General features: G+C 37.3%; 8 protein-coding genes across 12 annotated transcripts in view; 5 read left to right on the forward strand and 3 right to left on the reverse strand.

Moving 5' to 3' along the window:
* Window positions 1-3,400, forward strand: part of LOC133533299 (uncharacterized) — a 17,746-nt gene extending 14,346 nt beyond the window's left edge. Inside the window, exons 14-15 of the mRNA XM_061872265.1 lie at window positions 2,326-2,438; window positions 2,828-3,400. Coding sequence (XP_061728249.1) covers window positions 2,326-2,438; window positions 2,828-2,939 — 225 coding nt within the window. The 3' untranslated portion in view covers window positions 2,940-3,400. The remainder of the gene's footprint in view (window positions 1-2,325; window positions 2,439-2,827) is intronic.
* A 5,707-nt stretch (window positions 3,401-9,107) lies between these two features.
* LOC133533290 (NADH dehydrogenase [ubiquinone] 1 alpha subcomplex subunit 6-like) lies at window positions 9,108-10,390 on the forward strand. Its single transcript, XM_061872256.1, has 3 exons — window positions 9,108-9,302; window positions 9,820-9,935; window positions 10,193-10,390. The coding sequence occupies exons 1-3, from the start codon at window positions 9,173-9,175 to the stop codon at window positions 10,319-10,321; spliced, it is 375 nt and encodes a 124-aa protein (XP_061728240.1). The 5' UTR covers window positions 9,108-9,172; the 3' UTR covers window positions 10,322-10,390.
* A 108-nt stretch (window positions 10,391-10,498) lies between these two features.
* LOC133533289 (NADH dehydrogenase [ubiquinone] 1 alpha subcomplex subunit 6-like) lies at window positions 10,499-17,286 on the forward strand. Its single transcript, XM_061872255.1, has 3 exons — window positions 10,499-11,506; window positions 12,736-12,851; window positions 17,131-17,286. Exons 1-3 carry the CDS (start codon window positions 11,260-11,262, stop codon window positions 17,260-17,262), a joined length of 495 nt encoding a protein of 164 aa, XP_061728239.1. The 5' UTR covers window positions 10,499-11,259; the 3' UTR covers window positions 17,263-17,286.
* A 1,034-nt stretch (window positions 17,287-18,320) lies between these two features.
* LOC133533286 (calcium-binding protein E63-1-like) lies at window positions 18,321-61,305 on the reverse strand. 5 transcript variants are annotated; one of them, XM_061872248.1, is made up of 7 exons: window positions 61,084-61,305; window positions 46,784-46,816; window positions 38,712-38,799; window positions 30,280-30,423; window positions 22,130-22,262; window positions 21,295-21,443; window positions 18,321-20,486 (listed from the first exon to the last, which is right to left on the reverse strand). In XM_061872248.1, the coding sequence occupies exons 1-7, from the start codon at window positions 61,177-61,179 to the stop codon at window positions 20,464-20,466; spliced, it is 666 nt and encodes a 221-aa protein (XP_061728232.1). In that variant the 5' UTR covers window positions 61,180-61,305; the 3' UTR covers window positions 18,321-20,463. The 5 variants fall into 5 exon arrangements, with proteins under 5 accessions (XP_061728232.1, XP_061728234.1, XP_061728235.1 ...); XM_061872250.1 differs by lacking the exon at window positions 61,084-61,305 and adding an exon at window positions 60,519-60,778; XM_061872251.1 differs by lacking the exon at window positions 61,084-61,305 and adding an exon at window positions 60,202-60,479.
* On the forward strand, window positions 59,384-81,395 carry LOC133533294 (glandular kallikrein-3, submandibular-like). Its single transcript, XM_061872259.1, has 7 exons — window positions 59,384-59,417; window positions 61,112-61,363; window positions 75,107-75,183; window positions 75,807-75,931; window positions 77,669-77,769; window positions 79,634-79,821; window positions 80,830-81,395. Exons 1-7 carry the CDS (start codon window positions 59,384-59,386, stop codon window positions 81,019-81,021), a joined length of 969 nt encoding a protein of 322 aa, XP_061728243.1. The 3' UTR covers window positions 81,022-81,395.
* An 88-nt stretch (window positions 81,396-81,483) lies between these two features.
* Window positions 81,484-89,765, reverse strand: LOC133533293 (cytoplasmic phosphatidylinositol transfer protein 1-like). Its single transcript, XM_061872258.1, has 9 exons — window positions 89,598-89,765; window positions 89,102-89,250; window positions 88,701-88,789; window positions 88,341-88,348; window positions 88,142-88,213; window positions 86,996-87,125; window positions 86,652-86,776; window positions 85,728-85,853; window positions 81,484-84,508 (listed from the first exon to the last, which is right to left on the reverse strand). The coding sequence occupies exons 1-9, from the start codon at window positions 89,646-89,648 to the stop codon at window positions 84,371-84,373; spliced, it is 888 nt and encodes a 295-aa protein (XP_061728242.1). The 5' UTR covers window positions 89,649-89,765; the 3' UTR covers window positions 81,484-84,370.
* Window positions 89,766-96,504: 6,739 nt separating this feature from the next.
* Window positions 96,505-98,221, reverse strand: LOC133533296 (trafficking protein particle complex subunit 13-like). Its single transcript, XM_061872262.1, has one exon. The coding sequence runs from the start codon at window positions 98,110-98,112 to the stop codon at window positions 96,904-96,906; it is 1,209 nt and encodes a 402-aa protein (XP_061728246.1). The 5' UTR covers window positions 98,113-98,221; the 3' UTR covers window positions 96,505-96,903.
* Window positions 98,222-100,097: 1,876 nt separating this feature from the next.
* On the forward strand, window positions 100,098-108,022 carry LOC133533297 (derlin-2-like). Its single transcript, XM_061872263.1, has 5 exons — window positions 100,098-100,507; window positions 100,604-100,837; window positions 105,000-105,122; window positions 106,649-106,812; window positions 107,704-108,022. Exons 1-5 carry the CDS (start codon window positions 100,415-100,417, stop codon window positions 107,873-107,875), a joined length of 786 nt encoding a protein of 261 aa, XP_061728247.1. The 5' UTR covers window positions 100,098-100,414; the 3' UTR covers window positions 107,876-108,022.
* Window positions 108,023-109,405: the final 1,383 nt, after the last annotated feature.

A 109,405-nucleotide genomic window follows, 5' to 3' on the forward strand; every position in this document is an offset into this window, starting at 1 on the left:
TTTGTACTTTGCGGACACGAAACTTTCTGATAGAAAGCTTATTTTTATTTCGAGTGTTATAGTTATGGACATGTGAATTTCTAGTGAAGGGTCTAGATTCATAACAACATAAATAATACTATGATAGATGTATTGGTAAGCTACAGTTAAAATTTAATTGATGATTAACGTGCTCTTAAGTTATATATAGAACGAATGGCTCTCTTTTGTAAGACAAATATAGTCTATATATCAGCAGCTTTGCCCCAAACGAGAATACCATATGACATAACACTATGAAAATGACTATAATAGACAAGGCGAGCTGTCTCAACATTGGTCAATTGCCTGATTCTCCTAACAGCGTAAGCGGCCGAACTTAATTTGTTAGCTAGCGTTCTTATATGAGGACTCCATTGTAGATTTTTGTCCAATGTTAACCCTTTTCCAGGCATAGTACAATTTATCGACCACATACGCGCCAATAGAATTTCAACCTTAGTCATCCGATTTAAAGTTCAAATTAGATTGCACTTTCGGAAAATGTGACTTGTCTTCAAATGAATCCTCAGAGCGGGATTTATTTGAATATATTTGATCTTTTTGGGAAAACCTTGTAGATTGGTGCGACCTGGAAAACGGTTAAACCAAGAAACTGTGCTTTATCTACCATCTCTAAGCATTCATTATTCAAAAGTATCTTAGTCTCGACTGGTTTAATATTCGTCAATGAAGATCTAATACATTTGGTTTTCTTAACATTAAGAAGCAAATTGTTAATAGTAAACCAGTTAAGTCATCAACGAGTGCTAATAATCGCATTCCTTATTCTGTCATTTGGATTTGTAACAAAATGATAAAAAATGAATTAACTTATTGAGGCTTGTAGCGCGTTTATGAAAGAGGGGGTATGTATTTATATAGTCATCTAATGCTGGCAAGTCAATGGCGTTGTGTATTTGCTTTATTCTGATAAAAACCACCATGTTTGATGAGGATTTATTCGTCTACATTTGCCATATTTGGTTGAATAATAGCCATGCACAAATAGGCAAACACGGGTAATGCCCGCTTGTCGTTCTTTGGTCACACATCAAAAGTCCCAAATAAGGCAAATATTTGCGTTCACCGTCTACACGTGGCTTGCTCATAGTAAATTCAAACATATACGCGTTTTTTTGTTGACACTCCAAATGTGGATGTCGTGTTTCGTTGAATGAATATTTCAATTTACCCAAGTGACGGTAGCGAAAGGGCCAAGCTATTTATTTGAGCTCTGCAAGAGATCTGATAACTTTTTGACGGTTAATAATAGTTTTGTTAATATTTCACATATTACCAAATTTTTAGGGTTCCGTAGCCAAATGGCAAAAAACGAAACCCTTATAGATTCGTCATGTCCGTCTGTCTGTCCGATTATGACACAGCCACTTTTTTCCGAAACTATAAGAGCTATACTGTTCAAACTTGGTAAGTAGATGTATTCTATGAACCGCATTAAGATGTTTACACAAAAATAGAAAAAAAAACAAAAAAATTTGGGGGTTCCCCATACTTAGAACTGAAACTCAAAAAATATTTTTTCATCAAACCCATACGTGTGGGGTATCTATGGATAGGTCTTTAAAAATGATATTGAGGTTTCTAATATCATTTTTTTCTAAACTGAATAGTTTGCGCGAGAGACACTTCCAAAGTGGAAAAATGTGTGTGTCCCCCTCCCCGTATCTTCTAAAATAACAGAATGAAAAATCTAAAAAAAATATATGATATACATTGCCATGCAAACTTCCACCGAAAATTGGTTTGAACGAGATCTAGTAAGTAGTTGTTTTTTTAATACGTCATAAAATTAAAAAAAAAAAAATTTCATCAGACCCATACATGTGGGGTATCTCTAGGGATAGGTCTTCAAAAATGATATTTAGGTTTCTAATATCATTTTTTTCTAAACTGAGTAGTTTGCGCGAGAGACACTTCCAAAGTGAAAAAAAGTGTGTCCCCCCCTCCCCTCCCTGTAACTTCTAAAATAACGGAATAAAAATCTAAAAAAAATATATGTTATACATTACCATGCAAACTTCCAACGAAAATTGGTTTGAACCAGATCTAGTAAGTAGTTTTTTTTAGTACGTCATAAATGGTACGGAACCCTTCATGGGCGAGTCCGACTCGCACTTGGCCGCTTTTTTTATGGATGTTGTTTTCCATTATTCGTGTTTACTGTTCTTTACTAGACAATACTCTGTATCGTCGCCTAATAGGTAGGTATCTTAGATACGCTTCCTCCTGACTAAATGTTATAATACTAAGATTGTCCCATAATGCTTATTTATTTAATTCCAGTTTGAGACCCTGTTGCGCGATTTCACAGCGAGGAATAGATTGCGCCAACTGGAGCAGACACGCCTCTGGTGGTCCACGATGAAGTTCGATAGATATCCTAGCCAAGCTTTCTTGTGAGTTTAAAACTTACTTTTAATTTTTCTTAGACAAAAATGTCAAGTAAAACCCCAAATATCCAGTATCCATGCAGTCATATCCATCCAGTACCGAGCGATGACTATAGGTACGAACATGTGGTCTATGGCGCTGTTTTGTAGATATATATATATACTGTATGCGCATCATATTCATCTGTCTGTCTAACTCGAAAACTACTGAACGGATTTTCATGCGATTTTCACGTATTAATATTGATTGAAGCGATTCTTGAGGAAGGTTTGGGTGTATCGTTTTTCTGTAACCCGTGCGAATCCGGGGCGGGTCGCTTGTTTATAATATTAGTAGGGATGAATTTAACAAACCTGAATGCTCCAGGTTCTTATAAGTTACTTTGTTTTTTCAGGGATCTCTACTTCACATATATGCCAGGCAGATCAAAGGATACTTATATTTTCAACCCATTTAATGCTGAGCTCACTCCGAATGATATCTACAAAACTTGCCCGCTTTCGTAGTTAGTCATTTATTTTGGGTCAATTTTTACAGTTGTTGTTGTGTTGTGTATTGTGGGAATAATGTGATAATGTCACGTTAGGGGCCTTACCTACATTGTAATTTTGTATAGTTTCATTTTCGTAGAATTATTACAAGCGTTTAAGAATAAATTGTATTTACAAACTGTAAAATGAACTTGTACATTCTCAAATTCATGGTTCTTCATTTGTAATATCTACTTTTCAAACTACTAATTAATTATTTTTCGGTATGTAACTTTTTATGTTCTATATGATGTGTTTTGATTACGTACGTTCGGTATTGTAAGCGCAAGGCAAGCGCTATAAATAATTACCTACTACATAATGCTGTAAATGTTAAAAAAATTAGTGGACCAACATTGTTTTAACTGGTCTGTGTTAATTTAAGTTAAAAATGTAATGTGTAATAAAAAAATGGTAATATATTTTTCACGATAAAATCTTGTTCTTTCCTCTTATTGGGGCAGTAGGTACGCCTCTCATGATTTATGAAGAGGTAAATAGGTATACCGATAAAAGCTAAAAAGGAAAGCTAGTAACAAGTTGTAAAGTCAACTGAAGAGCTGCAATCTTCGAGCAACACCGGCTTCCGACACGTCGGAAGGGAGGAGCCTAAGCGATATCTTACCGTACAAATCTTTCTGCCATTTTTTGCGGGGAGGAAACGTGCACACAGTCGCACTTCTCACTCACTACATACAAAACCCAATTTGTATTGACGACACAAATACATAGAAAACGACACACGTCAAAGACAAATCTTGCACACCTCGATCTCTTTTTGTGTACGGACGAGTCACAACATGCACCGCCATAGGCACAGTTGTGCCAATGCTTTGGCAGAGAGGAAATAGTATGAATGCCGTCTTCCTTCCCTGTGTTGCCCGAAGGCTGCAATTTATAAAGATTCTGGCTCCGAGGCCTTTTTACACGACTCCATCCGCAGTCCAGTAAACAAACGTGGTAGTACAAGATCCCAGAAGGCCTATTATTATTATTGGGGTTTCGGGCCTTTGAGTGCCACGTCGACCAGGTAGTGATCTGTTGTGACAGCCCTTTAAAGTTCATTACTGATGCCCGTTGAATCCAGGAAATTCCAGATTCTTTGGGCCGTAATGTTCTGTACCTCATAGGGTTGCAATACGTGCCGCCCTAAGTGGGTACTTCTTTTTGACATTAGTGGTCCACAGGAGCAGAGAATGTGCATTGCAGTCTCCTCTGACTCATGGCAGAACCTGCATGTCGCGTCTTGTTTCTTCCCAATTTGAAACATGTGTTTGTTCAACTTACAGTGTCCAGTCAATATTCTGGTCACCGCGCAGGTTTTATGTCTTTTGAGCTCTAAGAGCTCCTTAGCAAATTTGTTGTTGAACCCTTTGATTAGAGCTTTCGAGTGTTCTTGTCCTTTGACGAATTTCCACCAATCGATTGCTCTTGTTTTTTCTAAGTTGCTGAGCAGAGAATATGCATCCCGTTTTGTGATTCCACAGAACGGTTCTGGTCCGACCAGGGGTGTGTCTGCGCCCTTTCTAGCAAGTTCGTCCGCTTCTTCGTTTCCGTTAATGTCGGAGTGCCCTGGTACCCATCTAAGTATGACTTTGTTGGAGTTAGCCAGTGCATTTAGGTTTGTTTTACAGTTCTGGACTAGTTTCGAGTTTGACTCCAGGGATTCTAGTGCCAGAAGAGCAGCTTGGCAGTTGATGTAGATATGTTGGTGTCTTAGGTTTCTATCCAGATTAATCTCCGCACATTTGTTGATGGCGTAGACTTCTGCCTGGAAGATTGAGGCCTGTGTGCCCATGCTGACGCTAGCACTGAACTTAGGTCTCTCACCATAGATCCCACATCCTACATCACTGCCTTTCTTGGAACCATCAGTGTACCAAATATGGCTTCCCTCTTCGACGTACATTTGGTCGTTAATCCATTTGTCTCTAGGAGGAATTTCTACTGTGTACAGTTTAGTAAAATGACATTCTGTGTGCGTGTCATCCGTGGGCATGCTAAGGGTTCTATTTGCAAAAACCCAGGCCTTTAGTTTGGTTAATGCCTGAGAGCGCCATTTCGGCCTGTTTAGCGTGCATATTCTATAGACGCACTGTTTGGCCTCCTTTTGCATTTGCTTACGTACGAACTAATAAGTGCGACAGAGTGGCAACATGTCGAACGTGGTTCGCGGTAGGCCTTCAGACCCGCCAGACCTTACTCATTTTCTCATGAATAAAATGTATAGGATAATATAGTGTTAGTATGTACTCTTAATGTCTGCATACTTGCTATATTGGCCCAACGGCCATTTGTACGGTACAAGGTTCTAAAGGTTAGTAAAAATATTACTTACTTTTCTCAATATTCTCGTGGCTGATTTTTATGTTTGTTTTAGAAAACATTGTTAAAAATTGATAATCAACATTGCCAGATCATTTCCGCCGGCGATAACTATTACCAGACGTAACCAGACGCTTTGAAACTGTCAAAAATATATTGTAACTTATATTCTCACTCTTGATTTTTACCCACGACGGAACGGAGACGGTATATGCGTTTGGGATGAGAGGAAGTTTGTGCAAACCAATGTTGCCATTTTTCTTAAAAACTACTAGTCCGATTTCGATGCGGTTTTCAGTGATGGGTTCGGGTTTGATTGGTGCATGTTCTTAGGTGTTACGGTGACAACTCACCAGGGGGCGCTGCAGTAAACATTTATTTGTGCATCCTTATTCAACTACGTTTTAACAGTCGTGGGTGTTTTCAAAAATTTTAATTTTGTTTTTATAATATATGATACTCGGGGAACTATTAACCATTTTGTATGTAGCCAGACCAATTGCAGGGGCCCAACCATCCCCAAGACCCACATAAAGTTTCACACAAATACACATATAAACTTTATGTGGGTCTGGGGGATGGTTGGGCCCCTTCAATTGGTGTGACTACTTACAAAATGTAATAGTAATAGTTCCCTGAGTATCACATATAAAAATCAAGAGTGAGAATGTAAGTAAAGTTACACTAAGTTATATTATTTGACAGCTGTAAAGCGTCTGGTAATAGTTACCGCCGTCGGAAATGGTCTGGCAATGTTGATTATAATTTTTTAACAATATTTTCTAAAACTTAAATAATAATCAGCCATGAGAATTTAAGGAAAGTTAGTAATATTTCTACCTAACTTTAGCACCTTGTACCGGACGAATGGCCGTCGGGCCAGTATAGCAAGTATGCAGACATTAAAAGTACATACTAACACTATATTATCTCATACATTTTATTCATGAGAAAATAAGTAAGGTCTGGTGGCTCTGGGATCTTGCTCTATAGATCTTGCCTCTAAAGCCCCCTCCAGACTATGCGCGTGAATCGCGGAGCGAACATACCGCGACGTTGACGTAGACTCCACACTCGCACAGACGTCGGGACAGACGGACATGGCAAAACTATAACTAAACTATTGAATTGAATTGAATGAGGGTTCCTAGTTGACTACGGAACCCTAAAAATGTGGGCACGAAGAGTTAACTAAGTTAACTTCCCATAGAAAATTGGAATTTCGCGCCTTTTTCTATTGACAGGTTAGGTCTGTTTCAGTAAATTAAAAAAATCGTACGAATATGGAAGAGCGATAGAGAGAGATAACGAAATTTAGATTTTTATTTTTCGCGGTTAGCCCTCTGTTCCATGGAGTGGAAGGTGGTCCGCCGTACATCCGTCAAGGTCAGTCAAGGACTGAAAGTAAGCTATGAGTGAAAGTGAGAAAGAGATAAGCTGACCGGGCTAGCGTTTTGGTCCGGTACGTCCGTCTGCTAGCACTATTAGATTGGCATTCATATCAGCACATCGTTAACAGTATTTAAAAGGAATATCCCCCTCCAGACTATGCGACTTCGCAGAGCGAACATACCGCGACGTTGACGTAGACTCCACACTCGCATAACTTCACGGCGATTTCGCAGTTTCGTTCGCGGCAAGATGGCGCCACAGCGTCAGCTGATCGGATTTAGTTTGCGGCAAGGCACTGATTCAACCTGGGAACTGTCAAATTGATTTTTAGTTGATCAAGTTCGCACCCAATAACCAAGTAGTCGCCATAGAAGGATATGACAGTTTAACAGATTAACCGACTCGTGAGCAAATCGCGGCGCGAAGCGATTGCGAGTGTGGAGTCTTGCACTTGCGCTTCGCGTCTCCTTTGACGCGGGCCAAATACCGACAAAAAACGGGGAATAAGGCGCGAAGGCGTGAACAATCTGCGAAATCGACGCGAGGGCCATCCTCGCGTTCGTGGCTTCGCGCCTCGATTCGCGCACGAGTGTGGAGGGCCCTAAATATTTTGTCTCTAATTGAATATTCAAATATTGTAATGATATACGGTGAAACGGAAAAATATTCTTTTTCGGACCCGAAATCGGGTCTGACCTGATACAGTGTGGATGTACTTGGCTTTTCAATCCACCCTTCCCGATTTGATAATGGTTTTCCGTTTAACGGAATATCATCAGCACGTAGTTAATAGAATTTGAAATGTAATAAATACTTTGTCTCTAATTGCCGAAAATGTTCAATGTTTGATAGTTTTGCATGTAAACCATTTTTTTTACATTTCAAATGTTGTAAACGGAAAAATATTATTTCTCGGGCCCGAAATCTGGTCTGATATCAGGCATGATAAATTGTGGATGTAATTGGCACTTCAGGCCTGATAAAGTGTGGATGTAATTGGCACTTCAAAAGAGAAAGTTGCCCGCAAAACTTCGGTGTTCGCGGTAGGCTGTCTGTCTGTACAAGCAACAAAATATTTCTTCGTCTTTAAAACTAGCTTTTGAAAATGTATTTCGAATAATAAATAATGTTGCTATACGAAGATTTGGACAATTAATGGGGATTTTACATGAATCTATTGAATCTAGTAGAGTCTATTCGGAAAGAGAAGAGTCGTGGAATGTATTGGGCCCCATACATTCCACGACTCTTCTCTTTCCGCACAGACTCTATAACTGGATGAGGCATGAGCGGTGGGGGGAAATGACCGAACGGGATAGTCTTATGTATCTTTCAGTATGATTTATAACTGTAGCCAGACCTCAGCTTAGACCTCATGCCAGATGGGCAGACGACATAATAAAAGTAGCGGGGCCCTGCTGGCCACAAATAGCTCAGGACAGAGAAAAATGGAAATCTTTAGAGGAGGCCTTCACCTTCACCTAAGAGGAGGGGTTCGTGCAACAACCAAAAAAAAGAAAACACATAATATATAATTCATATTACTTTTTTAAATTAATTTTAGTTTTTCTCACCTTAAAAATGTAATTGTTCTTTGCATGAAATAAAAGGCTTTTTATTTTTATTTTATTTATTAATTATAACTGTAGCAGAGTAAATTTGCTGTTGTTAATTTTAGTTTGGTTTATGGTGGGCAACAAATAACCCGACCAAATTACGTAGGCTCTTTTTGTTTTGGTATGTTGTCAGGAATATTAAAAAGTGTTTTTAATCATTTTGTCGCATTGCGTATGTTCGGTCCCTCACGGTCGCACACGTATAGCACATCTATGCGCGGATTTACATTCGAGACTCGTGGTTCGTCTCGTGTCTCGGCCACAGCCCCTAAGCTCGTCGAGCTAATCAATTTTAAACACAACCGGTACGATATAAGGTTTGTAACCGAATGAAACGCCGAACGCGAATGTAAATAGCAAGCGCGCGTCCCCCGCAAGCCCCTTTGACTCGTGCCCAAAAAACCGCTCCGGCTGCGAGCCCGGCAAGCGGCGAGCCAAGCCATGAGACGAGCCACGAGCACACCGTTTATATACGCGTCTCGTGGCTCGGCTCGCGGCTCGGCTCGCCACTCGCACGCGAATGTAAATGCGCCATGGATCCTACCATCTATGTATGGAGGGTAAAGATAAGAACATCAATTTCTTGTCAGTGATGTGATTTTTTTTATCAAAGTCAAAAATTTGTTCGCTATGTATTGCGGCGCCACCTATTTAAGGTTTTTTTATGGACACTTTTCATACACATAAATTCTCCTTACCTCTACCCTCCATACATCTATGGCTCTGTTATAGGGATTTCAATTATTTTGCTGGTCACCCAGAAAAAGCGTCAAACCTGAAAATGTCAATGTCATTGTCAGCTGTCATTTTCGTTCTGTGCTGTGACACTGGCTCAAAACGAAATAAACTCGAAATAGATTAAATAATTTTATAAAAATGTCTTCTCAGCGAGCTATACAAGTCGGACAAAAACTAGTAAAGCCAGTGCTCTCGACTACTCCTGGGGAAGCCAGGAGACGAGTCCTGAATCTTTACAAAGCATGGTACCGTCAAATCCCCTATATCGGTATGTTACCAGTTATGTCATCGTATTCCGCACTAAATGATTACAATGCAATTATAAATTGATAAAGTTAATAATGAATGCACCTGTACCATGCTGTGAATACAGCACAGGTGAACACTAACTACTATACTGGGACATATAATGAATCTGTTTTCCTCCAGAAGTCAGGAGGAGCTAGAATATAGTTGGTAGTATTGTAGGCAATTTATACCACACAATCTATACCACAGTGGACCTTTCAATACATAAGGGGCTGCATTTGCTTCACCACAGGGAACAACAAATGCAATGCTGCAATATTCTAGAATTTTTAGACAATTGATTTTATGATTGGTAACAATGTTTTTCTATTTGTAACAAATTGAAGATTAAATTACTTTAATGCACAATTACTTAAGTACTTCCACTACTCAAATTTATAGAAGTACACATACAGATTTATTATAACTGAAACTATTCTTTTTTAGGTTGTATAAGTTTTTTTCTTCATGTAAAAATAGACCTGTTATTGTTTTAGTCAAGGACTATGACATCCCGAAGTCTGAAGAGCAGTGTCGACAAAAGTTGAGGGAAGTGTTCCTGGCCAATAAAGATGTCACTGACATCAGAGTTATTGACTTGCTGGTCATCAAGGTATTCATTATTTATTTATTTTTTACTTTATTGCTAATATCAAGAGTAAACATAGCATACTTAATGTGTATCCATATTATCTGCCTGTCAACCTTTGGGCTGTACCTAAATGATGTAAGGTGAGAAAGTAAGTTGCCAAGAACTCACCAAATATCACCAAGGGGGAAGGGGGGTCAAAAAGTAGCCGAAAAAACCTCGCGTGATTTGTGCATAAGCCCTAATTACTTCATAGTAACATTTAAATATTTTATTTCCAGGGACAAATGGAGCTGAAAGAAACTGTAGAAATCTGGAAACAAAAAGGTCACATCATGGCATATTTTAAACCCACAGAGGAGCCCAAACCAAAGGACTTCCTTTCCAAGTTCTTTGCTAGCAATGAATAGTTTAAGCGAAAGTGTGTAAATAGCCAATCTAATCATAAAGTTCAAATAAATCCTAGCTGCAAAATATAATATTTCTTTTGCTGCCTTGGCAAAACCAAAGATTTATTTATAGGGAAGAGGTGTAAAGTTTAACCTTTTCAACGCAGTGTCAAAGCTGTCACTCAGATGACACATCACCAAAGTGGCAAAACTGAAATTGAACTATTTGCATATGAATGAAGGTCTATGTTGCTCTGTGATCTGTGACAGATTAATCCTTCTTTGGTGTTGGATATGCGGTTCGGATTATATCCGTCGTTGACGTGGAAAAGGTTAAACTATGGTTATATTTTACATTCAAAGTATCTGTTGCTTTATGGCCCCTTACATTATGCAGTAACTATGTTTATCATAAGTTGATATTTGACAATGAACCAAAGTAATAGAACCTAGGTGTTTTGGTCAGTAGAAGCAGTAAAGCATGCCAAAGGGTTTGGAACCTCTTGTCTATTTGTATTAGATGATAAGCCAAACCACCATAATCGTATGTTACCTGATCTGCATACTGGTGAAATTGACTATGTGTGTAAAAGAACAAGGAAAACCACTCTCCGAGTAAATAGCCCCACCTCATATCCCTGTCATTTAAATATATACATAGCTCTAGTGTGAGCCAGTTCATGCCTGAACTGAACCCCTTCTATTCTATTCGACATAGTCCCACAGTAAGCTCAATATGGCTTATGTTGTGGGACTAGACGACGTTATACTTAATAGATATAGACAGATAAAGATACATAGAAAACATCTATAACTCAGGAACAAATATATCTGATGAACGCAAGTAAATGCCGTCACCAGGATTTGAACCCGGAACCTCCTGCTTCCTAGGCATGGTCACTAACGACTAGGCTAAGAGGCCATTAAAGGATTAACCTTTTTTATAATCCTTAGCACCAATGATATTAATCAGTCCAATACGTCAACCCGAGCGTCAATTTTTTCATGACATTAGTCAAAATGACGTTTTAGTAGCTATTATTTTGAGCATCATAATCTCTGAAATCTTGCTGGAAAAGATGGCACAGAAATCGTACCAGGCCGCGTTTAAGCGCGTAAGACCGTTGATGTCAACGGACTGCTTCGAAGCCCGCCGACGAGTCATCTCTCTGTACAAAGCCGTTTATCGCTACATCCCCTGGATAGGTAAGTCTTCTTCTTCCTCACGTTGTCCGGGCATTTTGCCACGGTTCATGAGAGCCTGGGGTCCGCTTGGCAACTAATCCCTAGAATTGGCGTAGGCATTAGTTTTTGCTAATGCGACTGCCATCTGACCTTCCAACCCAGAGGATAAACTAGGCCTTATTGGGAAACGGGACTTTCCTCCCGAAAAACGACTGGTAAAAATCGAATGATATTTCGTAAATAAGTTCCGAAAAATTCATTGGAACGAGCCGGGGTTTGAACCCGCGACCTCCGGATTACAAGTAGCACGCTCTTACCTCTAGGCCGTCAGCGCTTCCCGTGGATAGGTAAGTATTTTATTAGGTACATAATTACAATATTTACAATTGTATTTTGGTACTAAGTACTAAACTTTTTGATCAAGTACCTCTAAACTATCAATTATCATTATTCATTAGGTGGGTCCACACAGAGCGAGCATACGCGCGAGGCAATTTCCTCACGCACAAACCGGCCAGTGTAGACGTGCCTCGGCCGAGGTGGCGCGCGCCTATTCCTCGCCTGAGCACGCTGCCTCGGCCGAGGCACGTCTACATTGGCCGGTTTATGCGTGAGAAAATTGCCTAGCGCGTATGCTCGCTCTGTGTGGACCCGCCTATTAACTTCTTAATCTATGAAAGGTTGACTCAAGTTCCTAGCATACTTGTTCTTTCGACATGTGGGTACCTAAGCAAATCTCGATAGTGGTAAAAGTAAGTTAAGGTATTCAGGCCATTCACATTCCACCTGTCCAATTTCTTGGTCCAATGTGTATTTGCGTCTCACATTTTGCTTATAGTGAGAGAGTGAAACGCGATGCGCTTTGGACCAAGAAATTTGAGAGGTGGAATACCACTCGTCATCAAAGCTTTACGGACAATTTTCGTCACATGTTACTCGTATGTTACTATAATCAGGATTTCAACACTTTAAGGATATAGGTAGCCCATTTATTTTTAACTATGAAGTTACTGCCCATAGGAAATAATACAGAACGCTCATTTGTTTCTTGAATAGAAAATTTATTACTTTACATTGTTATATGTTATGTATTAAAAAAACTAGGTATTTTATTCTAATATCAGTAATACCTAATACTTATTTATTATATTAAATACTAATGCATTTATATGTATGAGTAAGTCGTTTCTAGAGGGGACCATAATATACCTACGTGATGTAAACATTTGGTTTAAATTAACTTGTTGCAGTGAAATATTACGACATTCCTAAAAATGAAAACGATGTCCGCTTGAAAGTACGAGAATTGTTCTACAAGAACGCTTGCGTCACAGACGTTCGAGTTATTGATCTACTAGTTATCAAGGTAAGTTCTATTTAATAATACCTACCAAAGATAATTTATTGTCAAATAAAACTTTTTAGCCACGTAAATTTACTGTCATCTTTCGCTACACGATTAAAACTTTTACAACGTTATTTGACTTTGATCCTTATTTTTCACTGATATGTGTTAAATTAGTTAAATATCGAAAAGTGGCGCCATCTTACCGGGCACAACCTAAAGGTTTTGGCGCCATCGCTCGAAACGATACTGCTATACCTTTGGCCTTTGATCTATTAGATGCCGCCTTTTTTGATATTTAACACATATCAGTAAAAGAATAAGGATCAAAATCAAATGGCGTTCTAAAAGTTTTAGACATGTGTCGAAAGATCATCACCTCACAATCCACCTCTATTTCAAATTCTCTTTGTACCTACTTAATACTTATCTATACTCGCACGTTGCTGACATTTCTAAGTTTAAGATAGAAGCTTTGCCCCTTTACTATCTTTGCAGGAAGATTCAGAGCTGATTATTGTTCATTATTCATTACATTCTTCTCTAATAATTTCAGCCAAAAATAAATATAGGCTTATGTAATGAAATGCATAGCTGGTCATTAACTCGTTAATCGTTAATTAACGAAGTTTACATTTCGATAAACGGATTAACTTTTAAGTTAACTTTAATAAGTGTTAACGGACTCTGTAACTACCGTTACATTTTCCTAAGTCCGTTAATCATTAATTGCACTACTGCGAAAAACTAGTTCAGACAAGTACGTTCGGGTACGAATTGATGTCACACACATTAAAAATCTGGGAGCGGATAATTAATAACAGACTACAACACCTCATAAGTCTTACACCAAATCAATGTGGCTTCGTGTCGGGAAGAAGCACATCAGATGCAATTCAGACTTTACGTATTCTGCTGGAAAAGGCAAAAGCAAACAAGCGGAACATACATATGATATTCATAGACTTGGAAAAGGCGTTTGACCATGTCCCTCGAGATCTCATATGGGAATCGCTCAGGCAGCAAAACGTACCAGAGTACTACATTTATCTGATTCAAGACATGTACGACGCTATCACCACCCAAGTTGTTAGCCCAGCAGGTAAAGGTGACAGGTTTGAAATAGAGGTAGGAGTTCATCAAGGTTCTACACTGAGCCCAATACTTTTTAACACTACTATGGATTACTTGACCAAACACTGTCAAAAGTCGCTACCGTGGAACTTACTTTATGCAGATGATGTAGTTTTAATCTCGGAGAACGTCGACCACCTACAACAAGACTTAAACACCTGGGCAGAAGTGCTTGAAACCAACGGTTTGAAGATAAGTAGGAAAAAAACCGAACATATGTCCTGTATCTTTGACGGGTTAACAGACCCTGAAACTATCAACATCTCGATAGGAGACATGCCAATACCCAGAGTGTCGGAATTTAAATATCTGGGTTCGATAGTGTCCAGCGATGGCAAAATTGATAGCGATGTTACTCACCGTACCACTACAGGCTGGATGAAATGGAGACAGCTTACAGGAGTCATGTGCGATAACAAAATGCCGCTAAAAACCAAAGGAATACTGTACAAAACAGCAATAAGACCCGCGGTTTTGTATGGATCGGAGTGCTGGGCTACAAACAAATACCACCTTAATAAGTTACACACTACCGAAATGCGTATGCTACAATGGTCAGCTGGTCTCACACTCTTAGATAAGATCCGGAATGAGTACATTAGGGGAAGTTTTAGAGTCGCGCCAATAATCGACAAAGCCAAGGAAAAACGCCTTAGATGGTACGGCCACGTCCAAAGACGCGAAGAAGACCACCCGGTAAAACTGGCCTTGAACCTGCCTGTAACCCAGCCACGCGGCCATGGAAGACCACCCGCCACCTGGCTGACGACGGTCGAAAAAGACCTTAAAGAGGCTCAAATTGACAAAAACGCCGCACGAAATCGTGCTCAATGGAGGATGCGGACGAGGAGGGCCGACCCCAAGTAAATGGGACTACCGGTCTAGGGAAGAAGAAGAAGAAGACAAGTACGTTCGGGCCGGTTGACAAGAACGGCGCGTGGCGTAGTGGTTGTGATTAAAAACAAAAATTATAATATAAATAATAATAATGAAATGTGAGCTACGAAATAGTTACTGTAAAATATGTTACTATTAACTTTTAATTAACTAAAAGCAAAAGGATAAAGAAGCATATGGCAGTAGAAATTAAAGAAGATAATGAATATCCAGGTTAAGTGAACGCAGGTTTACTCCATTGCGTGAATTTACTTTAGTAACTCCTCCGTTTCATCGTACAACAATCCGGTCAGCCAGTTCTTCAAAAGCCGCTTAACCTCATAAACTGAGCTGTCCTTAATTTGATACTTTTTCACGACTCTGTTGTAAATAAAACTTCCGCGTTTGTCAAGCGAAGCTTATGCAAATTATTCATATACAGTATCAAAAGGGTGGGCCCGAGAATACTACCTTGTGGTACGCCAAAGCGTACATCTTGGTAACTGCTCGATTCTTGGCCTATCTGTATTCTCTGTTTCCTACCTGTCAAGTAGCTCTTGAACCACTCTAGTGGTAAGCCTCTGATACGCACGGAATCAGAGGTACAGCTTGTTCAGTAGTAATGGCACGGACACAGTATCGAAGGCCTTTGCCAGGTCAAGAAATACTCCAACACAATCTCTTTTTTTATATCAAGTCATTTCGCCACGGACATTGTAAGCAACCTGACAGCATGTTCAGTCGACTTTCCCTTTCTGAACCCCAACTGACGGGGAGAAAGAAGATTATGAGATTCAAGATAGGTGACTAATATAAGTGCTTGCTGTCGATTTTCTCGAGTATTTTTGAGAATGCAGTTCTCGGGATTGTCTATCTTGCCTCATTTAAATATAGGACACACAGACACTATCTTCCACTCAACAGGAAATTGTCCTGTTGATAAACTTAAACTGCCAATTGATGTGAATATATATAAAATGATCATTTTTTCGAGTACCTCATTGATCATCTTGTGATAATGACACAAGTATCGCAACAATGCAGAAAATGCAATTTTTGTTACGTGTTAACGGATTAATGATTAACTTGCGTGAATTTTTCCGAAATGTAACGCTTTAACGGTTAACGAAGTTAACTTTTTTATTAACGGATTAGCGATTAACGAAGTTAACTATTTGTTTAAGGTTCCCAGTTATGATGAAATGACATAACATATACCTCCTCGTATTATGTAAATTATGTAGGTAAAAGAACCAGAAGGGCGATTACAGTCAGCATCGACAATAGCGGATCTAACAACGCGCTGAAAAATCTAATATTTTTACAAAATATATGACCACAGTTTGTTTTACATGTAACTGTCTGCAAAAGTATCTTAGATACTAATGAAGCGTATTTACATTCGCTACTTGATGCTGACTTTATTAAAAAGGGAAGGAACAATTAAGGGGTGTACCGAAATAAAACTGTAAACTTCAAATGAATAAAACTGATGCGATTGAGTAAAAACGAAGGGTTTTAGAATAACTACAATAAAAAGCGACTTTTTTAATTTTAACAATTGTCAGTTTTTTTATTATTATTTTTTCTGTAAGAGTGATAGGGAGTATAATCCTCGCACATTCAGTGGCAGCGTTTCACGGACCCATTTTTGATATTTACCTGCACCAGCCCATCACCTGTTGGAATTGTTAATATTTTTTGGCTGTTTCAATTTTCTCTTTTAATACACTTTTGATTTGAGCCCAATAATAGTTGAGAGAACAGCACTCCAGGGCGTTTGGTGATAATGCTCTGGTCTTCGATAATTACCGAATGCGATTTTTGTACGAAGGAAATTGTATGATTTTCGACTTAGCCTAGAATTAAATAACGCAAATTTTCGATTACCTACTTTAGTAATCTTTCTGACGGGCCTCACTTGTTCCTAGAGGTCGGCCACTTCAAGGCCTAGGTTCTAAAGACAACAATATTAGGTAAATTAATTATTTACTTTGAAATGCAAAAAGCTTCGAAGTAATTTTAAGTGTTTCGAAATCAAGCATATATATAGGATGTTACACATTTTCTGACTATTTGGAAAATACCAATTTTCAGTGATCTCTTTTATTTACCAGTTCAACGTTGCTTAGCGTAAAATCAGAATTATTTATATTAGAATATATACATTAAACCTATTATCGAGATAAGAAAATCTTAGTCATCTTGGTGAGAAAAATTACAGTCGTTTGAAATTTACAGTTTTTTATCGGTACAGGCCTTATTAGGGTAAACGATGGTATTCTTGTAGGGCTGGATGGAATTTATGGAACTGAGACACAATTGGCAAATGAAGGGCCGCCTCTTCGCCTACTGGAACCCTACCATAGAACCCAAACCTTGCGACTTTCTCAACAAGTTTTTGGCCGGAATAGAAACTTAAGATTTTTTAACTTGCTTTTGTTAACTTGGGGAGTTTCATTTCTGTTCGTCTTCGTACCTTGTCACAGTGACATTAGTCTTTTCCAAACTTGAAGGGTAGGCTGATATATGTCAAAAAGGGTTGTGACAATGCAAATTAGAAACAATTTTTTACGATCCTCGATTAAATTTGCAAAGGCCATATAATTGATTCTATTGGTGATGATTTTTATAAGGAAACATACCTGGCAACGATTTGACACGACCGGAATAGATTCGGTCGATAAGTAGAGTCAAACTCTATTGCAAATTAGTTCCGTTTTACAAAATGAAACTTAACGATATTAAAATTAATCTTTTTATTTTTATAACATAATATTATATATTTTGGTGATTTGTGTCTATTATAATGAGATATTTTAAGCTACGAAGATATGTATTTTTTGTGTACGTCAATGGCATGGAACGAAAAAAGTCACCCTACCCTTCGTGTTTGAAAAAGACTATAATGTCCCCTAGAAGCTTTCATATTAATCGTTACTGCGACAGACTGACTAAAGCACCAATTACATCCACACTTCCCGATATCGGGCCCGAAATCAGTCCCGCTTTCGAACCTGATAATCGCTTTCCGTTTCACGGAATGCCTGATATCAGGCCCGAGCAAGAATATTTTTCCTTTTCACCAAATATCAGCACATCGTTAACAATATTTGAAATGTAAAAAAATACTTTGTCTCTAATTGCCAAAAATGTTCAATGTTAGATATTTTTGCATATGAACCATTTTTTAACATTCGAATATTATAAAAAATGTGATCCTATTTGGTGAAACGGAAAAATATCCTTGCTCGGGCCTGATATCTGATATGGCACTAGAGGCCTTGTGCTACGAAGTAAGACAGTAATCAAAATCCTTTCCTGTACTTTGAAATGAGAAACAGCTTTGACAATAAGAACTGTAGTTTTTCTACTAACTAGTTAGAAACGTTTAACTTTGGCCAGTTGTTTTAAACACCCTTGCGAATTTCATAAAAATCTCGAAATGTTAGAAGAAATGCTGAAATAAAAAAGAGGTAGTAAAAATAAAATAACAAATTCAAAATTTATTGATCACTCATTCCACATCACACGCCTTTCAGAAAGGCTTTAATCTAACATGTGTTCGGCGTACTTACTCGCGGTGTCCCGTTAAGGCTCATTTAGACGGTGCGAGAACTCTCATGCGATTATCATTACATTGCGGTATTAGATTGGTCGGCTGAATTAGAAGTAACCAATAGTCCTCAAGTTCGAGTTCGCGCGCCATCTAAATCAGCCCATGTCCTGTTAATAATATATTCTCTTTGTGAAATGTTAAAGTAGGATTTGCGTAATTATAGTTTTGGTTGAAAACTGAACAAGTGACACTAAGGGCCACTTGCACCATCCCACAAACCCGGGGTTAACCGGTTAAACCGTTAACCCAGTGTCAAATTGTATTGGTAACCATGGTAACTCCAGGTTTAACCGATTAAACCCGGGTTATTGGAATGGTGCAAGTGGCCCTTAGATAATTATTTACATCACAAACAATTGAATCAATTAAACAACGGTCAGCGTCATCTAGCGAAGACTTCGCTTGTCTATTAGTTTCGTTCGGTTATCATTGTTCACATGTATTATAAAGGTAATTAATATTCAATCACAAAATATTTCTACTATTGAAACAGCGATCTGACTAGAGAATATTTAACAAGGTTTTACTAAACGTTATAACTATATTCAAGGTCTTAATAAATGTAGATAGAATGGTACGTAACGTAGTACGTACCTTTTAGAAATTGCAACAGCCTAGATCTAAATAATAGAATTATGAATGTCTTCAATCAAAATATACGTCTATATTGTTGAGTACATAATATATCGCTGAGTATTGTATATTTTGCCTTTGTGACTGTATTTTACATCAAGCAGCAGGTATTGTCTTTAGCTATTCAATTTATATTAAAACTCGCAAACTTCGTTCGTAAACAATATCACTATCTAAAATAATTTAAATGGACGATTATTGTACTTTGTGTAATATTGCGGATTTGACTTACTTCTTAATAAGATTTTTCAAGGGTCCAGAATTAACCATATATAAAGTTTAGGTGAAAGTAGGGCGGTAGTTTTTCTATGAGTTTTTGAGTTATATTGCTCATGTATTTTTAGACCTGGATTACCTGAAGTACCTGGGTAAGCAGATAGAGGTATTAAGTGGTATAGGTAGGTCTAATGCGAATAAGACCAGTATCATATATGTATTGAACACTTGCTTTTATTTTGTTGTTTTTTTGTATCTGTAAAATAAAATATTCGTTGTTTTTTGTATCCTGATTTTTTAGCAAATTACAAACCCATCCAATAGAGCTTACAAATCATTCACAACCATAAAATATTTATTCCGTACCCACGCTTGCAAGTACGGACTCCCAAATCTAAATACGAATGCAAAATATATTACGCCATAAGTACATAATTATATGTATATTATATCAACATTATCTTAATTATTCTAACCTATATTGTTAATAACTTCATTTGTTTAATATTACAAAATCTATTTACAACTTTCTCAATAGATACCGAACCTTTGTAATACTTCTATTTTTCTTTACAAAATGTTCTATCATAAGTAATAATTGTTTAGCGGTACCACATTTCAATATTTTTATTGCAGGTACCTTGATTTTACGATTAACAAAATCCTCGATAAATATAGCTCTATATATAAAGTATATAATAATAATAAGTAGGCATTGTATATTTATGGAAGATTTTTCGAGCAACCTTTTATGTCTTCACATAACTTCTAAAGTCAGGGTAAATCCCATTTGTCGTATATGTCTCCGAGATGTAAGTGATACGAGTACTTAGTTCTAAACTGCCAAGAGTGTGACAAGAGATAAATAATCCAAATCCTATGGCAATAAAAGTTAGCAGCAAAATACGTGAACAAGTTGTGTAAACATCTGTGTAAGACTATTTACTCAATAAAATGAAGGTAAAAACCTTATTTTATTCCGCTTGGCTATATCTTGTTGCTGACTATACCATTGGGACTACAGTTACCTATTGTTACTTGTTTAGAACAAATGGGAACTGCCCCGACACGCACGAAGCGAGTAGCGCCGCTCGCGTAGACGCTGTCTTTATAATATTCTACCATAATCTCTAGTGAGGTCTTCCTTCCATGAAGTTACAACAGCATTTTCACGAATTCTGGAACAAAACAGTTTTTTATTATTATAGTTTCAGACCATTTTAGCTTTAAAATAGCTTCCAAGGAGCTAGGTTTGAACCAACAGGTAAAGAAAAATAAAATGAGTCATAAGGCTACACGTACACATAAAGTAGGCGTGTATACATAAGGAAAGGAATGGAAAGTTTTGCGAGGTTCTGGTATAGGCTTCCGTAGCTCAATAGGGGATATGACGCAAAACTCTGCGTAAGGGGCGCCTCTAGCATATACTGAGGGCGTACCGTGAAATACAAAACTCGAAGTTTATTATTAGTTCAGTGTTAGTTCATTATCTTATTCTCTACCACTCTTGCATATTCGAGCGATAAAGAGGTGGATAACAAAATTTTGAATTTCACGTTTTGCGGTAGGCCTCTGTAACCACCCCGCTTTATGCATCAATGTCATAGTTAAAACTTCTCTCGTTAAGAGCAACGCACGGATTGCGGAGGTTGCGAGTTCTAGTCCTGCCGGAGGCGTAACTTTTTCCATTTTTTCCTTTAATATAAAATTTAAAAATGATTCATCATCTCAAACCATTTTGTTTTTCTATCTCCGGTGCTTTAGGTATTTCGGGAAGAAGGTGTACAGGAAGGTAGTAATAGCTGAGAGTCCGTGACAGCTCGCTGATGATATCCCGCTATACTTGTAGTCGATCTAATAGTTACCCTCGTAGTGGACCCGGCCGCCGTGGTCGATGTCTCCGAGCGTGAACATCGGTTGAGTTGCGCGTCCGTGACCGGCTCGCCGATAATCTACTATAGTCGTTGTAGTCAATCTGATAATTACCCTCGTAGTCGATCCGGCCGTCGTGGTCGATGTCTCCGAGCGCGAGCACCTGGTTGAGTTGCGCGTCCGTGACCGGCTCGCCGATGATCTCGAGCGCGCTCCGTAGCTCGTCTCGCGTTATGTAGCCGTTGTTGTCGCGGTCGAACACTCTGTAACGAACACGTTACACGTGTTTATCACATAACATTTATTTAGCTTAGTTTTTTAGTGATGCTTGCTAAATTTCAATTTTTAAAATGTATATTTGAATACCCAAAATATGCAACAGGTAGGTAGGAAGTTTCAAGTTATTTATTTGCCGAAAAGATTTTTCGCAAAACAAGCAATCTACTGTGCAGTGTTAGTCATCGGATATGAAATCAAGAGTTAGGACGGGCTACTAAATTATAAAGGGTCGGTTACACCAAACCGTCTGTCATCGCAAAATTTTATTATATGGGGAATTTCATAGTTGACTGCTGATTGCCGTTGACCATTGCGTCTATTATGGTTGGTGCAACTGGCCCTGAATGCAACTGGAAGTCAGAGCCCCGATCTTACGTAAGGTGTACAAAGGTATTCCGATAGTTAATTGGGCGAGTTAAGGGTAATGTTAGTTTCGTGATTGATCTTCCAAAGTCAAAATTATGTTTTTTTTTCGTTAAAAATGATCCCGTTATTCTTTTATTTGTTTCATGAAAGCACTATCCGAAAATCTAGTAATAGATTTAGAAAAAAACACTCCGTGACTATAATAGTTAAGACTGCGTTTGTTCCATAAACAGGGTCGTTCTGGGAGAAGTAAAACTGATTCTTATGTTATATTGTTAAGGTACAGATTAAATAGGTTGCTTACTTAAAAGCAGCGAGCAGGTCCTTCGTGATTTCCTCTTCGGTATCACCGCCACTGTTACTAACGTCCATCCCTTGTAACGCCTGAATCTTTGTCACCCACTGCATAAAGTCGTTCTCATCTATTAGGCCGTTACCTGCAATAAATAGTATTTAACTATTTATGTAACAATTATCTGCATAATACGGGGTAAACCAAGTTTCAATAGGTACTCTTATTTTACTCGTATTGAGTAATTTGACAGGTATTATCACACTTTGTAATAATGAAGCATTAATTTAAAAAAAAAACTGAATGTAAATATTTTTAAAATTGCTTTCTTGGGGTTAGATATGAGAGTATTAGGTATTATTTGAGTCATATTTTGCAAAAAAAAAAATACTACCTTAATATATGGGCAATAAAGTACGAGTAAGATATTTTCAGACGTGACCGTACTGCGGGGACTATAATTTTATGTTAACCTGTTTATGTGCAATAAAGTGACATACATACATATACATACATACATAATATAGGTAGATATTGGTACCTCGACTTATTTGAGCGTTTTGATCCATAAAAAAACACGATTAGAAAGAACGCCCATGCCATTGAAGTTAATGCGTAGATATAACAAGAACTTAAACTAGGAAGTATGAATTTCAATTTGCTTTAATATCGCTAGTCTTAGCTCTCACTGTACATTAAATAGGTACCTACTCTAAGGCTTAACCGGATTTAGTACCATCAGTACTTGAAAGTAAAACGAACGATACGTGTAAACTTTCCCAATGGTTGACTCGTACTGAAAGCCGTTTGGCATTAAGTCCGCCATTTGTACATTATTGTATTTTTTGGCAAAAAAAAAAAAGTACAAATAAAACGAACGAAATAACATTTCCTATAAGGTATTATGTATGATCTGATACTATGACCTTTTCAATAAGTAATTAACATTCTAAAGTGGCATCATTTCAACAGCCTTTATGCCGTTTGACAATCATCAACCAAGCCTCTGAGTGTTTTTTTTTATACTGAACAATGCCGTAGAGTCAGCGTCAAATACTTTGTAGCAACCGAAGTGGCCAAATAGTTTGGTACACCATATATTTAGTATGGTGTACTGAACTATTTGGCCACTTTGACTGCTACAAAGTATTTGAGGCTGACTGTACCTAAATATTTGCAAAAATGCAAAGATAGCCAGCTATTTTATGTAACTGCCTAATTTTATCAAATGCCTAATTGTTAGAATACATTTCGCCTGTTTGCCCCGTGTAAAAATGAATGCTAATAATTGAACAAAAGGACGTGTCGTTAAATCTTAATTACCATGGCAGGCCATCATTAAAGTGATGACGTCAACGCTTTACCCTCCGCCCGCCTCTTTCGTGTTTATTATGTGCTCATTATTACCAATATTTAGCCATTATACCCGGCTATATCATTATGTTTACGTTACGAGACGCCCTTTGTTGTAACCCGAGGTTTTTCCGTATATTTCTGATACATTGCCAATGAAAATGAAACCCAAATTTAAATTAGTACGTAATACGAAGTGGCAAAGCTAACTTATAATTATCACACTGGAGAAGTTTGGTTTATAACATTAAAAGGCACTTAGTAACTAGATTCCGATGGTAGCAGATTTCGTAGATATAGTTTCAAATGGGATAAAGTAGGAATTACAAATGGGTAAATTCTACGAGTAAATTCTTTAAAGGATTCTAATATATTGCACGTCCGATAATTTTGCTATTTTTTCTATAATAGGTCCCGTCCCGTGGGCGCAATTGTTGGTGCTCTAGACATGTTGAGTGTTAAAATAAAATAATAAACTTGTACACTAAAATAAACTCTTTTTTTCTCAAATGTATGATAAAGCCACGGCATTTTAACGCTAACCATTATTTCCTGACCATCTGTTACGTCAATGCAACTCCATCAAGCCAATCGCTCGTATCGTCCGTGAACTAATCTCAGATGTGGACGGTAAATAGCATTAGCATAGTGCGATGCGATCGCGGATAGGACTGGCCGTTATTCCCTAAACGATCCACTTCACCAGAGGCGCTCCACTATAGTCAGACCTTTAATCACTTATAATCGCTATAAAGCGCACAGGTCAAGATATATAAGAAGAAGATTAAGATAAGATGATTTGTGAATGATAGGGCTGGACGTTATCGTGGTTGCGTGCAAACGCAGAGGTCACACCATGTCCTGAGCCGAGGGCATGGGTTACACCTGACATCTACCCGATTAAATGAATAGATCATTTATTTTCAGCCAAAGGCCCATTGATATCTAAAGGCTATTTATTAATCTTATAACGGTGCCGAGAATAATATTAACCCTTTACCAGGCAAAGGCTGATACGCCATACGCCACCCACATAGTATATCATTTACATGTGGACATATCACCCTTTGCCTGATCAAGAAAAATATAATTACTCAGAGAGGCAACGGGATTACCGTACCCCACGTTTTTTCTGGTTTACAGGAACATATCCGACTTTTGTAAATACATTGTGTATAAGACATTCAACACGGTTGCAAATCTTCAAAAAGACACACGCTAGTTCTTCAAGGCCTGGTAAAGGGTTAACACTTGCCTCAATGGCGAATCATGCAATTATAAGATCAAAGCCATTACGCTGCTCGCGTACTCAGAAGTTTAAGAATCCACAATCCAGTGGACGACCGCCTCTCCATACAAACATAGGTCCCATTTTCTTCTATGGCTGACATTATGGAAAATTATTTTTAAACAGTTTCGAGTATATTAACCATTCCCCTTCATGTGACTATTTCGTATTTTGATTATTATAAAAGTTAGAAGCGAAGAACAAATTCCATGGTATGAAGAAGCCGTCATCACACGCAGCTGTCGTCCACTTTCGGCTTAGCGCTTGTTTTATCATTTTAAAATTTTCGCCCAGTGCCTGTAAGAGCTATAAATTGGCAAATCATTTGGCAAAAGCACACGTCAATTATAATAAAATAGGGATATAGGAAGAAAATTAAACGGCTTCTCGTTACGAAGAATCTAGGTACCATCCATCCATCCATCCATCGAGTAGACTCGAAAAAGTTCAAGAAAGCTTATTGCGTTACTTGCGTGACGCCCCATTAGCTGTGGTAGTCGGTACCAAGGAAACGGTGAAGGTCAGAAAGGCACAATTTGTAAATATTTCAGGCAAATTGATGAATATAATTGAATAATGTATACAAAATACATCTGCGTGTTTTTATTATTGTTTTAAAACTTAAATGCATTCGCTACTAAAGGGTGAATTGTTATGGTCTTTACAGTTTGACATATTATACATATTGAGGATTCTTAGTTCTGCCTAGTGACTTCTCATCTAAGGTATTTTATACCTTGTTGTCCTGTTCTGTCAATGTCATTCAGTTATGAGTTGAACAGAATAAAATATGTTGCTTTGTTGCTATTTATAGTTCGTGTCATTCACGATGACGCGCAGATTTCTCAAATGTAACCTTTAATATCTTCACACTATGAGTCTTCGTGAATGACATGATCTATAATATTCTTCAACTTCTAGTCATATCACATGTAGGGAATGCAAACCGGTTTTAACCGAAACCGAAAAAACCGGTTAAAACCGGTTTTTTGACGGAAACCCAAAACCGGGTTTTTAGAATTTGAAAAAACCGGTTTCGGTTTTATTCGGTTTTTTTATTTATTTACCTAAGTTGCATGTTTTATTCATTATAAGGGTATAAATCGGTCCTAAACCGGTTGAATCGACATCAAATCAAATAATGTGGTGTTATGTTAGTTTGATCATTTGTAACGCTAAATGAATTTTTACGATACAAAATACGAAAGATTTATATAATATAAAGTACTGGCAGTGGCAGGACATCCGTGCTGGTGTACGAATTGGTATAAAAGGTCTTACTTATAATTTTATTATGCGATGCGCTGTAGAAAAATTCTACTTAATCAATTATATCAATGCTTTAGAGTCTTTTGTTGGTTCGGTGATAACGACTTACCGACAACCTTTTTTGTCTCTTTCGCACTAATAGGAAAGAGTAGTTCAAACCCTAAAGAATGGAATTACTTGACTACCTGTGTTTGCCCAGTTTAAGCTAACACCATCAGTTTCTAATCGACTTTTCGAGAAGAAACACGTGACGAGAATTGTTGTATTAGCTTATTTCATTTATTTCCTACTTTACAAATCCATAATAACTTAGCAAATATTTTATGAAGGAAGGTAGTAACAGTAAACGAATTAACTACTTGAATATTTACTAGAAGACAGCGAAAAACTTAGAGCAAGATTTTGGATTGGGCCATTTGATTTAAGATAAATAACATTAAATTATAAATTGATATTGTCATATATTTAAAAAAAAAAAAATTTAATAAAATTGTTTTGTTCCTATTCCTAGTTACAAATAACAATAAGTTATTTGACAATTCCCATACAATACAATAAAATAGTCAGATATTCTGTCTTTAATTTCGTGATAAAATCGTGTATATACTATACTAGCATTCGTTTTTACACGTGAAGCAATCTTTTCTTTATTCCATGGCGATGAATTTAAGAATTTTTGATTCTAAAAACCGAAACCGGTTTTAACCTGTTTCGGTTTTTTTTTGGTAAAACCGAAGATAAAACCGGTTTATGCATTCCCTAATCACATGTTAAGCACGGTCTAAATTTCGCTCTATATTCACATGATATTTAGTATATTTGATGAACTGTTGTTTATTTACCTTCTAGAAGTCGAGGAACAATTACTTGGACGTTTTTCCATGCCAACAATAATACGGATGCCCACACGCTTTAATTATAGTCAACGTAAACATATCTTAATTTTAGCAGACGGTCGGTTTTGCTGTCGGTACCTATGCGACTGATTCTTTTCAAGTCTTTCAACGTTACGAATTACCCTTCATACTATTACTATTGCTGGCAAGTGCATCACTACAGACAAATCAGAATCTAATCTACTACAAATACCTTTACATGTTCCTAGGTCCTAAGGCCACGCCAGTATATCGCCTTATATATAAAATACTTAAATACATACGAGTAGAAAACACCCATGACTCAGGAACAAATATCTGTGCTCATCATTCAAATAAATGCCCTTGCCGGGATTCGAACCAGGACTATCGGCTTCATAGGCAGGGTCACTACCCACTAGGCCAGACCGGTCGTCAAACCTGGATTCATTATAAGTACAACTAGCACAAAGAGATTATTAGGCAAATGTTGGTTTCAATTTAATGGCGACAGATTTCTCTAGATGCGCGCCGTGCACTTATAAATTACATATGACACATTCACACGTGCTTCAGCTTGGCACGTTCTCAAACTGCAACCATAAGGCAATGCTCAATTTGGTACAAACATGCATAACACTTTGAAAGAAACATCAAGGGCGTATATTATTAATAAATCTAAATTCTCTCACTACCACGTCGATTTCCATCTTTCCATCGCCTGTTGTTGCCAATTTGTCTGCTTTTTATTCAACGTTTTTTTGGCACAAAACGCTCATAAAAGTAACCTTAATTTAATAGTAGGTAGGTAATTTTGCTAGATATAAATACATTTTTTTTACCGCGGTAATACTTAAGAAAACTGTAAAGCGGTAATTTTGACTTAACGGTTTAAGTAACCTTAAAGGTACTGGGCGTTGGTGCTTAATTTGTACCGTAAACCAACTCCTGAACTTTTTGACATAACCCCTGTAATTAATAAGGCTGTATGGGTGAAAACCCAATCTAAAGCCTCTGCTTTAACTTTAATGTTAACGAAGTTGCTACCAGTTTGTTTTTACGGCTAGGCTCTTATTTTTTTTGGCTCGTTTTTTGATTCGTAACAGTAGTTAAGAGTTCATTTTGAGGTAATTGTCACAATTTATATCAAAGTGGCTTAGTTCGTTGGTTTGTGACAATGACAATCGTTATCTCAATTAGAGCCGAGGTTAAACCGTTGAGTTACGTTAGGTATTTGGGGACATCCTTCCTAATACAACTGCCTCGTCATACCTACGCAGTACAACGTAAAATACATTCGCACAGAACGTGCAAATGCATTTCGATTTGTTAAAATTCACCATATTGATTAAGCTCATATCCCCCATTGCATGAAGCAAGTTATCAGCTTATCTTTTACATAACATAACCCAATACCTAAGCATACTAGGTATGATATGAAAATAAACACGGCGAAGGCGACGCCATACAATCAAAGTTACCCTCTCATTTTAAAACTACCTTTTGAAATAAGTAATATGTTTATTAATTGAAGTAACATATTATAAATAAGGAAATGAATTATTTACAAATTAGATATATACAGAGGTATTACTACTAATAACTAGCTGAAAACTAAAATAGGCCCTTAAGGCATTGTACCAAGGATGCTGGCGGCATTTCCTCGTTGTATCGCAATATCTATATACGTTGTGCGAGGAAGCCGCCAGCTCTTCGGTCACGAGTTACATCAAACAGACACTTAGAGATTTCTGCAAACAACTTGTGCGAGCTGGGACCCCATTGTATCTAGAGTTTCAACGCCAAATGTACAAAATGGTACTTTCTACCGAGGCTCTTATATTTATTACGTTTCAAATTTTCGGCGCTTTCCGCCGCTCCGCCCGCTTTTACATTAGTCCGTTTTAGGTGGGACAGTGGTACCATATTATATAGGGAGCGTGCATGAACTGTAGGAGGCAGCACAGGAGCCGTCAGATTTTTGGCGCGAGGCGTAAATATGATGTTTATTGTTCCGATGTACCCCACAAGATGGCAGAACCTACTATGCACAAGAAAACACGTGACGTGTAAATGTACATGTTTATGGTTCCGATTCAGGCCACAAGATGGCAGACCCTCCAACGCGCACGGTCCCTATACGTCTATGTCTGATACAGAATTACATATAAAACTACTACTCGCTCTATTTTCTTCTTATAACAATTTTTAGTGACGAAAATTAGCACCAGACGCTTATTTATTAGGTTAATGTTCATGACATATTTCATCTAATTTAAACATTTCGTTTTAAAATTAGAGCGTAACTTCGATTGTATTGGAGTGACTTTTTTGCGGCAGGTTCGTGTGGATCAACTGTCTATGAAAAAAACACGTCCCTAAGTTACCTCATTACATTTAACTTGACTTGGAATTGGCATTGTTATGGAATCCGCTGGAGCGAGAGTATTATGTAGTCAGCATCAAATAGAAAGTGACGGACAAAGTGGCCACCGTGTTTTGTTTTTGTTAATTTCAAGCGTGCATTCCTGAGCTTAAACTAAGTAACTTTCTTGACACCGGTGTAGTCTAATTAACTTCATTTTCGAGATAATCAATAATTTATTTTTATCTGATAAAGCCCTTATGAGCATATACAGTTGCCTTAGGAACTGTTTACATATTGATTTGTGTTTACTACAAGTTTATAGATTTGCTACGGCAAAGTATTATCACGGACGATCGATGTTCGAAATGACATTGATATGTCACAGTTTTCAATTGTTGGTTGAGTTAAATGCAAATGCCCGTGTTACAAAAACGCTATGCAACATTTAATCACTTTTTACAAAAAATAAAATATATAATAAATAATTATAAATGATAAATATATATATAATTATATATATTTATATTAATAAATTAACTATGCCATTTAGTTTTAAAACGTACATACCGATACCCCGAAGTTAACGGAATTCAATAAGACACGGTGTATATCGGAACACATCCTTATTTCTAATTTTCTACATTATAACAAAGTTGTGTTACGATATATTTGCCAACTTTGGCGGGCACTTCTATTTGATGCTGACTGTACCTACTTATATATTACTTAAATGATGGAGAGGTTCGGTCGACCACCGTCTGCTTTAGTACTGATATTAAATAACCCGAGCATATACATATGTACATGGGCTATCTATAACTTCGATACGCTTCGTTGTTAAGATTTTTAAAAAAGTTGGAATTTCAAAAATCAATAAATAAAGTTTTCGTTTTGGAAATGGAAAATTTCGTTATCCGTAGAAAAATAGGAGAGGTTTCCGAAATTATTCCATGTGGAAATTTCGAAATTCTGGAAGCGTTCGGCACGTCAGTACGTCGCACGAGTAGACAATATGTTGGTAGTTACTGACCCGTCCGACTAGCGTCCTTGATGAGGTCCCCAATGAGGTCATCGCTGACTTCGATGCCGAGGTTCCGCAGCATGAACTGCAGCTCCTCAGGCGTCACGTGCCCGTCGCTGTCGCGGTCCAGTAGCCCGAACGCTGTGCGGAGATCTGGAAATTTTACGAATATGTTACCATTTTTAATCTAGGGTATTATTAAAGTGCTCGGATAAGCGTTCCGTATTGATATTTGTAATATGATGTAAGGTTTGTAAAACTCTGTTAAGAAGTTTGGTTTCGTTTCACTTCGTTATAATTTATTACCTATTCATGAAGAATAAAGATTCAGCATAAATAGAAGGCCATGTCAAGTAATTTAAAGTATAAGCTCTTGTAAACTTTTCACAACTACATGGAAGAGAGACTTTAGGTAAGTTTTTACCGTTATTCGCCTCAAGCTTCATCTTGGAGAGCGCTAATACATTCAGTAGCCTATGGTCACAACCATCAGACGAGCGATTAGGACGTAGATAAAGAATCAAAACATGCATTAGCCTTGATAATGGAGCCGCACGGAATACTTAAATCAGTACTTTATAACCTATTAGACCCTGAGCCAGGCACAAATACCGTTAGATGATTTTTCCCGGACGATAACTCTTAAAGTAACTAAGGGAGATGTTTTATGACGCTTCGTGAACGTCAGCTGTTGATCCGTTGGTGGATTAAGGAATGGTAGCCACTCATACGTAGAAAGAAAAACCTTTAGATTTAGAGTTCATCAAATTACAGATAAAAAGTTATCTGAAAGAAAAAAGCCAGCTGCGTGCTGACTAATAAAGTGGTGACTGCTACCACAGGTTTAGTCACTTTATTTTCTAAAATTGGTTGTGCTTTGGCCGTGTCGAAGTAAACCGTCCCATTACACAATATTTTTTTAAAATTTTCAGTATCGAAGCGTTGCTTCAAGTTTCAGAGATAAGGGCCAAGGCTAAGACATCGAGAGCACGTCCTTGCAACCTAATCTTCGCTATTGATCATAGTTAGGGCGGAAATTGAAGAGAGCTTATTAGAACCTTACTTATTTTAGGTTTATTCTGCTTTAAAATAGGATTAGATACTAGTTATGTTACTTATGTTATAAATTAAGGAATGGTTTGGTTAGTTTTGTTACTTTGCCTAAGTACTTAGTACATACTTATTAACATTCTATATATGTATAAAGAAATGAAACTCATACATAGTTTGGCCCAGGACTGTCTCATTTCAAACATAGATTGAGAGAATCCTGCTGTCTTTGTCTTACGCTTGTAATACCACCCAAAAAAAGTTATTTGCAAGACTATAGTATGAAGTATCAAGAATACTTTTTTCTTACACTAATATAAGTTTAATTTAATACCTATGGCAACGACATCAACCATTAAACATTTAAGAGAAAAATTTAACTATTTTTGAAATTTCACTGATACTACCTGTATCTACTTTACGTGTTAAAAATTGAATGTTCTATTTATTCGTCTTTTATGTTTTCGACGTGTTTATGAAAGATACTGGAATTGGCTTCAACATAAGTAACAATTTATACTCTGGCAAACCCACTTTGTCAGTAGAAAAAAGCGCGAGATTCAATATTTTTATAGAAGACTGACCCTTCGCGCCTTCATTTTTTAAACTTGCCGCCTCTTTCTACTGAAGTATATGGCTTACCAAACTACACAACGATCTAGACACGCGGTAGCGTGTCCAGCCAAGTTCAAAGAAAAAAGAACTGGCAACGCAACCGTGTGTAATATTACACGAACAATTTCGAGCTACTTTTGACCCCTTCACAACGTGAAACCTATTTAACCTACACACATGAAATTTGGCACAGTTATTCAAACCCTTTAGCTTGTCTAAAGTACAAAATTTCATAGACGTAGCTCAATCAGTTATTGATATATTAATGTTTAAAAATCGGCATTGTGACTGACTGACTTATAGATCAAAAACCTAACCCACTTCTAGGTGACCTAGAAAGTTGAAATTTGGCACCGAGGTAGGCTATTAAGTGTGCATAGGAGAAAAAATCTGAAAACTGAAAATTATTGAAAATTCGATTGAAAAAAAATCATATATCGATATAGGTCAAAAACCTAACCCACTTCCAGATGACCTAGAAACTTGATGTTTGGCAAAAAGGTAGGCTATTACGTGTACATAAAGGAAAAAATCTGAAAACAGAGAATTATTTAAAATTCGATTGAAAAAAAAACATACATATATTGATATAGGTCAAAAACCTAACCCACTTCCAGATGACCTAGAAACTTGAAAATTGGCACCAAGCTAGGCTATTATATGTACATAAGGAGAAAAATCTGAAAACAGAAAATTATTGACAATTCGAGTGAAAAAATAATAATATATTGATATAGGTCAAAAACCTAACCCACTTCCAGATGACCTAGAAACTTGATATTAGGCAACAAGGTAAGCTATTAGGTGTATATTAAGGAAAAAATCTAAAATCAGAAATATATTGAAAATTTAATTGAAAAAAAAACATATATTGATATAGATCAAAAAGGTAACCCACTTCCAGATGACCTAGAAACTTGATATTAAGCAACAAGGTAGGCCATTAGGTGTATATAAGGGAAAAAATCTAAAAACAGAAAATTATTGAAATATCGATTGAAAAAAAAAAACATTTATTGATATTGTTCAAAAGTCTAACCCACTTCCAGATGACCTAGAAACGTATTATTTGGTAATAAGGTAGGTTATTATGTGTACATAAGGAGAAAAATCTGAAACCAGACAATTATTGAAAATTCGATTGAAAAAAAATCATATATCGATATAGGTCAAAAACCTAACCCACTTCCAGATGACCTAGAAACTTGATATTTGGCAACAAGGTTGGTTATTAGGTGTACAAAGGGGAAAAAGTCAGAAAACAGAAAATTATTTTAAAATTCGATTGAAAAAAAATCATATATCGATATAGGTCAAAAATCTAACCCACTTCCAGATGCAGAGGCAAAAAACAACCAACTTTTCGGCGAAATGTTGGATCGAGTAACAATCGGTGTAATAACAAGTCAAGACAGGTGTGCTTTGTCTAATCGACTCCTTAAATTGACCGCTAAAAACCACAACGACCTGCTTAAGGAAATTATAACTTATTTTAAACCGTTGATACCGTCGTATGCTTATGTCCCACTAAAGATATGTGTAATCAGTTTAATAATACAATGTTTGCAAGTATGGAACAATCAGAAATTTAATTAAATTCTACAGACGAAATAGACTGTCGACGGTATTTAAAAACACGAGAAAAGGAAGTACTGAACGAGGGTGATTCATCATTAACCGCTGGCTTAGAAAATGTTATCAAAATAAAAATAGGTGCATGTGTAATGTTGCGAAGAAACATTAGATGTCATTAAGAGGCTTGTAAACGGATCCATTGGAAAAATTACAATCAAATTTAATCATAATTTACGAATTAGAACGTGTCAAGACTATGTTTCAGATATTAAGTAATACATATGTTCATCGGGAACAATTCCCTGTTTGCTTAGCATATAGTTATGCCATTACTATCCACAAATCACAAGGCCTTAGTCTTGACAGCGCTCTTCTTGATATAGGCTCCTCAATATTTAGCAAAGGGCAGGCTTACCTACGTTGTACTCTCTAGATGTAAAACCTTAGACGGAGTATATCATAATAATTTAGATCCAAGTCAAGTCAAGGAACAAGAAAGCTCAATAATAGAATACAATACAAATTATTTACACAACGCAGTTATTTCACTTGGGTCGTTATTTAATTTCAGGATTTGACTTGGCTGGTTTTTACTATTAAACCAAATTTTATAAAAGTGAAATATACAAATATAATATAATATAGCCTGTACGAAAAAACTAGCCAAGTCAAATCTTGAAATTAAATTACTTCCCAAGTGAAATAAATGGATTGTGTAAATAATAGTCTGTTTAAATTTAAGATTAAATATATATTTCCTATTAAGCAGCAAACATTGTGTTAGTATCAAGAAACAAGAAATTGTTATATAAATTCATTTTAAAACGTTGCATATTCTTGTAACTAAAAATTCAGGATTTTCAACATAGAACTTGGCATCCATATAGATCTCAATTCTTTTGTAGGCAAAGACAACAACGACGCATTATCTTAATTTTATATTGAACTTGGCTCTCATTTCACATTTATGTTTTTGATGGGATGTTTTTTTTTCTCCAAACAAGTATGGCGCCGTTTTTTTAACAGATCGAAATTAATGAAACGTCAAACTTATTAGCAGCTTTATGACTTTTTTATGGTAAAATGTTGTCAGTGTTTAAAACCTGATGTTAAACAATTTGTACTGTATAGTGTAGATATGGTACTAGTACTTTACCGCACTAGTGCGATAATCAGCACATTACGTAACTATGTCGAAATGTTAACGGACCATACTTATTTATGTACCTACTGTGAAACGTTGTACGATACATGTGTGAATTTCCTATTTTTCACACTTGTATCGTAATGTACTTGCTATTACAGGGTTTGTAGTTTAAGTTTTATTATTGAATCCACATCCATTATGAGAGTGTTTATACTGTTTATATAGCCTTTTAATTTATGCTCTATAATAAGAAAAAGAAAACCGTGTATCATTCTACATTTTAAAATAATTGTTGTTACAGTGTTAAACAACATTAACAATAGTGTATTGAAAATCAGTGTTAGTTGCAACAAAGAAGCATTTTCGCTATTGCGTCCATTTGACTCCGACAAAAAGCGCCGAGCTGTAAACAACGCCTCGCCCAACCATACAATACAATGTACACGAATTGTGACTGGGAGGTTAACTTGCGAATGGCGGCTGGCACTATGCGACACAAACAATCAAACGAAACGAAACGAAACAAACAATAAAATAAACACTTCACTTTCCCCTTTTATACTCTCCATGATTGAACTATAGGTACTCCTTAGTTGCAATGCAATTGAAAGTTTGTTTATTTAGACGAATCGTGTGTATCTGAAAGTTTATTTATTGCGTTTGTTTTGCAGAAACGTATTATTTGTTGATAGAATCCGTACAAACGTTAGCTCATTATATGGATGCTTATAAAGGTTTTTGATGAGGCAGCATTGATTGCGTATTAGCCCTGTCAAAGTAACCCTGAATATTACATACGCGCACAGTTTTGCTAGGACTTCAATAGCACACAAAACAGCACTGGCACTTACAGAAATCGTTGTCTTTCTTTTGAGTGGTCATTATTATATAATTTCTTTGTTACCGTGACGGGACTCGCGTTTAACGTAAGAACGTCAGAACTGTGTGATGCTGATGAGATTGTTATAATTCTTATCATGTATGCAAAGTATCTCAAGGTGCTCGGTGGAAATGGCCCGCCATCAGCCCGCCGTCATATAACATGTCACTATATTGACAAAAGATTGCTTTATCTTTCTCTTATCTTCGTAATAAAGTTCGCGCTCTAAACTTATTACCTAATGACTCTTCTTGTCATTTTCTTGGATTACTACAGAAATATCTAGGCGGCAAAAAAACTCGGTAAATCTATTTTTGCTATAAATGATCATCGAAGAATACTTACCTACTATTATATTTGTTTACATAACATTAAAATTATCATAAATATTACAGTAAAAGTATAATCACATCTTGATACATTTTTTTTAATAATTAAAAAAGTTTTTCTAATTTTATTTGCAATTTAACCTGCTTTATTAGGTGATTATACTTGAAATTTCTACGAGATTACAGTATAGGTTACCTAATAAAAATTAATAATTTTTTTATTTGGTTTAATATAGGTTAGGTTATAGGTTTACCTTCTTTAAAAAAAAACATTCGGTACACATAATAAAGAATTATCCAAAAAAGCTAACTAACAATAGATGGCGCTGTTCACATCTATACTTAGTATATTTCTGTTCAAAAGCCTTTCATGTTTATTTTTACATGAGATAGTTGAAAGTTTGTACAGAACCCTCGGTGCGCGAGTTAAACGGACTCGCACTTGACCGGTTTTCTTAACATACGTACGAAGAATTTTTCTACGAGTTTAAAAAAAGGTGAGAATTTCATTTCTTTTTTTAACTACGGTAGGTATTCATGAGTGCGGTGCACATTATAACATATTTGACGGTCACGGCCCCGCTCGCGCTCGTCGTTCGTCGCGCCGCATCTCGGTCAAAGAGAATTCCAACAGTTGCCAAATGTTCGACCGTGCGGCTCCCTTGTATAATGAATGGCCAGTTAAAACGTTAGTATGTTATTATAAACTGACATAATATCCCGCGAGTGTCCTAAAATACCGGTCGCGGGAAATCGCAATCGTCTTGGAACGACTCTAAATTTTTTGGTGACTGAATAAATTAGTGGAATCGATTTTTTTGCTTATAGCATTCCCGCTTCATGAGTCATATCTTGGTAATTGGAATTGAGAATCTCGGATCGAGTATATATCTTCATTTTATTTTTAATAATATGTCCGTCACTCAATGAATATTTTAACATTGTAATGGTTCCAAATAAAAACCGTTGCTTACTTCGCCTAACATTTGCAATGCATGCGGACATTGCAACACATAGATAAGCTATAATATAACGTAAAAGTATACATCGACAAACCAGATACCCAAATAAATACTGGCTACTTGTATCTTTTTACATAAATGTTTATACTGTTATTCTATGAGCGTCCCACAAGTCTGAATTTAAGTGAAATATAAGGTTCATTGGGGTGGCAGGTGTTGGCTTAAATACCGTAATAAACTCAAGCTTAGTCAAGAGACATTGCTCCAAGTATGCAGCAAGTTGGATTATGTTCACTGACCCGTACAAAAGGCTAGCTCTGCTCTGGTGGTTTTATAATAAAATCTAACAAGAATTCTTTTAGAAGTTTAAAGGCTCTTTGTCATAGACGCCGAGGTTAGGGACATACGTACGTATAAAGAACACGAGTAATAAAATGGCGAGTTTGTTTAGGTACGTAGTTACTAAACCGAATTAATTAACTACTTATGTATTGGCTTTGGAGTGTATTTGACTAATAAACCCAAAACACGGTAATTTTAGGTGCTTTTTGAGATGAGATTTCAATAGACCACAAGCCTCTGTTATAACCACACAATTTTATTTCGGAAAGTTATATACCTATGCTAAATAAAATATAAAATTTACTGATTAGGAAGCTCATCTTCGGGAAGGTATAAATTCCAAAATTTTAACTCGTGTTAACTTGCTTGTCCTGTAATGAATATTTACAGTTTATTTGTTTCCTTAATAACATTAGCACTGCGTGTGTTATCAGAATCGTTACAGACTTATTTGCTTATATTATTTCCTATTATGTAGAATTCGGTTTTAAATTAATCAAGAACTACATCAATAGCCTGTGTAATCAATAGGACACAACATACCAGTAAACTGTGTCAACGAAGCGCCGTCAGTCATTTCACAAATTGTATTCCGCCAGGCTAATGTAACGAGTGATGACACAACTGAAACATTTGCTACTCGTATAAGGCCTGACCATTTACGAAAATGGACACCATAATGAAATGTTTGGCTTCACTACTACAAAACTATAGCGGACATGATCAGTTTAGCTGTTTTTGAGTTATCGCAAAAAGTTTTCCCTTCATAGTAAAAAGACTTACTTTAATTAGGTACTAATTATGCAAATTTGCCTATTTGTTTAACTCGGGTGAAAGGTACCGTTTCATCCCTTGGTTAACAATTTACTATACTTTAAGCTCCAGTTTAGCTTATTGTGACCGAAGAGTAACACGGAACCCTACACTGAGCGTGGCCCGACATGCTCTTGGCCGGTTTTTATTATTTTATTCGTCATGCTTTCAAAATAGTTCCTGGTTAGAAAAATATTTTATGCCGTCAACTGCAAGTTTTAAATCATGCCAAACAATCAAACAAACAATGTTTTCCCTTTTCCCGTGTATTCGGCTTTGAATTGAAATACGTAAATATAGTTTAAACTAAACTGTATACGATTTTATCACTTAAAAATACCGGAAACTAAAGATTATTCACGATGTGACCTCGTGACATCGTGAATAGACAGATAGAGTGTTATTTTACGGACAGCCAAACTAAATATGTAGTTGTAAAAAAATTTAAGACATTAAATTTATAACCAGGAAAAACAAATAAACATTGAAATATTAGACTTAAAAGTGAGTTATTTTATTATTTGTATGTGTGATTTACTTACTGTTGAGCATGGCTTCGCTCGGCGCCGGGACCACAGGCCGCTCGTCGACCGGCGATTGTCTTTTCTTATTATTTGTATGTGTGATTTACTTACTGTTGAGCATGGCTTCGCTCGGCGCCGGGACCACAGGCCGCTCGTCGACCGGCGATTGTCTTTTCTTATTATTTGTATGTGTGATTTACTTACTGTTGAGCATAGCTTCGCTCGGCGCCGGGACCACAGGCCGCTCGTCGACCGGCGATTGTCTTTTCTTATTCTTCTTCTCATCTTCTTGCTGCAAAACAATACTTCCGATATCATCACAAGCCATTAAACTGTGTTTTAAAATACCGGAAAATAAAGCGCCACTGTTATTTTGAAACAATGAAATAAATGTAAGTAATATCCGGACGATACTGAGCTCTTTATCAAATTTAGTACTCTTATCAATTTTATCGGCCAAGTGATCAACATAATACTACAATTGAGGGGATTCTTATAATGTATTGGTTATTCGTGTAGCAAAAACAGCGGCACATTCTAACTATGAATAAATTGTCAGTGCTCGGTTATCGGTGAATTCTACTTTTATTTCCTGATTACTTTTAATGTAAAATAATATGCAATTTTTTACCGAAATATTAGGAAATAAACCAATTGACATTATTTTATATTCATAGTATAATTGTAGCATACTGTTTTTTTTACTGTTTAATAAATTTACATTTTTAATGAATTAAATTACCTATTCCATAAAAATATTATAACAGAGAACAAAAATGTATTTTTTTTATATATATTTAAAACGAGTGTTAGCAATTAGACGTCTACATGTATCCTACATATACTCGTAAAAAAGAGAGATAAAAGAGACTTATGACATGCAATACATTGTAAAATTAAGTGGTTTCAAACTGTCTAAGACACCACGGGTAGGGCCAGGGACGCGTTATGGTATACATTGATCTACGTTTCAAACTGCTAGCCAGAGAAACCACTGTAAATTTCTGCACCCAACTATACTTTCATAATATGATTAGCTTAAACCACAGTATACTACATATAATACCAGCGTTGCTGGGATGGTCTAAATGCGCTATACTTGATTTGACTTCTCTGAGTAAGTACCAAAACAAGACGTGCTTTGTTGATCGAAATAAATTGCAGAATTTTTTAATCATATTTTAGACTATATTATACAACTCTTCAGTGCTTTTCATATAATTTATGGCTCCCACAGTATCTTTAACGCCCGCGCCGCGGTCGCCGCTATCCGCGTATATATCATTGACATTACACAATCTTATCTAACGAGATGATCCTACTTCAATATTTTATGTGATCTCCCACAATGTCATTCGCTTGACTCACTGAATATCGTTTGAGCGAGTTTGCATTTTTTCTTTGTATGAAATAGTAGTACTTTTACAAGTTTTGAAACTGTACCGACAATACCGACCTATTTATTAAGGATGCACATGCTGTCCACCTATATCAAATGTAAATACATAGGTACTTCTGAATTTATTTATATGTTCATGTGTATGTGTTGTATCTGTACAATAATATAGATTTTAAGTTATAATGTCACTAAAATATATGGCAAACCTAATTCTGAAATAAAGCTTATATTTTTATTCTCTTTATATATCTTTTATCTTAGGCTAGGTTTTTATAATATGGATATAAAAGTAAAATACTTATTATTATTATTATTATAATGTTCTCGCTACAAAATGAAACTCTACATATGCGTGCAACTAAATAATAACGAATAAAATAGGTGCTATATATATATATTGTTGAATGTCGCTTTGTTGTTCACATAAGCATGTAGCTGTGTTAGGTAATGCATCATACCGTACCGTATTTTTAAATTGTAGATTATACTAGGTGTTAACATCACTGACACGAATACCAATGCCAGACAAATTATGACATAAACATGTGGTGGACATTGATTATGATTTACAACTTGGACTTTGTTTGACAGCACTTAACCTCGACAAGGATTTGGCGCAAAGACGATAAGTACTTCCTTCCCTTCATTTGGTTAATGCATGAGAATGACTAGCACAAAGCTGGTGCCAGAGAGCCTACCGCCAACAATTTTAAACCGAAAATTGTTATGTGCCTCTCTATCGTTCGAATATGCAAGAGTGATAGTGAGATATATAACGATTCTCAAATATTCGATGTTGGCGGTAAGCCCACAGTTACCGCGCATACACAGTTAGGAGTAGATTATAACGAGCCCTCCGAGGCAAGGCTTCGGGAAACGGAAGTAAGCTTGCTCTGGCAAAGATTCCAGTATATTCCGATACAAAGGTATGGCTCCATATGTTCTACTTTGACATTTATTTTTAAACTTTGTGGTAGAATATTTGTAACTCAGTTCCAGTTTATGCGGACACGGCAGAGCTTTTAGGTCCATTTCAGTAAATCATACCCCTGAGTACATAACAGAAAAACGATATTGACAAATAAGGTTTTGTTGTGAGGTGGTTTGTCACTGAATGTCTGTGTTTATTTTCTAGTCTCAGTCATTCTTCAGACAATTACTTTGATCGTCCGGAGTGTTGCCAAAGAAATTATGTTAATTTATCTCTGACTGGCTGCGGCGTCACGAATTAAAGTGATTCGACTATTTTAGGCAAATCGGTTTGATGCTCAATACATCCTCAATTATGGACACGAGGGACCTTGATTAAACGAAGGAAGCTTATAGGTAGTATGCGCGCGTGAAGTTAGCATAGAAATAGCTGGTGTCGCGCTTGGCACGGCATCAAATCGCGACACGACCAGTAAACACCCGGCGCCCCCACCACTACGACTCGCTTTGAGAAAAAATATGACATAGTACAGGTCTCAAATGCCACGGCATCGGCACAGGCGTCTCTCTCGGTAAATAAACTGCGAGTACAAAGCACACCCGCCATCAAAGATGGCCCTAAATCATGTAGCATAATTGTTAGATAAACACTCCTGTCGCTAACACTTCAAGGTAAAGCTAAAATTACATAAAATATTTCAAGAGCCGCTATTTTGTACGAATATATTTTAGTTTGTTGATATTTACAAATAGAGTGCAGTTTTGGGTGGAAAGTATTGGAAATATCATTACTCTTCAAGAATTTTTGTTGTGCTAGATATAGTTCCCTAATGTTAATAACCATTATCAGATTCAGACTCTTGGATAACCAATACAGCCACCGACCACTTACGCGATGATTTGTGGTAGTGATTTGTAATAAATAGTTGGCAAGCGGCTAGGTATAGATAATTTGGCGTGTATGATTCGCTTCTCTAATAATGTTAATGATTATATTCTGCTTCTATATGTTTAGTCGGTTATTATAAAATATCTGAATGAGCAAACCATCTGGATCAATTCAGATAAAATATATTTAAGAAGTCAAAGTTGACGTTAATTTACATTAACACATACGCTGAAACATGAAATATTTATGTTTGTGTCGTGTAATGTTTACAAACAAAGAATACCGTATTTGAAGGTCATCTCGCTTTTTATAAAAAAATATTGAAATATAGCTCTAGATTGGAATGAACTTTTAACTTCATGAAAACTGAATAATGTTAACAATAAACGAGATATTGTCTAATATGGATTTTGATTGCATTTTTATTATAACTACAAGGACATAGGTTTTACTTCGGTCATTTTTGGTTCACACGTTGATTCTGTAAGGTACAACCAAATACCTGTAGGGCTCCGCCAGACATACAGACACTTAAATTTGCTTAATTAATGTAAGAAAACACGAAAGAATTGGTAACTGACGTTACAGTCTCGTGGAATTACCCAATAATGTTTTATCACATCACACCGGGCAATCAATTTAACATTTTCACTAGACATTAATGAACGGTTCATATGTATATGTCATGGACCAAGTGATTAATGTGGGCATTATATATAATGCCCGGGCATTATGAATAATGGCAAGCTATATCGGGCCAAGTGATAAATTATTATCTGAACTTCATTATTTATCACATTGTCTGGTCATTATGAATATTGCTACGTGGTCGTTGGACAATTTGATAATAAAGATACATTGGATGAAGTGCGAGGAGGAAAACAAACGCGTGACACGCGTTGACCAACCAGAGTCCGCGATAGCAACGTACGGACGTCAAATATTTCACTGTTTACTGTATAACGCTCACTGTTTTCATTTAGTTTTGGACCGTATTAAAACCGAATACGGATGGACGCGGACGGATCTTATTTTTGTCATTCAGTTTCGAATTGTAGTAAAAACCAACTTCATTTTTTTACTTCCCTTTCTGGGGGGTTTGAGGTGGCCATTTCTGGCCCTTTTTGGCGGCGCTCTAACAATCGCTTGGAGACTCAGCGTCTCCTAGCAGGAGAGTCCTGGCAAGTAAGTCGTAAAGATCCCCAGCTTTATGCGTATGGGGGATGGCGGCTGTGGAGCAGTAGACGAAGCAGGGTACGCGCAGTTATAGCCCGTCTCACTAACTCCTCCGTGTGTTGCTCCGTTGTGAAGCCCCTGTGTGACCTCTAGGTATTTTGCTATGTGCTGCCCCAATATCTCCTCGCCTAGTAATTGCTCGTATGGGCTGCTCTCGTGAGGAGCGGCTGCGTCTTAGTGACGTTCACCTAGAACCTCCGTTTGGTCAGCCACTCAGGTAGGACATCAAGTTAGCGCTGGATCTTCAGTGAGGCGTGGGTTGGTGTGATGGACGACGCGTAGTACGCTGCATCGTCTGCGAACAGACCCAGCTTGACGCGGCCAACCACCGAGATATCATCGGTGTACCAAGCATAACAAGATGGCGATAGATAGCTTTCTTGTGGGACTCCCGCGAAGTCACTTGAAAGCGTCGGTTGGTGAGGAAGGAGTTGACAACGTGTATGACTCGACGTGGGGCCGATGACGTTGACAGTTTTGGCTTGCAGGCCCTCATGCCAGACCTTGTCGAACGCCTTCTCTGTGGCGAGGAATACTGCGACGGCATGCTTCTTCAGTTTCATCCTCTCAACTATGTAGGAGGGGAGGACTCTGGTTACCTACATAAAAAAAACAAAAAAAAACACAGAATAGCCTCTCTAACGCACGCCTCAAATCTCGTAGACCTATCCGGTCAGACTCCCAAATCCAGGGCCCAGTATTCTTCGACGTTAATCTGGAATGGATGGAAAACTGGCACTCGTACTGCACACAAACTCAGATTTCCAACAGTATCGAGATCAATCCAACAAATTAATCACCCGGTCTAGCCCGGCCCTTTATCTGCTTGATGTGCTCTACAGAGAATCCGAGGTCAACGCAAGCGTTCTTGATTTCGTCTAGTGGCGTGTCTCTGCTGGTAAAGCTTGGAGCGCCACCTTCATCTTCTTCTCGGAGTCTAACTCGTAGACGTTCCACTCTGCGGCATTGTCCAATTTTTCGAGATGCTTGAACACCGTACGGTACTCCTCTTCTGATTTGGGCTCGAACCGAAAGCTGCCCTCGCCGGATTGGCGTTGACGGTTCGGCCCAACTCCGCGGTGATTCTCTTGACCAACGCAGGTAAGCAGCACCGGCGCCACGATGCTGGAGTATCGGATCTTCTAGGGTTGTAGGGGTTGTTGTTTTGTAGCAGCATCTTTAGGCTTCTTCTGGGTTATATTTCTATTTGTATAATCATAGGTAAATGCATCTTAGGAAACGAAGGAATTTTACGTTCACTTTAATGTTAAAATTAAAAATAATAGTATTGAAAAATGTTTTTTATTACTTTGCCCAATAGGTGAGAGGCAGTATGTATAATGCCCGGGCAATTTAATTATTTGCATATTTATTATCACATTGCCATCTCAAATTGGGCATTTTTCATAATGCCCGGGCATTATGAAAAATGCCCAATTTATCACTTGGTCCATAACATATATACCACGTAGACATGGCAAGATATTTTATGTCCCCAATTCTCCAAACGGAATGGACCATTGGTCGCACAACTTGTGCAGTCTTCATACCTTTCAACAAATACCTATGTATAACCAGCGGTGTAAGCATGGTTGCATAATCACTTGTCACTATGCCTGTCACTTTCGCACTTATATACTTGTTAGAACGTGACAGGCATGGTGACAGGTAATAAAAATGCGACCGTGCTACAGTCGCAGGTTTGCAGCGCCTTTGTCCTCATAATAAGTACATAGGTATAATATGGTCGGTGTCGTTGTCAGTCACGTTCTGAATTATTATATTGTGTTGTACGAGTATGTCAATGCAAAACTGGGAGATTTGATGGCCCGGCCGAGTCTGACTCAGCAATTTGTTAAAGATTTGATTTGGTTATGATACGACTTTGACACGCCTCGCAGTATATCTCTGCGCACCAATCAGCGTGAACGATCACATCTTACTGTTGTCAACATCTTATTATAACAAGATCAAAACCTTAACAAGTAGCTAAATCACAATTAGGCTCATGGATGTTTTGAAATATTTCACAGAGCAATCAAAGTAGGGAGGCGGGCATAATGTTACATAGTTAGCGAACACAAGAGGGACAGGAATTCAAAGTATTCCAAACGTCCTCTGCTCCTGAGGGCACAGGAATGACACGCTTCTATACGCCAAACACAAAAAAAAACAACTTCGTAAGCACAAGTATGTTTATACCTCTGTTACAAGATTTTATAAGACACGCATTACATGCATATTGTTTATTATGAATTTCGTCCTACTTATACTGTGAGAGTCAGAATGGTGGGTGTACCTAAATAAAATTAAATGAACACCATACCATATTTTTGTACCTAATTTGTACTATTTAGTATCTCCTTTAAAAAAAATTGTACCTCACGGTACTTAAAGTTATCACCAAAAAACAATACACCCGCCATCCTGACAGTCAGAATGGTGACAGTCAATATGACACATGATTTTATGAGTTATTTGAACTTAACAGATTAAACATTAAAGGTACTAATTCCTGGCTTACAAAAATAATTGTACCTTAGCGTTTTTTCTTAAAAACTAGATCGATAACTTGAAAAATTATAACGCCGGCAAAATTGTAATAGCAAGCAAAATATAAAATGAGTAAAACTTGGAAACCACAAATAAAATGGTACATATTATAATTGAATATGAAGGTACAAAAAAGGTACAAAAATTTGGCTTTTATAGAATTTATCAATAACCACGGGAACATAGCGTAATAAAGTACACCCGCCATTCTGACTGTCAGGATGGCGGGTGTACGGTTTTTTGATGATAACTTTATGTACCGTGAGGTACAATTTTTTTTAATGGAGGTACTAAATAGTACCAATTAGGTACAAAAATATGGTATGCTTTTCATTTATTTTTATTTAGGTACACCCGCCATTCTGACTCTTATCTTATACTAGAACAAAAAGCTGAAATTATTGCTCATGTGGATGAAGAAGTATGAGTTTGTAAGAAAATGGAATGCCAGGTAATATGGAAACCGTTTATATCATACAAATTACGTTGCACAAATTATGTTAACACTTCAACTGTCCCTTGCTTTCGCTATTGACATGATCGATACGTCCGTGCATGACAGGTAATAATGCACAAATGTATAGAGCTATCCATTTCTGACGTCACGTAGACGTGACAGAGTTACTTTGATGGTGTATGACATGTAATGCGCGGACATTAAAAGTGTTAAAAATTTGTTCCTTGTCAGAGCATGCTCAACATATAGGTAACAAAAAGTACTCAAAAATTGATGTTTTCAGCACGAAGCTTGATAGATTTGTTTTCCTGTTATGCACCAAACAATAATTACATTATTTCACTATATACCTGTTGGGACTGTTTTTAGCTTTATTCTCTTTTCGTTAGAAGCCATAATAATTAATTCGTATTTTTTTCTCTAATGTAATAAGGTCCCTTTGAGCATAATAATAATTCAGCCTATATACGTACCACTGCTGAGCATAGGCCTCCTCCCATGCGCGAGAGGGCTTGGGCTATATTCCCCATGCAATTGAGGACTTCACGTACACCTTTGAATTTATTCGCAGATGTATGCAAGTTTCCTCACGATGTCTACTAGCATGTATGATTCATACATATACTTAGTGGAAACTTTTTGGATAATGTATTATTCATTTTAATGTATACTATGTCTATGCACAATTGTAAGCTGTTTGTTTCCCAATAAACAAAGAAAAACAGAAAACGATATGCTCTTTTCAAAAAATCATTCACCTGCCAGATATTAAGTGAAAAAGCAAATTGAAAATTAAGGAAAGAAATATTTACCTTTCTTCTACTTCTTGACGTAGTCGCCATGCCCTGTAACAAGGAATACATTTGACTCCACGCTTACACTAAAGTTGTGCGTCGTAGGTTGCGTAATCGTATGTGTATTAACAAAAAATACCCCTTTATAAATCTTTTTTAGCGTTTGTCATGTACATGTCCATCAATCTTAGCTCAATGACAGTAAGTGCTATAAAGCTGAACATTGGCATGGGTGTATATATGTATGTACACATATACATAATGCCAATAAAGTGGCAAAAACAAACTAGAAAAAAATCTTTAGGGTACTTCCACTCTACATGGTATAGGATCTTTTTATTTCGATTCAACGCCATGGTGTAGGATGTCGTTGGATAGGTCTTTCAAAACAAATAGGAAGGAAAAATGTGACCCGCCCCCTCTAACTTTTGAACTGTTGGTCTCAATAGACTTCAAATGAAAACTATTTCGAACATGATTGGACTGTTATACAGTTTTTGTTAAAAGTGATCTTTGAAAAAGACGTAAGTGCTACGAAGATACTCCCTTTTGCTTGTTATTTCCATAGTATATATACAAATCCCCTTATTTAACCCTTGTTTAGCTATTGTGACGGCCGGGCAACTACGGGACTACACAAAGCATGGCCTGACATGTTGTTAGCCGTTTTTTCTATTCGACACTTATGGAGATATTTATAACAGTATAACAAAAGGCAACCATTGCAAGAAAAAAAAATAACGAAACTAAGCTTTTCCTCAGCACGTCAATGGTGACCCGTGACCCGTATAACATATCCCATCAAAAACAATACTTGTCAAAAAAACCAAGTCTCGCAACTCAGTTGTTCTGCGGTAAAAAGTTGTGAGATCCATGTAATACCAAGTCGGTTATTAATTTATTCAGTCTCTACTTAAGAGCCCTTAATCCTTGGAGCGTTCTCCGATTTCACGAAATAACGCTCGATAGATGGCGTTGGCGCTCGGTACGCGAACGCCGGCAACGCGACGCGCGTTTCAATGCAGACTAGAATAATCTTGATAGTTTTCAATATAATTTCAAGCAACATTAATTTTAGTGTTATATGATATCATATGGGCACTCTTTATTTTATTTTATATGCACAGTAGTTTTTTTTATGTACACTACTACTAAGTGTACAGACTACAGAGTTCTCCCTTGCTCTTTATTCTGTCTCTTTCACACCAATGGAAAATGAAGAAGTTAGTAAATGACTGCAGGTATAAATAAAGTATATTAGTGCGATAGAGAGACAGATAGTGTTTCGTTGTCGTATCGTAAACGATTGGTATGTTGGCCACACACTTGCTTGGTGCCTAGCCAAAATACCAATCGTTTGCGTATATTAGTGCGATAGAGAGACAGTAGTGTTTCGTTGTCGTATCGTAAACGATTGGCATGTTGGCTACGCACCCATGATACCTAGCCAAGAAGCCAATCGATTGCGCATATTAGTGCGATAGAGAGACAGATAGTGTTTCCTTGTCGTATCGTAAACGTTTGGCATGTTGGCTACGCACCCATGCTGCCCAGCCAAGATGCCAATCGTTTGTGCATATTAGTACGAGAGAGAGACAGATAGTGTTTCGTTGTCGTATCGATTGGCATGGTGGCTACGCACCCATGCTGCCTAGTCAAGATGCCAATCGTTTGCGCACATTAGTGCTATAGAGTTTCAGTGTTATTTGAAATCACGTTAGGGTTTGTATTATTATTTATGACCCGAATGAAGTCCATCCAGGTTCTTATGATGGAGTCAGGAGTTGGTCACCAGAACTCCTAATCTACTCATTATAATTCCATCGTGCTTGGGCTCAAAAGATTTGCCCTGACGAACACCATCGATCTAGATGAGGTCCAGGGTCTCATGACGGAGTCAGGAGTTGGTCACCAGAACTCCCCAGAACTCCTAATCTACTCATCATAACTCCATCGAGTTTGGGCTCAATAGATTTACCCTGATGAGCACCATCAATCTAGATGAAGTCCAGGGTCTCATGATGGAGTCATGAGTAGGTCACTAGAACTCCTAATCTACTCATTATAATTCCATCGTGTTTGGGCTCAAAAGATTTGCCCTGACGAGTACCATCGATCTAGATGAAGTCCAGGGTCTCATGATGGAGTCAGGAGTTGGTCACCAGAACTCCTAATCTACTCATTATAATTCCATCGTGTTTGGGCTCAATAGATTTGCCCTCACGAGCACCATCAATCTAGATGATGTTCAAGGTCTCATGATGGAGTCAGGAGTTGGTCACTAGAACTCCTAATCTACTCATTATAATTCCATCGTGTTTGGGCTCAAAAGATTTGCCCTGACGAGTACCATCGATCTAGATGAAGTCCAGGGTCTCATGATGGAGTCAGGAGTTGGTCACCAGAACTCGTAATCTATTTATCATAACTCCATCGTGTTTGGGCTCAATAGATTTACCCCGACAAGCACCATCAAATTACCATTATGATGAATAGATTAGGAGTTCTGGTGACCAACTCCTGAGTCCATCATGAGATCCTCGACTTAATCTAGATCGATGGTACTCGTCAGGGCAAATCTTTTGAGCCCAAACACGATGGAGTTATGATGAATAGACTAGGAGTTCTGGTGACCAACTCCTGAGTCCATCATGAGACCCTGGACCTGATCTAGATTGATGGTGCTCGTCAGGGCAACTCTATTGAGCCCAAACACGATGGAGTTATGATGAGTAGATTAGGAGTTCTGGTGACCAACTCCTGACTCCATCATGAGACCCTGGACCTCATCTAGGTCGATGGTGCTCGTCATGGCAAATCTCATGAGCCCAAACACGTTGGAATTATAATGAGTAGATTAGGAGTTCTAGTGACCAACTCCTGACTCCATCATGAGACCCTGGACTTTATCTAGATTGATGATGCTCGTCAGGGCAAATCTATTGAGCCCAAACACGATGAGGTTATGATGAGTAGTTTAGGAGTTCTGGTGACCAACTCCTGACTCCATCATGAGACCCTGGACCTCATCTAGATCGATGGTGTTCATCAGGGCAAATCTATTGAGCCCAAACACGATGGAGTTATGATCAGTAGATTAGGAGTTCTGGTGACCAACTCCTGACTCCATCATGAGACCCTGGACCTCATCTAGGTCGATGGTGTTCGTCAGGGCAAATCTATTGAGCCCAAACACGATGGAGTTATGATGAGTAGATTAGGAGTTCTGGTGACCAACTCCTGACTCCATCATGAGACCCTGGGCCTCATCTAGATCTATGGTGCTCGTCAGGGCAAATCTTTTGAGCCAAAACACGATGGAATTATAATGAGTAGATTAGGAGTTCTAGTGACCAACTCCTGACTCCATCATGAGACCCTGGACTTTATCTAGATTGATGGTGCTCGTCAGGGCAAATCTATTGAGCCCAAACACGATGGCGTTATGATAAGTAGATAAAGAGTCCTGGTGACCAACTCCTGACTCCATCATGAGACCCTGGACCTCATCTAGATCGATGGTGTTCGTCAGGGCAAATCTTTTGAGCCCAAACACGATGGGATTATAATGAGTAGATTAGGAGTTCTGGTGACCAACTCCTGACTCCATCATGAGAACTTGGACTTCATCCGGGTCAAAAATAATAATGCAAATGCAAACCCTAACGTAATTTCAAGTAAAAATGCATTTTTCAGAAAATCGCAGCCAAATAACACTAGACCCTACTCATAGTGTTGTGTTCCTGCCGGTGAGTAAGGTTGCCAGAGCTCAACGAGGGGCGGGAGGGGGTTAGAGTCGGCAACGCGCATGTAACTCCTCTGGAGTTGCAGGCGTACATAGGCTACGGATACTGCTTACCATCAGGCGGGCCGTAAGCTTGTTTGCCACCGACGTAGTATAAAAAAAGGACCACTGAAAATCCATCAATAAGCGAGAGTCTGTTAAGCATAGTGTAAAAAATGAACTTTTATTAAGATTTTCTAATCGCAGTATATAGCACTTCTCGGTACTCCGTAGCTGATTACGATCGCAACGAATGCCTGACAATCGAGCACAGGTCCGTCCTCTAAGCGCGCTCCGCGCGGACTGAGAGCGGGGCGTCGCTGCTGCGTGATTTATACGTGTTTAAAAAAAATATAAATTTACGGCAATGTAGGTCCCATAGTTATGATTTTTTTTTATAGGTTAACATAAAGTTACAGTTTGCTAAAATATTATTTTTAAAGCAAAATATGCGTACAATTTGCGGAAAAAAAATATAATAAAACCCTGTTTTCGCCAAAAAAATGAAGAAAACTCGGAAGGTATAATATCAGATTTTTCAAATGAATCTTCGATTGTTAATCATTCCAGCCCCTCGTACGAGATATGTTGAATCAAATTGTAGTCATTCATGTACCAAATGATTCTTGTTTACAGCAAAATTGAGAACCGAAACGCCACATCTCACTGCAAAATTTGGAAAAGACTCCCAAAAAAACTCATTTAAAAAGAGGTTTAAAAGAGAAAATGAAAATTTGAACTGTTGGAGCCGCTAGTTTAGGAAACGATTATTTAAGTACGTTACCAGTTTTTGAATAAATACTAATAGTTACGTCGTAATCTTGAATGAAAAAGGAAGCATTTTACAAAATACGCTCGTCTGTAGGAATAAGGACTCTTAAGCGACTTTCTGTCTTAATACGTCCAGTCTCTAAGACCACGATCGTGGTCCATAACAATTGAAAATCAATTGTGTCTGGAATCTCCGTACTCGAAGCATTAAGTTGTTACGTAATAATTAACAGCATCTTATAGTGACGCATATCAATATTAAAATTCTTTAATGTTTTATATAAATATATTGAGACTTGGCCATCGCACTAAATAATTGAATTTACATGTGTTTTCAGGCGATTGAATTTACACGTGTTTTCAGGCGATGGCCAAGTCTCAATATATTTATATAAAACATTAAAGAATTTTAATATTGATATGCGTCACTATAAGATGCTGTTAATTATTACGTAACAACTTAATGCTTCGAGTACGGAGATTCCACACACAATTGATTTTCAATTGTTATGGACCACGATCGTGGTCTTAGAGACTGGAAGTATTAAGACAGAAAGTCGCTTAAGTAGAGACTGAATAAATTAATAACCGACTTGGTATTACATGGATCTCACAACTTTTTACCGCAGAACAACTGAGTTGCGAGACTTGGTTTTTTTGACAAGTATTGTTTTTGATGGGATCTCATTTCTTTTTGTATTTTGTAGACAGTTCTACTTTTTTCCTTTTCGGTACCTTCTACTTATTGTATATATGTATAAATAAAACATAAAACATCGTTACGAATAAAGCCAATATTGAAAAATTTAACTGAAGACTTGGCTGTATGGGCTTAATTTTCTTTGCGGTCTTTTCTAGATTTTTTAGTTTTTCCTTGATTCATACACCAAACACTACTTATATTCCAAATTTGAAGCTTCTAGGTCTGCTAGAAGTGCCTTAGAATTTTGATGATCGGTGAGTCAGTGAGTGACAAAATTAAGAAATTTGACCCGTTATAATTCTTAAAATACTGGTTCAAATTGAATGAAATTTGAAATATACCGTGTCTTTACAATGCCTGCATGGTTACTGAAAATTTCAGTCTTCTAGTTTTATCCACAACGAAGTTACAGGGGGTCGAAAATGGTCTGAATTGATTCGAGAAAAGGATGGTACGGCCGTGCTTTTTTGCTCGACTTGGTGGGGGCACTGCCGTGCCCCCAGATCAAGTCGTGGCGTGTGGGGCATGTACTGACTTTATATCGTCAATGGCGGCGAGAAGATTAAAGAGACTGCCTTACCCCATTGTCTGCGGGGGTAGACGGTTGTACTAATGGTGTATCGGTGGTACACCCCGTAGAACTCATCGTGAATGTGTTGGTACATCTAGTGTTAACATGTTTTTGTACATTGTACCAGGACCACAGAACTTAAATAATGTATGAAAATAGACACGTGACTTTCCGTAGCATCTGTCATGCCAATACATTTTTTCTTATCATTTGGCATTGGTCAATGTACTGTTGTCACCTTGACTAGGCTCCCTGACCCGTAAAAAATCGTTACAGAGCCCTGCATACAGCACGAATCTGAATATCAGATCTTAATTAACATTATTGACTGCATATAACCAATAAGATATCCGTGAGAAACGCCGTGAAAAATACTTCCACCGCTCACATGTTAGGTCAGGCAACAAAAAGGTATAGAGGGAAATGCTTTTTTACGCCGTTACTCTGTTTGGTAGTTAGGAGGTGAACATATGTCGCTAGGATGCATAGCTTCCAAGATATATGCGAAACATCGAAAAATGGGACCTTCAAACACCTCTCTCCTCTCGGCTCAAGGGCTAAGGCCGGGGACTTTTGATATGTTCACCTTCTAACTAGTCCAAACAACGTTACGAAATAAAAAAATATATTCCAAGCATTTCCGTCTATACCTTTTTTTGAGGATTTGCCTGGCATGTGGGATGCCTGGCATGAAATATGGGATTTTTTATTACTTTAAGGAACAAGTTCTAAATATGAAGACTCATAATTTAGCTTTCGAATAAAAGTCATCGCTCGGCTCGGAGCAGAACCGTACTGCGCATAAACGTGCCTACCAAGTATTTACAATGTAGTTATGTTCATACACATATTTATTAGGTTTACTTATCAATGTGCATTTATTTTGTTGTGGAATATTTATTGGGTTACGTAAATTAATATCATACTTATTCCATTTTGAATTTGTATTTTTTAAATATTCGCAAACTTGCAATATGTTTAAAAAATGAAATTTGTTCTACCTTTAAATCTATTGTTAACATATTATGAAGGCGACGTGTTTTTCTTTTCTTTCTATATTTAACGTGTTACTAACTTACGCTTAATTTTTATTCGTCAATTTTCTTAAAGCATATCATCAAAAGTAAAAACACTACGAAGGATGTAGTACTTAGTCGACTCGAGTATAATATTTAATTGTGCCGTAAAGTAAACTTATAGACCAATTTGAACGTAGGTGTAGGTACACTGACATCAGAATCATAATATCGAAGAATGTTATTTAGATATTGTGTGTTTCGCCCTCGCCAATACATGTACGGACAAGAACGAGCGAAAAACACGATAACTAAACAACATCAGTTAGATATCGTTCTGATATCGTGTGCGTTCGAATAGAGCGGCCCGATTCAAAGAATGATTAAGACACGTTTAAGATCTTGGAACGATTTTTAAAAGATCGATAGCTATATATAATATCAAAATTGACGTTTAGTTCGATTTCGCTGTGATCCCAATAAGATCTATCTACGATATTTCTAACGTCAAAGTGACATTGGTTGCCCGAATCGAGCTGCTTCGGTCAATTATACGACATACAAACGATACCTAAATGAGAACTTATCTAAACCAGAACTTATCGTTATCGTATCTCATTCTTCGAATAGGGCTGTGGGTCTAAATTAAATGTCTTTACTTATTTTAAGCTACGGCCTTTGCTACGAGCCTTCAAGTTAACCACTACGCCGTAGCCGCTACGCCGCTACGAAACGCGACACCGCCGACCGCCTTGGTCAATGACCGAACGTAAACAATCATTGCTAGAGGTTAACGCGACTAATTACTTACCGCTTTTAAACTAATTGTTCCTGTCGTTTGACTAAATAAAATCTAAATTAAGTCACCACTCAGACAATTTTAGTTAGTTATTTATAATGAAGCGTTTACGATTACGTCATGGGTATTATTGAACAAAATGCGAGTTGCGAGCCAAGTAAAATGAGGTGGTTTAATGTGGTCATTGTCAGGGTTCTCGGTTCATGCAAGAGGTAAATGGCGGCCACTTACAAAGGTGCGTCGAATGACGAGTAGGAGCCATGCGCAGGGCAGGCACGGAGGCCTGCGCCGGCGGCGGCGAGAGTGTCGACGCGCACCCATGCTTCCTCTAACACACACGCACTTACAATGCCTCGCTACATGTAACACTTCGTCCGCTGCCAATAGCTTATTTATTACACTCAATAAACTACTCTGCCAAACAATAAAGCTATTACTATGATGCTTTTATGTTACTGATACTGTAACAATGAGAAAGCTATAAATAAAATGCAAAGACTCACAGATCTCCTGAATCTCCCGAAACAGTTACGAATGATTTTCAACATTTGAACCCAGCAGTGCGTAGTCATGTGCTAGAGTTTTCGTTAACCTGGTCGTGCTCTCGAAACGGTACAAGTTCCGATCAGAAATAGAAGGAGCAGTGGCCGACTTCCCCGATTATCTTCTATTTATAATTCCGACCGGCTGTCGTGGACCACTGTGCAATTACTATCTCTCGGCACTACACAAACGACTTTGAGCGGAAAGATTGTGTCGCGCTCATGTTCCTGTTTACAAATATTCGTTTTCGTCGAAAACGCGTCGCCATGAATTCGCAACTATTTCAGTTCGACACACAAAGCGAGCGGCGAGGAGCAGCGCTACCTCGCACCGAACGAAAAGGGGTTGCGTGTAGGTGCCGATAAGTTTTTTTGGAATTTATACGCGAAATTTATCTATCATATATTACGTGCTCTCTGAAAAGTATAGCGTGACGAAGATGTGATGAGAAATTCTGATCGTATTTGGCGTGCCGCCTCACATCTCATTTGGCACAAAGTTGAATATATCGGAGTAATGTTGGAGCGGAATCCCGGTTGGTCCCGCAAGTAGGTGGCATTCTTTCATTCGTGTCATGCAACCTCCATTGATGCAAGTCAGACTGTTTGCGCCCGACCGACCGTGTCGCCGAGATGTATCGCAGCTATTTGTAATCTTACATCTGGGCGGGATTACAAATTGTGCGTCCGAGCTTGTGACATCGCCTATGATTTGAAATAAAAACAAATTTACGTACATACAATGAAAATGTATTTCATTGTAAAATTTTAAAATAAGCCGCCATGCCGGTGGTACAGTCAGCAATAATAGTAGCGGATGAAACAACTTGCTAAAAGTATCTACCACCCTGAAATACTTTTCCAAATAGAGATATAGGTATATTTACTGATCGTGTTCCAAAGTATCTGATATAGTCCACGTGTTCTACATTGAGACATACTAACCAGCTGAGTTTCTTGCCGGTCCCATATTGGGATACCCTCCTACAATTTAGAATGGATTTAAATCTTCTCGGGTCTGAGGTGTAGGGTTAGAGCCGGCGTAGCTTTATTTGACTAGACGTATAGCTACTTGAAAAATAAACTCTTTATCTTTACTTTTCCTCTTTTTGTTACGTTAATAAATAATTTAATGTTGAATTATCACTTTTCACAAGAGTGACTTAACAAATAGTCAAATTTCTCTAGAGAATATTCACAGCCATGTCCACTTAGGTATTTCTTTAGAATTTATATATTGCATCTTTTCCTACGATGGAACGGGGACGATATATGCGGTAGGGTTAAGAAGTTGTTTGTGCACACGGTTATGACGATATTGGCAGTTTTAAGTACTTAAAAGATTTCTGATACATCTACATATAAGTTCATAAATAAGTCTTATAAATAGGTATAGCTTCGGCACATGACACCGCTGCTATTTATGCCGTGGCTTATCATGGACGTACGAGTCTTATGACAAAAAGGCAATAAAAGTTGTTTATAATAATTAATTGACTCAATAAGAGACGATTAAATTTCATATAATCCGATGCCCAACCTATCTATTTTGAAAATTCCACTAATTTCCACAAGAAAACTCTTGTTTACGACAGCTGTTTTAATAGCCATTTTAGTATTCCGCCGAGCGCTGACTTGGGTAAGCAATAGCCGATATTTAAATGTCAGGTTCAGGCCCAAGTATGTGCGGCGTGGACGGCGCGTGACGCGATGGATGGCTGAACCTTGCGGTGGACCTAACCTTGCCCTGGAGTCACCGAGCCCTGCTTGTCTACTATACACAACCTGCGGCTCGAGATGCTTATAAAACACCATTGGCAAACTTTGTCATTATTTTCTTTCATTAGCTTTTGAGGTTTCTACTGGAGTTACGAGTATTTTATAATGATACGTATTTTAAATCAATATTTTATATAGGGACATTCTTACACAATTGACTACGTCCCAGGTAAGCTCAAAAAGGCTTGTGTTGTGGGTACCTACTCAGACAACGATATATATATACACCGTGTTTTATTTGATTTGCGTTAATTTCGAGAGTGCATTCCTGAGCTTAAATTAAGTAACTTTCTCAAAGACACCGATATTCTAATTAACTCCATTTCGGAGATAATCAATCATACATTTTTATATTATAAGGCCCTTACGAGCGTGTACACTTGCCTTAGGGCCTGTTTACTTATTGATTAGTGTTTAGTGCGAGTTCATACATTTGCTACTAAACATACGCACTATCTCGGACGATCGATGTTAGAAATGACATTGATATATCACAGTTTTCAATTGTTTGGTTGAGTTAAATGTAATGCCCGTGTTACAACAACGCTATATGCAACATTTAGTTACTTAAAAAAAAAAAAATATTAAAAAAAAAAACAAATTTTTTTTTTTTTTAAATTAACTATGCCATTTAGTTTCCTTAAACGTACTTACCGAAATCCCGGAGTTAACGCAATTCAATAAAAACACGGTGTATAAATACGTAGAAAACATCCATGACTCAGGAACAAATACCTATGCTCATCACACATTTACATGCCCTTACTGGGATTCGAACCCAGGACCATCGGCTTCATAGGCAGGATCAGTAGCCACTAGGCTAGACCGGTCGTTACACCAGCCACTGAAAGTGGGGTGAGCACACGTTGTATGGTCATACTGAGCAACTTTATGAGATCAACCCCGGGGTTGGTCCTATAGTAAAAGTTGCTCAGTAAGACCTATACAACGTGTACCGACCCCACTTTCAGTGACTATTAGTGTACTCGTAACATGTTGTATAGTAGAAAAGGATAATTCGTATTCACACGTTTTTGATTGAGATTTTAGTTTTTATATCACTTAATTCCTCCGTCATCGAATATCTAGTCTAGTAAGTAAGTAATAGTTATTTGTTTTACAATGGGGTAAAGTTGTTGTTTTGAACAAACTTTGCCATCGAGTAAAACACAAAAATGTTCACACACAGTAGACATAATATTTATTACTACTAGAAAGACATAATATTTAAAAATATTAAGTATTCATCATTCAAAATCATCACTTAAAAGTCAGTTCCACCTGCCAAAACGAGAAGACAACTCAAAATTTGCATTTAATTACTTTGCCACTCTTGTGGATAAAATGCAACTTTCTCATCAGTTTTTGAATTATCAAGAGAGCATTTACCGACTGGTGTGTTGAACATATTATTTATTGTGCACCATAAAGTAAAAAAATATACGGAAAACGAAATACAAGTTTAAGACTAGGTAACATCTGGCGGTATTTTTGCTAAAAAACGATCTCTTCCAGACAACCTTTGCGTAGCAGGAAAATGAAGTACAATGTACTTACAACTTTGAACGGGTAGGTATGGGGAATGAATGCAATCTAACGTTAACACATTTACTGCAAGCAATTCATGGACGCTTTTTGCCACAAACGTGAAAAACCGTGCCATTGGCTACGCTAGTACCTATAGTAGCGGGTAGCTCGCGCTGTCAGTGAATGTGTTAATTGGTATTCTATTGAATTAATGGAAATCCGCTTAGCAAAGCAGTGATTTGTTTGTTATAAAAATCGACTTGATATAGTAGTAGGTATGTATACTTATAAACAGGTAATTATTATAAAGTTTCGATCGTTAAAAAGTCCGTTACTCCGTGGTTTCTCCTCTTGCTAGAGAAGAGGTACCTAATTCGCAACTCATGTCGATTTAAAACTCCCTTCGGTCGTGTTTTAATTTATTGTTACGAATTTCCTACTTTTGTCACGTAATGTTGTAATTTACTATTGAAGTAGGTAAGCCGTACTTTTTAACACCAGTAGGCAAGTAAGGCCCTAGGACAGTGGTTCTTAACCTTTTTAGTTCTGCCACCTCTGAGAATAATTAGGGAACCCGATTTTACCCCTCCTCCCAATAATTATCAATATTCTTTCTTACAGGTATAATTTTTGTTATATTTAATTGAGCTTTTTACCCCCGTAAAATACCAGGTTTACCCCTACATGGGTAATTACACCCAGGTTAGGAACCGCTGCCCTAGGATATATAATGGTGACAAGAAATATGAATAATTCAAATATCTAATTTTCCTACATGGTTCGTATCTTGTGTGCTAATAACAAAAATAATAGACTGTTCATTCTCATTTACCTATGTTAAGCATAAACTTAGATATTTTGAGATATGAGATAATATTGCTAGGTAGAAATGTGGTTAGTGTTTAAATAAATATTATAGGGAGTCTTACACAAATTGGCTAAGTCACACGATAAGCCTGTGTTATGGGTACTCAGACAACAATATATAGAATAATATACAAATACTTAAATACATAGAAAACATCCATGACTTAGGAACAAATGTCTGTGCTCATCACACAACTAAAAGCCCTTACCGGGATTCGAACCCAGGACCCCTGCTGCACAGGCAGGATTACTACCCACAATGCCAGATCGGTCGTCGAAACCCGTCAAAGCAGGTCGGTCGGTCGGCATTTATAAGTAGATAAAAGCCTACTTACAATTAAAGTTTATAATAATTGTAAATCACAATCCTGCGGATTTTGTAGTGTATTATTTAGTACGACAGCTACCACCAGACCCACCAGATTGACACTGACATATTCGCCAGCATGTGCATAACTTACTTTCTATTAATTTCGCTCGTACGCGCATATTATTACGAGCGAGATGTATAGAAACTAAGTTACGCAGACGTTCGCCAATATGACAGTTTGACACTGCTTAGGCACTCGTGGTAAAGCTACTCGTACTACATGATATTTAGGTATTATAGGTATTTTAACTAAACCTCACTGAATTATACTTAGGAAAGTAAGTTAGGTTAGGTAAGTTCAAATACGTTAAAATTGATAAATGAAAATAATACTTAAAACTGAGAGGTTCAAAGAAACCGTGATATAAAAAAAAGGATGATTCGCGATGACGAGTTTTTAGGGTTCCGTAGTCAGTAACTACTTATTTATAGTGTTCTTGAAACTTGTGCAGCCATGTTGGTATTATTTAAATTACGAAATTCAACATGTGACTGTTGATCAATTAATTTAGAAAAATAGACTACCTATGCACATTTTTTCCAGATATTCGCTAAATTTGAGTAAGTATATCACCAAGCATAAAGTACCTACATATATTATTACGAATATCAATTGGACTAGGTTTATCATTAGTTACATAAATTAATATATTTATAAAATTTAAATAAAAATATTTTTGGTTAAACTTAAAGTCCTTTTTACTTACGAATACTGTCACTGAAGCACTTGTTTACTGAACGAGTTCACACTAACAAGATAGCGCTAAACTAGAACTTATCTTATCACACACTTCAAAATAAATATTCGTTTCCAGAGTTGGTAAACAAATCAATCAGGCGCGCACGTGGGTCACCACGGTATTTAAAATTTACAAAGAAACACAAATGAACATCGATCACACATTCACACGTTGCAGGACGCCGGTTTCACTCGCGCTGTTTTGTTTGTATGACCGTTTCCGAAATTGTCAATCTCAAATTACCGTGTTTTTCTCAATGAGTTTATAGACTGGTTTTTATGTACCTAAGTTGTCAGCTGATGTGTGTCGAAGTCTCAGCAGTTGTGGCCAGGTGTGGAGTGGAGTGAGGTCTGCGGCGTGATGTGTCGTGTGGTCGAGCGCGCGCCGCGAGTGCGGTCGCCGGCTTTGTACGCGGGGGTATTTCGGTAGATCGCCACCATCGGACAATTCACGGCCGAGCGATGCGACCCAGCCTCAACCATCAGCACTCTAATAATAAACTTGTTTATATTTTTTACTACCTCCATAAATTTTATTCTGAATCCGCTCTATTTCTACGATTACGGCGGCGACACTAACGCCCAAGCGACTCGAGGGTCCGCGGCCTCGGTGACCACGTGCTTCTCGAAATAGAAGGGTACGGTGGCAACACGAATCACCCATTTCATGGAATTATATTGAGATACGAGCCGAATGTGTTTGGAACGAGTGATGTGTCGTAAAGCACGCCCGACCCGTGGGCGGCAGAGGTCGCCGGATACTAGACGGCGGTCAGCTGCTGCCAGTTTGAGCATCGTAAATTCTAGCGCCGTTTGAAAACAACGTCGGGTCCAAGTCGTTAGTACATACCGTGATAGTATCAGAGATGGCGCTGCAGAAAGCGCCGAATCCGGAGTGCGCGGGCGGGGGAGTCTGGGGCGGCGTGGAACCGCCGGTGCGGTCCATGGCGGCGCGGGAGCGGCGCTAGCGCGCGCGGTCGGCTCACGGCGGAGCACTGCCGGCGGGCGGTCCGCTGCCGCTGCCGCGCGGCCGCCCGCCCGCCTAGGGCTGCCACCGATGCCAGCAACGCACCACACGCGGGCGATAAAGGCGGCCAGGTGCGAGTCACACGCTGTCAGCGAGTTGTCTGGTACGTTTTACTATTTATTGGATTTATATTTTCTAAATAAGAATCTGGTTGCCACTTTCATCAACCCGTGTTATGATAATATTATTATTTTCGCATATTATTATGCCAGATAACAATATAAACATATTTGTCAGAAACTATTAAAATAACAATCCTGGAAAATTTAGGTAAATATGCAAGTACATGTGACTGTTCTGCATTCTAGCATAAGTAATTTCCTCCAAATAAAGAAACATTTATATACAACAAGAACTCATTTCAAAATTTCGATATAAATAATTTAAAATTTCGCTCAATTACAAACTTATTTTATTCCAATTCTAAAGCGCAAATCACAACCCTACATCTATTTGTCAACAATAGTTATGGTCAAGCTAAGTTAACTATAATTTGTTGTCGCACTTATCGCCCTACCGCCGCACAAATTATCCGGCCAATGTCAACCATGGGAACTTGATAACGACCTTCAATAAAGCCCTACGTAACCTTGAACTTTATTGACTTTCGCATTGTTGCTCCCTTATGAAACGGTAGGTATGTAAGTCAGTAAAGTAATTTCGAAAGGAAGAGAATAAATAACATAATATAAACGGGTCTACCGACTCTACCGCGATTTCATTATTTTTACCTTAAATCCGACGTTTCAACGGGTTGCACCACCTGTGGTCACGGATGACAGTCATTCGTGACCACGTGACGTGAGCTTTTGATTGCAAAAGCTTTATTATATAAGTAAATATGTGTTAGAAAACGCGAGAGTTTAAAGTGTTATAAAACAAAATCGAAATCGTATTTGAACAATATGATTATAATTTTTACGTATTAAACCAACCAAAACCTTTTTATGTAGTCATTACTAACCTTATCGTTCTAGTTAGGAAAATACTGCTTGAAAGCTAGTAATATTCAGTACCTATCGTGACTTGCAAGCTTGTTTGTCAGTTTTTTAATCAAATTAATGAGCTTTCTACGCGTCAATTTCGTGGAAATGGTAAATGTGATGGCGCGTGGGAAATATAAGCAATTCTTGTAACTAATTTACACCAAATAATGCACGCGCTGTTTTTTACAGAACATAGGTACACTTGTTGTTATTCAAATGTAGTCTTGCTAAAGTGAAATTGGAAGCGGCTTAATTCCTTCTTTTTATTCAGATTTAATGTTAAATTATACGGGTAAACAATCAACATAAAAAAGTTTTTCGTCAATTTAAGTTTTGATACAAATTTTTATCGCTGACTGTACTTTTCTTTCATCAGGTAACGTCGTGACAATTCTAATAAACCCAAACACAATTAGGTTACGTTGTTGTATCACAGAGTTCCCATGGTCACCTCCTGTCTTCATCATCAGACCAGCTCGATGGTACCATAATATTGCATTGTCACCCAACTTACATAAGTATGTGAAGATTCAGCTCAATCGAATAATGGGATGTGGGTCTAATTTATCTTGTAAATTAAATAAAAGCTTGTAAAAAGAGCTCAATTTTTTATTTAATATTACACATTTAGGTGTCAATATATAAAATAATCTTCTCTCTCGTCAGAAATAAAAGGCATTGCATGTTGCAATAAAATATTGACTCTCGATACTCTTTTCTTGTCTTGAATTGACTCAAACACAGCGTAGGCAAAAAAGGAAAAAATTTGGCTGATTTTTTTATGCTCATGACGTTAGCAAACATAGGGCGACAACCCTATGGTCCCGAAGCCACTACTAAAGTGAGCAAAGTTAAGAAATACAATGTGCTGAAGCCACTGTATGAAAAATAAATTAGAAAATATCTGCAGTTTTTCTGCTTGCGTTGCGCAATTGCGCCAGCCCTGCGGTCACGAGTCCGCGCCCTCGTGTTACATAAACCCTCCCGCTGCCCGATACCTGTCTGTTGTCGTTTTGGCATGCCAGCCCACAACAATAACACTAAATAATTATAGACAGGCTATTTCCAACGCACTCAACACTTAGTACACGCCGCAAACAAGCGTGACCGATTTGAAACGTCTTGCGATGAAGTGCACTTGATAATAACTAATTAGCGCTCATTAAAAAGCGTTTACGGGGAAGTAAGTAGGTACTTGCATTCTTTGAATGATTCATGTGACTTTATGCGCTTGATAAACAAAACACTTGTGTTAAGGGTCTTGCTTTTCACACTTGCAATTTACTGGAATGGCCAGTAGGTACGTTTGCATGTGTCAGGTTTCCATATTTGTCTTAGCTTCGCGTTATAAACACTAATAGTTACTTACCGGCCTACCTAATGAGACGAGCTCAAATAGTGGAACAATTACGATGATTAACTGTATATAGATCGTGCCATTCACGAAGACGCGTACTTTGACTCGTATTGTCATGTCATTAAAGGTTAGATTTGACGAATCTGTGCGTTATCGTGAATGACACGAACTATAAAACTACGAATTGCAAACAGTTCACCTGTAAAACATAAGTAAATAGTATGGTTTATTTTTTTCACACAGCGGTAAAAAGATAGGTAGTCGATTTTTGGACTCCATTCTATTAACACTAATCTAATTGCCAAGAGGATGAACAATAAACACAATGCTCTTCGAGCAGCTTACAGTGCGTTTTATTTGATTTTCATGAAGACGGGTCAAGAACCTAGTTGGTCGACAAATTAGGCCACTGGACAGCCTAGAAAAACAATTTTAAATTTTCTTGGAAATAGAACATAGAACCCAGAGTTTCGGATTACTTTTGTTCACATCAGAAAATTGACATCTGACACTTGACATTTTTCTGTCCAGTTCCGGGTCGTTATCGTTATGAGGATAGGCCACGGCCGCCACAAATCGGCCGCCGCCTCTCTGGATATTTACATTATTAAAAATGTTTTGACACAGTTTGTTGTATACCAACCACAGCTATGTTATGTCCCTATGTTGTTTTTTTTTTTTCGAATCTTTACTTACTCCGTTGACTCAGCGACCCAAAATGAGACTTGGCCTCCGACACAAGACAGCGCCACTTTTCTCGGTCCTGTGCGACTTCTCGCCAATTCGATTTTTTAGTTATTATAATAGTTATAAGCATTTAAAAATTTGTATGAAATCTGTTTTTACCTCCTGATTTTTACACAAATAAAAACAAGTTAAATGATTATAGTTAATATATCTTATTATTTTAAATAATAATATCCAGAGTGAAAAATGGAGACTACGTTTCTATCAATCAATCATCCGTTTGTTAGTCGTATACCTCGAAATCAAAAAATCCTTGTAGCTTTTCACCTATTCGCGTTTCACCGTGATAGCGTATTTTGCTGTAGCGTGTAATATCGGTGGTATATTTTGTTACTCGCATATATTTTTAATAGATTTTTACAACAGTAGCAAATTTTAATGTAGCATGTATTTTCAATAGCCTATTTAGTTAGCAGCATATATTTTCAATAGGTGTTTACAACAGTAGCAAATTTTGATGTAGCATGTATTATCAATAGCCTATTTAGTTAGCCGTAAAAAATTTGTTGCATTTTACCTGGGTCGCATATTGTTGTAGTGTATTGTATTAATCGTAAAAAAAATTGGCTATATCACTGGGATATAATAAAAATACGGTCGCTTATTGACCTCATTGTTACAGCCATACATTAATTAGCTTTGGATAATTTTTTATTTAGGAAATCTACCTCTAAGGTTACATTCTCTAAGGTTACACACTCGAAACCAGGAGATAAACTACAAGTGCGAAATGTATTTACAAAACAAAACTATAGAGGTATAGTGCTTAAAGGAAATGTCGCGATCTGTAATAACGCATTATAAACAAATATCTATCGAGGTGAAAAGCGACTACAGTGAAGAAAGGCAGGGAAGTAAATATACTATGAATTTTATACACCATTATAATTGGCGACCAGAAATCATACTACAAGAAAAAAAATCTGTTTAGAAATTATGAGATCGCGGCTAAACGCGAATAGATGAAAAGCTACAAGGAATTTTTGATTTCGAGGTATACGACTAACAAACGCAATCATCTATAGAGAAGCGGCCGTGGCCTATCCTCTTGAGTAACTCTTTAGCCTTACCACGACTGCCTTAGCAGTGTCAAATTGACATATTCGCTGACAATCATCACAATCATCACATACATCACATCTCTCTCGCACTAATATGCGAGTATGAGTTAGATGCATATACATTCACCGCTGAACTACGGTCGTAGTAGCGTTACGTCGTGGCCAATAACGTAGGTTTCCCGGTGTGTAGAGGAAATGCTTCGTAGAGGCAAATCAACAACTTGTCGTGATTAGAGTGTGTGCGGAAAGAGAAGAGTCGTGGAATATATGGGGCCCAATACATTCCACGACTCTTCTCTTTCCGAACAGACTCTAGCGCTGAATGGGTATGTGCGTGTGCTTAACACGTCAGCAAATGGCAAAAAAAAAATGATACCGGTAGCGGCATGGTTCCGTTTTTATCGCCTGTCACTCTCGCACTTACATACTTGTTAGAACGTGACAGGCATGATGACCGTGCTGACGCCACAGGTGATTTTTATATCGGTGGATCACGCTCACACGTTTCACTATTACTTAGATTTAAATCGGTCTAATCAGCGTACCGCTTTTTTTTCAATTTTTTTCTTAGCTTTTAGCTTGCAGAATGCTGCGTCACTCATAACAAAAACTTAAAACCTTTCTTAAAAAAGAAAACCGACTTCAAAAAGGATAAAATAAAATATTATCCCTTTTATATGACCAACTATGGACCAACTGATATGTTTGAAGTCCAGGCATTTGGTTCGACATTGTGATAGATTACTAGCACTTGGCACTTGGCAGTCTTGGCACTGACTTCTAACATATACAGCATATAAAAGGGATAATATTTTATTATACACTTTTTCAAGTCGGATTTCGTTTTGATCAAGCGTTAGCGAAAGTCTCCGTTTCAGCTTGCGCAAAAATATAATAGAATAGAATTTGTTTTATTCATAAACATACAAACAGTAATAGACACATAAAAGAGAACATAGTGAGAGTAAAGTGTCACGAAATGGCCTCATCTCAGCATGTTGCTGGCGACTTTCGTACGTCCGGATGTTTACCTCTGAAGGTCGCATTTCTCAACCGAATCTCATAAAATATTGTAAGCAGTTTCGATAGTTAGATAAAAAATTCTACGGTTTCGTTTTTTGGAAAATGTTAAATATGGCGGAAATTGGCATAAAGTAGAACATAAGTGCCAGTAGAATTCGCTGTTATTAAGACTCATCGTAAGTACCTATTATTTATTTTTTCATTTTTAAGCTTATGAAGCTTACCGCAAGGTCTACAGCTCACAGAGCCACTAGTTGAAAAGGTATTTAACCTCAGATCATATAAAGTACTAGATGGCTGACGGAGGCGTGGCGCGTGTCGCCGCGACATGGCCACATTGTGGCCATACCGGCCCGCCGTAAGACAGTAGCAAATTAGCTGTCATTGAACAATGTGCGCGTCAATTTTATTGAAATGCCGAATTATAGCGTTATTTTGTGTCGAAATAGGAGTGCATCCAAAAACTATAAGGATCATGGAGTTACAAAGTACATTTTTTTTCACGTATTAGTCAATAAAACCACACATTTTAACAAATAAATCCAGTGACATATGATTTTTCTGAGTCAGACCATGTTGTCATACAAACGCGTGGCAATTTGTCTATGCATTCTACATTAACGCTTTGGCATGGAAAACTATTTGTAGTGTCCTTAGCAACGGCGCAATGCATTAAACCGCTAACGATATTCACAGGGACATTATTGTTTCTTGGTACGACCGCCAACCGCTCCCTTCATTGACGCCGCGAAGTAGAGTGGTGCTCGTGCGTATAATTGATCTTTGAGCGTTATCGATAAAAATGTTTGGATATACTGTATACACACATTAAAAATAATTACTTTCGTGTCCTTAACCTAACCTAATGTTTAATTTAATACTTATTAATTTGGATTAAAAATCGAAAAGGTAAGCCAAAAAATAAACTGATTTAATTAAGTACAAATGTACAAATGTTTTATTTCAGAAATAAAATAATAACAGTATTACATTTATGCTGGCCCCCACACTAGGCATAGCCTGTCCTGTGGTGGATAATACGGTTTACAGGTAAAAAAAAAAAACAATACTACAATTGAAAATAATAATATACAATTATTTAGAGTAAGCAATTGAAAAAGAAACGGTGGTGAATGGAATTTACAGAGGTACAGTTTACAGTGAGTCAAAAAAGAAATATGTTCATGATTGCAATTTTTTTCAGTTTCCCGAAAATCCCAGTATTAACGAAAAATGGACAGATGCTACAGGAAGAGGGCCCTAACTGGTTTACGAACGAGAAAAGTGTTATTTGTTCGGATCATTTTCAAGAAAAATGTTTCCAGTTACAGTTACAGATAGAATATAAATATGTTTAAAATAATAGTATATTGTATACAATAATTGTATACTTAGTCGATCCAAAAGTTCTATCAGAAAGATTTTTACTGATAATTATGATTACTGTTTCCTTATTATTCGTACATATGATATAAAAGCTTATTTAATGGTGCATTATACTTACTATATAACATGCTGGAATTGCTTTCAATTGGTGACGAAATATGCTATAATGAACTGAAACTTTTTTTTTAATGAATCGCTCGCGTCTAACGACAATCCCAAAGTAAACAATTTAAACAAACATTACATCAAATAATGACTAAAATGTAAACCAATTTGATTAGTTAAGCATAAACAAGCTTTCGCATCATGGTACATGTTTTTTTTTTTTAATTATAAGCTTTGTGTTACATTTTATCAGTAAAAACCTTTGTGAGAGAACTTATGGCTCAACTAATATACCTTACACGTACCTAAAAATTCTTAGCTCGTAAATAAGGTCAAAAATTTAAAGGAATATAAATTAAGTCTATGGCAATTATTACTTAAAACAAAAATGTCTAAACTATAAGGTCATTTTCAGAACATGTAAAATATCGATAGCTCTATCGAATTGTCCTCACTCTAGTGCCGCCGCTCTAGGCTCCTACACTGCGCGGTTTGGCCAATCACAGCGCGTGAGTTGGTTGTCTGGCCACGCCTTTAATGATGTGGTGGGGGACAGTTGGAGACAGCGAGACTCGTTGAAATTATGCTTCGTTATAAATCTCCTTACTTCTTATATCTATGTATTTAACCGACTTCAAAAAAGGAGGACATGTTTCAACTCGGTGACAAGCTATTTGGCTGTTACACTACCTACTGGTTAATAATACCCCGGCAACTAATGGACAGTTTTCTTAACCGCACCAGGCCGCGTACCCAACGTTACAACGTTAACGCTCCGTAGCGTATCGCAGTCATCTCTCTCTCTATCACTCTTCCATATTAGTGCGACTGTGACCGTTGCGTTTCGTTCGCCACGGAGCGTGAACGATAGGCACGTTGGCTACGCGGGCAGGACTGGCATTCGGTTCGACAGTGAAAAGGATATTTTTTCCTATAAGTATATACTTACTGTCGTACTTGACATATGGAGTAGCCTGCGACAATGCAAATCAAGCTGGCTGCCTGTCTGGAGGCCAATTGAAACTTACAAATTCATGTCATTCTGACACTGCTCGTGTATACATTTTGGTTGCACAGTGAAAGCGAGTAACAACATATCAATAACATACATATACAGGGTGATTTCTGGGTCGTGATCCAGAACCACTTTTTCTGAATCTATAAATGATTTACATAATCATACGGTAGTATTTGATTGAAAGATAATTAGTTTGATTTTTATTATTTTTCAAGTAAAATTAATTATATACGAAGTAATCATGGACACCCTATGACTTTTGACATACGCTGTATGGAAAGCGACAAGACGTCACATTGAGTAGGGTGACCAAACTGTATGCAAACATATTTTTTTCTACTTGTCATCTGAAAAATAATCATAATTATTGGTGATAATAAATAACGAGCAACATCATTAGACTCATCTTTGAATTTTGTATATCTAGTTCGAATGCCGCTCGAGTAATAATAATAATAATAACCGCTCACGCAATGTTGTCCCCTTGTCGCTCCGTGCGAGCGGCCGTTTTCGGGGACCCATATTGTGAGTTGGCAAGTCACCACCTGCCCATTTTGTCGTGTTCATGGCGAACGAAGCGAAATTAACGGGTGGTGCAAAAAAAATAAAAATAAAGAAAAAAGTAGTAAAAATACAATATAATAAATATACTACACATATAAAGTTAAGATAGACTACATTTATTACTATATACAAAAAATAATATAATAATAATATACATATATAAATGACAAAGGAAGCCATAACAACGACAACGAGTTACATACACAACCGATTCAATCACGTGTGTTATTATCTTTTAACAGAATATTTTCTACATTTTTCACTGTACCTCGCATTTTATTTTGCGCGCAGATTTTTGGCGTATAAGCACAACAATGGCCGCCCACATAGCACAGGGAACCTTGCACTGGATATAGGCCACCATTGTGTTGTAGGCACGCCTTGAGGAGTTCATTCGCTGTTGGCGTTCGATCTGTGGTCGGTGTGTGCGTGACGCCGACTATAGCGCAGATTTAGGCAGGTATTATACTTATAGTCGCCTTATCTTGCATAGGTAGTATGCGCGCAAATTATATAGATATATGAAATGTCTTATGGCTATAGGTAGGTACTACTAAAATTTAGATATTATTGCTCAGTTCGTTGTGCATTACGATACAGGTGCGAAAAGTAGGAAATCGCACTTGTATCGTACAACGTTTTACAGTACATATGGCTCTTTAAATTTTCGACGTAGTTACGTAATCTGCTAATTATCGCACTCGTGCGGTAAATTATATAACAAACAAACATATTATTTATGTACATATTTTTGGCATTTTGTCCGTGTCGATATTTATAACCTTGACTGGATGTAATAAATTTTTTTTTAAGATAATTAAATTAAGTTGACCCAAATTAAACATTTGTGAGTTCAAGGCTAAGCAAACATTACTTATATTGCATTAACTTGTCACAGTCAATGCCCTGTTATCTTAAAATCCCTTTACGAGAAGTATATGTACCTAACTCTAAATAGAGATCCATGAAATTAAAACAACAGCAGCCATTAAGGTTGGCTTTTGTTCGCGCTCAGAGTGGACACCTGTTTACACGTGGTACTGCGTTTCGCGTTCGTCACAGTTTTGTTAAATAGGGTTCCCGAATAAAATAAATCGAAAAATTATTATGTTACTGGGTAATCATAAAATTGAATTTCCAATTCATCCTCTGTTTTCTATGTAATTAATGAAAGCAACTGCAATTGGTTTCAATAATATTAACCAATTAAAACTATGGATTTTTGCTCCAGCCATGGAATGTATGGCGTCATTAATTTTCAAACTAACAAACATCAATGAAAAATCAAACTTATAGCAGCTCTTTGGCTCTTGTTTATGGTAATTTATTTATTTATTTAAACTTTATTGCACACATAAAGAAACATGTACAAATGATAAAATTCTCTACCAGTCAACCATTGGGTCAAACAGAGACATTTGTGTATGTTGGTGCAGGAAAAATTAATAACAAATAATAAGGGAAAAATTAAACGTGAAGTCAAATAATATTAAAAATATATAAATAGTTAAATACTACTATTTATATAATGTATAAAAGATAGACTAATACATATAGTTATGTACATATACATGATGGTGAACCTTATTTAAGTTCTTCTGATAGAAGATGCTTGCGAAGTAGGCGTTTGAAAACGGGTTTGCTTAGCTTAGGGTTTGTCGAATAAAGAGAGGGAGGGAATTCCAGAGAAGGATTGCCTCAACGGCGAAAGAGTTAGACATAAAACAAGTACGGCGAGAAGGAATCGAGAGTTTGAGAGAACGGGAGGAACGGAGTTTACATCCTGGACGGGGGGTGATGAACGTGAATTTATACGTAGAGGAAGGCTCGAACAAAATGTAGAATAAAATACTCAGGATTCTAAAGGACCTACGACGACGGATGGAGAGCCAATTTAGCTGACGGCGATAAAAAGAAACATGGTCGTATTAGCGAAGTCCGAAAATGAAACGTATGCCATTATTCATAAGACGGTACTCCTGAGAGATATTAGTCGTGCACGCCTCCGCATAGTCAATAACTGGCAAAATTAGAGCCTGCACTAGTAATTTCTAGTATTAAATATTAGTAATATATTGTCAGCGGTGGTAAATACTTGTTTTATAGGATTTGTCTATACCATCCCATTACTGGTGCCGCTTCCATTAAAGGGTTTTTACTATAGGTTGCATAAAATAGATTTTTATGCGTATAATAGTATTTTATACAATCGTGATATAATAGAGACCTTTTCATTTGAGTAAAGTACGAGATTTAAAAGCTTGATTATATCACTATTGTATACAATACTTTTTCTACGAGTCAAAATATTTTTTTTTACTATAAAACCTAAATAAGTAATGAAAATTGGTAAGTATCTAAGTAGACAAAAAGACACAAACGCGCGACTCTCCGCCCGCCCGTCCCCCGTTCTATGGGAGCGCGGTGGCACGTGATTGGTAATTTTTTTATAGTTTACTACAGAGCGTATCGAAATAAATTTCATAGTTGAGTTGGGAGCCCATACATGAACGTACGCAATTATAGTTTGGTATACGAAATCTTAATCGCAAGAATGGCAGACAAAAGATGGACTAACCAGATAACTATGTGGCCCGGACCAATAGGAAAACACAAAGATGGAAGACCGAAGACCGTGCATGTCGGATGACATTGCAAAAATTGCTGGCCCAAAGTGGACTCTAACAGCACAAGACCGATCTAACTGGCTCTCTCTGGAGGAGGCCTTTACCATAAGGTAGGAATATTCTTAGTGTTATTTAAAAATTAAATTTTAAATTTAATTTATGTGAAAATAATGTCATTTTTGACTAGTTATCATAATTATGTATATTCCTTCCAATTTTCGAATCAAGTTGACATTGTAACTAACTTGCAAGAAAAAAAGGCTTTTTAATTTTTTTATTTTTTTATACGAAATCTTAATAAGAATAACAGTCGACGAGTAGAAAAACACTTTTTTTAATCACAGCTACAACCCACCACATATATGCATCGCTTCACGCTGCGTTTCTCTGGAACTGCCTAAGACAAACTTCTTCTAATGTCCTTTTATGCTTGAACAAAGAAACTGCATTTGTTATTTCTTGCATCGGCGATGAAACCACAATACAACGATTTCCCAGAAGACAACTATCTCCTGAAAATAAAACGTGATTTCCATTCGGATCTCTCTTACATGTTATTTATTATTACAGCGAAGAATCTAAAAATTAGAAGCCTTGCTTTGAAGGTCTCATAAATATACTTACTATTTTTGGTAACATAAGAATAAGACTGCGCCACTTGCACCATTCCACGAACCCGGGGTTAACCGGTTAAACCGTTAACCCAGTGACAAATTGTACTAGTAACCATGGTAACTCCACGTTTTACCCGTTAACCCCTGGTTAGTGGGCCGGTGCAAGTGGCCCTAAACATCAGAAGAGACGCTAACATTAACTAATTCTTATCATATAAGTAATGTGTTTAAGAAACCCTATAATGAAAATGTGAAGTGCTAATTTCTAATGCTTCTCTGCTACACAGCGATTTTAACCGATCTCTATACCATCGCCAGACCATTTTGACCTCCGATTGACCATATCTATTTTCAATCTATGGATCAAGTTAAATTAGGACTACATAGTTCAACTTTTACAATGTGAGACAAAATATATTTTAGATAGCCCGGTTACATTATAGATACGAACTTACGGAACCAACTACATAAAATGATAAACTTACGCTTGTAAATTATGAAATATAGTTATTTGTAAAAGTACAATTCATTTAGAGACTATGTTTCAGTATAGTATGATAACAACGTCGTTAAAATGCTACGGCAAACAGTAAAGATAGCAAATTTCTATTTTTTCATAGTGTTTATAAGTTGTGTGGTGGAATGTCGAAGGGTGAAAAGGGTTGTGGGAGGTTCGGAGATCGAGTGCGGTAATAAACTCAGTAATTAATTATTATTACACTTTTAACGGTGTCTTTAAACTTTGTTGGTCATAAAGGTTTCTTCATACATGATTTTAACTAAATAATGAACCACGCACTGTGGTTTCCATCGCTTAGTGTCGTGACTCGTGTCGATTTAAAACACTCCCTTCGGTCGTGCTTTAATTGATCGCCACTCGTTTCCTATTTTTCGCACTTGTATCGTAATGTACTATTATTGCCTGCCGCACGCACAGATTTAAAGGTAACCCGGTGAGAGCTTAACTTGGTCCATCGCATTGAGGGCTGCAATATAGGTATTGTGCCATCCACTGCCCTGAACCTGAACAACAAGCCTCTCCATAGCGTCATGTTCCCTGCGCGTAACGAGACGAGACTTCGTTGCCTTTGTGATGTTGCGGTCTCTCCAGATCTTAGAGAATTTCTCCATGGCAGACCTAGTAATGGCGACGCGTCGCTTGTTTTTTTTTTATACTACGTCGGTGGCAAACAAGCATACAACCCGTCTGATGGTAAGCAGTCTCCGTAGCCTATGTCCAGAGGAAGAGGAACTACATGCGCGTTGCTGACCCTAAACCCCTCTCCCCCTCGTTGAGCTCTGGCAACCTTACTCACCGGCAGGAACACAACACTATGAGTAGGGTCTAGTGTTATTTGGCTGCGGTTTTCTGTAAGGTGGAGGTACTTCTCCAGTTGGGCTCTGCTCTAGATCTGGAATAACATCCGCTGTGATGTGCCCTACCACACAAAGCGAGATGACATTCACAATGCCCACACCTCTCTTTTGGACGTAGTTTAAGGACGTACCCGGGTCCCAAATCCCGGGTTGATTTCATCTTCGGAGCCTCCGCCGTCTGAGACTAATGACCCCAAGTATATGTATTGTATGAACTGATGTTAATCTGACATGGCTATTTGTACGTTACCTACTTTAGCTATAGCCATTCATTTGACGTGCCCCTCCCCGCAAAAAACGGGAGACTGTTTTGTACAGAAAATTACAGACAAAGCGTCTCCAATTGTTAAATCCTCCAAGACGGAAATACATAAAATATTTTACTGTCGTCAATATACGAACGTTTTTTGCCTAAATACCTACTATGTATTTAGAGTGAAACCGGGCAATTCAATTAAGCATATAAAAAACTAGACTATTTACTATTAGATGTAATTTACGATTTCCGGAGGCACATTTGCACTTTAAAAATCTTATCTTAATCATTTCGAGGTCCCTATAGTTATGGCAACCCTGCTCTAGATCCATTTGAAATTGTTGAATACAATCCGATATAGAATTAGAGATGATAGTTTGAAGTATTTTATTACGTTTACACCTGGTGATGTGGTGATGGCATTTGGGTGGAGTCCAAAAGTAAGACATTTTCATTTTCTCTTAGTTTTCCTTGTGCAATATAAATTTAACATGTAATTGTTTTTTTTTTTCATGCGATGGAATTTCTTTCTTTCGTAAAATTACATTGTAAATTAACTACTTATCGTCTACTACCTACCGGATTTTTGTGAGCCGTCCACACCGGACATGTATCTCCGGTGTGGACGGCTCACACACATGAGTGGCGTGCGAATCCGCATCTAATGGCTGTCGTAAACTTCTGTCAAAGCTATCCATAATTATAGATTTAATTACTTTTGTTAGGTGATCAACTGCGTGTAGCATCTCTCCGCAATACAACCAACGGGCAGCATCTATGTGGAGCAACGCTGCTCACTCAGGTAGAATAAGGTTCCATTTAGCTTGAGTTAGAAGCTGAAACGCAACGTAAGAGTTAGTTAGGTGTAAACTATTTTTTTTTTTTTTAAATGTTGTCACTCGTTCCGGTCAATTTTATGTTCTCCTGAGGACTCTTTTTAAACCATGATTTTATAAGTAGCATTCAATTCACCAGTAATGCATTTTTGTACTATCTATTTGACATCACTTTCTTAGCTTTTGAAGAAGTTTGTTGTTAACATCAACAAGAAATAGTATTTGACCGACTAGGGCAATAATATAAACATTTATAGAATGTGATCTCGGTAACGTATGAAGTCTATAAATAACATTTTTTTACGCATAGTGTATCTACATGGTGTAACAAAAACAGTGGGGATCCGTTTAAGGGCATATTACACATTTTCCTAATCAGAACACGATAAATACCGAATATGCCCTTAAACGGATCCCCTCCATTTTTATTTGGCAGTCTAACCAAACTCTTAAGAGTTTTTGTAGCATAAACTATATTAAGTACTTTAGCTTCGGCCTTCGTCTCCCGTTTACGTCGCTACTGTCTGCCCTGGTGCTGTACGTAGCGCACGGCGTGAACCGGAGGATCAAACTTCCAAATTGTCCCCAGGAGGTTGCCAGCACTGCCGCGCACTGCGTCCATGGCACGGGCTACCTTCTTCAGCTGAACAATTTCTGCGGCGACCCGCCGCATGCGACAGTCTTAGAAATATTTACGCACGAGCTTTATGACAAGTAAGTCTTTGCCTTGACTGCCGTTTATTTAACAAGGGAGCAAAATACGGCTACAACCAGTTTTGACATTGACATATTCACTTACTTCTACGTAACTTACTTTCAATACATCTCGCTTGCACTAAATAATATGCCAATACGAGCAAGATGAGAAAGTAAGTTACGTAGACGTGAGCGAATATGTCAATTTTTAAAACTGGCGGTACTTAGCCGTAAAGTTGTCGTTTATACCACGGATCCAAGCAAGTGCAAGGTTGCACAAAGTGGAATCTTGAGCGTTGCCAGTATTTTAGAGGTAATTTTAGAAGGTGTATTATATTACAAATCTAAATTAACGCTAATTATTTAGTATTTATTACAAAACAGCTGAAATTTAATTAAATTACTTTGCACTCTAAAGGAGGAAGGAAGGAAAGGAAAGGAAAAATGCAACGTTGAATAAGTACTTATCAAAAAAATAGGATAAAGAGCGAGTGTGGTGAAAATTAATACAAGGTAACTACGTATGAGTAGGTATTAAGTACCTATAGTCATTTATATATGTATTATATATTATCAGAGTCAAATAGATATCTTTGAAATTGATTTTATCAAAATTACCCGCACTTAACTATTTCTAAACACGACATTATAAAAGCGCGCCGACTTATTCTTATCAATTTGTAATCATGCTTAGGAATACTAATTAAGGCTTTATAATGCCGCTGGTGGAAAGCACGGCATGCTTTGCCTGCCGCTCTTGTATTCGTCGGACGTCATGACTTTCCTGATTCACGAGACATTTTGTCTCAATTATAAGCGAGTCCCTAGTATAAGTAGAACTAAACATTCATAGCAATTAATGCGGATGAGAGTTCTCACTTGTATCGGTTTGTGTTTGCGTAGTCAATTATTGTTGTGAATGCAGGTCATGACTGCTAATATCGACCTTCTGCCTACTTACACTACTTTGCCCGGCAAGGTCATAAAAGGTGAGCAAATATCCTTTGTTTATGAACGCTGACGTGCAGCTTGTAAAATTTAAAACCGCCATAAATTCGGGAAACCCGTGAAATAAAGATCAATTATCGCTATTTACCAATGCCACGCTAACGTGCACCTACTCGTATATTCGACACGTATTTTGTAAACATACTCAGAGCAAAGATTTTATGTTTTCAACTCAATCGCCACATACTTGCAGGCCTAATGTACTTAATACTGCCTACATATAGGCCTACATTTTTATTTAGTCTGCGTCAAAAATAGTTATAGCAGTTTTCATTCATAAGTAATTACTTATAAAAACTTAATTTAAGCTTACTATAACTATAGTACTTTCAAACTTTAAGATTATACATTGTATGGAGACGACAGGATGACACCTGTCACCGACGTCACCGTACCCCTCAGGTTAAAAAATACCATACATCTTTCATGAACTAATTTTGTCTATACTTTATGCAGGATTTGGATTAAGTAATGAGTACCTATTGAAATATCGCCATGTGATTTTTTACACGAAGCGAATAGAGGCCCCACTATATAACGTTCGCTGGCTTCACAGAAAACCAGCGCCGTTGACAACCCTAATAAATTGTGCCAACTGCATTGCTGAGTGGAGAACATTTCACCTTTTTTCATATTTTTGGTATGCATTTTGTAATGTAATGATGTGTTGTCTGAATAAATATTATTCTATTCTAACATAATATAGAGGCAGTATTAACAAAGTTCTGAATGCAAATGTTGTTTTAGGTATTCACGTGCCCACGATATTGCTTTGCTTCGAGTAGAGCGACTAGATTTGCCAGGACTTAATGGAAACGTGCTGCCTGAGCATTCGTTTGGCGCTGGAGGTAAGTATAGGTATGTAGATACCGGTGCAACCAATTCTATTTTCGTAACTTCAGTTTGAGTGGAAAACTTTGGTAATAAGAGTAGATTGATTTGAAATTCTGTCTAGGTTTCTTAAGAAAGGTAATACTGCAATGTTTAGCTTAGACTTTAGCTCAATATTTTAGTAAAATCCGTAGCACACTTTAGAGTAGAATCAGATGATTACCGTGAAACCTTAGAAGAACCCTACCTATTTTATCCTTTAGTCGAGTTACAAATTTAAAAAAGCGGCCAAGTGCGAGTCGGACTCGCCCATGAAGGGTTCCGTACCATTTATGACGTATTAAAAAAACTACTTACTAGATCTGGTTCAAACCAATTTTCGGTGGAAGTTTGCATGGTAATGTATATCATATATTTTTTTTTGATTTTTCATTCTGTTATTTTAGAAGTTACAGGGGGGGGGGGACACTTTTTTTCACTTTGGAAGTGTCTCTCGCGCAAACTATTCAGTTTAGAAAAAAATTATATTAGAAACCTAAATATCATTTTTGAAGACCTATCCGTAGATACCCCACACGTATGGGTCTGATGAAAAAATTTTTTTTTTTTAATTTTATGACGTATTAAAAAAAAACGACTTACTAGATCTCGTTCAAATCAATTTTCGGTGGAAGTTTGCATGGCAATGTATATCATTTTTTTTTTTTTTGATTTTTCATTCTGTTTTCTACTTACCAAGTTTGAACAGTATAGCTCTTATAGTTTCGGAAAAAAGTGGCTGTGACATAATCGGACAGACAGACGGACATGACGAATCTATAAGGGTTCCGTTTTTTGCCATTTGGCTACGGAACCCTAAAAAGAAACTCCTAGAAATAGCACGATTGCGACACCACAATATCACGCGTGAGAGATAAACTGCAGATTTTATTTAACTGTTGGTATAGGTAAAGTTAATGGCTCCTCTACACGATGGCCCAGCGTAGGCCAGTCCAAGGGACGCATGTATGCGTTAGAGGGAGCAAGTGATATTGCCATCTCATTCCACCGCATAGCTGCGTCCCTTAGACTGGCCTACGCTGGGCTATCGTGTAGAGAAGCCCTAAAATCATAAGAGCGTGCGAGATTTGTACTGGACTGTCATAATTCAAAAATCATAAATTATTTATTTGCGTGAATGGGGTCAGATAACAGATTACAGTTGTTATATATACATAAAGTTTCTCCTAATTCAACCGTCCACAAACAGCATGCAAATATTAGATTTATTTCTTAAACTAAGTATTTATTACAATATACGTTATGTTACTCTATGATTTATTAAAAATAATCGTGAAGTGAATAAAACATTTTATTTATCAGATCCTTTGGTCCGTTTTCATAACTATGGTTTACTGGCTGCCAAAGAAGATCCATTCGTGTAGGGTTTTCTTAAATTTATTAATTGGCAAGCATTTAATGTCAGGTGGCAACTTATTAAATATTTCCACACACATTGCACGGAATTTTTTTGTTAAAAATAGCGGCTTTTTTGCATTCCAACTACAAGTCTATCACCGTTTCTGGTATTTCTAGGGTATATATCTAGCTGAAATAAATAATTTAGGGTGTTGTTTTACAAATTTGGCTACTTCAAAAACATACAGGCAAGGAAACTACAAAACTTTAAGCTTAAGAAACATCGGTTTACATGAATCGTCCTAATTCTCTTACGAAATCCTCGCCAGTTTTCGTGAACGTCTATATTTATTAGAAAGGAACTAGTAGTCTATGTGCCACCCGAAAAACCTGTCTCAGCGCAATCGTGCTAGGTTTGATTTCAAAGAACAGAGAAAGCCTTTGCAAGGTAGTCAGATGATAACATGTGGTTTTATTTTTCAGGCGAATGTAAAGTATACGGCTACGGTGTTAAAGACGTGTCCACGTACGAACTGTCCGAGGCTCTATTGGCAGCCAACGTGAGGATAGTTCCCCTGGACGAATGCACACAATCTCTGGGGTCCTACATGGCTCCCGATTTTGACAGCGGAATGATATGCGCTGTAGGGAACGGCGTCGACACTTGTGAAGTAAGTAGAGGTTGAAGATCTTTAGTAGATAAATAGCAAGCCAGGCGAAGCAGAAACGAATATTGTTGTAGTAACTTAGGTACACCTACATTATCTATCTAGAGTGGAACGAAGATAAGTTGGCAGCGATTTTGCCAACCCAAACAGTGCAAGTGTTATTTTAAACGTGAAACTTCTATGAAATTATGACGTTTACTTAACACTTACAACTAGCTGAGCTATCAAAATCGTTGCCAACTTAGCTTGGTCTGACTCTATTTACAACCGTTTAACCCTTTAGCAGCCAAAGACGTTCACGTGCACGATTGTTGTTTAAAATTAACCTTCATTCCAATAAGGTTTACGATGGCGCGAAATATTATAATCCGGCGTGGCGTTCAAAGGGTTATCAGAAATAAGTTCACACGCTGCCATATTGATGACTGGTGACTGATTAGTGATGAGATAACGAGCTCGAGCCTTTACTCAAAGATGCCGATGTTTCTAGTACATAAAAAAAATGTTTCAATAACAAGCTTCGACGATTACACGGGAAAAATCCATTTATTCGTGCATACAATGATTTCTAAATAGATAAAAAACCGACCAAGTGCGAGTCGGACTCGCGCACCATTAGGTACGCAAAAATCGGCAAAAAAAACACGTTTGTTGTATGGGAGCCCCACTTAAATATTTATTTTATTCTGTTTTTAGTATTTGTTGTTACAGCGGCAACAAAATCATCTGTGAATCATCTATTACGGTTCATGAGACACAGCCTGGTGACCGACATCAGACAGACAGTGGAGTCTTAGTAATAGTATATTACAGTATTTTTTTATTTGGACTTTTTTATGTTACATTTCTACTCAGGATCTCTTTCGATCCTAATAGGAGAAAATAAATACTCGTAACATAAAACATCCCAAATTTGAAGAAAAAGTGTAGTTTATTTTAAATAAAATTACCCTTATGAGATAGCAAATAGCAAACCAGCAACTGGTTTACCTAGTTTATCCTTATTTATAGGGTGACTCCGGCGGGCCCCTGATGTGCCAAGGTCTAGTGGAGGGCGTCAGCAGCCACGGGCTCGGCTGCGCCGCCCCGGGGGTGCCCGCGGTCTACACCAGTATTAGGGCACACTTGGCTTGGATAAAGCAAGTAATACAGAACTGGGACACACATACACAGGAAGAGGACACAATTACAACAAGAAGCTAGGATATGATACCTATATTATGCACTTCATTATGTACCTACTCAAAAGAAGTATGAAGTGTTGTGCGTTAAAAAGGAAAGCAGTATAATATAGAAATGGTACCTTCCTTAACGCTTAAAACGCGCATGGTACGTTGTTGCGTTGAATTGAAACATACCGCGCGATATTTGTAGCATACGTGCCTAGCGGAAAATTACTGCGTCGAAGCATAAATTGGTCAAATATCAACATATTTCGTCTACTATTTCATTTATTACATTGAGGAACGAAATAACTGTATGAATATTTATCGTTATAGAAAAGAATTAATTCAATTGTAGACGATTTGAGACTAAATCAAACTATAGATATAGAACCATCGATTTAAATTAGATCGATAATAGAAACTTACCAACTTGAAATTTGACCACACAATGTGTAAAAAAAATGGGCATTATTATTTTTAAAAAAAACGCAAGTTTACATACAGAATTGTACATTTATTCGCATTTTATACCATTTGATAACATTAAGCCAAAATACATACAATAGGTACATAAAGTAACATAGAATAAATTTGGAAGGCAAATTCCAGATGTTCGTTTGATTCTCTACCTTAACATAATCGTCATAAAGTTTTTAATACAAACTTTGGTAGGTATATCTAGACATCTTGATATTAAAAAGAGTTTGTTATTTGTGTTAAGATAGAGAATCGTGTTAACATCAGTTTTTTACTCTAAATATACATCAATCATCGGCCTTTTCAGATAACATTTAGCTATTACTTAGGTACCTTATTTTTACTTCAGTTTTGTACGCCGTAATTTCAGACCAAATTTGCGAACTTCTTTGTAAGATACCATACCTAGTTATTTTTCGTACTATTCTCAGCAATAAAAAAAACAGAATAGCTAATGAAGCTATACTGATAAACTTAGGAAACTTCGAGAAAGCGTCAGTTATTGATAATTACCCTAAGAAGGCCTAGCTTTAGAATCAATCAGGCCATTAGTAACACGACACAACAATGTTATATTATACGTAAAAACCCGTATCTATTCTACATCAATTACCGTCTACGCAGTGCAAACATAGTATTTACTATTGAACCAAATGTCCCTGTAACATTTTTATATAGGTATTCTAACTTTGATGATGAACTTTTTTCGACGAGTGTAAACTCGTATCATGAATTTGGTTATTGAAGTGATGTAGTTAATAGTTGTGATCACGCAACTTTTGAATTTAGCTTTGTATTTACTGGTATATATCACTATCAACTGACGTTACTCAGTTGACAGTAGTTGTTATATATTACATATAATTTGTATATATGTTCCGATAACAATACATGTTATCATAAGTCTTATACTAGTAATATAGTATCCAATAAAATTTATTTATAGTAATAAAATGTTTTAAGTTACATTTGCCCTATATTACCCTTTAAACTTATATGACTACACGTTAAACACTTTGGTATTCAATTCAGAGATAATTATAAATAACATCAGTTATAGTAAACACTGCACTGTGTATTGGTCATTTGAGACTACAAATAGCGCACAACCACTTATTTAATATCAATAATAATGTTAGAAGGCCATAGAGAATGGAAGTAAATTTAGTAACACTTAACATAAGTAACACCAATAACATACATGTGTATAAAGTTAATTAACATATTTTTATAACATTTCCGCTACACACGCTTTTTAAATAATTATTGACTATATAATGGTGACAATTATTACGGAATGCAATTTTATAAAGGTGCGTCCAGAACTGACGAATGCTGCGCGAGCCGATTGCGAACTGTATACGTTCGTGGCACATAGTACATACTAAATAATTCACGCAAGCAGTAAGCGAGCCTTTCGCAGGCGCATCCACAACACTTTTACGGTACGTTCTACAAAACTGGACACTTTATCTTTATCTTATAGTTCCCATAAACATTACACATGTATTGCGTGTCCTCCACTCTTGAAACTTTATTAATCCTTTGCCTAATATGGAGCCAGTGTTCGCAATTCGATTTTTTTTCCTTCCCGAGGTTACTAAATGTCGCTTCAATATTTATAGGAATCAATCACGTTATTTCTCTTGCGAACACCATTATTCGTATTCTAGAACGGAGAGTATGACCCGTTTATTTATTTATCGTATGGTTAACACCGAATATAAAATTGATATCAAGAAACATACAATCAACGGCCAAGCAAGCTCAAGAGTCCATAACGGTTCGCCTAAACCTAGAAGGTATAATTCAACTACAATAAAATGTCTATAAAATCATCTACCTCAAAATGAACGAAGTATGTGATGTGAACTATTTATACTACAGTACATGTTAGGTAAGTAGGTATATTACTTCAATATACAGGTGTTTTCCAATACTTAGCCAAAATCTGCGAAGTGACTACACAAGGCATAATGGCTAACTTTAAGTATAGGACCAACACCGAAATCACGACAAAATGGCTTATGTTCCTTAAATTTTGGCTGTTCGCTGTTTTTGGGTAATATAATTGAAAAAACACCGTATATTAAGCATAGGAACTATTATTTTGATTCTTAACTATTTGTCACGATCCACGGTTAAAGGTACCTTATGGCAGTCGGCGCTTAAGCAATTTTTTAACGGCGCTCCAATTAAATGCGGTGCTACGCGAAGTAAGCCGTGGAACGTCACATTTTGTGTTTGCATTGAGTTCTCAATGCTACAAATTGTAAACTAAAACAATTGCACTAATAGTTTGTATGGTCTTCAATCACTCTACGGTTCACGCAACATCGGAAGGTTATCATCGCCATATTTCACAAATTCACATACATATCCTGACCACAGATTAATAGTACCTATATGAATTTCACTCCCTACAATAAGCGGCCGACGTTTGACATCATGTAAATAGGTGATCAATCTAAGACTACTTTGCGATATAAAGCTCTTGTCAGCAAGAAGGCATTACCTTAATGAGATCAGCTTATTGTGTGAAGTGACATTCTGAAATTTACTAACATATTAAACTATATTAAACACAGATACGCCACTCTTAACCCTTTATGCCTTGTGGATGTCAGAAATTATACAAAATTGAACCCTACCCTTTGAAACAAATTTCAAAATCACGCGGGAAATATATTCCTTCTGCCTTATAAACGCTTAAACAGATTAATAAATGTTATCGTTAGTGATTCTTATAACCTCATCTCGTTCTCTCATTTAACGTTCATTTTTGATGAAATGGAACGAATCAGTAGCATAATAAAGATTAACAATAACAACGGAAATTTCTGTTTTTTTTATGAGAATAGCGTGTTTGCTCTTAAAATCTGTCTCTGAGTTTACTTACCTACAAATACTTAAGACCAAGTAAACCAAGACCGGGGTTCTGTCGGCGTGGAGCTCGCGCTCTGCGGGGTCTTCGGCGTTTGAGGTTTGGAAGATGGCGACTTCTTGGGGTCTGACGGCGTCGCAGGTGTCGCTTCTTCAGCTTTCAGCTAAAATGAACACCGTAAATTCATTTGATTTGGATATGTTTCAATGAATGAAAATGTCGAAACATTGTACCGCTTACTTCGCCTTTGTACAAATGATGTGTGTTCTTTCCTGTTTTATGTTTCTTTTTGTACAATAAAGTGTTTTACTACTACTACTACTTTGAGTCTTCGCTTGAACCACATGAGAGGCGACATTCGTGTTATAAAAACTTTGTAACTTTTGACCCTAACCCTAATCGCCATCTTGACTGTATATCGTCACTAAAACACGAGTATCTACTAAGTAATGATCGCCCGACCTAGCGACATTGCTAATTCAAACATGAATTATTACAAGTAGCTGCCAAGTTCTGGATTGATGACCACTATACAGGGTATTTATTTAGTCACCTGCAACAATTTACGGGCTAAATATATATTTCGCGATTTCGGGGTTGGTCCCATAGTAAAAGTTGCTCAGTATGACCTATATAATATGTATCTGAACGTAAAGCAATTACTTTAACCCTTTAATGTTTAGGTCATACTGAGCTACTTTTACTATGGGACCAGCCCTGAAATCTATATTCACCCGTAAATTATTGCAGGTGACTAAATAAACAGCCTGTATAACATAGCGTTTACAAACCGAACGCTGTGCTTTGAATAAGTCGTCAATCCCAATTGTTGTCTATGACATCATTAGTTGACCGAGCGAAAGCAAAGGTCTCCGCTTCAGTTTGGGCAAAAAATCTGCCATATGTCCGGATATTCTCGTTTACAGGTCGCAATTTTCTAGCGATTTTCGCGAAATTTGGTGAGTATGTTGATAATTATAAAGATTTTTTTTATCGATTATGTTTATGATTTTTTTTCAAAATGGCGGAGCCATGGTGGGACGCGGTCTCTACAGCTCACAGTGCCACTAGTTTAAACGAGTTAAAAGCTTTTAGGTAGCTCAAGAACTGTTAATTATCAACCTGCCTGTTGCGCAATATTAATTAATTTTAAATCTCAGTTGGTTGAAATGCCACAATCCCTTCAATATAAACGTATCATACATACGATTTATGTAGTGACTTTTACTATAGTGCAAAGTAAAGTATATTTCATCTTTCGTGAATTAAACTATTGAGCACCAGGTCTGAATTTCGACTTAATTTTGTTTGTGTTAAAGTAGAAAATTAAATGCACACTAAATAAAGGTAATTTATCAGTAACAAAGCAATGGATAACTTACCTTACTATTAGTTTTAGCTTGCATTTCTTTCTCATAAGCTCGAACGTCATCAATAGTCATGTTGTACCAATCGTCCATCCACGCAAACGCTTGTCGGTGTCCCAACAAGAGAATCTCACGTATCGCCTGTGACAAGGAAGGAAAAGGAATTAGTAAAAAAAACATATAATACACGGTCGAGAATTTGATCAACAATTTTAAATACATATTTATAGATATTATTTTTAGCACGACCTTGGTAAAGCATTTTCACGATTAATTTTATATCCTACTAGCTTCAGCTCGCTTCGATGTTGTTAAAACCTTTCAAATCCATTTTCATCCAATTAGGCATTGAACATTAAAAATCGTTTTTACTGGAGTCCTATAAAGGGGCTAACTGATTACCAGTTCGTCGAATGATATCAGCTTGTCAGTTATTCGCAAAATGTGACAATCGCGAATAACCGACAGGCCGATATCGTCCGGCGAACTGGTAATCAGTGGGCTCCTTTACATAAGAAATAATTCAAATTTCAAAATCCTTTTCAATTAAACTCGTGTTTTATCTCATTAGATATTTCAGTATTTGTTAAGGTTTTTTTCTGGAATGACATCACGACATTGATAAGGCATTTCCGGAATTCCATATGTACCTATAGTATATTGATAACATACTCGCATTAATAGTTAATGGATGAGTCATAGGTTACACATGTTACGTCTAGCATGTTTTGTTTTGAAGTGTGAGTTAGACTCGCGCCCCAAGGATTCCGTAAATGACACAATTTTTAATACATCATCATAAACAAGTAATTAGTCGTAATAAGGTTTACAAAAGAAGACTACCTACTTAAAGTTAAATATGAACATTGCATGTTAAAAAGCTTGGAATATCGGATTAGTAAATGGCCTCAGACCTTGTCAAGGATACAATTAACTTACACCATGCACATATTCCTCGACCCGCGTCTGCAGGCCCCACACCTCGAACTTGACGTGCACGACCTTATAGCAGCACATGATGGGCTGCTGAGTGTCCCGCCAGCCCTCCACCAATGGCCCGCGCCCTATCAAATATACAAAATGTTAAAGATTGGGGCTCTTCATTTTCAACTAGGGTGATTTCTAATTGTATCACATCATTTCAGAATTGCAAAACACCTCTTAATCTCAACATGATTCACTGTCCCATGTATCAAAAATTATAAATAACAGGGAAGCCGTTGGTGATAACATTATACTCTTAAAGCTAAATACTTTTGTGATATTTGCCCTCGTAAACCTACCTGTCTTCTCAGATTTGAAGAACTTGGGGTCCTCTGCCTCTTTATAATGATGTGGCTTGATCTCATCATAAGCAATGTCCAGGAAATCTACTTCCCGACTGCCTAGTTCCTCGTCAGTCAAACCAAGACACTGCAACAGGAAAATATGAGTTATTTAATATATAGCTCATATATATATATATATATATATATATATCTACAGAATATATATTATATACCATCATAACATAGTTTACTAGTCATTTGTGATCCTTAATACAATGTGACAGATGGTCCACAAAGGATTAAAAAGGTTCCCTCTAATACACATTATCTATTCTGAATTAGGCTATGGCTTGGGCAATTAACTTATATATTATAAATTACCTTTTAAGGCTCAATGTTTACATTCCGGTTTAATCTAATTAGAACCTAATGCAGAACAAATACAGTACAGTAACATTTCTTTTGTTTCATTGCTGTCTCAAACCAACGAAATTCTTTCATATTTACGATAAAAACAAGTTAAACATAAAAAAAAGAAAATTTTATTTGGACGTCGAGGTTTAATATGACTAGGGTCAATAACTCAAGTACTGTAGAGCTGCAAAGAAACCACAAGAACTTTGCACTGAAAATAGTAATAATCTTATAGGTACTACACAGTTATGAACAGCTTTGACAAAGACATTTTGAAACACATAGGTAGATCTGTGACTTTTGTTTCACTATTTTTAATTTAGCTTAGGTTAGGTTTATTGACTTATTTAATCTTGCAACAGTTTTTTTTTTTATATACTACGTCGGTGGCAAACAAGCATACGGCCTGCCTGATGGTAAGCAGTCTCCGTAGCCTATGTACACCTGCAACTCCAGAGGAGTTACATGCGCGTTGCCGACCCTAACCCCACCCCCCTCGTTGAGCTCTGGCAACCTTACTCACCGGCAGGAACACAACACTATGAGTAGGGTCAAGTGTTATTTGGCTGCGGTTTTCTGTAAGGTGGAGGTACTTCCCCAGTTGGGCTCTGCTCTAGATCTGGAATGACATCTGCTGTGCTGTGCCCTACCACACAAGGCGAGATGACATTCACATTGCCCATACTCTCTCTTTTAGTTTCTATCAGATAATTTTTAATTGTGAACAGTGAAAAGTGGTTTACTTACATTTTCTGTTGTTCCATTGTTATCTTCATATCTTGTTTGTATTGATATGGAGAATTTTGGGATAAAAGAGCACTGAAAAATAAAGGTTTTTGTATAAAGTGACTTACACATATACTTTCTGTTATCCTGAATTTTATTGCTGTTTCAGAAATAGTAGAAATGGTATATAAAATTAATCACAAATATTTCAGATACTTACTGTGTATTCTGTGCAGGACCATGAAAATAAATAGGTATATTAATAAAATTGTACTTTCATAACAACAACTTTGCCTAGTAAAATTTGTTATAAATAAGTAAAATTTGTTATAAATAAGTAAAATTTGTTATAAATATTCAAGTAACCTTAATCTAAACTCCTGTGTATGTTTTTGATTAAGAAGCTTGGCTATACATTGTGGTACTTATATAAATGCTGCAACAACTCTTGTGTTTACCATGGTGCAATAAATGATTGATTAAATGAGTGAATATGTTATTTTCACGCAAACTTAGTCTGTATATTTGAAGTTGATTCTAATAGGACCAAAATTACAGTCATATAAACTAAATACAATACCAGTTATGGTGAAGGGGTAGTAGTTCCAAGCCTTTTCTGTGATGTAAAATATTTTTGGAGTCATTGACTGTATCCAGTAGGGCAGATGGCTGAAAAAAGGAGGTTTTTTTTCATTTAAGTAAGATGTATTTGTTAAATCAAAATTATAATATATAGATAACTTTACATTTTAGATAGTCAAACCGAAGCCATGGGTGGAACAAATATATTTAATGAATTTGTAGCAGAATAAACTGACTGAGTAAATTTGATAATATTTCTTTGACTTTTCAATAATATTTCTAGTTTTACAGCTAGATCTTGGCATTTAAAGAATTAAAACACTATGGTACTCTTAAACAATTAGTCAGTTATTAGCTGAACATCATGATTTTGTAATCTTTCTATAAGGATATGTTTACCTTGATAAGTGGATCCTCTTTTCAGTATACTGGCCCGGGCCATTGACCTCGTCATTCACTTGTTCATTTGCCACCACTTCCACACCCTCCCCATTGCTGGACTGTTCAAAACTGTGCCGCGCTATCATGTACAGCTGACCAATACGATACTGCAAAGTTCATGGAAATATCGTAATATTAATATAAGAAACATCACATTAAACTAACAGGCTATAATTGAATGGAATGCTAATTTAATGGAATAAGAAAAAAAATTGTGAGTACAAGAGTATTTTTAATTTGATTTGCGCTGCATGGAGCAGAGTAACGTTTTATGAAAAGATTACCGAAATATTTTGAACTGACACGCCAAGGGGATTATACTATGTAGATTGGACTTTATGCTTGCATAATTGAATGGCGTTTATATTAATTTCAGTTACAACCAAATGAATCTTATTAATTAAATTAACTTAGTATTTTACAAAGAAATGATACGATTTACAATAAAACCTACCTCTTCGACCGTCATAGGCATGGATATTCTGTATTCTTTTGTGAGAACCATATTGAAAAGGTTTAAAAAAATATTTTATTATGTATTAAGAAAATTCTCTTTCAAGAAACATGAATGGATAACTAGATAACGCTGAAGAATCTACTGAAAAATGTAGCCAGTGAACTTGACAAGGCTACTGTCAGTAATGTCAGAATCAACAGAAGAATTTGACATTGACATGCCCATTTTTTTTTTTTTTTTTTTTTTTTTTTTTTATGGCATCGCGCTCCTGGCGCATTCAGCCAAACGAGTAAAACGGGGAAACGGAATTAAAGGATTACATTATAACGGATATGTCGGAATTTGGATAAGGATCAGGGAATGGTAATATATTATAATTTTATATTATGACGTGAGAGGAATGAATACAATGATTTAAATATATATGGAGAAGAATTATTAATATACAGGAGTGTTCTAATAGATGTGGGAAACGGAACTTTTAAATCTGACAGCTGTCTTAATAATATAGAACGGTCATACAGGTTACAATTACCTGAAAAGAATATATGATTAAGATCAGCGGGATCAGCTCCACAAATACATGCGGAACTGGCCACGCGATTTTGTAGTTTCAGGTGTTCCGGTGTACATACGTGACCCAATCTCATTCGAATTAACATACTGGTTGCAGGCTTTGGCAAAGAGATTTTAGCAAACCAAGGTTTGGCAGGAATTGATCTTTGTATGCTCCGATAATGTAACGCAGCGGCACCCGCACCAGATGCCCATAATTTTGTCCATTCCTTTCTTAGGTATATTTTAGGCAGTGCCAACAGGTCTTCAGCAACATTCTTAAATGGAAACATGTCTCCAGAACTAATGGCATCACGAGCTAAGTCATCCACCCTTTCATTACCTTTAATCCCTCTGTGTCCAGGGATCCAGGCAATGGAAACCGAGTAACCTTTAAGATGACATTTTTGCAGTAGACTACGGATTTGATAAATAATTGGGTTATTAGATTTAGATTTGAAAGGAAATTTAGATATTGATTGAAGAGAACTTAAAGAGTCTGAAAAAATGACTGTTTTTTTAAGATGCATTATGATGATAAACTCTAATGCTTTAAGGATTCCAAAGCACTCACCACTATACACAGAGGATTCTGGAGGCAATTTTATCTTTTGGTAAATATTAGATTGAATGTGAAGCACACCAATACCGACACAACCATTGATGGACATCTTAGAAGCATCTGTATACATATGGTTAGCACCCTGATAATCAGTATCAATAAAACTCAGAAATTGTTGATTTTGATCTATATCATTCTTTGATATACCTATATCCAGGAGAACTGGTGGAACTAGTATAAGAGACTCATATTCATGCTGAAAAATGGGAAGTGATGAAGAGCTAACAGTGGGAGCTGAAATAGATTTAAGTTTTTGAAAACTTTTGATTAAGCAAGGAGGGCTCTTGTGTTTCCAATAGTTGGATGTACTTATTTGAAGTAGAAGGTTAGACAAGATAATCCAGAGTTGGTGATTAGAGAATTGGGAGCAACGGAAAATAAATCTATCACAAAGATATTGGCGTCGTAAATGGAGCGGAGGCTCACAACACTCAACTTGCATAGCATTGATAGGGCTTGATTTCATGGCACCACAAATTATTCTCAAGGCTTTAGATTGAATATGATCTAGTTTTTGGAAGCCAACGACATATCCAGGCTCTAACAAAAATGTCCCATAATCTAAAATGCTTCTTATTAAGGCATTGTACATTAGTTTCATACAAAAAGGATGGGAACCCCACCAAACTCCAGAAACACACCTAAGGATATTAATATTTTTTTCACATTTAGAAACTATGTACTCACAATGTGGGAGGCCTGTTAATTTACTATCTAAAATGACACCAAGGAATTTAGTTTTATCTTTTACTGAAATGGAGTAGTTATCAAATTGCACATTGATTGGAGGAGGAAATAGTTTTCTAGTAAATAAAACTACAACACTTTTAGGAACAGAAAGTTCTAAACCATTAGAATCTAACCATGACCTCAAGAAACATAAGGAACAAGTGACTGATCTACTAGCCTGTTCAGGAGAAAGATTTGATGAATAAAGTAATAAATCATCGGCATACTGTAAGACCCTAACAGTACCATTTAGAGATGACTCTAAATCAGATGTATAGATATTGTATAATAATGGACTTAATACAGACCCTTGTGGTAGACCTCTCCACACTAAACGAGAAATTCTATTGTTGTCATTTATAAGACTGATGGACCGTTCAGATAAAAGGTTTATTACAAAATGACTTAACATTTGTGGAATGCCTAACTTGAAAAGCTTTTCCTGTAACACTGAAACTAATACATTATCATAAGCAGCACTTATATCCAGAAAAGCAGCTACTACTGACTCATTTTTAGAAAATGCCAGTCGTATATCTGCAATTAATATTGACAAACTATCATAAGTAGATCTACCTTTTCGGAATCCAAACTGACTATGAGATAATAAATGGTTCTTTTCAACAAAAAATTCTAGCCTGTTTTTAATTAAGTGTTCAGCTACTTTTGCAAATACTGAGGAAAGGGCAATAGGGCGATAGGAAGAAACATCTGATGCTGGTTTATTGGGTTTTAAAATAGGAATAACTATCTGGGATCTCCATGAATCTGGGACTATACCGGACTGGATAACCGAAACATGCCCATTTCCGCTATGAAGTGCGTAAAATTCAAGAAATGTTGCCAGTTCATTGCAATGAAATAGCTAAAAGTAATGGGTGTTTTTTTTTAGAGGTATAGAACTTTGAAATGGAATAAAACAAAGATATTTTTTTTAAATTGTCATGAAATAAACTTTATTCGATAGACAATATTCTGGCATTATAATTTAAATATGACTTGGCGAGGTGGTTGCGAGGCTGCTGTTCATGCGCTTCGCACATTCCTCAGCAACGATCAATGCCAAGTTGTATTAAAGATTGACATCAAAAATGCATTTAACTCTGTGAATAGAGACACCCTGCTGGCTGAAATCAGGAATAACATTCCAGAGCTTTATAATTACCTTCTTCATTGTTATGCTGATCCTTCAAAATTAATGTACCGCAGTCATGAAATCTCATCAGAAGTTGGATGCCAGCAGGGTGATCCCTTAGGGCCGGCTATCTTTTGTTTAGCAATCAACCCTATCATTCAAAATTTATCTTCTGATTTCAACGTCTGGTACTTGGACGATGGCACTTTAGGAGGCAACTTGGAAACAGTTCTATCAGATCTTTCCATCCTTAAGTCTAAGTTCGAGTCCATAGGCCTAGATCTGAACTGTAATAAATGTGAACTATTCATTCACAATTCTACACTAAATCACTCGGACGTAACTAGGAAATTTAATACTATAACGCCTAACGTAACCACTGTTACGAGAGACTCCCTTAGCCTTCTGGGGACTCAAATTTTTGAGTGTTATTTTTCTACTTTTATCAGTAACACCGTTTCCAAATTTCAAAATTACGCCGATCGTCTTTTAGAAATCAGCCCCCATTCGGCCCTCGTTATTCTTAAGTTTTGCCTTTTTGTTCCAAAGTTAACGTATATGCTTCGCTGCAGCCCATTTTGGAAACAACCAAATTTGTTGCTGCCTGTAGACTCCTTAGTCAAGATTAACATAGAGCGCATTCTTAATTTAAAGCTCTCCGATCAATCATGGGTACAAGCGTCTCTACCCGTTCGGTATGGCGGATTGGGGTTACGCAGAATTTCTAGCGTATCACTGCCGGCATTTCTATCATCTGTTCACAGCTCTGCTGATCTCATAGGAAAAATCCTAAGGGCTTTACCCACAAACTTTGAGATCTCAGACCTGGACGATGCTAGAAATGCCTGGCTGTCTGCCTGCCCGGGACATGACCCTCCATACAATCTAAAATCACAGAGGAGCTGGGACGATGCTTTATCGAAAATAACATATACCACATGTCTAGATAACAGTGAAGGAGCTGAACGAGCTCGTTTGATAGCAGTTGGTTGTAGGGAGGCTGGCCACTGGCTCAACGCATATCCCTCTCCCAATACTGGCACTCATCTAGATGGAAACACCCTCCGTGTTGCAGTTGGGCTGCGCCTGGGGGTATCAATCTGTGCACCGCATAAATGCCACTGTGGGAGTGACGTGGACGAGCGGGGGCGTCATGGTCTGTCTTGCCAGCGAAGCGCGGGGCGATTGTCACGTCACGCCGCGCTCAACGACATTATCCGCAGGTCTCTTGTCACCGTCAACGTGCCTGCGATACTTGAGCCGGCCGGTATAGCCCGGGACGATGGCAAGAGACCTGATGGTATGTCACTGATACCGTGGAGGATGGGACGAGTGTTGGTGTGGGACGCGACCTGCGTGGACACACTGGCACCGTCTCACCTTCACGGTACTACAAAGAAAGCGGGTGCGGCTGCCGAGGCTGCCGAGACCCTCAAAAGGAGGAAATACAGGGGTCTCGACGCCAATTATAACTTTGCTCCTTTCGGTGTCGAGACCCTCGGTCCGTGGGGCCCGGGAGCTCAGAGCATTTTTAATGATTTGGCCAAACGGCTGGTTGACGTTACAGGGGACAAAAGAGCTGGCAGCTTCCTCGCTCAACGAATAAGCGTTGCGATTCAGCGAGGAAATGCTGCCAGTATCTTTGGCACTATGCCCCAGGGGCCCTCTTTAGATATAGATTTTTAGTTTTTAATTAGTTTAAGTTTCTATTGTACTTTTATTCACATTTTATTATCGTTATTGCTAAATTGTGTTATTTAAATAAGACAGTCATTTGTAGTAAAGAATATTATTATGTAAACATAAAAATGGTTATATCTAATGATATATTGTATAATGCGTCCCATGTAAATTATAAAAGTAATTTAATTAAGGACAATGTGTGGAAGGAGATCGGAAAGGAGTTGAACAGAAATGGTGGAGACTGTAAAAAGAAATGGAAATGCATAATATGACTTCTGGCATATGACCGCCACGGCAGGCTCGAACGTAGTCTAATCTGGAGGTCCAATTTTCGATTACTTTTTCCAACATTTGTGGCCGTATATCGGCAAGAACGCGGCGAATGTTGTCCTCCAAGTGGTCAATGGTTTCGGGCTTATCGGCGTAGACTAGCGATTTCACATATCCCCACAGAAAATAGTCAAGCGGCGTTAAATCGCACGATCTTGGAGGCCAATTCACGGGTCCGAAACGTGAAACTATGCGATCACCAAACGTTTCCTTCAATAAATTAATTGTGGCACGAGCTGTGTGGCATGTTGCCCCGTCTTGTTGAAACCACAGCTCCTGCACATCATGATTGTTCAATTGTTGAACGAAAAAGTCAGTAATCATGGCCCTATAGCGGTCACCATTAACTGTAACGTTCTGGCCAGCATCGTTTTTAAAGAAGTACGGACCAATTATTCCACCAGCCCATAAAGCACACCAAATAGTCAGTTTATCTGGATGTAATGGTGTCTCAACATACGCTTGAGGATTATCATCACTCCAAATACGGCAGTTTTGTTTGTTGACGTATCCATTCAACCAAAAGTGAGCTTCATCGCTAAACAAAATTCGCTTATGAAAATCGGGATCAACGGCAAACTTGTTTTGGGGCCCATTCACCGAATCTGCGCCTTGCTAGGTGATCTTGTGGCTTCAATTCTTGCACGAGTTGGATTTTGTAAGCACGCAAACCAAGATCTTTCCGCAAAATCTTCCATAAAGTGGATGGACACATATCCAATTCCTGTGCACGATGGCGGATAGACTGTTTCGGGTCTTCCTCTACGCTACGATCTACAGCCTCAATGGCTTCTTCTGTACGCACTGTACGACATCTCTGTGGATGCGTATTATCATTTAGAGTAAACGTAGTGCGAAAACGCCCCACGGTTAATCGAATTAATTGCTCTGATGGACGATTATGTTGACCGTAAAATGGACGAAGTAAGCGATACGTCTTTCGGACAGATCCATGATTTTCGAAATAAATTTGAACAATTTGGAAGCGTTGTTCAGGCGTCCGTTTATTCATGTTGAAATGCCAAACCAAACTAAATTTAAATCACTTGACAGTTGACAAAATGGCCGCCAGTTAAAAAAGTGTTGCCAACTTAAAGTTCTATACCTCTAAAAAAAACACCCAGTATAAACATATTACCGGACCGTCCGGCGGTGTATTATGTATTTCCATTTGTCTACGCCCCACGTGCACACCACCATACAACATACAAGAGGCAGGATGCGAATTATTTATATGAAGCGCCTATTACCATCTGTGCCTGGCGGGGACAAATGGGAATATACCGGTCTAGTGAACCGAAGAGGACGCCTAACGAGGCGGGGAGGCAAAACGATTTACAAACGCACGGAATGACTCGCGGTTACGCCCAAAGAATACAATACCTACTTAACTAATTTAGCTACATTTCGTCTTATTATTCTATCTCTGACAAAATAATTAACGTATTGCCATCAGAGGGCCTACCGCGAACACCGATGTTCGCAAATTGCGGGCGTCTTTCTCTTTTACTCCAATTATGGAGTAATTAGAGAACGATACACGCAATTTGCGAACTTCGGTGTCAGCGGTAGGCCATCAGTTCGAGTTTTTGGTGGAAATTTCAAGAGGCCTCACAGAAACAGGGGGCCTACCGCGAAAACCAAAATTCGCAAATTGCGGGGATCTTTCTCTTTTACTCTTAGTAAGACGTCATTAGAGTGACAGAGAAAAATGCCCGCAATTGACGAATTTCGATTTTCCCGGTAGCCGCCCAGATCTGCCGAGGAAAATGCGAAAAGAGCAAATTTAGTTCAGTCTTTGTTACATTACACAGGAAACTAGGTATTAATAACTGCCAAATAAAACTTAGTTTAAGATCATATAATTTATTTCTGTTAAATTGTTAATCAATAATAATTCAATTGTATTATGCATTTCCCTTAAAGTTATTTCTACAAGATGTAATGCTGATGTGAAATGAATTAAATCATAACAATTTAAGCAAAATATGCAAATTTTACCCACTGTCAAAGGGGCCCTTTGATTCTAGCCAATTCTAACTTCATTCAAAAAGGATGTTTGTTTGGATGATTAATCTACATAGAATAAAAAAAGTTTCTCTAATCTAAATATCATTGCCCTTAATACTGGACTATTGGATTTAGATTAATTAAAATAATTAACCCAATATTATAATATTCATAGCACAAAATGAGTCACTTAAAAGCTGTATATAAACATAGCATCATTGGAAATATTTACAAACAATTTAAAATACAAATACAGTTGCCAAATCATCATAATTATATGTTCTTTTCAAGAATAAATCTACTAAAGCTACTCCAGTGATGTTGTGCAGGCCGGTATTCATGGGCAGCACAGTGAGGTCCACCAGCACTGCCTTGCCTGGTTCCAGTGGGCCCAGTTTCCGGTTAGAAATACCACACCACAGCAGACTTGAGTCAGTACTGGACCGCAACTTCAGAATCAGCTCTAATGTCCTATCACTGGCATTGACTATCTTACATTTAAAATCAAAAGGCTCATCAACTGCAACTTTGCTTGGCAAGCTTTCGTAAGTTAACCTTATGTCCCCATAATCAGGAGTAACTCTTTGAAGTTGACTAGTTTGCAATCTTCCTTTCTCTCCCATGTTTGATCTCCATACAATGTCTAGTTTGCCAATGTTCTTTGCTAAAGCCAAAAGCTTTATTTCATTAGCAATGTTTTCCTTCGGGGTCAGGCAATACAAGTATTGACAACTTTCTTGAGGTTGTAATAACGTAACATCACCAAATACAGAATCTCCATTTTCATCCTCATTCAAGGATTTTACGGTGAATTGCTGTGAGCTCTCCAGTGAGACTTGATCAAGAGTGATGGGCCCAGATGTGATGTTCTGAACTTGAGCTTCTAGGTAAACATCATCTGATTCAGCATTGTAAAACTTGGTCTTGACATCAAGTGGTTTCATTACTTCAAACTTGAAGAACTTTCTAAATGAGGCTAGGGTGTTGTAATTTGACATGTAGGTTACTTCACAAACTAGGATGTGTGTGCCCAAATCCTTGACTTCATGGTGTATAACGTCACTAAGTGTGTCGTCTACATCAAGCATTGAGGGGGTCTGACTTTGTTGGGTTGTGAGAGGTATCCTTTGAGAGTTTGTCTGAAGATCTGCCTTAATTGAGACACTTTGAACAGGTTGATTGGTTTCATTATGAACACAAACATAACATGAAAATGTTTCACCTAAATAAATGTTACCGAAACTCTGCGGTAACAATAGGAATTGACCAGCTGCCAGTGTCTCCATTTGAGTTACTGCAGTAGCATCATCCTTGAGGAAATTGTTGAATATGTTACCTGGCAAATCTTTGGAATCACACGTTACGATTTCCGGACTTATCAGAGCTGGTTTTGTGAGCCTCATCACTTTTAAGGCTACCAAATGTTCACTAGTATCTTTAGGATCCATTTTGTGTAAAAATATTGTGTTCGAATCTGTGATCTTCAGATTTTCAACCTGATATATAGACAACAAGTTAGTACTATTGTAATTTAATTACTACGATATCTACGAATTTCATTTCATATATCACAAAATTATGTACCTTCTGTGGGTTGTCAAGTATTGTCAGTAAGTCAACATCACGGACTTGTAAGATTAACCAGATAGGGTACATTGCCCAAAAATTGTGTCCATATGAGAAGTCAAGGTGGGCCGTTGCATCTCTTTCTAATTAGGCTGACCATGAGTTATATGTATCTGGGATATTAGGATATCGTGGAATATATAGTTTAGCCAAGATCTTTTCCCATTTGTGCATAGTCAGAGAGAATCTTACTGTCTTTTTGCTGTGCTAGTATTATGGCCCCTAAAAAGGGATGGATATAGTTTATTCTCTTCTGTAAAATGCTTCACAGAATCTTACTTAATTTAGTCGTCCTAAAAGCTGTTACTGATAGCTGATAGGCGTATCGGACCGCCACCATGATCGATCGTGAGGAAGGTGGTTCGCCGTCGATATTCTGTCGATATTCGTTCTCACTTACACATACTAATAACTGGGGGCCTACCGCAAAAACCTAAATTCGCAAATTGTGGAGATCTTTCTCTATACTCTCACTAAGATGTAATAAAAGTGACAGAGAAAAACGCCCGCAATTGATGAACTTCGATTTTCGCGGGTATAGCCCTGAATTTCATGTGGATGAGATTAATATTTTCTAATTAAAATACTTAAGGTGTTACGATGGCGGACATGTGTTTGAAAATGAATAAATGGCGGCCATTAGCCGCCACTGTCGAACTCAAAAACGGTCACGATTTTTCATTTGTACCTATAGTCTGCCTCTGTCGCACTCATGGTATGTTCATATGCGTGATGGCTTACGTTTTGCTCACTTTAACTATCTTTAATTCTTTAGGCGTCATCTACTCATCGTAATTCTATGATTGCAACTAGTTTTCAAATTTGCCGCTTTTTTTTTACTGACGGAAATGTGTGACCAACCTATATCGCCTATATCGGATTTCAATTTTGATAATTAATTATTCTGTAATAGCTATCATTCCACCAATTTAATCATGCCGAAATATAGAGATACCTAATTAGATAAACTTACTTAAGTACTTAATAAGAATTGTGTAAAACTGATTCACATCGTGCCGACATCATGGTCACCCTAATGAGTTTGACAATTATTGTCTTGTATTTTTATCGTAAAATTGAATGATTGTGGTTCACGTGTGAAAATATATACCACAATCAGCAAAACTTTCACTTACAACCTGTCACACAACACTTTTTACCCAATTTTAAATATCGCAATAAAAAGGTTAAGCTCCATCATTCACGTATTTTGGATATATCTCGAAAATATGTCATCAAGTTGGGGATACCAATTAATATTTAAAGTTCCTACAATGTCTACGATATTAAAATTATGTTTTTTTTGGCGTGTACATGCTTGGTTTAATTAGTTAATAATATTGACATCATAATTATTTACAAATTACTTAAAAGATTTGAGAACCGCACTCTGTATATAGCACTAAAATAGTATAAGAAAGCATTTAGTTTTAGTAGTATATTGATATAAATACTTCCACAATGGTATGTTTTTAACATTGGCAACATGTGCGAGTGAGACACCGCGCCCCACTTTTGCTATTTCAAGTGGACCGTTTTCTCTAGTCTGGTAAGAACACCTTTCTGCCTCGGTGATAAGGTTCAATTTACTATAACAAAAAAAGTTAGAGTGTGCTCCATTTTATATCTCCATGGTCAACATGAAGACATTGAAGACTTACTGACAATTTAGAAGCCTATTTTCATGTAAATATTATTTTAATTTGAATAACACAATGCGCGATTTAAACTATGCCTCAAACAGTTACGATGCATTCAGATGAATGTGTTCTGCATTGTCATGTCATTACCTTTTGACGTTAGATAAAAGCTTTTGAATGCATCAATATAGCTTGAATGTTTTCCCTTTTGCTTTTATAGCTTTGATATTATTTTGCTAAATAAAAGGAGAATACTATCACGGCAAATATAGAAATATAAACAGAAAAACAATTGTTAAAATGAGAGTTATATCTACTCGTAGTGAACATTAAATTGTGCGCCTATAAGTAATCGTGTAACATTTTGTACAATTCTGATGTGGCCCAATCATGTTGAGCCCGTGACTTATCTATCAGCTAATTTCGTTTTGTAGTTTTTTCTAGTTAGCTTGTTTCGGTTATATATTAAGTTCTGTGTGCAATAATGGCGTACCAAACTTTTCTTCAAGAGTATATGCTTATACCCCCGGTCACTAGAGCCTATACAACAGCTTGCGTTGTCACAAGTCTAGCAGTCGTAAGTATTTCCTCAAGCTTTAGTCCATAATGCACATTTTGAAATTATGAACCTTCTATGTCATGAACTACTTAGAATATTTAATTTTGTTTTCAGCAACTGGACCTAGTATCTCCATTTCAACTATATTTCAACCCTATACTGATCCTCAGAAAGTACCAGCTATGGCGGCTGGTGACCACATTCCTCTTTTTTGGAAACTTAAATTTTAATTTCTTCTTCAATATGATATTTACATATAGATATTGTAGGATGCTGGAAGAAGGATCATTTAGAGGAAGAACAGCTGATTTTATTGTTATGTTCATGTTTGGAGGAGTGCTGATGATTGTATCCTTTTTACAATTATTTTTATAGTTTGGTAAGAAATGTGGGGTGAGGTTAAGAATCCTCAGGTTATAATGGTTCTAACTGGAACGCTAGGAAAGTTTGTAGTCTGTGTATATATCTTTCATTATTTCTAATTTATATTAGGAAAACAACTGCTCTCTTACCAACATAATCTTTCTTTTTTTTATTGCACACTAAGTACGTCTTATTTAATGTTAGTTACCAATGTCCTTCAGAAATATTAAAATTTGCAACACTATTAAAAATAAATACAAGTAAAAATTTCAGTAATTTTCCTTTGGTAAATACAAATACAAAATCTCTTTATTAACAAGGTAGAGGCAGGGTTGACAAACATAGGTAATTATAAATTTTATATACATTGCGGTTAGATTAACAGTAGCCCTCACACTAGGTCAAGCCTGTGTCGTGAGGACTTTGGTGAGACAGTAACAGCAAAACGAATTAACAACTACTTGGTGCTATATAATACATGAGAAATTAAAAAATTACAAACTATGAGGTGATCAACTAAAATAATTAAAATAAGTTACATGCAGGTAAAGACTATAAAAAGGAGAATGAGTGGATGCAGAACATTACTTAATATTAATAATGATGAATAATACTACTGTTTGTGCGTGTGTGTATGTGCGTGTGTGTGTGTGTGTGTGTGTGAGTGTGTGTGTGTAGGTGGGTGGGTGTGTGCCTGAGTGTATTTTACTGCAAAGGTTTCAATACCTCTTCAGTTTCCCTGTAAGAGAGAGAGGCTAACCACCTTCGGACAACAATTTGAAATTCCTTGAGTGTCATGTTTTGCACGTTGAATAGTTTAGCTATGTGATTGTACACATATGGATGGGTGGAGGAATTGAGGGAAGCGACGTGCTTTAGGATTTTTCCGTTCTGTTCCGTGGAACGCGAAAAGTCCTTTTGCTGATGAGAGTTGCGAAGCCGGACGAGTTTATCGTGTTTCGATGCATTATCGTACCTACCCTATAGATAAACAATTGCCGAACCGAGAGAGAGCTGGATTGTATGAGGAGATGATCTGTTGGAAATTGAAAGGGCTTTTTGTACAATGTTTTTAAGACGGATCTTTGTGCCCTTTCTATATTGAGCATCATCGAAGTACCTGCCCCGCCCCATACCGATATACAATACCCCAAAATAGATTAACACAATGTGACGTATACTAGTCTTAGAACCCGATCGTCGGCACAGTTACGAATTAGCCGCATCACATACGCAAGCTTTCTGACTCGTTGAGATAGAGATGCTGCATGCTCTTTAAAAGAGAAGTGTTGATCGATGTCTACACCTAGATAACGTATACACTCTGCACGGCTAATCGATTCACTTAGGTTGTTAGAGACCGAGTTGTGGGAGCAGCTAATACGCAGCGGCGTTTCGTAATTCGGTTCAGAGGCCTTAGTTTTGTGGAAGCAAATGTATTTGGATTTTTTGACGTTAAGAGATAGTAAATTATTGTCTAACCAGACTTTTAGGGCATTCATACCTGTTTCAGCTTTACGCATGGTATCAACCCATGAGTTGCCGCAAAATATGGCGGCTGTGTCATCTGCGTAACAAATTAGATTATCTATAGGGGCGCTTACAGAGAAGATGTCGTTCATGTAGATAACAAATAACGTTGGGCCCAGTACGCTACCTTGAGGTACCCCAAAGACTGTTGGTAAGCTTCTACTTAAACAGTCACCGACCCTAACACTCTGATACCTGTCTGTAAGATAGCTACGGAACCATTGAAGCGGTAGCCCCCGAATGCCGTAGTGCTCCAGCTTGCTCAAGAGTATGGATAAAGATACGGTGTCGAACGCTTTGGCGAGGTCAAGGAATACGCCCACACACTTCTGGCCTTTGTCTAGAGCTTCAGTCACTTTCCTGGTTAGGAGATCTACAGCATCCTCTGTCGATTTACCACATCGAAAGCCAAATTGGAAGTTCGAAAGCAGAGAAAAACGCTCTAGGTAGTTGATTAAGCGACGGTTGACAATTTTTTCCAACAGCTTTGAAAAGATCCGTAAGAGCGAGATTGGCCGATAGTTTTCGGGGTGGTTTTTAGGGCCATTTTTGTGCAAAGGAATGACCACCGCCCTTTTCCATACGTCCGGGAATATTCCGGTCATGAGACTTAGATTAAAAATATAAGTTAATGGTTTGAGTATATTAGGTTTGATTACTTTTAACAATGCAGGGTTGAAGTTGTCATAGCCAGGCGCGCTATCATTGTGCAATCGTTCCATGAGTTTACATACTTCTCGCTCATCCGTAGGTTGCAAAAAGAAGGAGTGTGACACCGACGGAGTTAGGTGCAAGTTGGACAAAAGTGTTAGCTCTGTATTATTCATGCGCAGGAGTAAATTATTGGCTAAGTTCCTACCTGTATTTGCAAAGAACTCGTTGCAGTGATCCAAAGATTCGCTCGGCGTTGATTTTATTTTAGTTAATTCCAGAGCCTTTGACTGAGTTTTTGGGTAATCAGCGATGTTTTTAATAGCTTTCCAGAGGCCTTTCGGATTATTTTTGTTTTTATCAAGTTGTGATTTGTCGTACCATTTTTTAAATTGTGTTGTAGGTTTGTTAAAAAGTTTCTGTACCTTTTGTAAATTAACTTTCGCACAGGGTCATCAGGATGTTTTTTTGATTCTAAGTGCAATCGGCCGCGATGCTTTTGGCATCTAATGAGGCCAGGAGTAATCCAGGGTTTTAGAATTAATCTTCTCCTACTTATACGTACTTTAGAAGTGTGCTTCCCTATTACTGTGTTTAATACCTTGTGGAGTTCAGTCGCTGCCAAATCAGGGATACTATGTTTTGTTACTGGGGCCCAGTCCACATCTTGAAGCTCTGTGTTAACGGCACGAAAGTCCGTTCTTACCATATATCGATTATTTATTTATTTATTATTATATCTGTTAGTCGCCATACTAAAAATTACAATGTAGTGATCTGTTATGCTTGTATGACAAACTAAGCCAATTACGTCGTTCGATTTTGTATTAACAAATACGTGGTCCAAGCAGGCGTCAAGCCTTGTAGGTTTAGTAATTGCTGGCCGCATACCCGATTCAGCCATGAAACAGAGGTAGTCATTAGTTTGGTGATCGAGAGTATTTAAGATATTTATGTTAATGTCACCGGTGACAATAATAGACGAATTATTGTCGACTGTACTAAGTGCGTTACCGAGATGAAAAAGGAATTTAGTTGTTTGTGTAAATGAGGGCGAGCGGGCATTCTCCCTCCTCAAAAAAGGGTTCTGTAACAGTTGCATCCCAATTTTCCCGAACGTAAGCTACAACTCCGCCGGCGCGATTAAGGTTGTTTTTAGTGGAGTGCATGCAGTAGCCGGGAATCTGTCCGGGTTGCGCTCCCGTTCCTAACCAGCATTCTGTTAAAATTATTACATCTATGTTTAGGTCAAGTCGCTGCAGTCCTACGAGGAAAGAGTTAAAATTTTGTTGGATACTGCGGATATTGAAGGCAAGCATTTTGAAATTGTGAGAATCATGTACAGATTCCTTGCAGGTTTCCAAACTGGTATGAACCCGACATTCAATTGCTATAGTCTGCTCTATATCATTTACAATGTTAGCGTTTATTATTATTATGTTTCATAATTTTACGAGTGGACAGACTATAGCAGGAATTTGAGAATGTCGGGCTCAAATTAGTGACGGAGTATGTGGATGTGGAGTTGTGTGTGCAGTGTGAGACGGAGGGGTGATTTGTGTCGAATAAATTATCGTTGTGTACAATTATCCGGATATGGATATGAGATTAAGTAAACATGCAAATCAAATACTGTAGTAATTAAAGGCAATTTATGTGACGTTTGTGGATGCCTCCGAATTTGAATATTCCACTGTGACCTCCGCGCCTGCTGGACCCGCATTCGCATCAGGTAATCCGATTTGCACATCGATTTCATCAAGTGACCGAATAAGGACCGCAGGCTTTCCTTCTGCTTTCCGAACGTATATACATCCGTTGCGGGTCCAGCAAAAGCGAAAGTGACACTGTGCGGACCGTTGTCTGGCGGCGTGAAAAAGAGAGAGTATAATAGTTTAGTATTGAGAAATTACCATATATTCCATAATCATTTTAATTTTGTATGTAACTTTAACTCTTTCTACAGTTGTGTGCCTTTTTCGTTAACCTATTATTTTTAGGACAAGCATTCACCATTATGATTGTGTATGTGTGGTCGCGACGGAATGTATTTGTTCGGATGAACTTTTTTGGCCTGATGAACTTCCAGGTAAGTGTTTGCAGCTTATGTTATAATTATTACTTCTTACCACAGATTAGTTAATATAGCCAGTATATTTACTGACAGAGCATTCTCCTTCATCTATTATTTTTAACCCCTTAACTTTTTAAATACAATCTTGAATTCCAAAGAAATAATTAATAATAAATTTTGAAAGTAGAGTTGTGTCAAATAAAATTTTGGTTGAAATACAGTTGTTACATAGTGCTACAGATGTAGTGAACAATTCTTTGCCATCATATTTTCTCGGAAACATTCATAGAGTTAGTCGGCAGCGACTTTGATATCATCATTTCATAGACATTTGACATTTAAAATAACACTTGCACTGTCTGGGCTATCAGAATCACTGCCAACTTAGCTTGGTCTGACTCTATTTGTCATTCTACTCCAGTCAACCTCAGTACTTTGTGTACTGAGACGAGACTGACTAAAATAGCATAACATGTTCATATGTTTCCATGAAAATACTATCACTAGATCTGTATATTACAATGTAAAAGAATAATACGATTTGTAAAGTAGTGCAAAGTATTATGATTGCCAAATTGATAGGTAAAGTAGATAGCACTTAATTTATCCAAACTTTAACTATACCTCGTTATTTTAACATTAAAAAAAAAGACATTATCTTGATCAGTCATCAGATCAGATCAGACAATACTTAAAAAAGTATTTATTACCTACCTATAGTAATTATTACCTATGAAACAAAAAGAATGTAAATGAACATAATTATATACTGTATAATTGTTACGTATTTGCTGTGACTTATTTTAAAAAAATGTTCATCAATAAAGAGACATGTCAAGCTTTTATAGTCTTTTATGAATGCTAAATAAAACGAAGTATAGGTTGGGTTAGTCAAGCGCTAATGTTTCACAATCCGGTATCAAAAAACGTCCATCTGAGTAACGTCTCCACCATCACCAGAAACATGACCATAAATGTGATATTTATGGTAGTATTACCATATTGATTTTCCCCTTGTAAAACTACAATATGGCATTCTTCAAAACAGGAGTGTACAGGTTTATAAAGGGCCATTACCAACAACATGTTATAAAAAAAATGTATCACTAATTAACTAACACAGACTTGAAAAAAAAATAGTTATTTCTATTTCATTTAATGTCATTTATTTCACACATGTAAATTTACCGAACAAGACCAAGACACATGGTAATGGTAAATAATATATGAAAATGCATATGTTAGTAAATGTAAAACATTCTCTTTTTTTACTGCAATGGTTGTTTGTGAAACAAATAGAATTTAAAAGGATGATACAGATACAACCCACGATATAGGTTATAGGTATTCGCGGGCTTGGTTTCCGCAACTCGACGTCATAATATCGCGCCTATTTTGCGTGGTGGGTTGTCGGCACTACTCTTGCTAACCCAACTCTACCAAGAAGCCTAGCAGATCCTTGATGTTGGCCACGACTCCTGGGAGAGCACACGATGCTTATTATTCATTTTTTTTTCATTCATTATGTCATTTATTTCCAGGCCCCGTATCTACCGTGGGTTCTACTCGGCTTCTCCGTACTGCTAGGGAACGCGATATCGGTAGATCTGGTCGGCATGGCCATTGGCCACATCTACTTCTTCTTGGAAGATGTACTACCCAGGAAGAGAGGTGGACAGAAAATACTTAAAACGCCAAAATTCTTGTAAGTATTGCCAGAGACTGCAAACTGATTTTGTAATTAAAACTCAAGAAATGAACAGATTTAAGTCGGCGGCGGTGGTTGAGTTGAGCTCATCAATATGTGTGAATAAATATATGATAATATTGATAGTCTTTAGTTTACTCCGATTATATATACATATATGATAGAATATAGATTCTTTTCTATTCAAATTTAAGAGAGAATCTTTTTTCTTCACAATTTCCTTCATCTTCTGGTATGTATTGTATAGGTGAAAATATATCAATGTTATGAATCAGATAAATTTTATAAAAATGTATTTTTGATCTGTGAAAACCATTCTACTCTACGTCTAGCCAATTCTTTATTTGATCCATGTAACTTTTCTTAGAGAGTCCCTTTCCGTGATGATTTTAATCCTATACTCTGTTATTTTTGCACGAGATCGCCGTGTCGTATTTCATTCTCTATAATTTGCCCTTAACTTCACATTATAGATTTAGGAATACGTATTACGCAAAAAACTAGAAAAACATGTCATTTAATTAACTTTAATATCCCTATACCAATCCGGATCCGGTCCGGCCGGATCCGGCCGGATCATCTCCAAAATCCGGCCGGATCCGGCCGGATTGGAAATCAATCCGGTTTGCAATCCCTAAGTACAGTTAAAAGGTGGTACCTTTACCATGCTATTTCGAGCTAATAATGGTATATCTTTCTAACTAAAGTTTGAAAAAAGAGACAAGGAGGCTTTGTTTCGGTTACACTGGTTTCTATGGTAACTATCCATTAGGTTACAGAAAAACAAGACACACATACACTTTTAGCTGAAATGAAAAATTCAAAATATAATGATTTTAGATTAATATTAATACACTACAATTTAGTGAACTATTATTTTACTTCCAGGAAGAAACTCTTCGACCCAGCCTCTGAAGATCCAGACTACGAGCCCCTCCCAGAGCTCGACAACATCCGGCCAGGCGGCTTCAACTGGCGGCGGAACCCTGAAGACGATGGCAACCCCAATGCTAACGCTAATGCCAATCAAAACCCTAATGCAGAAGGCGACGCCAGATAAGATCTCAAACTGTACAGTGTTATAGACAGTCATATTATATTAAGCGATACATAAAGATCTAGTGATAAAACATTTCCCACAGGGAACCTGTCAGTCTAATAACCTTATTATGTAAGAGTGATGGATATAAACTTGGCTTTATTTATATATATATATTTTTTATCAGATACTTTAAGATTTTCTCACTACATATGTATGATCAATATACTTTTTTAAGACGCCATAGGACGCGGGTATCGTAATAGAAAAGTGTACTCCCATCTTAAAGGCCGGCAACGCACTTACAACCCCGCTGGTGTTGCGGGTGTCCATGGGCAGCGGTAATCGCTTACCATCAGGTGATCCGTCTGCTCGTTTGCCTCCTATATCACAAAAAAGACAACTGAAAAAGAAATGTGCATGGCAAAATATCGTGCCCAGTAAAAGACTCACAGTAGGCGCATACTCTTAAATGCCACATCGATCATAGGAGGGAAAGTGGCAGAAAGGAGCCAGGTTTTGAAAAAGCCATTTGCATAATTTCGCTAGTTTCGCAATTTGTATGAGATAACTGTTTCTAGGTAACGGGAAATTATTGTGCTAACTTAAACAAATAAAAGTTTAGCTCTTTCAAAACCTGGCTTCTTCATGCCACTTTCCTTCTACAGTACCCGTCTTGAGTGAGTTTTAAATAAAGATGAATAGTTATATGAATTGAAACCAAAGCAAAGTTAGATTAGCAAATAGGCGGGTCCACACAGAGCGAGCATACGCGCGAGGAAATCTTCTCGCGCACAAACTGGCCAGTGAAGACGTGCCTCGGCGTTTTCCTCGCCTGAGGGCGCCGCCTGGGACAAAATTTTATTTACCTTGTTTTTAATTATAACTTTTTATGATTAATATATTAATATATTTATTTTAAGAAAGAACAGAAACCTAGCTGTAAATGGTTATTTGACTAATATTGAATGGTAAAGAGCAATAATAACGTGTTAACCTTTAAAAAAAATGTGGATTTAATGTTCAGATTCAGATAATTCGGTTGTGTTCATGTTAAAAATACTTATATCAAAAATGCTGGATTATACGTTAATGCGTATTTCCGATCTTTTATCAGTATAACTACTGCTGCACAATAGTCGGGTAAAAGTTTCTTTTCAGTTAATTTAAATTGTATCATCTTATAATTTCGTGGTCCATTTTTTATGTCCATTGTTACTTTGATTTAGTTATAAATAATAAAAAATAAAAAAGCATTTATTTCGGACAAATAATGTTATGTTATTTTAAATTTTTTGACAGCGTCAATTGTGCGTTTTTTCAGTTTGGTTTTTATAAAAAATATATATAACAGAATTATTCAATATCATGAGTACATAAGTACAGTCAGTCTCAAAGATATTGCGAGCATTGAGTTATTATTACTAGACGCCATATAGACCGCGAGCCAGGAACAATTTCCATGACCAATCTCCTCCCGGCTAAAAACTCGTGTAGTGGTTAACGGCTAGGTATGATGAACCCTTGCGGACGTCAGCTGCCGCTCCGTTG

The sequence above is a fragment of the Cydia pomonella genome, unplaced genomic scaffold, assembly GCF_033807575.1.
Source record: "Cydia pomonella isolate Wapato2018A unplaced genomic scaffold, ilCydPomo1 PGA_scaffold_148, whole genome shotgun sequence".
NCBI lineage: Eukaryota > Metazoa > Arthropoda > Insecta > Lepidoptera > Tortricidae > Cydia > Cydia pomonella.

What these genes read in the sequence shown, in the direction of transcription:
- LOC133533290 (XM_061872256.1), top strand. Translation starts at nt 9,173, where the DNA reads ATGTCTTCTCAGCGAGCTATACAAGTCGGACAAAAACTAGTAAAGCCA. An exon ending in CCGTCAAATCCCCTATATCG is followed by an intron (nt 9,303 to 9,819) that starts GTATGTTACCAG and finishes TTATTGTTTTAG; the next exon opens with TCAAGGACTATGACATCCCG. An exon ending in TTGACTTGCTGGTCATCAAG is followed by an intron (nt 9,936 to 10,192) that starts GTATTCATTATT and finishes TTTTATTTCCAG; the next exon opens with GGACAAATGGAGCTGAAAGA.
- LOC133533289 (XM_061872255.1), top strand. Translation starts at nt 11,260, where the DNA reads ATGATATTAATCAGTCCAATACGTCAACCCGAGCGTCAATTTTTTCAT. An exon ending in TCGCTACATCCCCTGGATAG is followed by an intron (nt 11,507 to 12,735) that starts GTAAGTCTTCTT and finishes AACTTGTTGCAG; the next exon opens with TGAAATATTACGACATTCCT. An exon ending in TTGATCTACTAGTTATCAAG is followed by an intron (nt 12,852 to 17,130) that starts GTAAGTTCTATT and finishes GTATTCTTGTAG; the next exon opens with GGCTGGATGGAATTTATGGA.
- LOC133533294 (XM_061872259.1), top strand. Translation starts at nt 59,384, where the DNA reads ATGCCAGATCGGTCGTCGAAACCCGTCAAAGCAG. An exon ending in GAGCAACGCTGCTCACTCAG is followed by an intron (nt 75,184 to 75,806) that starts GTAGAATAAGGT and finishes AATTGTCCCCAG; the next exon opens with GAGGTTGCCAGCACTGCCGC. An exon ending in ACGCACGAGCTTTATGACAA is followed by an intron (nt 75,932 to 77,668) that starts GTAAGTCTTTGC and finishes ATGTTGTTTTAG; the next exon opens with GTATTCACGTGCCCACGATA.
- LOC133533286 (XM_061872248.1), bottom strand. Translation starts at nt 61,179, where the DNA reads ATGGACCGCACCGGCGGTTCCACGCCGCCCCAGACTCCCCCGCCCGCG. An exon ending in CCATCTCTGATACTATCACG is followed by an intron (nt 46,817 to 61,083) that starts GTATGTACTAAC and finishes TCCTTGTTACAG; the next exon opens with GGCATGGCGACTACGTCAAG. An exon ending in GACCTGCTCGCTGCTTTTAA is followed by an intron (nt 21,444 to 22,129) that starts GTAAGCAACCTA and finishes TGTTCGTTACAG; the next exon opens with AGTGTTCGACCGCGACAACA.
- LOC133533293 (XM_061872258.1), bottom strand. Translation starts at nt 89,648, where the DNA reads ATGGTTCTCACAAAAGAATACAGAATATCCATGCCTATGACGGTCGAA. An exon ending in AAGAGGATCCACTTATCAAG is followed by an intron (nt 88,790 to 89,101) that starts GTAAACATATCC and finishes TCCTTTTTTCAG; the next exon opens with CCATCTGCCCTACTGGATAC. An exon ending in AAGCTAAAACTAATAGTAAG is followed by an intron (nt 84,509 to 85,727) that starts GTAAGTTATCCA and finishes TGTTCATTTTAG; the next exon opens with CTGAAAGCTGAAGAAGCGAC.
- LOC133533296 (XM_061872262.1), bottom strand. Translation starts at nt 98,112, where the DNA reads ATGGATCCTAAAGATACTAGTGAACATTTGGTAGCCTTAAAAGTGATG.
- LOC133533297 (XM_061872263.1), top strand. Translation starts at nt 100,415, where the DNA reads ATGGCGTACCAAACTTTTCTTCAAGAGTATATGCTTATACCCCCGGTC. An exon ending in TTGGAGGAGTGCTGATGATT is followed by an intron (nt 100,838 to 104,999) that starts GTATCCTTTTTA and finishes CTCTTTCTACAG; the next exon opens with TTGTGTGCCTTTTTCGTTAA. An exon ending in TTGGCCTGATGAACTTCCAG is followed by an intron (nt 105,123 to 106,648) that starts GTAAGTGTTTGC and finishes ATTTATTTCCAG; the next exon opens with GCCCCGTATCTACCGTGGGT.